The 107,389-nt window shown below is 41.1% G+C and overlaps 3 protein-coding genes across 4 annotated transcripts; 1 reads left to right on the forward strand and 2 right to left on the reverse strand.

The window, feature by feature from the left end:
* Positions 1 to 8,583: 8,583 nt before the first annotated feature.
* Positions 8,584 to 17,456, forward strand: PTGER4 (prostaglandin E receptor 4; the record flags this gene model as incomplete). Its single annotated transcript, XM_082497664.1, has 2 exons — positions 8,584 to 9,414; positions 16,844 to 17,456. The coding sequence occupies 2 exons, from the start codon at positions 8,584 to 8,586 to the stop codon at positions 17,435 to 17,437; spliced, it is 1,425 nt and encodes a 474-aa protein (XP_082353790.1). The 3' UTR covers positions 17,438 to 17,456.
* A 5,581-nt stretch (positions 17,457 to 23,037) lies between these two features.
* Positions 23,038 to 66,957, reverse strand: TTC33 (tetratricopeptide repeat domain 33). Of its 2 annotated transcripts, none has more exons than XM_082497690.1 (5): positions 66,907 to 66,957; positions 65,994 to 66,222; positions 41,626 to 41,707; positions 33,513 to 33,644; positions 23,038 to 26,016 (listed from the first exon to the last, which is right to left on the reverse strand). In XM_082497690.1, exons 2-5 carry the CDS (start codon positions 66,212 to 66,214, stop codon positions 25,666 to 25,668), a joined length of 786 nt encoding a protein of 261 aa, XP_082353816.1. In that variant the 5' UTR covers positions 66,215 to 66,222; positions 66,907 to 66,957; the 3' UTR covers positions 23,038 to 25,665. The 2 variants fall into 2 exon arrangements, with proteins under 2 accessions (XP_082353816.1, XP_082353817.1); XM_082497691.1 differs by lacking the exon at positions 66,907 to 66,957 and adding an exon at positions 66,515 to 66,697.
* An 817-nt stretch (positions 66,958 to 67,774) lies between these two features.
* Positions 67,775 to 93,358, reverse strand: PRKAA1 (protein kinase AMP-activated catalytic subunit alpha 1). The gene is made up of 9 exons (XM_082497153.1): positions 93,214 to 93,358; positions 86,842 to 86,983; positions 83,936 to 84,029; positions 82,074 to 82,218; positions 79,513 to 79,600; positions 78,389 to 78,613; positions 74,236 to 74,722; positions 73,742 to 73,868; positions 67,775 to 71,365 (listed from the first exon to the last, which is right to left on the reverse strand). The coding sequence occupies exons 1-9, from the start codon at positions 93,341 to 93,343 to the stop codon at positions 71,121 to 71,123; spliced, it is 1,683 nt and encodes a 560-aa protein (XP_082353279.1). The 5' UTR covers positions 93,344 to 93,358; the 3' UTR covers positions 67,775 to 71,120.
* Positions 93,359 to 107,389: the final 14,031 nt, after the last annotated feature.

The following is a 107,389-nucleotide window of genomic DNA, read 5'->3' on the forward strand; positions in this document are numbered from 1 at the left end:
ACAATTCTGGCACTAACCCTTTCCATGACTTTGGAAAAGTTGTCCCATGTTCCTCCACCTTCTTTTGTCCGTGTGGTGTTTAGACAACAGCAATCTTGGATTGGTACTCAAGCCTGGAAGAGATTAATTGCCTAGGCTTCTTGTATAATCGGTGGAGAACATGACATAAATCTTCTACTGATCCATATAAGAGCTTTTTTATATTCCTTCACTCATCTAAAATATAGTTTTAAAAATGGAATCAAGGTAATTGGTTATACCTATATTGCTCTGAAATAAAGAATTTTGATACATTATTATCCTTTTTTTTTTTTTCCAATAAATAGAAAGCAATAATGTGTCATTTCTGAAAGCAAATTCAAAACTAGAAAAGGGGGGGAAAGGTTGTAACATAGAGGGATACAGCTAGATTTGACTTACAGGCCTACCTGACTCAAACATATACTTAAAAAAAAAAAAAAGTCCCCCATACACTACAAGGAAAATCTCTGAGTGATAGTAGCACCAGGCTCAAACTAGCCATAGAAACCATGAACATGATTGACACTAATCATATTCACAGGTTTCTTAAAGGAGTATTGCTTTTTTTTTTTTCAGAGGAAATGATGTAGATGTTAAAAATTAAAATATTCAGCATAGTACTGATTATATTAGGCTTCTACCTAAGAAGAATAAAATGATAAATATTAGTTGCTGTTATGTTATTTACTATTTGGTTAGGTGGTTTATCAATGGCTGTGTTGATAATTTAATGTGCCAGCTGCAAGATCTGCAGAGCTGCTTTGCACCTCGAAGTGCAGACCCATGCTTACTTTTCCTCATGGGGCTCTCAGGGCACACCCTGCCTTTTCTTTCCATGATCAGTGGACCAAACTAGTCTTCTAGAAAGCAGGTAAAAAGGCTAATATCCATGAGGAGCTGAATCGCTGCTTTGAATGGAAAAAAATTCCAAGTAATAGGGCTTCATTGAACCACAGCAACAGAATAGCTGCATATCCACACATCCCTCCTGTTATCCTTTCAAATATTCAGTGGTCACTGTACTCCCTCATGTTCTTACATCAGAAGAGCTTCTGCTGTACTGCAGGACTGATAGCTACAGGAGCTTACTGGCAGGACGGCTTCCTGGCGACTGATTTAAAATAAAATACCAGAGAACTCAGAAAGAGTATCCCCATAGTCACCACGCAGCATAGCAGAGAGCAGATGCAAGCGGGTACTATCATGACAATCCACAAACGTATATTCTTAACATCAGCTGCTGTAGCACTGGGTACAATTGCAGAAAGGAGGGTGATAGATACCACCACTAGCAGAACCACTCCCAATTTTGTACCAGGCTTTAGGTAGTGTGTATCTCACTACCACAGCTAAGATACCCTTGCCCTAGAGTAAAGAGCTAAAACCAGGCACAATTACATCAGTCCAGATCTCAAAGAGTTTTTAAGCAACTATAAACAAGCTGAAGTGATTCTATGCATTTGGCATAAAATATGTTTCATGTTCTATCTACTTTACTAGCTGACAATAAAAGTTAAGTAGCTCTTAAGCATCAGGCTGATAATGCAACTGTTCTCAGCATAAGCAAACTGCAGTAATTCTTAGAGGCAAATGAAGCGCTTGGTAGGAGGACAGAAATGGAATACTGTGGAATTTGGCTGCCTTTTTCAGTTCAACCTTAAGAACATACCATAGCCTAACAGTATGTTTCAGCATTTGTTAATCTGATGAGGTCAGTCTGTTGAAGTTAATTTTTATTGCCCTATCTCAAATAAAAGGAAATGGGAATCATTAAGTTACCTTTCCTGATCATTCCTGCAGCGCACCTAGCTTCCTAGAGGATAAACTACCCTCTGCTGGAATAACAGAGAATTTACAGACAAGAAAACATTTCCTTAAAAACTTCTTGCAGACCTTCTTAAATGCATTCAGCTGCAAATATAGTTTGTCATATGCTGTAGGCTTACTAAAGCTGGGGTTTAGTCCAATGATTTTGCAGCCAGTGTCCTCTCAGTGAAAGATAACTGACTCACCTTATACATGAATCATTCCCACAAAATTCGCCTTTCTTCAATGCATTTAAGTAGATTTTTCTAAGAATCACAGTGCTGATTTACACATAGTGTCCAGTAGCTTGTTGGTTGATATTATTTTTCTTGCTCCTGGAATTTTTCAGAATTCCAAACTTAATTTGATATAATTCAACCTGTGTGAGATTGGATTACATACAGTAGTTACATAGTGTACAAAAACTTTTGGAATAATTTCTGAATAATCTTCCTTTATAAAAAGGAAAAATCTTTCCCAAAGAGCCTGGCCTCAGCATTTATTAGGAGAATTCTTCCACTAGGCAATGAAAGACCCGTTGCATTGCACTACTAATTGTTAATCCATCCTGACAGCTGGAAACGCTTTCAAGCCCAGCCCCATAGTGGGCAGGATGGTACAAGACGAAACTTCTATTAAACTTTCAGCTGATCGTAACTCACATCTAGCCTCAAATCACATGCCCGAGCCAGCCTTCTTGCTGCAGAGGTAGCATATATTATAAAGGATTCTGCCCTCTTTCCAAAGATGGTCCAGGTACCTTCACAGCAGAAAACAAATTTCACCTTAAAATTACTGGCAATCTTCTTTGAGTGCTTCACCAGGACAGAAACAGAGAACACAATTTGTACAGAGGTAGGATATTTTCCTGGGAAACTTCAGTTTATTTTACAAGGAGGTGTTGAAAAAACCAAAGCCAAGTATGACAATAAAGAAAGGAATGCTACAAAACTATATCATGAGTTAAGCCACTTCCATGACTGTTAATCTGGCTGCAAAAATCACAAGTCCACTGATTTCATCACAGGTGCCTTACACAGCTTTTAGCACTTGATAAAGGTTCCAACTTTCCAACAGAAATGCACAGCTTCAGTTCTTTCTTCAAAGCTACAAAATATGGCTGTTTAACACATTCCTGGGTCTCCTTATCACACTTCAAGAAAAAAAAAAAAGAAACAGAAGACAGCCTGTCACTTTGTTGAACTTTCTGGCACACAGATACCATCACAGAATTACAGTCAGAATCCATGGAAAGAGTCTTTTGTCTTCAGCTCTCTCATGCAAAATCTGCTGAGCAGATAGGCTTGAATAGGACCTGCCAGACAACTACTTCCTGTGCAATGCTGGGTTGCTTCTGCTTCCACTACAGCTGTCGATTACTGTACCTCGTCATGACGAAATGAACCACCACACACAGCCAACTGCAGAAAGCTAAAACAATACCAAAACTTCAAATTACTAATATTTACAAAGTATATTCTAAAGTTCCCTGTAAAACCTATCTAGCATATGTTCTAAAAAGATACTAGTTTACTTCAGTGAAGGTACCGCGGTTCGTGCCCAAGAGGAATTTAATTCATAACATTTTGTTTCTGCATAGGGTCTGACTTAACTGTCTACTTATGATTCATCAGGTAAGACCTGAAATAGCCAAAATTATTTTAAGGGCTCTAAAATAAGAAGGTGTGTTGACAGCTAATTATTAGGGCTCTTCTATGAACTTCCCTTTTATGCTGTTGGCCCCTGAAAGGCAAGTAAGAACGGCCAAATGTAAAAAAAAAAAACCAAAAAACAGTATAAGCAACCGTTGAGGAAGAAGCTAATTTAATCTACAGTGCTCCAAAGAAATGGGTAGAAAAAAATAACTTACAAGTATTTTAACTGTTAATGCAGACTTCACAACTGCTAAAATAGAACTACATACCGCTGCAGTGACAAATGTTATTACAGAGGAAAAAGTCATTCAGTGTACTATAAAGATTAACAGCACCGTTTAAACAGGAAAAAAACTCCAAACTTCAGTAGCATGATTGACTAATACGGAACACATGACTGTGGAGTAAATTATAGAGCTGTGTTTTTTGGCAAGATAGTGTCCTACTGTAGTGCTGAGGTGCCTCGCCTGCCAGCGCACTATCAGATCCACTGGCAGTGGCAGTTTGCAGCTCTCTCCTAGGCAGTCATGCAGCGAGAAGAGCAGGGGGATGACTGCTCTCACTCCCCATAGAATTCCCCCGCCCAGGGAAATCCCCCATTCATCAAGATGTTTTATCAGGTAGAACAGAAATGTGCCATAAGTACTAGTGATATTGCTAGTCATACTAGTAATAACCAGAACTCCTAAAATAAATTTAATAATGTTACTATCTGTGATGATTTTATATGAAAATATGTGGGCAGGAAAACATTACACACTTTAAGATATAAAATTTTCTATCTACTTACAATGCTATTTCTATTTGAATGACATTACAGAATTCCCCACTTCCTTTTAAACATTTTTTCAACTTACTCCTTGTAAGGATTAAGAGCCTTTCTTTTCTAATAATTAATTAAAGAAAGTCTATTATGTAACATTTGGTTCAGTCTATTTCCATTGTCTATTAATGATTTTATTTTGGCATATAGAGTTTAGTCTAAGGGTTCTTTTTTTCCTGAAAAACTTTATGTGTCAGAAGCAGGACAGCTCAACATAAATTAAGCAAAAAAGCAACAATTAGCAACAATAGACAAATTTCCCACCAAAGGAGACAGGCTGACCAACTGTTGAGTAAGTCAAGAATGTTACTGAACTTCAGATATTTAATGGGAGTTTAACACGCAAAACATTTTTCAGACCTGCAGTACATTGAGAGCAGTTCAAAGTTTTCAAAATTGGCTGTATATCCACTTTTACTGCCCTCTGAACACATAGCTCCCCTGGAAGTGGAGCTCATAGAAGTACCTCCAGAAAACACCCATCAATTCACATGCCTACATGGGCATCTTGGTGTTAAAATCAGTTACATACACCAGGGAGATCTCTGCATAATTTATTTATCTACATTTCAGCTGGCCCTAAGCAACGCAGGTCAGGTTTTGGAACCATCAGCTAGCTACAGGAGCTTTTTAAGGGATATCATGTGGCAGCTGAGACATGCTGAATAAATATGAGCCTCTTACCGCACCACGGAAGAAGAAGAAAAAAAAATCAAGTATTTTAATTTAAATCTTTCACCGTACGAGAAATATGACCACAGTTAGTTAACAGCTCAACTGATCAAGCTACAGTAGTTGACTCATGTATTTCAGTATTAAACTTCTAAAAGTTGTAACAACATTAAAATTGGAAAAGGTTTACTCTGAGGCAAGTCAAAGTTGATCCTAATAATTTTCAGAGTCCATGTTTTCTAATCTACTGTTTTTTAAATGAACTGGGTTTTTTTCCGTACGTGATTCCATACATGATCCAAAGCTTTCATTGTTTGTTCGTGATATTTTGACTTCTCACCTAAGTGGTTTCTGCACAAACAGAAGTTCTTTGGTGATTACTCAACGCTACAACATGGGACACTGCTGCTATGACAGCATGACTACTCATGTTGCAAGTGGAATTTCTTCAGTTTTTCAGTTCCACTTTAAGCCTCTTCTTTGCTCTGAAGACTAAGGCTTTTGCATGATTATGCTTTTCATCTTGATTAGGAGTTCTAGATATCAGAACCATTAGTTCAACAGGAAACTCCCAGAAGTTACTGAATTTTTCTAATAACTAAAAAGTTGTACACAATGGGTAAATACAGTAAGCTCATGTGCAACCTGTCCCACAATTCTGTGACTGATTTCTATCATATTCTCCAATTAAAGAACTAACACTACTTCACAAAACTGATCTTACCATCCTTGCACTCAAAACTATGCTTTTATTGTTTCTTCATTGATTTTCCTGGCTTCCCTGCATTTTTAATTAGTTCTTTAGATATATCCATTGAAAGACAGACAGACAGACCTTATAGAATGAAAAATAACATTCACTCCTTCACATACACACACATGTATACATACCCACAGAAGGACCTGCGCACCCACTACTATAGATTGAGGCTTCTGAAGACACACAGTCTGTTAGGAGAGGATCAAAATACCTCCTAAGACTGGATCTGTGGATAAGAAAAAAAAGAGAGAAAAAAGGCAGCAACAAAGAAGCACAAATTATTTCCTCTGCCTTTAATCATTAAAAACATTTGCACCTCTTCAGAGAAGCAAGGTCATTCTTTTCCCATACTAGTAACAACTGCTGCACATGTTAACTTAATCCCACATTATGGCCTCTGACACCAGAGCACCAAAGACTCAGTGTAGGAAAGAAGTACTATTGAGAAAGCATGTGCAATTACACAGCCTGAACTCAGAGCATGCTCTGTACCTGGGTCAGCTTTCCCAGAACAGAGAGAAAACGGTTTAAAAGAGAAGAAAAAACAACCTTTGTGCTGTGCTTTCTTTTGGAAGTATTTTGGAGTGCTTATAATTTGCTTCTGACAATTAGGCAAATGTAATCGAGCAACCTCTACTCCCACATGTAGCTCTGTGCTTCTGATAGAATGATTTTCCAATTTTGTAAAAGGTAAAGAGCTGTCAATACTAGCAAAAAAAGTTGTTTATTTTTTTCTGAGCAGACCAGAATGCCACTATCATTATCTGTTATTTCAAAAACAACTATTTTTTCTAAAACTGCATTTTAGTTTTCAAAGCAGTTAGATAGCAACACTAAAAAGCTGATCAAACACAAAATCGCTTTTTTCTTCATGTTCATACAGCATTGAGAACTGAAACTCTTCATTCTCTTTCCCACAGTGCACACTTGTTCTCTCTCATATATTTCGTTCTGTCAGAACTCTTGCTGGCAGTGTGTCATGATATTATCGTCACTTTACTGAACGGTATTAAGTCCACAGGCATCACTTTCACAGGCTTAAAAACAGAGAAGGGGGAGGACTGAAAAACTTTTATAATACGTTTTGCCTTTACAATAGAGAAGAGGTTCTTGTAAGCATACGAATGTCATGCTTTGGAGCACAGGTTCTGCGTCCTTTGTAGCAACTGATGTCACCTAATGCACGGGAACAGACGTTAGAACAGCTGGATGCGGGAGTCTGTCCCGGTACGATAGTGTGAAGCCTCACCCGACCCAACAGCGTTAGCATGGACCGCGAGTACTTTCCCCTCCAGCAGAAACAGCCACGCGTGTACCTGTTGCGGTGTTTTTTGTGGACGTTTCTGGAGTAGGGACTCCACCACCACCGCTGCCGGGGTGAGAGCTGCCACGCGGGCACCGCGTAAAAGCAACTGCCGTCCGTCCACCCGCCCCGCTGACGGCTGAACGGTAACCGCCAGGCTTTGCCGGCAAAAGTGTGATGCGAACATCTCGCAGTCAAGAAGAAACAAGTTCTCGAAACAAACACACAAACATTTCCCTCGAACGTACACACACCCTTCCTGTGTCTAATAACCTCACTGACAGAGGCCACGTACAGGCAGTGCGTGAGCCGATCTCTTCCGCAGCGGGAGGCGCCGGTCGTGCTGGGCTGGTGGAGGCGCGTCTGTCGGCTGGCAGCCGTCAGGTGGTGTCACCTCGCTGCACCTGCGCTTATCTTTGCGATAAACGGCCCGGCCGCGGTCTCCCCCAGCTGCCACCCGCGAACCGGCAGACGGTGACCGGCTCCCTTCCTCCCCCGGGACCTGGAGGTGACACCACCTCACCCCCTGCCGCCGCCCGGGCCCCTTTCCGGCGCTGCGCGCTGGAACATGGCGGCCGGGTAACGGCGGGACCCTCGGGGCGCCCGTCCACCAGCGCTGCCCTTTAGGGGAAGGTGCGAGGAGCCCTCGCTCCCGTCCATTGCGACCGAGGGACGGCCCGAGGGCGCACAGGGGGCCTCCCGGAGACCGCCAAGCGGGCAGGTGCCCCCGGCCCGGCCGGTGTCCGCCGTCCCCTCACACACAACCCCCCTCAACGGCCGCCGCCAACGGCCGCCCGCTTCCCCCCGCCCCTCCGCCGGCGCCCCGCCCCGCCTCGCCTCACCCCCCGCAGCCCGCCCCGGGCGGCGGCGCCCGCGCCCGGCCCCGCGCAACCTGCCCTCGGCGGGGCGGCCAATGGGGCGAGAGGGCGGGGAGGAGCGGCGGGAGCTGCCCTCGGCCGCCTCCGCCCTCCGCGGCGAAACTCGGCGGGAGCGCCGCGGGGAGTTAGTGAGAGGCAGCCCGCGCCCGGCACCGCACCGCACCGCACCGCACAGCGCCGTGCCGCACCGCCGGGCCGGCGGGAGGGGATGAGCGGCGGCCACCGCGCTCCGGCACCTTCCTGCGCCGCCCCCGGGGACACCTGGAGCCGCCGCCGCCCACCCGCCCAGGGCCGCCCCAGCGCCGCGCTCAGCCCTGCCCGCCGTCGGTGCGAGAGGCGGTGAGGCGGCTCCGCTCGGCTCCGCGCTCGGGCCGCCCCGATCCCCCCCCGCCCCCCTCCGCCCCGGGCCGGGCGGCGGGCAAGCGGCCCCGGCTCCCCCGGCGGTCGCTGCCGGACGGCACCCCGCTTCGGCTCCCTTTTAGGACTTTTTTTTTTTCTTTTTTTTTTTTTAACTAAAACACCCCACTCTTTTTATTATTATTATTATTTTAAATTCTCATTTGAATTTTTTTTTTATTTTCACGCCCATCCTTCTTTACTCTGCCTTTTCTTTTTCGGACCCGCTCTTGCCTTCGCTCGGCTCCCCCAGCGGCAGCGCGGGCACCATGTCCTTCGACCCCACCATCATGCCACCTGCGAACGGCTCTGCCAACGGGACGGCCAGCGGGGCCGAGGGCGGGAAGCCCCCCACCATCCCCACCGTCATGTTCATCTTCGGCGTGGTGGGCAACCTCATAGCCATCGTGGTGCTCTGCAAGTCCAGGAAGGAGCAGAAGGAGACCACCTTCTACACGCTGGTCTGCGGGCTGGCGGTCACCGATCTCTTGGGGACCTGCCTGGTGAGTCCGGTCACTATTGCCACTTACCTGCAGAACCGCTGGCCAGGAGGACCAGCGCTGTGTGAGTACAGCTCCTTCATCCTCCTCTTCTTTGGACTCTCTGGCCTCAGCATTATCTGTGCCATGTCAATAGAAAGGTACCTGGCCATCAATCATGCCTATTTCTACAACCATTACGTAGACAAGAAGCTGGCAGGCCTCACGCTCTTTGCCATCTATGCTTCCAACGTGCTGTTCTGTGCCCTTCCCAGCATGGGGCTCGGCAAGTCTACCTTGCAGTACCCTTACACTTGGTGTTTCATAGACTGGCGAGCAAAGGAGGCCACCCATGCGGCGTATTCCTACATGTATGCCGGCTTCAGCTCCTTCCTGATCATGGTCACCGTGGTCTGCAACATCCTGGTGTGCGTGGCCCTAATTCGTATGCACCGGCAGTTCATGCGACGCACATCCTTGGGGACAGACACCACCTCCAGCCGTTTATCTGACTTTCGCAGACGCCGGAGCTTCCGTCGGATGGCTGGAGCAGAGATCCAGATGGTTATTCTGCTCATTGCCACTTCCCTGGTGGTGGTCATCTGCTCCATTCCTCTGGTGGTGAGTAATGTTGTGCAACCTTTCTCCTTTTCCATCATCCGTACCGCTGAGTCTTTTCTCCTCCTAGTCTGTGCTTGTAGGACAGACTCGTAGTTAGCTGGTACTGCAAACTGTTGTAATAACTTAAAGGCTGTTAGCATACGTGCACGGTGAGAGAAGGTTGTGTTGATTTATGTTTACAAGAAAAGAAACATGCTTATCCCAAATCCTGGGCTCCTTTGATTGGCTAAAATACAGTGCCAAAAATTCTCAATAATTTTTCCGCTGTTCAACTGGAATCCACACAGCAAAAATCTTACTAAGAGCTCAAGGCACTTTAAAGTTCGCTTCCAAAGTTAATTTGTGATGAGTGAGGTTTGGGTCTGGCCTGCATTTCGGGATGTTTATTGTGTTTTAAAAATGTGCACGCTGTTGCTGAAGGGTACAGCAGTCCTTGATGTGCAGAAGGAGGAGAGAGTTCTGTTCACTTGGCACCAGCAACACGCAGAGTGCTTCACACCCAAAACCTAAGCCAAGCTTCCCCTCCTGAGGGATTCACCTACCATCCCTGGGGTAGATCCCACACAGACATCCCTCCAGCAGCTCCCCGCTGTGGGAGGAGTGAACTCGGTGGAATCACCCATTGGTGTAATGCTCAGTTAAATAAGAGTTGGAGGAATCTGGCCCACATAAACCTAGAGATCATACCGAAATGTCAGACAACATTACCACTAACCATTTGCTAATTTTCTGAAACAGCTGATCCAATTATTGTAATTGAATTGAACATGCAGGATCCACTTATTTCAATTCCTCCACCTTATCTCCAAGGAAGACAAAAAAGCCCCAGCCCACCAGCTGGAGGCTCCCACCATTTATTATGGTCATTTATTATGGCCACCCACCCACCATAATAAAACTTGGTGAACTTCTCTCCTCTTCTGGCTTACAGACATTAAACAAACAGCTGGCTTGCCTTATTTGCCACCTTCCAAAACACAGCATAGGGAGCCAAGCACTGGTTGTCAGACAGAAAGTGTTTTTAGAAGGATTGTTTTAAGAGGGTTTATTGTCGGTAGGGTGATCCCTTTGTCATAGCGGGGCTACAACGTGTGTGAAATAGAGCTGGCCAGCTGGGGATGCGAAACAAACAGTGTATACCGCAGTAAGGAACTTTAGAGAAGTACCTGTGAACAGGACTCGAGAGGTCAGCGAGTCTGTCCCCCTGCTTCAGAGGAGCTGTAATTGCAAGGGTCAGGCCAGTTTTGCCACATTACTAACATAAACAGGAGCCAGTGAAGTGTGGCTGTACTGGAGCACCAGCGCCCGGCTGTCGCCGAAGGCTGTCTCCTGTACTTCGGCGCTGTCACTTTGCGTTGTACCGTGGCACGACCGAGCACGGTGCCGTGTGTTCATTGCTTGACGTCTGAAGGGTGTCGAGGGGTGCTGCCTGGGCTGCACACAGGGTGTCTACGGGAGGTGCACGCACCTTAGGTGGAGGAACCAGACACAACCTGCCATGAAGCCCAGCTCCAGAAACTGCAGGGATAAGCCAACTTGCTGCACTGAGAGGCATCAGGTCACGGACTGGCCAAAACCCCGACAGTACCCTGGGCTGACAGTACTTAATTTGATTAATCTAGTATTGTAACAGGCACTTCACCGCAGAACTATTGCCTTTTCAAAAGAGAGGCTGGTAAATGTGGAGAATGGGTTCTGGGAATTAAATAGTGTTGTGATACAGCGTATCAGCTGTCGGACCTCAGCAGTATCAGAAAAAAAATAGACCTTGTCCCATGGAGGAGCAGCTAGGGAAGGCTGAGAGGTCTGAACGTAAAACGCAAAACGCAAAATGGAATTGTTCATATCCATTTGAAGCTAGGCAGTCTTTCACAGAATCTTAAAGAAACAAAAAGAGGGAAAAATCAAGAGGGAGGGACTACCAGAAAGGGAACCAGATTCTTGACAGTTAAAATTAATGAACCTGGGTGGGGCAAAAGGTTTATTATTTAAACAGTAACTGGCGAAAAACTTGTATATAGCATAAGGTATGTGAAGGTGCAGGTGATGAAGTTGCATAGTGCTCTCAGACCTTGATTTCACTGCTTATAAAGGCACAGCGTTACCTTGGGAGTGTTCACATAAGTTAGCTTTCCCCTGCTAAAGGAGCACGTCTTTTCTCTATCTAAAATGAGGTAAGAGACTGTCATTTCACTTAGATGGATGACTAAGAAAAAAAGGAAGCTTTCTTTTAAAAACAAAACATAACCGCATATGTACACATCATCACAGTATCCAGTGTGGTTAAATTTCTTTGTTGTTAAGTAGCTTTTGTAAGTTATTTGCCTCCTCCCTGCGGGAATAAGCTATAGCCACATGTGCTTCTTTGTGCCATGATGTACTGCTGTGTGTGCCACTGTATTAAGCCCTCTGGTTGCATATAGACGGAGGTTGAGAGCTGAGATACAAACTCAACGAAGTGACACCTTTGTGCTAGAAATCCCTCAAAGACCCACTAGCAGACCTAGGTAAATAACTAATATAGACGTACACTTTCACGACTCCGACGAGTTTTAGGGGGTAGTCACCGAGCGAGAGGCTCATCTATAACAGGGCAGCCTGTCAGTCAGAAAGAGCATGCAAGTGGTAAGGTGGTGGTGGCGACATGATTCAGATGCATGAAGCAGGCTCAGAGGGTGCTTTGTGACCAAAGTTTTCTGATGAACTGACTTCCCACTGCAGATTTCAGCTGAAAAAAACATCACTTAAGTCAAAGCAAAGCATCTTCTGAAAGAGGGACATAAACCTCTAACGTTTTAGAATGAACACTTTCACAACACAATAAAATTGCAGACAGAGGCAATCCAGCAGGCTACACTTATTAGGGTTTGACAAAAAAATTTCAAGTGTTAAAATATTAAATAGCCCTGAAATAATAAGCAAAGGCTTGTCTTGATTTAAAAAGTGGTTAAAGAACAGCAAGCTGAGTCACAGGGAACAGCAGTTTTTAATAATGAGGTGCTCCAGCACTCAGTTTACAAGTAGGGTTGTTTAGTGTCTTAATGATTTATTCATAAAATCAGCAAAATTTTACAGTGACAACAGAATTATGGGGGATTGTGCAAAACACTGAATGAACTTGACAGAAATTAAGGCGGATCAAATTTGTCAAGGAAAGAAAAGCTGAATGAAAAACATTAGTGAAAGGAAACTTTTGATATAACCTGATGTCTCGATGTGCAGAGAGTGATGTGAAAGGCATGAAGAAGAATCTGACAATAGTTTAAAAATGAAATAAGGAAAATACATAAATTGTGTGCTGAGTCTTGTCTGCACTCTACACTGGTTATCTCATTTTTTAAAATATTGTGAATTTTTAGAAAATAGAATTGGGTAGAGTTAATAGTACGGAATAAGTTACATTAGGAGAGATTTTGTCAAGAATATAGTAGAAATTATTAACCGGACTTTAAAAAAAGAAGCAAAAACCAAAGAAACTTTTTCAAGATTAAATAGGCACCCACTACTCAAAGTCTATAATTCACTCCAGCTGTCTGTCAGATACTGGTAAGATTTTTAAGTGCGTGATCTTTTCCTGATCCTGACCACTGAACATTGTTGTTAAATTACGGTGAAGTGGAAAATAAAATATAATGTTTCAGGGTGTCCATCTGGTGGATTGCATGAAATAATCAGGAGTTTCTAACTTAATGTTTAATTGATCTAAAAGTTTGGATTTTCTTCTGGCTTGGTTGGTCTTGATTTTTCTCTCTAAATATCAGGGGCTGTCCGCAGCCAACGGCAAGGTCGCAGACATGATTTTTGCCCAATGGAGTAGACACCAAGCAGACACCAAGCCCTTGAAGGGCAAAGGTTATTGGCTTACAGAGCTGAAAAACTTGTTCCTGCTTACTACCGTACGGTTTTTACATTTATCCTATCAGTATGTGGGGAGATTTTGAGGGCAGGTAGAAGCTATGAAGACAATTACCAGTGTGACTGTAGCTATACAAGTAACTTTATAGTACTTCATAGGATTAGAAATCATGATTTGCATCTGCAGTTAGTAAAAAGGAAAAGCAACAAGCAGCATACAGGACTCTGATCCTTCAAATACCTATCACCTGTGAACCCAACATACCTTGGAGCTATGTGCTTCTTAACACAATTGCAAACAATCTGCTAGTACTTTTAAGATATGTTGCCTGAATTCCATAGCTACAAAGCTAACATGCAAAACTCATTCTTTTGAGATTTGAATTGTTCTAGTTTGCTTCTTTCTTTAATTAGGATTTCAAGTTGCACAAATTCAAGCATCAGATTAGCTAATTTAGTAGTGGGTTCCACTTACTTGACACTTACTTAGAAGGTGAAAGGCGATGTCCTTTATCATGCTACCTCCTGCAACAGAAGACTTGTAGCCAAAACAGATACATCTCTTGCTGTTCTTGTAGATGATACATTAGTAAATGCTGTTTCACAAGTGTGTAAAAAAAAAATGATAAAACTGACATTCCAACACAAATTAATTTTTACCTTATTGTGATTAAGATGTAATCCCAGCAATAGGTCTGAATTGATAAATACATTTGACATTCTGGGGGTCTTCTAATAAAATACGTGGGACCTTTCTAGGAAACAGAAACAGTTTTGTACAGTCCAAAGTTTTCACTGCTGCATCTGTCAAAAGGAAATAAAGCATAGAGAGGTAACATAAAGCAAGCTGCACTGTGCCATTAGCGATAGTCCTTTTCAGCCACAGTGGCAGCAATTAAAGACATTTTCGTCTTTCCATAAAGTCTGCTAGGTAGACAGAGAATACCTTGATTACCAATACCTTGAATACCAATAGATACCTTGATTTCATACGCTTCTTATCAAAAGAACAATCCAACTTTGAAATCATTGACATGTAACTGTATCTCCCAAGTTTTTTAAAAAAAAAAAAAAAAAAAAAAGTCAGGTCTCCAAAGTTGGATTGTGTGCTTGTTCAGCTGTATTCAAAGTGTGCCTTGTGGTTCTGTGATCTGGATGAATTTATTAGCAAATACCCCTCCTTGTCACACCTCTAATCTTCCTGACAATGACTGCATTTAGTTGCATGAGCTGCTAGAAGGCCTCCACTCCCACAACACTGTCCTTTGGACTCCTGGCTCACAGGGCAGGTACCTGTCCAATGATCAACTGGTCAAATACATAGACCAGCATTTGCACACTTTCAGAGTGTATTCCCCTGCATAAGGAAATCTCAGTACAGTAAAAGAAAAGGAGCATTTGGAAAGAAATGTTGTTACAGCACAGGTTAATTCCCCTGTGGAAATTTGACCTTTGTGCATTTATACATTTGACCTATTATAATTTTGGAGGGGAAAAGAAATCTCACACAAATGGCCGAGTAGGTATTTCAAGAACAGATTTTAGCTCACACCAAACAATGTTGTGTCAACTTATTTTTCAGCCTTCCAAGTTCAGATATCCCAACTACGGTGTTTCAGCATCCGCGCGTGGTGTCACTCATAGCAGCTTTACTTGCACGAGTTGATAAACTGAGTCACGAAACTTCTCCCCACCAGCTGGGTTAACCGGTGGTCGCCCGTTGCCACCGGCTGGCCTCCCGTGGGACGCGGCGGCGGCCCCTCCGCGCAGGGCAGGTGGCAGAGCTGCTGGCAGCCTGGCTTTGGGACCGGACGCCGTGACCGTGGGACACCCATCCGTGGGACACCCGTGCCACCTAGTGGTGCACTAAGGAAAGGTGTCGTCGAGTCCGACGAGACTGGCTTCCCTTCGCCCGCCCCCCACCCCCACCCCCCCAGCAAACGGCCAGAGATTTTAATTTAGGGCATTTTTAAGGAATCATCAATGAATTCCAGCCAAACTGGAGGTATTTAATGATTTTGGCCTCTGGAGGGTCTGGCCTTCTCTCAGCCAGTGATACAGGGAATCATGTAGTGATGGATATTGGATAGGAGGCTAATATAAAATAAATAATGAAAAAAAAAATAAAGCAAGTAAAGCTTAATAAAAGAAAAAAACATACAAAATAAGTTCAATATGCATAGGAATACACTTTGAAGTACTTGAATTTCATGTTTGGCATGCAATAAAATAAAGTCAATAAATTAGTTATCAAAAAGACATCGGCGGTGTTAGAAATCATTAGGAGAGTAACTGAGAATAAAACTTGGATCATTATATTGCTGTATAAATTCAAGATTTTTCCATATTTTGAATTTCATGAGCAGGTTTTGTTACCCATAAAACTAGAGAAAAATACTGAGGAAAAAAAATACAGGCAATCATCCTTTTGACAGTCAGTTTGAGAGAGACTATATGCATAGTACTTCTGAAGAGGGACTCTGCATTATTTTAAACACACTTCATTGATAGCTTTGGAGCACACTCAGTCTCTGAATTCTGACAAGCCAAATGCCACCACATTGCCCTGCTGCAGGAAAATTTCTCCAAACAGAATTCTGAAATTTTTTGCTAAACTTGGACTGCGTCATATGCAGAACTTCTAACAAAAAAAGCTGTTCTAGTTTGGCTCTTTTATTTAAATGCTTGTCTGCCTCCTTGTCTGTAACCTCCTAGCTAGGCAAGACTTGATTCATTTTGGGAGTCAAGGATGAGATTTTGAAAACCTCATAATTTTGCTGATCAGTTTTTACTGTATCAGATAAGATAATGAAGGGATTTATGTTTATTTACCTTAAGGAATCTGAAGAAAACAACATCTTCCATTATCAGTTCTTTTAATTGGCTTTCCTAGGCTTTTCTGTAATTGGACACTGCATAGGTTTTGCTAAAACAGAGAACAGCTATTTGACGCTGATCAACATACTGCAGCAAGCAAACATTTGAGGGTATACAAACAATTCCAGTAAGGACAGGTTCCAACAAAATGTGTTTCTAAACTTGAGAATTGAGAGCTCTGGACTTGTTTCCAGTGTCTATCATACTTGGATTATAATCTGTGTTTCAGTTTGTCTCTAAACAAAGAAATGACTAGTCCTTTGCTAGAGGAACCGATTGGCCAGGTCTCCTCAGTGGAGTCAAGTTTCTCTTTGCAGGTCGTGTAAGGCTCAAGGTATACCTCGAGGATACAGGTCTACACCTTTGCTCCTGAATTCTATCAGGAAAAAGGAATTTTTAAAGGTATCAGCCAAAGGTTGGCAGTTCAAGGAATAATTATGAGGTGAAGGAGAGAGAAAGAGCCATTACTTTCCTACCTCTAACAAAGAAGGCCAATTTACAGCAGGATCATCTCTCTGATTTTTTTGCTATTGCCAAAAATAAACTCACAGCTGCCGATCTGAGGTGCCTGGCTTTGCCAGCCTCTTCTCTTGTAGCTTGCAGTAGCAAATCTAGATCTCTGCTTCGAAATGTAAACTTTGATTTCCTGATGTAATTGTATAATTGTGTCTTTCTCTTCCCCCATCTCCTTGGGTAGGTCCGTGTCTTCGTAAACCAGCTGTACCAGCCAGAATCAGTGCAGGATGTGAGGCAAAACCCTGACCTGCAAGCCATCCGCATTGCCTCAGTGAATCCCATTTTGGACCCATGGATCTACATCCTGCTCCGCAAGACTGTGCTGAGCAAAGCCATCGAGAAGATCAAATGCCTCTTCTGCCGCATTGGAGGGGCTCGGAGGCAGCACACTGGGGCCAATTTCAACTGCGTGGATGGCCGCAGGGCCTCCTCTGCCATGTCAAGTCAGTCACCCTCCTTTATCTCCCGTGAGCTGAGAGAGATCAGCAGCACCTCACAAACGCTGCTCTATCCTCCGGAGTTAAGCGAAAGCAGTGTCGGGGGTCGCGTGCTGCTTCCAGGCCCCAGTGCGAGCCTGGCTCAGTCTGACACCACGTCAGTAAGGACACTGCGTAGCTCGGAGACCTCGGACTCTTCACAGGGGCAGGACTCTGAAAGCATCTTCCTGGTGAATGAGATCAGGTCTGGTGGTGGGGCCAGCTCTACATCCAAGGGCAGCCCTCTCCAGGTCACCTTTCCCACAGAGACACTGAATTTATCAGAAAAGTGTATATAGATAGCCATGAAAGGCATCAACCCTGGGGATACTTCCTGCTACATTGGAAAAACTGGTGCAATAGATAGGTGTTCTGCCTATTCGAGGGGAGAGGGGTTCAGCTGTGCTCCAAAGGGCTATTTTTCTCTTGCCATGTGATGGGTACATTTCTTTTAGACTACTGAGGACTGTGTGAAACAGACACTGCACTTGGGCCCTGCCATCAGAAATGGTACAAGGCAGGTCTAATGGGACTGGAAACGTGAACTGCCTTGTCTTGTTCGGGGACACAGGAGAGCTACTGCGCCTCTGGAAATAGAAAGACCCATCACTTCCTTTTTTCTTTCTTTCCCTTTCCAAATCTGGTAGAACTGTGTTTTCTCTCCCCATGGTCGCTCAGCTATCAAGAGTTTAAGCTTCTGGTACTAGAGCTGAATGTGAGGCAGCTGCTAGGAACTGGACACAGCTACTCTGAGAGCTGCCTGGGGCAGGATTTTAAAGTGTCTCACTAAAGCATGAAAATGTGAATTTTTAGTGTTGTATATATATCAGGATTGAAGATATTTAAAAGTCTATTCTTCTCTATGAGAAGGTTTTTTATTAATACAAGGTATATAGAGACAATTGCCAGCCTTCTCTTCCCCCAGTATTTCCTGCTGATAAGACATTCTTGATTTAGATTTTTTGTCCATGCTAGATTCACAGCTGACGAGGTAATTATCTAGCTGAGAATACATAAGCACTTTCTGAGTGAAATGGGAATATGTGCGCTATTAAGACAAAAAGAAAACACATCCTTTTAGTTAAAAGAATATTACTTTTCAGTATATGTACATACTAAAAAGCCAGGTTTTATTTATGTGCTGAGAATGTTTCTCTGTATAACACATCCGCGCCTCTCCGAGTACTTTGGCCCACATTCTGCACACACTTAGGCACACACTTAACATCGCCCATCAGAGTAGTCCTGCTGCTGCCAGGGAAACTCCTTACATGTAAAGTTAAGGACATGTAGAAGTGCTTTCAATATCAGGGCCTAAAATTTCAACCCCTGGTTAATAGTCTTAATATTCACTTTAGTTAAAGCATCACTGATGTAATAAAAGTATTTTTTCATAACATTTATCATTTTACTTTAAATAGTAAATAGAATTTTATGACTGTGTAATCTGATACTCCATCAAATAAATGTACAAAACCATGGAAGCAGAATCTTCATTTAAAAGTATACATTATATAGAAACATATCCTGGTCTTGCAGCCCTTGAAATCCTTTGTTCCTAGAGTTTTAATGGCAAACACATCACCAAAACCAGCTGTTAACCACTGAAAAAAGGAGTTTTATGTTTTATGTTGTAAGGGTTAGATCTTGTTCCAGAAACACCGTTTATCAAAGTAATTCTGTACAGATATTTGGAGGATGTTTTGTCAAATACTAAGCATGTTATGCTGCTTAAAGTATTTTCATGTGAAATGCTTTATTGTAATCTTGAGCCTTATGTTGGTATATTTAAGCAGTTGTACTGACCAAAGCAATTTTGGAGATCACAATTAAATGGAAATGTTCTGCTTGATCTTAGAAGTTTATATGAGTCTGTCATTCAGCGCCAACTCCTTAGCTTAACAAGCCTCCCATCTTGGAACGCTTTGTGTTCAGCTGCTGTTAAAACACAGTTTGTTCTGTAAGCTTCAAAAACACCACAGAATGATCATCATCAGCAAAAGGCAGTCATCTTCGAAAATGTCGCCAAGAGCACTGACGGAACCATGAAAATTCTTCATGCAAACAAACAAACAAAAGTAAAAAACTACACTCAATTAAATCTCAGGCCTGCTCCACTATTTTCCTTTAACAGGAGAGCAGTTGAGCTTATTTGCCTTGATACATGTAGAAAGTGAAGTTAAATCTCTACACAAATATTTACAGCAGTAGCCACTTTTCCACCAGTTAAACTGGAGCACAGTATTACTCAAGTTCCTACTGCAGCTACAGATAAAGATCTGCCTGAATTCTTTGCAATTAAGCCACTTAACTATGGTCTGTTGCTTACTAGTGACCAACAAATAGAATCCACTCATCGTACTTCCCAAGACGGGAAATAGTACCTGGTGGAGTAGGAAGGTGGGACTGCCACCTGCAGGTACACCACCTCTACCAACGTTGGACCACACCTTTGCGGCTGGCCTGAGGCAGCACACCAGTGTTATTGGTACTGTATGCAATGACAGAATGAAGTATCTACAGTGTATAATGAGTACTTAAATAAGCAAGGGCTTATTATTATTATTTTAATTGGTTTTATTTTATTTATTACTGTATAATTATTATTTTATTATTATTATTTCTCATCATCACTGATGAGAAATACATGTGGTCTGGAAGAGCTTTAAGCAAGAATAGACCATCTTAAGTAGCTGGCCTTCTGGCTTCCCTTAGCAAACACGTACTACAAGCCTGAGGTGTTCCTCCTGCCCACAGCATTGCTGGTGTGTCAGTGGTGGACTGGACTCGGAGCACACAACATCACCACCACCGAATCCCTCAGTAATGAACTTCAGGATTCCCAACCAGCCCACAAATTACAAAGTCTCCCAAGCAATACTGGAATTGCCTGACACCACTCAATGGCAGTGCACAAAGACAGAATGGGAGTACCTCTGCTGCCCAGTTGCAAACACAGATGGGTGCTCAGGAGTAGCCTCGCTAAAAGGATCAGGCAAGTGTGCCTTTGCTTAGGGTGACAGATTGTTACGTCTCTCTCACCTGCCCCACAGTCCCGCTCAGCTCAGCACCCTTCTCCACGCTGACCACAAACACATTACTGAATTACCTTCTTCAGCCTCCCTGAGCATAACAAGTCTTGTAAAGCTACAAGTTTGTAGAGATTAATTTTCCATGTGGAAGTTAAAAGAAAAGGTTATTTTCCTGCGAGGTATCATGAGTTGTTTCCATACGTTCAAAAGGGCTTCCCTTCTCACACCTAGTAGTTTCCTCCATGGCCGGCACCTGAGGATCCACACACCCCTGAAAACAGCCCGTCTTCCACATCTGTATCCACCTGCCCCAGTCCTGTGTGTTCACAGAAAATGCACTCATTTGCCATTCAAAAATCCACATAATAAAATCGTATGTCCCTGACTCCATCCTGCTCATACTGCAACTGGCAGTCCCTCTCCCTCACCTCCAGCAGTCTGTCCTGCCCACACATCTCAGACCACCGCTCCACAGAACCGTTTCCATCCAGAGGTACCACTAGACCTCCCACCCCCGTATCATGCCCCAAACCCCAGCCCTAACTCAATTTAAGCCCCTGTCCTGTGGCAGAGCTTGCAGAATCTGCCCACCATAGGCAGGATGACAGCCAGTGTCTGTAGGAGGCAGTGATTTCTATGAAAATTTGTAGGTTAATTTGTATCTCTGATCAATAACATAAGTTAGTATTACGACTGGGCCCAGGTTTAAGGTGTAGGATATACTGACAGAGGGCTTGGGCTATAAGGGTGGGCTGTAACATCCTGTTTTAAATCAAGCTTATAGATCTCTGCTGTCTGCAACACTAGTGCTGCCTAACCCAAACCAGTCCTACAGGCGCAATGCCAAAGCACTAACAAGCTGCATCAAGAGCAGCGTGGCCAGCAGGTTGAGTGAGGTGATTCTCTCCCTCTACTCCGCTCTCGTGGGACCTCACCTGGAGTGCTGCATCCAGCTCTGGGGCCCCCAACATAAGGAGGACACAAGTCCAGAGGAGGGCCGCGAAGATGATCCCAGAGCTGCAGTACTTGTCCTGTGAAGACAGGCTGAGAGAGTTGGGATTGTTCAGCCTGGAGAAGACACAGGGGAAACCTAGCAGCCTTCCAGTATCTGAAGGGGGCCTACAGGAAAGCTGGAGAGGGACTATTTAAAAGGGCACGTAGTGATAGGATGAGGGATAATGGCTTCAAACTGGAAGAGGGTAGATTTAGATTAGATGCCAGGAAGAAATTTTTCACTCTGAGGGTGGTGCAACACTGGAAGAGGTTGCCCAGAGAAGCTGTGGAGGCCCCATCCCTGGAGGTGTTCAAGGCCAGGCTGGATGGGGCTTTGAGCAACCTGGTCTAGTGGAAGGTGTCCCTGCCCATGCCAGGAGGGTTAGAACTAGATCATCTTTAAGGTCCCTTCCAACCCAAACCATCCTATGATACAATTCTATGATACGATTATACTTCAGGCAAATTTACTACTAGAGCTACTAAATACCACCAGACCTTTCCAATTCTAGGCCTTGTTCTAGACCTGCCAGTTTTACTGGATCTGGAAACCAACTGAAGACTAAATCATCTGCTTTCTGAACCCAAATAGTCAACTCATTCTGCATCTCTAATCTTTCCCTTTCACCATTTACCCTCTACAACCCTTAGAGCTCCTGGAGTTGCAGCTCTTAGAAAACCAGCCCTCAAAACCAGCCCAGCACATCTAGCAGGATCAAGCAATCGTCCATACTTGTAAGCTCCTCCCACTTCTACAGTAGCCCTCTCTGGAGATACCACAGGTCAAGGACTCCAGTTGATTCGAGAACATGATATTAACATCATACTGACCTACAATAAACACAGGGTGTCTACAACCTGCCAATAAACTAAGCTCACATGCTCCTGCTTTCCTGTGCCTCAGTCCTAACTAAGCTTATTGTAGTTTTATAGCTATTATAGGACTTCAAAATAAACTAAGAGAGCACCTGCCCTTAAACTTAGTTTTTACCTCCTTCCCCTTGATTTGAGGATCTGGGGAGCCAGATCTCACCTCATATGGCCAGGTAAGTTTCCAGTGCTACCTCTTCTCATCTTGATCACCAACACAAACAGATATTCAAAGACAACTTTCAGGAACTAGAAGAGTAGAGGAAACTGTTACATTTGCTCTTTTCCCCTCTATAACTACTTTTAAAATCCAGTCTTTTATGGTATTATCAAATTAGAGTCACAGTTGTGTTTTATCATACATACTTTTTTTACCCTCTAGTATTGTCAGAAAGGACTTATTCTCTCTCAGTATAACCTATGTTTAGCTTTTTAAAGATACTTATCTGCATCTATAAGTGTGGAAATCAGCTGACCTGTTTCAGCATTTGAAGTTAACCGCCAGTCAGTCACCTTCAGGTTCCTTTGTAGTCAGTGAAAATAATTAGGCACCTTGGGAGGCTGATTCAACTCATTCTAAGATACTTATCTAACACAAGGCATACGGATGGCTCTGAGGCTGTGTATTTCTTTCCCCTGGATATAAAGAGAACCAAAGGGAAAAAATATATTTAAATATTTAATTGTAAATTTTAAATTAAACAAAATTAATCCACCTAGGTTACTGTGTTGTTGAGATTCCCTCTTCAATGATGTTGCAACATTTCAGAATTTTAATATATGATTCACATGGAAGGCAAACACATGGAAGCTACTGCAGCCACTGCCACTAGTGATGATGAACAACAATAAAAATAAATTTCTGCTGGCAAAGTGGGAGTGTGCTTCACAGATTTCCTATTTTTGATAACAAAGGCTTTCTCCTTTGTGTTCCTCTCATGTGGATACCCCCGAGAGGTTTAAAAACACTGAGCACTACCTTTTACTAAACATTTTTCCTGAGATGTCTTTTGTGTTTTTTTTCCACTATAACACATTAACATGTTCAGCAGAGACCCAAGAAGCCAACTGATTAAATTAGTAGCATTCTAAAATGGTCAATAGTAACCCTTATTCCTTATAACTAAAAGAATAAACAGGCATAACTAAGCAACACAGAAATCAGTATTTTATTCAAAGAGATTGAAGAAATCCCATACATGCAAAACATGGCATGCTGTACAAAACCAATGTCGAAATCACCACTTTTTTAACTTCTTCCCAGTTTGAGGATAACAGCGTCACAAGAATTTACCTGTTCTACAATGTTCTACAAGACACTATGGTCCTGACAATACCTAGAATTCATAACCTAATCTGATCAGAAGGAAAACACATTTAGTACGGGGGATGGAAACGACCACCCCTCAAACCTGGTATGGCTGTTCTGCCCCATGGCGTAGATGTACACCCCTCCATTAGTCTGGCCCAGCACTGCTGCAGTCAATAGGAATTTTGTGAATTATTTCAGTGGAAACAGATTCTGTGATAACATGGACCTCTGAAAGGAGGGAGGCAGTCCTTCCTGCATGAGTAGATACCTAACGCTGACGCAAGTATAAAGCGCAAAGAAAGAAAACGTGTTGGATTATAGCTGAGTTCCTTCCAAATGAAAACATACCTTACAGCCTCTCGCACAGTTCCTCTTCTAGACAGAAAATGTCTCTTCTTTGAACAAATCTGTTCAAATCCTTCTCATACAAACTCTTCCTAAGGCTGAATAGATAGTACTATTTAAGTTGTTAGGAAAAATAAGATTAAGAAATTCTTTAACTGGGACAATTTAAACTGTGTCTCAAGCTGTATTTTAACCAAATGCCTACTCAGTAAGCATTTAAGATCTACTTTTAGAAGTAGAATGAACAAATAAAAACGTAGCACAGGGATGCTTTATATTTCTTAATATATATTCGTTGCTGTAATTATAATTATTTTGAATACTCAGGAGATATTAAAAATTGTAAATTTTCTTGTGTGTGCACGCAAGCACAGATCTAAAAATTCACATATATACAAAAATACATTCAGGAAGAATCTTGCGAAAATTTATGAAAACTTAGTAAGTACAACAAGGAAATTCAGTTTTTGAAAGGGATACTTTCTGGAAAGACTATAAGTGTTCTCTTAAACACAGATATTCAACTGAAAGTATGATCTAGGATGAATAATTTTTCTATAATACACTTGCTATTGCAAAAATCACTATGCTTCTCGAGCAACATTATTCCCTTTTAAAATGTGTTATTTTGAAAACAGAAATCAGATATGAAAAATGAAAAGATGACGATTTCAAAATGTTTCACTTGTCTACAAAACTATTATTCAAATGTTTTTATCACGCAAAATGTTATCAAGTAGAAATGACGTGTTCCAATCCTGAATTCTCCCAGAATTCCTCAGTTGACCATTTTTTCCAGTCCACTTAGGAGGTGACCATCTCTACCATGCCTCCAAGACAACGAAAAGTGATCAGTCTCAGCACAGAGCACATCAAAGACACAGCCTGACTTCATTTGACACGTCATTTCGCTGAACTACCCATGTGAGGACCAACAGCCACCTTCCCCTAAAGAAAGATGAACATTAAACAAATCTCCTACATTACGTCTCTAAGTGAACACAATGTGAATACCTACCAAAATCCAAAAAGGATAAAGAGGGAGATTCAGGCAATGCTGTCCTGAAAAACTGGTTCACTAAGAACAGACCTTTAAATGGCAGGTCATAAGAATTAGGAAAGAACAAATTGACTCCCTTTATCAGATTAGCCTCACTAGGAAAGAAAAGGCTTAATGTAATACATTTCAGACATACCTATTTCCAACTCCCACCATTCTACTTTTGGTGATGTCTGCAGCACATCACTCAAGATAAGGACAGGCCAGTTTCAGTCTCAGCTGAATGTTCTTTCTTCTGGTGAAACATTTAGTAATAAGTAAGCATTCAGGGGTGTTTGGTATAGCATTTCCTTTCATCTAATCAGAAAGCGTTTAATCCATTCACCTATGAAAGCCGCATACAGGTTTCTACTGATATCATTTGACTACAAATCAGATTCCAGATCTATCGCACACACACAAGCAAAATAATAATAATAATCCACCTCTGCTTCACAGGAAACTTCCTCACAGAAAAAGTAATCTTAATGAAACAAAGACTTCTGATAACAGAGAACAGTTCACACTTTAACTGGAAGATAAATAATGTTAATGAATAAGGATTGAAATAGATTTTTAAAAAAAAAAATTCTCTTACAGTTTAAATAAAAGCTTACTGATTACCGAGAAAATGTAGACGTTAACTTGTAAAATTATGAAATATATAAAGATGAAACCAATTGTTAGAATGTAGTTAAGCATTTTAGCATTACATTTGTTCATAAGATTTTTAGAATCAGCTCTTGGCTTTCTTCTCCAAAAATACGGATGAAACCATAACTTAGGTCGTTGCATTTTTGATTTACAAAAAAAAACCCAACTTCAATTCTTCAACTTTTGTAGGCTCTCCTGCTGTTTAAAAAACAAAAACAAAGCAAGCCCAACACAATAAATAACATCAGTTCTCAAAACAGTATGGCAACCCATAAGGCTGCCCTATCGAGCTCTGATGAAAAGGGTTTCATCAGGGGTTGTAGGACAATTCTCCACCTCACTAACAGTCTCTACTGTGCCTGAAGCAGACACAATCACTACTGTTTTAGCTGCTGAAAGAGCTTTTTCCTTCTCTGCGATAGCAGCACAGACTGCCACAATTTCATCACTTTCAAAGTCATAGTCTGGGATTGATTCTTGTGCAACCTCTTTTTCATTTGCCACTGCTTGCACTGCCTCAGTCTTTGTTGCCTTCTGCTGCTCATGTAGTTTTCTTGCCCAGGAAAGGTCCTCTTTCCATACTTCAGGGTTCATTGGAAAGATGTGTAAGGACACCTGGAAACTTCGGATTGCCTACAAACAGAATAGGGAAGAAACAAGGATTAGAAACTTTAAAGCCTACGTATTTCATCATAAAAATTAACAACAACAATAAAAAATAATTACATACATCATTCAAGCAAAGACAAAAGTGATTTTACTCCAGTCTATCTTTAGTGGAACAATCCTCCCTCAGCTGCAAACTCAATAGCAGCATTACCCCCAAACGATAGTGCATACAGAATCACAGAATTATCAGAGTTGGAAAGGACCTCTAGAGATCATCTAGTCCAACTCCCCTGCTAAAGCAGGATTGCCCAGAGCACATCACTCAGGACTGCATCCAGGCGGGTCTTGAAAATCTCCAGAGAAGGGGACTCCACAGCCTCCCTGGGCAGCCTGTGCCAGTGCTCTGTCACCCTCACCGTAAAGAAGTTTTTCCGTGTATTTGAACGGAACTGCCTGTGTTCTAACTTGTGCCCATTGCCCCTCGTCCTGTCACTGGGAACCATTGAAAAGAGCCTGGCTCCATCCTCCTTCAACCCACCCTTTAGATACTTGTACACCATAATAAGGTCTCCCCTCAGCCTTCTCTTCTCCAGGCTAAAGAGTCCCAGCTCTCTCAGCCTTTCCTCATAAGGCAGATGCTCCAAGCCCTTAATCATCTTAGTTGCCCTACGCTGGACTCACTCCAGCAGTTCCCTGTCCCTCTTGAACTGGGGAGCCCAAAACTGGACACAGTATTCCAGTTGTGGCCTCACCAGTGCCGAGGAGAGGGGGAGAATGACCTCCCTCGACCTACTGGCCACACTCTTCCCTATGCAGCCCAGGATTCCATTGGCCTTTTTGGCGACAAGGGCACATTGCTGGGCCATGGATAATTTACTGTCTACCACAACCCCCAGATCCTTCACCTCAGAGCTATTTCCCAGCAGGTCCGCCCCTAACCTGTACTGGTGCCTAGCATTCTTCCTCCCCAGGTGCAGGACCTCGCACTTGCTTTTGTTGAACCTCATTAGGTTCTTCTCTGCCCAGCTCTCCAGCCTGTCCAGGTCACGCTGGATGGCAGCACGGCCCTCTGGGGTGTCAGCCACCCCACCCAGTTTGGTATCATCAGCAAACTTGCTGAGGATACACTCTGTCCCCTCATCCAGGTCATTAATGAATTTATTAAACAAAATTGGACCGAGGTCTGAAAATTGGACAAGTGTCTGAAAGTACCAACAATGCATGAACAAATCAGGTACCTGGCAACAAGGGCAAAAATAAGAGTTCATGTATCAAAAATACTATTGCAATTAAAAAGGTAAAAGCAGGAATAATTTTTGTTTTGGTTTTCTATCCCACTGTTCTCTTACCATCAGATTTACGGGAAGGCAAAAGCAGACAGACATGGTTTAAAGGACTAGAGAAAAGGGACAACTGGGATTTGAAGTATCACTAATATTGCTGCTTTTAAATTAGCATGCAGTCACTTCACATACATATCTAATACTACAGTAATTCTAGCCCCGTGACAAGGAGGTTCTGCAACAGGTTTGTGGTTGCAAATACACTTACCTAAACAGGCAAAAGTTGACAAATAAACTCCTAACTTGGAGTTGCTCTAAGAAAGAACTCCTATAATTTTATGAACTATGTAATATTAATACAAGTAAGTATAGTTGATACTGTTTCTCCTGTCTTTCAGCTCAATTGGGAAAAGTCCCACAAATGCAAATATTCAAAACTGAAGTCGTTAAATATAAAACAAGAAGAGATTGATACAATACTGGAAAAATGCTACACCAAGAATTATAACTGTATTGTGTTTATAGTTATATTAACAGTGAAAAGGTCAAGACTGACCTTACCTTACTCAGACTTATGTGTACATAAGCACAGGCATATGTGTATTTCGCATCTATGACTGTATGGTAAGTTATGGAAATGGCCACCTGAGTGACCAAACTCTTGTGTGACAACGTACAGAAGCCATCGTGTAGGGTGGGAAAACAGTGATGATATGGATTTGGATTATAATTGGGAGGAGTTCTAACAACTTGCATATATGAACTTTAAAGATATATGAACAACCATAAAATTCCATATTCTGTTGTAATTTATAAATTACTTAAAGCATGCAAATTAATTTGAAAAATCACAACATTTCATCTGCATTGAAAGAAACTATCAATTAATCCTTCTGCTGGCACAGATTAATATATGAACTTCGCATGATGTGAAGCAGACAAGAGATACAAATCAGATTCAGGAAATGCTGATTATGCTATCAGTATATAAGCTGTTGTAATCGGCAGCCTTTCAGTTCCAGGAAAAAAAAGTAAATACTTCATTACTGGTCCACAGCCAGCTCTCAAGTGTAGGAGTACGCTGAACTTCAAACAGAAGGAGGAGTGCTGTAAAATTCTTGCAAAATAGTGTCATTTTATTCAACTTTGCTAGCTTTTTATTTCCAGGGATAGATTGGCTACAAGTAAACACTAAATGCTCCTTTTTTTGTATTTCTGTTGAAAACAAAATATAAACAAACACTACCTGCTTTTAAGCTTTCCGTGAAAGAGGTCCCCTAATTAAAACCTGTCTATATAGTTATGTTCATGCACAATAAAAGACATTAAACACAGCACTCATATACAAAGTAAAATTTAATAAGCTTAGAAGCTGTCTAGATGATTCATGCAATACAGCATAAAATGATCATCTCTGTAAATCTATTAGAAAAAAAAATTCTGTGTGACAATTTTATAAACAATAAAAGAACAATAAAATAATAAATTCTAAGTGCTGCAAAAGACCAGAGGGATTCATTTTAATGCAGCAATATAATACTTAAAACATACAGAATTGTCATCCACATAAAATTTCATGCTGCCACTGTAACTGCTTTCACAGCCATTAATTTCTATTAAGACATGAGAAAAGAAAATAATAGTGCTACTTTTAATTCTCCCACTGATGGAGACATAAGTCTCCTTCCCCAACTGCCTGTCTGGCGTTAAAAGAAAATGTGTTGGCACTAGATAAACTTGGTTATTTCTAGCCTCATTTTAATGAGCAACTGTGGTCTTAGAGACCCTGCACGTAAGGATTATGGCATTTTAAATCAGTATGTAGTCACATATCAGCTTTTGCTTCTGTAAGGAAGACTACTGTAAAATCCACTGCAAGACATTCTCACTTGTGGAATTACAATATTTGAAGTATTTGTATTTTTAAAATATTTTACATTTCATCTCACTAGAGGGTATTCTGTAGCAAACAATGTCTCATTTGTCCTATGAGCAGAATCTCTTCTGCTGGTTTGCAGAGTCTTTAAATACAAAGGGCAGTTTTGATCAGACTACCCCTTTTGTACATGTTTTTGTAACACGTGGACCTAGTAATTGTCACTATACAATGACCCCTAAAAAAAGTAAGGGAGCATTTAAAGAGGTTATGCAGTTCACATCTGTCCCCAAGGTTTGTATTAGGTTACACTTGACAGATACTATCTGACCTGTTTCAAAGGATGTTCATCAGTGAAGATATATCTGTAAGCAATCTTTCTCTGTATTTAATGATCCTTAAATATGGATTTTTTTACAGCATCCAAAGTATATTCAATCTATTTTACAGCATCCAACTTATATCCAATATGCCGGTCAGACCCTCCTCTTAGGGAAGTCTGCTGCCTCCCTGGGGCCTGGGTTAAGGGCATCACCAGGAAACTTCCCAACCTGGTACAGCCCTCGGACTACTACCCATTATTGCTCTTCCATGTGGGTTGTAATGAAGCCGCAACGCACAGTCCAAGGGGCATCAAAAGAGACTCCAGGGCCTTGGGACAGCTGGTAACGGAATCTGGAGCGCAGCTTATTTTTTTCCTCTCTCCTCCCAGCTGCGGGCAGCAATACTGGAAGAAACCAATGGATCCAGTTTATTAATACATGGCTCTGCGGCTGGTGTCACCACCACAGTTTTGGGTTTTTTTGATAATGGGATGGCCAACACAGCACCAGGCTTGCTGGCGTTGGATGGGATTCACCTTTCCCAAAGGGGGAAGGAGGTCTTTGCTCACAAGCTAGCAGGGCTCACTGACAGAGCTTTAAACTAGGATTCATATTGTCAAGGCTTGATTCCTTTTACAAAATGTAGTATCACACTCAAAAGACCACACTTCAGCCAGTAACTACTTAGTAACAATACACTAAATCACATCCTTCAAAACATCAAAAAAAAGCATGCACAATTGGCTCATATTTACCCAGTTAACTTTGTAATCTTCAGTCCTCCAGATTTGATGCGGACGCCCCAGCCCACAACAGGGAAAGCTTAAGTCACAGAACCAGAGAATGGTTGAGGGTGGCCGGGACCTTCCCAGGTCACCTGGGCCAAGCCCCTGCTCAAGCACAGCCACCTGGAGCTGGTTGCCCATGACCATGACCAGATGGCTTATGAATTTCTCCAAGGTGGGAGAGTCAGTCAATTTCACTTGGTGCTTTTTTTTTTTTTTGCTTTTTTTTTTAAAGCTGCTTTTTTTTTTGTTCACTTAATTACAGTGTGTCTCTGGGGCTCTGGCTCAGTCTCATGGGAAGAACTGTTCTAATGAAGATATCAGTGTGAAATTGTTACTGCTTAAGTTGTCATCACCAATGCAGTAAGTATCATTTGTAAATAAAAAGAACATTTACAATTAAATGAGAGAAATATTGCAAGCTTGACAATATTTCTACATCTCTACATTCATGTTGCAAAGTTTATTTGGGTGTGCTATGGCCAACTGATTTGTAGAACTTAAGGAATTTCTGCCTTTACAGAAATAAAGTTATGCCTGCTCACAAAGAAGTATCACTGTTGAATTACCCTATTCAGTAAATCCATAAAGAAGAGCAAACAGCCTTTGTAAAAGTTAAATAAAAAGGCGATAATTTTTCTCACCCTTTCTGTCACAAGTTTGACAAAACCAAACCAAATCAAATCTTTCTTTGTTTGCAAGAAGTGAGTATATTGCGCAGCTCATAACAGAAATTAGATTTGTTTGGAAGCTGTATTTTGGACCTGGGAAACTTGAAATTAAAATACAGTAAATTATTTTTTCCTAAGAAAAAGTGCATCATTCGTTGTGAAGTAATAAAAATATTTACAACAGACCATTTGGCAGGATGTGGGTAGCGAAGACAGACATTGGTGGAGGAGAAATGAAAGAAAGAAACAAAAGAAGCTGCTCCTGAGAAGGGCAGTAATGCCTAACACACACACGACTAAAAAGCCCTGACGTATATGCTTTATTAACTTTTCTTTGTAAAAAATATAATGCAGTGAAAAATCAGAAAATCACGGCAATGAAAAGGTAATGGGAAAAGGATAATTATGACTTAGATCACCTGGTCACAAAGCCTCTGCAGGTTCAGTAATTAAGAAATCATTTAAGGTTTTAAGACTCCTCCAGTCTTAACCTTTTAAGATTCCTTTAAAATTGCTTGGTTCAAAAATAAATAGTGAATATTACCTGCAGTTTAGATTAACTCTCCATGTTCTTTGTTAGTGACAACATATTCATCAGAAGGCAGTTCAATATGCTTTAAAGACAGTAAGGCAAAAAAGTAGAAATGCCCAGTACTAAAGCACTGGGGACACCAACAGGAGCTTACCTGTTGGAGCTTACCTAGGATCCCTACTCAGAGACAGACAAAAACATTCAGAGGGCAGACTATCTGGTGCTAACTCCTCCTCCCTCTCTCTTCACAGACAGTAAGGTCAATATAGCAACTACAGGTGTACATAGAGTAGTGTTTTATTTCAGATGAATAATGTACTGTGATGCAAATCTCTGACTGTTCCCACTTAAAATGCTTTGGTTTGCATCATGGAATAGTCTCAGCCTACATAAACCAGATTCCTTTCTAATTAAGCTTGACAACACACTCCAAGAAAGCACCTGAACTGCTACTCTAAAGTAGAACAAAATGAATATAATGTGAACACTGGGTCCCACTCCAATTGCTGTGATGTGACTTGCCCATGTAGACAAAGCTTATAGGATCTGGTGAGCAGACCTGGTGGTATAACTAGTATAGGTATATCAATACCTATGAACCACATGAGAGAAAGTGTAGCATTTTTTATAGAATAAGCAGCATCAGTTACCTAGGATTCTTGCAGAAAATAAAACTTTGAATTTCCTGAGACTAATGCATTTAAAAAATCTCAGACATAATTTAAAGCAACAATTTCAGACACTTAAAACGAAAAAGAAAAAAAAGATTTGTAGATGGTAGGTCCAGACAGGACAGACCATCTACTCTTACTTTCTACACCACAGAAGCCATGGAACGTGACCCATTATGTGATGTGATGCAGATATGCATGGATTTATATTAAATATTTCATATTATGATACTGCACTAACATAAGATTGCACGCTACACATCAGCAACACACAGCTTTTGTCTTATGTTTTTATCATTGTTTGGGTTGGTTTGGGTTTGTTTTTTTGGTTTTGTTTGTGTTTTGTTTTGTTTTGGTTTTTTTTTTTTTTAAATACTGCACCTTACTACATTTTAAAAAGAAACTGGTTTTGCATGATCTGTTAGCCTCCCTCAAAAAAATAATAATTATTTTTTTATTCTTGAAAATTTTCGCTCCAAACATTGTAGCTTTGCAAAAACACTCTAAATTAACAACAAAATTATTTGTATCGAACCTGCATACAGCTACTTTTATTAGAAATAAAATAAACCTAGTATCTTTTTTATCTGGCAGCTCACAATGCATAATGGATTTTTGTGAACGTGTCTGAATCAAAAAGTTCACTCATTAGCAGAAAACTATTACACTATAAAAGTTACGTTATTTACAGGTGTATAGCCTATAGGCTGAGGGTGATCTGACATGGGGTAAGAGTCTCCCTTTGCAGCACCATGGCATACAGCTGCAGCTAGAGAAAAGATGCACTCCAGCTGCTGCAGAGCTTCCCATCATTTTTGCTGTATTACTAAGAAAAGAAGCAACTTCAGGCTCCATTTGGGGTCAAGGAGCCAGAGGGAAGCATGAATGAGCACACATGATTTGCTGCACCTGAAGCAGGACAGTAGGAGACATTGAAAACAAGATAAGAGAATCTTATTAGCGGGCACGTATAAAATCAAGCCTGAATATTGACTGTGACTTCACAGTACCTTCATCTTTAAACCATGGTGAACTGCACTGTAGCAGTACTGTACCCAAAATGTAGTATGCGCAGTTATGTCAACATAATTATTCCATTGCATAAAGCCACCACATAAATATAGTACGTAACACTAAAGGCCTTGAGCTAGGCAGGTCTTCCACAAGCCCAGCAACAAAACCACACAGGAAGCACTTGTGAAAAACAACAAAGTGAAGGGAACACTCGAGATAAGTAACAACAACTTTTTTCCTTGCTTACTTTCAGGTTACATAAAGACATTCAGCTACCTTGGTATTTCTGTACTTTGACTCTCTCACACGCAACTCAGAGGATGCGGTTTACAAGTTTAGCATATTAATGTTAACCATTTTCCTACCAGTGCTATCTCTCCTAACCCAAGCTGGGCACGTCCTAAAGTCTGCCAGGCATCCCAGGAACGTGGATTTCTCTGGACAGCCATTTCTGCTGCATGCACTGCTGGGAACATTTCATGTAAAGACATCAGGACCTATGACAGAAAAAGGAAAATAAGAGGAATAAGAATAATCAAAATTGAAAACAGATTTAAGTTTTCTGGGATTACCCAGGCAACCACCATTATTTCAAGGACACGTTCATCTCACCTAGCTTTTTCTAGTTTAAGAGTTAGTTGTCTGATCATAGATAGTCACACAGACTCTCTCCATGGCCCATGGAGAGAAACAGGCATGATAGAGGATGATTCATCTGAACTATTTAAGCAACTCTATTAGAAGCAGATTAATTGCTTCTGAAGGTGTCCCTCCCTCTCCCTTCCTCTTTACAAACCCCATACTCTGTAAAAGCCTAACAGAATACACTGAAGGACAAACACATTGAGAATTAAACACAATAAATAAGCAAGTATTGTTGAAAATTTCCCGGGTTATATTTTTTAACAGAAGACTGGAATCTACCAAATACAGCTGCAGTACGCATAATAACTATAGAAACAATCCCTGTAATTCAGCATGGAAAGAGCCCTTAACAATTACTGTTGTATTTGGAGAGTAAGCATTCTGCAATAGCAAAGCCTAACTTAGACATGAAGTCACCTACACTGAAAAAAAGAAAAAAAAAAAAAAAAAAAAAAAGTGGTTTCCGAATGTGGAAATCTCTTTTAATCAGCAGTACAGCCTAGTGTCACCCTGTTACCATAGTATTCTATTCCTTGCAATCAACCTCCATAACTAAGCCTATAAATCGCACTTAACGATACATAACATAGCTCAAACCCTGCTGTATTTTTCCAAGACCACCATGAGATTGGCACACTACCTGAAGACCTGCATCACTATGAGATCATGATTTCAGACACCCACATGCTATGGTGATAGATACCAGTGTAAGAAACAAATGACAACCGCATTCCTACAGTATGATGAGAATGTCAACCGCAAGAGTAAGACTCATGTGTGGGCAACCACTTTCATCCCAACTGACCCGCAAGCATGATGAATAATATTAGAACATATCAGTACTATTGCTGAAGTGCAAAAAGAATTTATTTAACCTTACTGTTCTATGATAAGTTTAATAGATAAATATAAGTGTGGAGTACAGGATTCAAATGCAATAATACTTGCACAGCACTGGGGTGAGCACAGCTAAAAATGAAAAATATTTACTCCAGAAAGTAATCCTGTACCCAAGAAAAAAAGAAAGTGTAGCTTCCAATAAACCCTCTGGATCCATACTCCTGCTGTTTTAGTAAGATTAAATTTTTCTATAGACTAGTCCTATGTCTTCTCTTTAATTCCATTTAATGGGCTGAACACTGGAATTTAGAAGTACCTAAAAACTTTTAAAAAAAACCCCACAGTTGTATGTCATGTCATTTTCCCTTTTTTCCTCAACAGTTCTCAGTGACCATGCTTTGTAAACAAAGTTTTTCCAATACTTTTCAGTTCAACTGCATTTTTCTGTGCAGTTTCTCTTATCTGCAGGAGGTCTGTGAATGCAAAACATTCAGATTACTAGTAAGTACAGGAACAAGCAAGCATTTTTCTAATAAGGTGACAAACCATTATAATAAAGTAGCATATTCAGACATAACATTTCTTTTTTAAACAGATGTTTACTTTTTAGATAAACTAATTCAGTTGCATTAGGAAATTTTTCAATGAACAGACAAAGAGCATGACGCTTTACTGAGGAGTTATGTATTACTGAAAAGTCCATTTAAATCTCTCTTCCTCGATGTTTTGGCACCAACATATAACCTTGCACTTGAGAGTATGAAGATATTAAGCTTTTACTTATCAAAATTACACTGGGGAAAATCTTCATAAAAGAGACAATCCTACTAGCAAAATAGGTCTCTAATCTATTTTGATGCAAGGTATGGTAAAAAAGGGCTATTTTCCCAGAATCACCTAAGGTAAAGATGAGGACTTGTGTGATTGCTTATAAACACCCTTCTAAGAGCCGACACACTAAGATTCTATTCCTTTTCTGTTGCTCTCAAATTAATTTCTCCAGTGAATTTTCTTTTTCAAACTTCATTAGCAGGATGGCATTCAAGGTTCACAGTCAACTAATCTCATTGCACATTTCATTTTTTTTCCCAATTATAGTGATAACACTTTATTAGAACACATTCTTAAAACTAATCAAACAATTAGAAAAAAAAAAAAAACCAACAAAAAAAAACCAAAAAAAGCCCTGAAAAAACATCTCAGGACTCTCATGCACACATATATATTAAAAATGACTAGAGGGAAATGTCTTACAAAGATGTTCTGTAGGTGGATTTTCAGAACCTAATTTATTCCAACATAGGTTTACCATTATCACATGCATCTAAACAACATCCATGTCACTACAATGACTTAGTTTAATAGATCTAGTTTAAGAAAAAAAAAGTATGAGAGAGATTAAAAGAATTAGATGAACTCAGTGGCAAAAAAAAAAAAAAATTAAACATAGCTACTGTCATCAGGAGACTGACCAAGTATTAAAAATCCAGGCAGCAGAATGACCCATCCTGTCCTACCCACAGTATTTTGGAAGTGTTATGAATCTGAGTAAGTCCTGGTTTTAGATGAGCTCACTGGCTTGAAGCTGAATCACTATATATAGATACATTCCAAGACCAGTGAAACTGACCCAATTCCTTCTTCTATCCAGAAACTGATTTCAAAACAAGGATGAATAAAATTCCTCCTACCTATAAGTAGCTTTCTGGAGTTTACATCTACACTTTGATGGCAAACTCTTCTCACTACATCCCAGTTTAAAAAGCCAACCAACCAACCAAACATACATTTTAAAGTAATCAGCAATTATTAGCGGAATTGGTATAACCTAAACTGGGGACTGTGATTCTCGTCATCTTAGGAACCTTATAATTTCTTAAGCAGGAAGATGGATAGTTAGAAGTTGATATTATTTCTTCAATGAGTTCAAGATTAGGAAAACCTTTAGAAGAGGGGAACTGGAATGATTTGAATATCAGTATGATGGGTTTGGCATATTAAAAAAAAAAAGAAAGAAAAAAGACATACATCTGAAATTCTGGTCCTGTTCAATGAATCCAAGTTGAGAAACTCAGGATGCAGGGTTGTACAGAAACTAGATCCTCAGACAGCTGATGACAAACATCCAAAAAACTTATTAAATGGACATAAGCCTGACTGTTTACATTTGTATTTACTTGTTTCTATAAATAATTATATCGTGTACTTTAGGAATCCTGTCATAGTTGCACCGTGTGTTTGAAAATGTTATCTGAGATCTGAGGTGGAAATGTAACTGGATGAGCAACATGAACCAGGTAAAGTCTCAGGAGTGGCGTAGAATAGAAGAGTGCCTGATTCCCAAGGAGTTTGTTATATATATATATATATATATATATATATCATAATGCAGCAAGTCCTTTGATATCTCTCTTCACCCAAGGAAGAGTCCCACGTAGTCCAGCATACAAACGTTCCGGCCCAAATTCAAATAATTTCTCAAAGCAGCAATAAAATAATCCAGCCAATGTTTAAGAAACTTAGCCCACAATGAATTTCAAACAGTCTTAGTGACTGCATTAATATGTGTACTCTTCATACAATCCTTTGAATTTACTTACGATGCTACTTATCTAATACTAGAATCAACACTAGGCTGTTGCTGTTTTTTTTTTTTTTTAAGTTTTTTTTTTCTGAAACAGAAATACATAAATGAACTGCTTGCATAAACATTTACTTGCCACTCATTGTTCTTGCAACAGGAGAGCAGTTTAGGCTGGTAATGGAATATCAAGTATACACACTGCAAGATCTTACATGGAAAGAACAGCATTAGTGCACCCCTAACCTCTCCACACACCGTAACAGTCTGTTTTTAAATGGATCAAAAAGTAGCTGAGAGCAATGGAAAAACTACTCATCAACTTTTATGGGTTTTTGAAGCAGTTGAGCAATTCCACAATTCCTGTATATTTTCCTGGAAACATACTTCCTGCAAGTGTCATTGACAACTGAGAACTTTAAACAATACTCTACAAAAATACTGAAAGACATTTGTCCTACATCTGTTAAAATACAGTTCTTTAAGAACTTACCATAAATATTTACAGATTCCTACTGTGTTATTAGCATACTTATCTGAGCTGCATATTAAACAACAAGGTATCTAAAATGTTAAGTTTGCTGCTGAGAAAGGAAATACTGATGAACTGGGAAGCTGCTATATAACCCTAGCTAAGACTATCTTAATAAACGTAACATGATATACAGACATTTATGCCGATGCAAGACAATCCATCAAATGTTAATTCTCAAAATAAATTACTTAATGAGGAGACTTTTCCTCACTGAAAGAAAATTACTGTAGACTATACAGAATCTTTGCATATCACACAAAGTCATTTTTAATATGAATCAGCTCCTCTAGTATATGACTCACATACCAAGACAGGCAGATTTTCATAGGCCCAATGCTGGTCAAGCCCTTGCTGAAGCTGGTGTACAGTTCTTCCAAATCTGGAGCTACCAAAACTTTCTCATTTAGCTACACACTAATAGCTGCAGTATTTGTGCTGGTATGCTGGATTGGAATAATACAGTCAACGCTAAGACAGTATTATTTAAATATTAACCACAATATTTTTGGAATAAATTACATATTCCTATTTTGGCAAAAATGGATTTTTACAGCTCACATTAGTGCCTTTAAAAGTAGGAAGGTATCAAATTACGCATTATACTAATCAGCTTCCAGTAAGCATAAGTCATACTGCAAAAAACATCAGTGATTATTACTTGTGTGTATTAAAGAGATGTTACTCATTTAAAGATTAGAGGTTTAGTTAAAAAGATTCAATAAATAATTTTATAAATCCCTATTTTGTACATAAACTTTTAATGTGTTCTCATTCACAGTACAGCAGAAGCGTTATGCACTATCAGAATGTCAAACCAAAGAGAAACAGTACAACTGCTCTCCTCTTCCAGAAAGTAAGCAAAGGCATGGTGGAAGCAAAGGCCTGGGTTTCTCTCTTCTTTCAGTTTTCATTACTCTCCTATGGTTTCATTAGACATGCAAAGATGTTTTGCAAGACGAATCAGTCACACAGCTGGTTTCTCAGCTCCTCCTGGTCAGCAGGAAAGTGTGTGCCTTATTGCTCCAACTCGCCTTTGCCATTTAGCTGAAACCCAGGGACTGGGGTGCCAAGTAAGCAACCACCCACCCTCAGTACTGGGTACTGCAGCTGGAGCACTGATTGAAGGGTGCTGCAGTAAGCATACGTTTGCATAAGTCATAGTTTGGATCCTGGTAAACTAACCCTGTTCTTCTGTTATTTCCACTGTGAAAATATTTAATTTTAGGAAAATTTCAATTAAATAGAGTACTTTTGGAGAGCTAGCTTAATTCCTGCATTCATAGAATCATAGATTTGTTTAGGTTGGAAGGGACCTTCAAGATCATCAAGTTCCAAATCCCCTACAGGGACACCTCCCACCTTCACATAAGACCATAATAAAGAACTGTTAAAAGAGAGCTATTCGCTTATTTGTCCCATTGAGCATAACTGTCATTTTCAACAGTTTTAAGTTAAAAAAAAAAAAAAAAAGAAATTCTAATTGCAAAATAAACGCTACTTCAAAAACACCCTGTGTTAAGGAGCCAGCACCACAGCACATGAATGATTTCTTTCCAGCCTAGAAGAAATACTGCTAGGTGGTCTGTTTTATTCAAAACAGAGTTCAATCTCTATACTGCAGTAAAAAAAAAATATATATATATATATAGTACTGATACCATTTTCACATCTTAGCAGAATTTCTTTATTAGTGGAGTTAAAAATTAAACGTACAAATGAACAGCTATGTAAGTTAACAACCTTTACAGCCACCTGGAAAGCTGCTAATTAAAGCAGAATTATATTATTCTATCTCTTCTAATAGGGCATTACTGAAGATTTGGAAGTCCTTGGCACAAAGCTCTGCAGAGGCTAAAAATTTACATGAGACCAAAAAGCAGTGAGACAAATTTGTTGAAGAAGAATCTTTCAAGCACTTCTAAACACAGAGAAGTCTCAGGGCCACAGCTTGCTGGAGGCTGGAAAAAGTATCGGGGGGGAAGTACTGCTACATGCTTTTACCATTTGTATGTCTTTTTCCCAGCCATCCACTGTTGGAATTGTCAAGATACTAGGCTAGACAGATCTTTCATTTAAGCTAGCATCGATGTAAGGGCATCCAAATACAAGTAAATATTCACTGGAGGTCTACATGTTTAAGGTGTTGTGTTACCCCAGAACTCCAGAAGTTTGGTTTTTTTTTTGTAAAAATATATATGCCTCCTGGTTTAGAAGTTAAGAAGAAACAATTGCCTACAAATCTAGCCTGGTAAGAAAGTGGGGAGGGCAAATGCCCTCTTTTCAGCATCATGTAGGATATAGAACAAGAGAAATGCACTAGAAAAAAATCAGTGATTTAAAGTTAAAACAATTACTGCATCTTCTTACCAACACAATTCAAATCAACGAAGCACGTCAGAAATCAATCCTTCATACACACCCCTCCCCGAGTTTTTCCTAACACGGTCTGTCTGGATGCCTTATATACATATGACATGTTGACAAAGCAATTCAACAATATACTTCTCCCAAAATAATTCAGTAAGAAAAACCTTTAAAGACATAAATTATTTCTCAAACCAAATGCAAATGCCAAGTAAGATCTAAACCTGCTGCAGCTATATAAAGCAAAAGCCTTCTTCAGCATTACTGTATTCAAATGAGCTTATGATTATTCAATAAATTCTTTTGCAGAATCAAACTTTGCTCACTTTACAGACAACATGACTGTGAGGAGGAGATGTGATAGCATCCAGGAAAAAAACAAGAGCAGCCACTACACCTTGGAAAATAGCCAGCTTTACTTCTTGGGTTTTGTTGTTGTTTTTTTGTGTGTTTTTTTTTGGGGGGGGGGGGGGGCTTGGTTTGTTTTGTGTTGGGTTTTGCAGAGGTTTTTTGGGGGGGGGGTGGGAGTGGTGTGTTTGTTTTTTTTTTTTTTTTATACAAGACAAGAACTACAGTAACAAATATTTTAAAACTAAATAATACAGCAAGATTCCTAAAGGTTACACAACGCGTTCACTGAAGCACCACAATTTTGCTTTCTCTTTTCCTTCATCCAAGCTTTAAAGAATGTCATTTTCAGCCATATTTTGAGTAGCTACCTCCCTAAAAAGAAATTTCCCACTGTCATCTGTCCAGCTGGTTGAAAGAAGCCATGCATTTCTCATTCTCATCCTCAATCCAAATTAAAGTAATTTTTGCAGAAGAGCATTTGTATTTAATACAGAAAGAAAACATATATTTTTGTACCTTTGAATACTGATGGAGAAAAAAGCTTCCCGATCCAAACAAAATAATGGATCCTGACCCTTTTGCCATTTAAGTCACACAAAGACACATTGAACTTACAAGCCGATCTCATAACTTCAGTGAGGCATTGACGGCTGCAAGCCTTTTTCCTCAAAAGAGCTTTAAAATAAAGGCTCAGATGAATTTGACATCATAAGTATACTCTGTTTAATGCTCTTTTCCAAGATTAATTCATCTGTGTAATAACATGAAAACAGACTGGAGCACATCTTTGTCATACAGTACCCCTATTTAAAGTTGACAGTGTTAAGCCAAATCTTTAGAAAAAGCAGGCAGATTTTTAATGTCAAATTTGCTAATCTATCACAGTAATGCTTGCTCCTCCCAATAAAATTTTTAACTATTTCTGTTGCTTTTTCCACACTGTAACATCCTAATTCATGTCTTAACAAAGATGTCGTTTATTGTGATTTTCACCATTATTTTAATCCCGGTTAAAAGATACCCAGTTGCGTTGGGAAAAACGAAAAACCAAAATTGTGCTGTGGTTTATGCACACAACTACACAATGTTGCACAGTACCTGTTCAGAAGCACAATGGCTGCTTTTTTAATTCCAAAACTGATAAAGAAATGTCATGCTTTACCTGTGATTTCATCTCATAAAGTGTAGCATCCTCTGGAGTTAACTGAAGTGCTTCATCCCACTTGTGAATAGCCTCTCGGTACCTGTAGTTAAAACAATATTACAGTCTCACTATATTTAAAGATATTAGATATTTCTATTTATATCCTGACATTGTCCTAAATAAAGTGCCATGGCATCTCATTAGTGTTAATCATTTTTCTAACCACTTCGCTGTAAGACGTGCTGAACTGTTTTCAGGAACTGGCTATTTGTTCTTCTGACCAAATGGATGCTAAGTACAACTGGCCTCAAATGAATTCACAAGTCAACGTAGGAAACCTATGGCAAAGCAATAACTTAAAATTAGGAATCTTGGAGTTGAATTCCCCTGATTGTCAAAATCATCCTTAGTCAGGCATAAAGAAATATAACCTGAACCCAACATGCCTTGCTACAGTCATAATTTAAAATTTCTTTTCAGTCTAAAAAGACTGAAACATAGGAGTTGTTCTCCTGCATTTCTGTACTGTAAGGTACTAAAGACATCTGAGTAACTCTGGTATACAAATATAAGAAGTAAGTTGAAAGTAAATAGATACATTGAAACCACTGAACTTTGGGAAGGTATACAGTACCTTCATAATACGTTGCAGATACAGTCGACCAAAACCAATAAAAAGTCGGTCTCTGTCTTGAACAAAGAGGTAAAACTTGGACGAATGCCTACCAGAGTTTTGAACCATATTGAAAAACTTTAACAGCATGATAAGATGCAGTTACAGGGGTGCAGTCTTTCAGCCCTAAAGGTGGCCTCATATTAACATTAACGAGTCTGAGGTGCCACAAGTTCTCTGAATCTGTTTCAAAATCCACCTTTGTTATGGAACTGTATAGGAACTCTTATGTTTATACTAATTTCACTGCAAAGGTATGAAAGCAGTTACTCTTGATAGATACACACACTGCAATTTTAATATAGTATAGATAAAACTAAAGTAATTTTCACACACATTTCATACGGAAACAGTTATATATCTTCTCATACTCCCCATTCTTCCTTCCCTTTCCCTTCGCCATTTTTCAGTCCTCTGGCTTGTCTTATGCCTCCAGGTTTTCCAGAGCAGTCACATGAAGACTTCAGAAAGTTCTGAAAGTTCTGAACCAATTGCGAATAGAAGAATAGATCGGAAAAGCAACACAACTGAAGTCAAACCCTCATTATGATTCAGGTATCATTAGTTTGTAAGTGACACTGACAAGTATGATGTTTAATGTTCTAAGCAAAGGATGCTTCAATACATTTTCACATCTTCTCAAAGTTTACCCACCAGCTGTGCATTTGTAATCTCAGTTCATTCCCCATGGGCAGGTGTTCACACTAAAGGAAATTTCACCATATTTTCTACAGAAGTCAGCAGAAGCCTTACGCTGTCATTTAGTCAGCAAAACAACTTTTTGAGTAGAAGATTACAGTTTTGTTCAAGACCTAGCACAGACAGAGCACAATAAAACCTACATGAGTAAGGGATGTCTTCAGCTCAGTTAGGTGGTGTCCTGGCCATGCAGCAAGGTGCAACATTGTGAGTGTAGCAAAAAAGTTTAGAAAAAGATGATTTGATGATTTTGGAAAATAGAGCAAATAGAGTAACATCAGTAACCAGAAAGGAAGGAAGAACACTGGCATTCTGCAAATAAAAAGGTACAAGGTAAAAGCTGCATTTCAGGAATCTTCAATTTTACTTCTACGGAGGGCTCATGGTTGCTCACAGTACAAATCTGAATGTGATAAAAACTCATAGCAAGAACAGGCGACCTCTGATGGGAGTGTCAAATATAAGCAAATATTCCCCCAAATCCTGTTGGGTTTTGCTGCCAATTTGTCAACAGTCTGCTGACAGAAAAAAAAAAATGAGCAAGGGAAAAGAGACTGACCATTCACAGAAATGCTGTGCTACACGTGTTCTGTGTATGAACAGTACGTTACTCAACTCTGCCTGTGAGCCTCGGAAAGTGTGATCCAAGAGGACTGATGGCAGAATATCGGAATCGCTCCCCTGGACCAAGAACACAACAGAAGAGGGCTGCAGAAGGAAGATTTGTCTGCAGGTACACACTGCACCGCCTGCTCAGAATGACTGACTGCTGACTACCAGTTTACAGCGTGGAGATACCCACATGGCTGTGAAATACTGATCTTCTCAATGCACATATTTCCTTAAGAAGAAAGTCTGATAAAACATGACTGTTCTGTTCTTTTAATTACTCAGGAAAAGAGATGTTTCCATTGTTGTTCCAGGAACAACTAAGGGACACTGTTATTAAGAGAAAGTGAGCCATGCTGCTTGCTATAGTAATGCAAATTTAGAAAAAAAAATCCTTTCTATAAAGATAGCTCATTAATCAAAGAATTTTACACCTCATTCTTTTGAAGGAAAAAATATACACTGTATTAAATATCAAATACCTTACTGAAAAATTTGTCTGGGGATATAAGATGCAGTTGTAAAGTCAATGTAAAATAAATGTGTTAGAGAAACTATAAACCTTGGCTGAAATAAGAAGTGAGACAGCACAGGTGTAGTGTCATAAAATAAATTATTAAAAAATAGATTATTTTACTGTTTCTCAGTATCTTTTCTTGAGCTGAACTGAACGGTACCTTTACCCTTATAAGGAGGGAGAACTAGTTTTGAAAAGGAAAACTTCAACATAAATATGACATCTGCTTTGGGTTTAATTAACACAAATTTAATGAGCATGCCATTTGCTATGCCTATTTCTTTTATTAGCAAGTAAACAAGCTCACATACAGTCGAGTGACTAGCAGGTAATAAGCTTATGCACCAGCTAAGCTGCAAAAATCACCATGTTACGGCTGGCAAAAGTAAAGTAACATATTTTAGCTTTATGCTTTTCCACTGAGGTCTACCTGAACTTCTTCCCATATGTCTGATACGGAAAGAGAGCACACATATTTAGAACACATGCTATGGCACAGCTAACTCACAATGATATGCGTTTGCATCTTATGTCCCTTCAGAGAAAGGGATATGAAACCTAGCACTTAAAAAATTAAAATTACTTGTATCAAAAATATCTCAGAAACAAGAATGAGACTGAAAAAAAGTAGATCCATGCACTGGTGGTGGTGCTATAAAACTTTCTTCAGAAACCTCTAATATTTATCAAAGTGGAGATTATCCCAAGCCTATCCCAACCACCAGTTGGCTGGGGGCCTACTGACTGAAAATAAGCTTTGCAGATGAAAGATCTGGGGTTTTGGGGGACAAGAAGTTGAGTACGAGCCAGCAATGGGCCCTTGCAGCAAATAAGTCTAACAGCATTCTGGTCTGCCTTAGCATCAGCAGCAGATAGAGAAGTGATCTACCTCAGCTCTGGTGAGACCACATCTGGAGTGCTGGTTTCACTTCTGCGCTGCCCAGTACGACACAGACATAGACATACTGGAATGACTCCAGCAATGGGACATGAAGATGATTAATGTCTTGGAGCACCTGTCATATAAGGAGAGGTTGAGAGAGATGGGACTATGCAGCCTGGAAAAGGGAAGGCTCAAAGGAGATCTTATCAAAGTGTAAAAAATACCATATTAGGAAGGAGGAGGGGGGCAGTAAAGAACCAGACTCAGTCATGCCCAGTGACAGGACAAGAAGCCAAAGGCACAAACTGAAGTACAGGAAATTGTTTTTAAGCATATCTCTATTGTTGGAGATATCCAAAACCCAACCAGACAACATCCTGAGCAACTTGTTCTAGTTGACCTTGCTTTGAGCAAGGAGTAGAGTTGGAGTAGAAAATCTCCTGAAGTTCCTTAGGATTATATGATACTAAGAGATCAGCAACCTCAGCGATACATGATTTAAGGTGAAACATAATGATCTCTTGGCTAGATGAAAATAAATTTTAACCAAGACATAACCTTACAACAAATAGACCCATTAATTTTTAGATGTCTGGGATTACTATAAAAATGTATCTAATGTAGCAGTAAAGACACCACAGAATATTAATAATGGGCATATCTCGATTTTATAGAATATCAAATGAGTATTTCCACCAAAATTAAAACCCTTATCTTCAGATACACTGTAACTAAGCATCTAAACTCCAGTAATATAAAGCATTTTATGAAAAGACTATAATATTTTGGAGTATTGAATTACTGTTTATGTGAGTAGAGAGATGCAGTATACTTAATTTTGCCTATCCACAGCGGTTGCAGTAAGATAGTACAATTCACTACAAAACATCATACAATTATAACCAGAACTTAATTGTAATTTTCTCTTCTTTATTACAATGCCATAAAAAGGCATAAAATATTGAGAACTGGATACATCTGGGATGGCATCAGCATAGAAGACTTGATGGGTCTTGCCAATTTTTATTTAACAGCATATGAAATCTCATAGCTCCCCTAAAATACTAAAACTGCACTCTTCAGACGTGCTACTGACCATCTGGGAGCTATACAGACTTGGCACATTTTACTACAGCTTGCTAAACTTTTGAAACAAACATCTCATGCTTACACTTCACTTTTTCCAACACCACTTCTGGGAAAACAGGATCTCTTGACCTCTTAAACAAAATCACTAAAATTTATATTTCCATAAAAACAATCTGATACTTCTGGGTAAGAATAAAAACAACACCAAACCCTGTTCACGTTACAGAGATCAGTTTTTAAATCATACACATATATATAATGCTAAAAACCATCACTGCAGATCACACAGGATCTAGAGTCCTGTAGCTTTACTCTGACAGGCCTGCCACAGTTGATGCTTCAGGAAGAGATTGAGACAGGGCTCAGAGTGACACTGAAAACATCTGAAGATATGCTGAAGAGATGAGATGATATCAAATTCAGACAAAATGAGACAGGCCTGCAGAAGCGAGGAAAAGCACGGGAGTACAATGTCAGGAGAGGGGATGAGGCAATGTAACTCCTGGGAATTCTTAAGAGACTTGGAGGGACAATCCTACAATCAGATGTTGAAGGAGGATGAGGAAAAACACGATTAGAAAGAGCTAAGGAAAGGAAGAGGATAACAACATTTTTAAAAATAATACAGCTAATTGTCAAATACTCATATCATATCATAGAGGATGAACACGAATAGTCTGCGGCCACCAGAAACACCACCTAGAACAATTTTAATCTAGTGCAGAGTCAAATTCAGACTTTCATGGAAGCAAGAGAAAAAGAACACTAGTCAGTAATTATACAGAGGATATAAAAAGGAAAAGAGAACTGAAAAGCAAAGCAGACGTTGATTACAGGAACATACTTCCCTTTTTAAGCTGGGAGACGATGAAGGGCTGGACTGTGAGAGAAAAGATTCAAAGAACAGGTGAAGGAGAAAACTAAAACGAATAAAGGACAATGAACATAACGTGGCTTTTTTGTGTTTAGTAAATTCAGAGTCATCTAACCCAGCTAGGTTTTTACAGTAAAATACTTCCTCTGCTGGTAGTACAGCACTTTATAGAAGCATCTAGAGAAGAGCAGCATGCAGGAACAGGCAAAAGCAAATCGTTTGCTTAAGCGCGCACAGAAAATTCTTGTCCATACAGCATGTTTAACCTCACTGATAACCGTCACAAGATTGCTGGGTCTTTAAACACATGAAGTACAATAGTAAATGTTCTTTTGAAATCCTAGCAATTCTAAAACTGTTTAATTTTTTTTATTGCAGACAATTCTGACACTACTTATGAATCATCATTACTGCAACTCAAAAGCATAGCTGTTCTATGGTAAATAAAGTGTTATAAGTTACTTCTGATTATGCAGGGAGAAAATTAAAACCAGCTGTTTCACTATCTACTAAAAGTTCCAATACAATATTTCAGTTTAATGGGCTGATTTAGGTGTGGCCACACTAATCACCACACGTAAAGAGGTGCATGACAATTCTTCAATGGCAGCTGACCATATACATGTTCCTGCCCCACAGTAAAGGACAGAGATACACAAGCTTGCTCTAACTGCCCTTCAAATAGGTAAATGATGCTGAAGTGACCATGGGGTAAAACAGCATGCACACAGATAATGCACATCACTTTAAAGCATAAGTATTCATCAGAGTTATTACTCTTGCACATAAGTAGCGCATATAGTGAAAGCAAGTCCTATTTATACAGCTGAGTCTTTTCCTACACAGCAAATACGAAGTGCTGCTACAAGTCAGTCAGCTGAATATGCCACAAAATGAAACAGCTACACAAATATTTCAGACTTACCTCATTAAGAACTTCCACAGAAGAACACGATGGGAAATACCATTTCTTCACATGCCAAAAGCAATTACCACCTATCATCAGGCTAAACTACAAGACCAAGTTTTTAACATAAGTTCCACTCACCATTTACCTAATTTTTATTTCAGCCACACATGTAAATACAGACACTCTTTATCATTGCATCTATTGGGCAAATACGGCTTTGAAACTACTTTTGCCAAATAAAAGGTATGAAAGCCAACACTGGAGAAAGATGATCTCATTACCAGTATTCAGAAGCAAAAGCCACAAAATCAGGATTCTGGTACTGTTTCAGACACAGACAACCACTCTCACATGGGAATAACGTTTAATTTCCTCACATACAATATGAAAAAGTCATCTCAAAAAAAAAATCACTCACTGCTACTTCACAGTTATTTTATTGAGACCCAGGAATAGAATATATTGCAGTAAATAGTTTTAATGACAAATGACAGAGGAGTTAATGCAAGAGAGTACTAGATAACCATGGGGAGCGAACAATGCCTACACTTGACAGTCTGCCATAAGATGTCTTTTACAAATATATTTTGCATTGAATTGTGAGCTGAGGGCCCTGCTGCCTTTGACTTATTTTATACTTTTCTTTATAATCTGGTGAATCTCTGATTCATGGGTCCGCCCCACTCAGATACTGCACTTATCTGTAAGGACACAAGAAAATTTGTCTGCCAACCAATTCTCTTGCTAGCAACTGAAGATCACTTCCGTTCCTGTGCCTTGTAAAATGGCACTACCAATGTGTGCGATTTCAGGGCTGTGTCCTCATGGAGGGCTCTGGGAAGCATGTATGTGCATATGGTTGTGTTTATTCTTCAAACGTGAAATAATTACTTCAGCTCTATTACAGAATTATACAGTTGACTGACCAGCATTAGTTGAAGCAAGACCAATGCACATATTTTTCTTATAAAAAAAAAATCATTTTTATATTCAGGAAAAAACCAAACAAGTTCCATGCCACTAAAAACAAAACTTAGTTAAAGATGCCAATTGCATGCAAAATTCTAGAAACTGGGAGCTCTATGGTTTTGTTTCTAGCCTTGCTGCAGAATCTTCCTGGACCTGGCACTGCTACTTCACACTTTTTTCCCCCTGAAAATATGGATTTGATATAAAACTTATATAACACAGAGGAATTTACTTTCTTGCAATAAGATTACATCATGAAGACTGTCAGAAGCTCAAAGAAATATGCTGGTAATAACAAAGACTTCCTTATCTTTGCAAATGATCCTACAAAAATGCTCAAGACAGTCAAAATAACTGTAATTTTACTTGAAAAGTTCAGGCTAATTTTAATTATTTGTGGTAGCACTGAGAACTTTGTATTGTAATTTTTAAGTGAGAATGGTTGATAGCAGAAGTTCTCTCTACAAGCTGTTAACTTAGACACCGGGACATTATTCAGAGTTCGGGAACAGAACTGGAACCAGAATTGCTGGTTTAGTTTTGCCATGAAAAGCACAGGACCCTACTATCTCTGACTGCATACCCGATTAACTACAGAAACATTAACAGACAGACTGCAGTGAGAAATATTTAGATTTTTACCATGTAAAAGTTAAAAACTACAGTATGGATAAATGTTTGACCTTAAGGAGGAGTCAAAAGAAATAAGCTAATTCTACCTGTATTCTATTAACACAAAACTGTCACGTAATTACAAAATAGAACATAGAGAGGTGTGTAAAAACGCACCATGAAAGATGTGAATTCACCAGACAGTGCACAATATTTGAGAACTTCTTTACAGACCAGCAAACCTTTTACCAGTATTTCTCCAGTATCTATAGTTGCAAGTTATATAATATACCCGTTTGTCTCAAACACGTAGCAGAACAATCATTCTTCTATATAAAAATGCAGTGCTTACAACAGAGTTGTTGACACAGAGGAAGTAACAGGTAAATTCACACATACCAGAGTGCTTAAAAATAGAAGTTGTCAAGACCTTCCACACCACTGAGAAATATTCTCACAAAAGAGAACACTTAGTATGTCATACAACTCCTGTGTTCGCGAGCAGTAAAAAGAACAAATACGAATTATATACATGTAACTAAAAAATAATTCAATTCTCAAATGTTTTCACGTTCAATATTAGTGTCAGATAAGACGACAACTGGGTTTAGAAGCTGCTTTCCAACCATCTATAAACATGTGGAGTATTTTGTTAAATCCCAGCCTTGTAATTTAACATAGCATAATTAAAATCAGGTACTGACTATAATTTTATGGGTGAGAGCTCTGTAGGAAGCCAAAACAAACACTGACAAATAGGAGCAGAACTGAGGTTTACACATGGAAATTCAAATGAAGAACAGGAATACAATTTTCATTACTCCTGAACCTGCTGCTACTTTATTTAAGCAATAAAAACAGACTATCATAACCTTACAAGCTTCAAAAGAGAAGTAATGGTATAGTTTCAGTAAAATCAATTCACCATTTTAGTATTGCAAACAAAAGCTGCAAATTAATATAAATCAAGTATCACATATTGCAATAGTTGTCAGATTTTAAGTATTCACAGAGAAGTAATGTGTTTTTATTGTTGAAATGAAGTTTTAAATACAAAGCTTTAGTTCCTCAAAATAGTTTCAACAGTAGTTCCTCTGAAAGTAGCACAAAGAAAAATGTAGAAGAAAAATTGTTATGCTGCATTTGAACCAATTTTGAGGTTGCATTGTGGTCTTGAAAATTATTTGTTCAGATAGCCTTTAGAAACATAGTAGCAGAGCTAGTACCATCTGTTTTTTTCTTGGTTGAGTAGGCACTTAATTCTTTCAACTTTTTAATTATTTGTCCACAGATGGCTGACAGCTCTGTCTCTTTTACTACATGTTATAATCCTACTGGTTCTCAGCAACCAGTCATAGAAACTAGGGCAAGAAGTCACAAGCTGACAACTGCATCGAAAAAAAAGCACCAAAAAAAAAACCCAAAACTTTCTGGGATTTAGATACCAGTATTTGTCCATCTTTCTCAAAAAGACTTATTGCCAAAATATGATGCTCAAAGGCAGGGTATTAACAGGGCAAAACATATTAGGAGAGATGATACATAAAAAACAATAGTCTGCTCACTTTCAATTCTGAGCAGTTCCATTTCATCTAGTTAACATGCTTTTGTTACCTGTACTAAATAATGTAATTCCCCTTCATTTTCCTTCCCTATACTACTTCTGGCCTCAATTGTAAAAATGTTTGCTGATGTCAACATCATGGAGTAATAACGATAGAAGTTATATACAAAAACAGATAGAAAGAGATAAAGACAAAGGAAACGTAATTCTCTACAGCATTTTGAGACTTAAAAGGCAATTTTAATTTCTTTTTCATCAAAGTACCAATAAGTTAAATAGGCACGCCCTATTATATTAGAAAGTATTGATGTAAAACAACTATAAAGTACCAATGCAAATATTAGTCAGCAAAAACCATCAAGTCTTCTGAAACAAGTGAAATACAAATGTGTAATAATCAGTACAATCAACCTACAAAGGCATAATATACAGATTGTATATATACAGATTGTATAGAGACTGGATGTCAACATCCAGAACTAAAGGAATATATCAGACACTTCTAAATCCCAGGATGACTAACATGCAAATCATACACGTAGAAGTGGCAAGAAGAGCTGGAACTCCCACTACAAGCTCTGTGGAGACAAGGAGTGGTGAGCCTCAGTGTCACTAGGCAAAAATGTTCTGTAAAGGGACTCATGAGGCAAGTTTGTACTCCAGTTTCCATGACAGAGCTAGTTAGTCACTGACAAAGCTGCTATGTTACTATTGATAAGCAACCTTACAAGAACCAATAGATTCAGACGGATGATTTTTTTGGCAGCGTTATTTTGCATACACATAATTGTGCCTATGGAAAGAGAGTAACAGCAAGAGCTGTTTCAACTACCTCCTTCAATTTCTCTGGTAGCACAGCATGAGATGCAAAATAAAACACTGAAGATTCAACAGAAGATTAATATTTCAGATGTTTTTATTTACATTAATTACAGGATAGGAATACCTAAGCCACTTAGTCCACAGTATCCTATGTTTCTGAATCCTAACTTTAAAATTAATTCTTCCTCTTTGTCTTATTTTATGACTCCAATCCTACACTTTACCTAGCAGGGAACATCTTTAAAGAATATTTTGAGTTCTGGAAGGACTCCCTTTCACACAGAACCACAGAATGGTCAGGGTTAGAAGGGACCTCTGAAGATCATCTAGTCCAACCCCCCTGCCAGAGCAGGGTCACCTACAGCAGGTTGCACAGGATGGCGTCTAGGCGGCTTTTGAATGTCTCCAGTGTAGAAGACTCCACAACCTCTCTGGGCAGCCTGTGCCAGTGCTCTGCCACCCTCAAAGTAAAGAAGTTCCTCCTCATGCTAAGATGGAACTTCCTATGCTCAAGTTTGTGCCCATCACTTCTTGTCCTATCACTTGGCACCGCTGAAAAAATACTGTTGCCATCCCCATGTCACCCTCCCTTTAAGTATTTATAAGCATTGGTAACATCCCCTCTCAGCCTTCTTTTCTCTAGACTAAAAAGACCCAAGTCCCTCAGCCTTTCCTCATAAGAAAGATGATCCAATCCCCTAAACATCTTTGTAGCCCTTTGGTGGAATCTCTCCAGTAGTTCCCTGTCCTTGAACTGGGGAGCCCAGAACTGGACAAAATACTCCAGATGAGGTCTGTTCCAGGGCAAAGTAGAGGGGAAGGATGACCTCCCTTGACCTGCTGGCCACACTCTTCTTGATGCACCCCAGGATGCCATTGGCCTGCTTGGCCACCAGGGCACATTGCTGGCTCATTGTCATCCTGTTGTCCACCAGGACTCCCAGGTCCCTTTCCACAGAGCTGCTCTCCAGGAGGTCAGCCCCTAACCTGTACTGATGCATGGGGTTACTCCTCCCCGGGTGCAGTACCCTACACTTGCCCTTGTTGAATTTCATTAGGTTCCTCTCCACTCAACTCTCCAGCCCATCCAGGTCACGCTATATGGCAGCACAGCCTTCTGGTGTGTCAGCCACTCCTCCCAGTTTTGCGTCATCATCTATCCCTTCATCCAGGTCATTGATGAATATATTGAACAGGACTGGACCCAGTACTGACCCCTGAGGAACAGCACTTGTTACTCATTTCCATTAAAGTCCCCACAGATTTACCCCACAATTTCATACAAGGAAACAGAACAACAGACACTAGTTGGTTGCAATAATGCAAAGAGCTGTAAGGCACCTGTGAACTGGAAGATCCCTCCTTCTGGAGAAAAGAAGATGGAAGCAATCAGAGCTTGATAGCTTTAGTGTTGCATCTGGAGAAAGGACGCATGTCTCAATTAATTATAAAAACAAGCCCTTTAATGTATATGCCTTACTACCTTCTCTCCTTAAACATCAGGTTGATCCCACTCACTAGATAAATGTAATTAGGTCTTACTTGCAAAAGCCTCATTATCTGTCCGCAAATCCTTTCCTTGGATTTAACAAAAGCTACCATCCACAAACTCTGAGTGCCAATGAATTTTCTTTAGACTGAGAAATATACTCATTTTGGTGTTTTTTTTTTCCAGTTTTGCTCAATATTTAAAATTTCTCTCTCTCATTCTCAATTTGTTATCAGAATGTGATGACTAACTTGGGCATCCTCACAATAAGTTAAAATGTATTAAAAAACTATGAATTACCCAGAAAAAAAGCCAGGTTAAAGATTTCTCCTATATTTATGCAATGTTCCATGTAATAGTTGTTTATGCCAGTACTTTACATAAAAGTTCCTTAGGTTTTATGACAGCAATTTATTCTGTAAATTAATTATGCCATTTTAATATAGATTATTCTAATTTTAGTATTCATTTCTCTCATTTTGTATGTCAACAACACTTCTGAATTTTTTTCCAGTATTGCTTGGAATTCCTTTCTCACTTTGAATCCCACAAAAAAAAACAGCTACTAAAATAAATAATTTCTGAAACCTCATTCATTCAATTCCACCCACAATACAGAAGTATTGGAATTCTGCCACATTTTTGAAAGGCAAATACAAATGTCTTAAAGTTGTAGAGTCATTCTAAGTGAGTTTCCAAAAGTCATTCTGCACTCTCCTCATTTCAGATCTACTTTATTGCCCCTGCTTTGCACCAGTATAAAAGCTTTCCGTCTTACATCAAGTCAGCAGTCTAATCCAGGTTATGACCTGTCCAAACATTAGGTTTTTTAAAACACCAAGCATCTCCCCAGCCTAATTCTCCTTTTGGCTACAGGAACACAAAGAAGACAGCTTTACTTAGGCAGCAATAATACCGCCATATTGTAATGGTTTCACATGATAACTAAACTTAAACATCTCATGTATACGTTTGGACTTGGGAGAAGTTCACAGTCCTTATTTCACTACACAAGACAACGTTAGCAAATAGCTGAGATTCATACTGAGAGCTCTGCAAAGAGGTTTTTGAGTTTGGCAGTGAGAGAAAGACAGTCTAGCAAGGGCTGATTAAAACAAAACTTATCTTCTATATTGGAAAAATTTTATTTCAATCTCAACATGTGATCCCACCCCCCAGAATGCTTTATACAAACCTTTTCTTTATTAAGTACCAATTTAAGTACTTTTTGAAGTCTTAATAAATATTAATCAAATTCAGATCAGAAATGCTTTTTGAAGACTGAAACTTGAAATATTTCACTGAACTACAATTCTGTTTTAGAACATGCAATACTTCAAATAATATGTCCACGAAAATAAGTTATGTGTGAGATATACCTGACAAACAGAAGAGTTTCATTGACACATTAGATTAAAAACATTTAAAAACATCTATGTCAACATCCAAATACACCGAGGGTGAATTTATCATCCTCACAAGAGCCAATTGCTGGGAAGAGAAAAGCTTGTATTAAAGCTTCCGGACAAATACAGCTTCCTACAGAGAAGTCTAGGCTGCAGAACTCCTTTCAGTAAGTCTACTGAAACATATTAACATATTTAACAGGTGTCTTCCATTTTTAACAATAAAATAGGATTGTGGAGCCAGCTGAATACAAGCCATTATTCATCGCCAACATCTCTCGTCCAAATAAATTATTTTTTAAAAAAATCTACAGCTATTTTGTTTACTGCATTTTGTCTTGACTGTCATTTCTTAATTTTTGCAGAATACAAAAACCTTAAGCCACAGTTTACTACATTAGATTTCTGTTACCAGCTGACAGGTCAAAGACAGAACAAACAATGTTTTTTTAAGATTTGCCATTTAGTTGCAAGAGCCAGTAAAATTCCAGTACACACTAAAAATGGCAGCCTGTAATATTATCAGTTTGAACTGGCTTCAGAATATCAGACTTCAGCTCTTAATGAAAACAAAATTTCTATGATTTTTTTTTCAGAAAGTAAGAAAGAGGGGAGGGATACATTATCTCTGTCACTATGTGGTATTAGTGTAGCAGGCACCATCCGGAGGCAGAAAAGTACGGTTCTTTGCCTAAAATCTTTGACTTATGGTATTTAAACGTTGTATTAGAAAATTGAGCATGATATTTAAAATACCATGATTTTTCTCTTGAGATTGTAATTGATGCACTCATCACACAAATGACTGTCATAAGAAAAATGTAAAGTCTATCACCTATTTCATGTATGCCACATGGTTTACCAAAAGTACTTGTCAATATATGTTAACAATGTTGTTGTGTTATGACACTCTCTCTGCACCCATCCCCTATAAAAAAAGTGTACTTCAGTTATCTGCTGCTAAAATTAGAGACAATAACTGCTCTGCATATAACACATTAGCACAGTCCTCTATGAGCTAAGTAACAGTAATTTGTTCCAAGGTCCAGTGATAAAGGAAGAGAAGAATTACACTCACTCTCAAGGAGAATTTTTAAAGCGTAAAAACTGAAATGTCTGGCCTGTGAGTGAAAACACATTCACAGACATCCATTTCAAATTATAAGTGCAATACAGTAACAATAACACACAGGCAACAACTAGACAATACCACATAAATAAAAGAACTTGTCTCCACTTCCCGTGCTGTTTGGCCACTTATTGTAATACCAGTTTTCCTGCCTATTTTGGCAAATGCATTTGTGAACCAGATCAGAGCCAGTAACCAGAAAGAGGCTGTTTTTCAGCTAGGTTTCTTGTTCAGTTCAGCGGCAAACTGGGACTCTGACATGGCTCCCCCCCCAGGGTAAAACAAAAAAATGGGACAACTGCAAAGTGGTGGAAATGAGACACCAGGAGAGTTGGGTCATGTTGACCCTGACTGAAATCGGCTTAACCAGTGACGGAACTGCAACCTTTCACGAGAGATTTGACCTGTAAACAGCCAAAGCTAGGTAGCATGGATACGAGCCTTCGCTTTCAATTAACTCAGCCCTGATATAATTTAACAATTGTCTACAAAATGACTAAATAGTTAACTCCCATGTAAATAAATGAACACAACAAAAAAGCAGTATAGAAAGTAAAGATCCACAATAAATTACATTTTCACTAATTTGATGAGCAGATGGTAGCATACAATCCCCTACAAGAAATTTTTCTTTCGGTAGTACATTATGTTTTAAAGTCAACCCTTAAACAATTAACAGTCCTATAACAGTAAATATTTCTACAAAGAAAAAAAGAGAATGTACCGCTCATCATTTTCCCCACCCACTATTTGAACTAACCCTTCAAAAGACCTGACTGAACGAGATGTTGCTGCTGAAGAGTTTTTATTATGAGCCTTTAATGCCAAGCACCCCTTCCAGTTTAAGCATGTTTTCATTATACATCTGTCATAAGATGTGGAGGATGCCACTTCAGGAATGAGAAAACAAGTTAACATATATATGTATATATATAAACCAAAGATCTTTGTAACAAAACACATTTCCATAACCTACTTCTTTAGAAACAAATGCTGATGATCAGTTATGATCCCTTAAATTCAGTACGTTTTAATTTTAAAGATATGGACAACAGGTACACATCATGTTCAACAAAGATAAAATACAAAGGTTATGTCATTCAAGTAAAGGCAATGTCCAGTATATCTGGACAATAAAGAAAACCACAAAACTGTAACTTTAAAACAACTAAATACAATCACATTTTACAGTATCTAAATCACAAACGTAGTGTCATTAATTTAGGTAATCCTGGGCACTGTGACAGTAATACTTCAGTAGCGCAACTCTTGCCAGTGTCTGTCAAGCAAAAGATATGGAAAAGGTCCTAGGTTGTATTTCTCTGTAAAAACTGCTTAGATTATGAACGCAAATTACTAGATTTTGCTAAATTGTATTATACCATGTATGTCAATAATAGAATTTTCTACATTTAAAAGCTGCATTATTAGAATGTCTAACTGAAGTTATGGGCAAAATCTCTTAGCCCAAGTCAGAAATGTGTTCTTTAATTTGTAGATAGTTTAACTTTTGCATTAAAGTATTTACATGAATCTCTAGCTGCTATCTGTGAGTGCTGACCTCCTAGCAGAAATTGTTTTCTGCAGGATGGCGATAGTGCTGGTTTTGCTGCCACCACATCTACTATGTTAAAAGATGGTCCCTGTCCCAGGCAGTTTATAATAGTAATATGCAGCAAGAGAAAAGGAATGAAGACAGTTTCAGAGACCAGCTCTGAAAAGAAACAAGCCCATTGTGAGAGAAACTTTCAGTGGAGCACGTCACCTCAACACAACACTTCAAGGAAATGAAATGTACAGGCGCACTCTCCTGTAGAGTCGTGTATACTTTACAAAGCTAGAAATATGCCAGCACATGTGCTTTCACATAGTTTTTTTAATTCATTTTTAAAGCACAGCTATAATAGTGATAAAAATTTAATGTAAAATATTGTCATAAGTAACAAAAATAAGATAATTAAATAACATCTGTATTTTTATATTATTTATTTACAGTCCGTTATGTAGTTCCTTATAGGTCCTTAAGTAGTACTGCAGAGTTTTTCAGGGATTAGATGAAAATATTCTATTTGGTCATAAACAAAAGCTGTCTGGAAAAGTGCTAGGAATTAAACAGAAGCAACAGAAGTAGCTAGCTCCTGCCCTACTTACTGCTAAGAACGAAACACAATATTTTTTCTTAATGAAATGTAAAAATCAGAAGCAAGTATTCATTATTTTTCAGTAACTCCACATGCATTAGAAGGAGAGAGGAAAGTAATTGTCAGGTATGACTCCTCTATGCAGAACTATCAGCACCTGTTAAGTGAGCTGAATTATGTTGATACCTCTTTCTCCTCACATTGTGAAGAGACATGGAACAAATATAGATTCACATCTTGACAGCCAGCATGGCTTCACCAAGGGCAAGTTCTGCCCGACCAAATCCAGTGGCCTTCTATGACGGAGTGACTGTATCAGTGGACCAAGGAAGAGTCTACGGATGTCATATATCTAAACTTCTGTAAGGCCTTTGGCATGGTCCCCCACAAAATCCTTCTCTCTAAATTGGAGAGAGATGGATTTGATGTATGGACTGTTTGGTGGATGAGGAACTGGTTGGATGGTCGCATACAGAGGGTAGTGGTCAACGCCTCAATGTCCAGATGGAGGCTGGTGACAAGTGTCATCCCTCAGGAGTACATATTGGGACCAGTACTGTTCAATATCTTCATCAATGACACAGAGAGTGGAACTGAGTGCACCCTCAGCAAGTTTGCAGACAGCACAGAGCTGAGGGGTGTGGTTGACATGCCAGAGGGATGGGATGTCATCCAGAGGGACCCAGACAAGCTCAAGTAGTAGGGCCATGTGAACCTCATGAGGTTCAACAAGAGCAAGTGCAGGGTCCTGCACCTGGGCTGAGGCAAGCCCCGGTATCAATACAGGCTGGGGGATGAAGGGATTGAGAGCAGTTCTGAGGTATGGGTGGATGAAAAGCTGGACGGGAGCCGGCAATGTGCACTTGCAGCCCACAAAGCCAACCCTATGCTGGTCTGCATCACCAGAAGCACGGCCAGCCGGTGGAGGGAGGTGCTTCTGCCCGCCTACCCAGCTCTGGTAAGAAACCACTTGAGGTACTGCCTCCAGCTCTGGAGCCCTCAGCACAGGAAAGACATGGACCTGTTGGAGGGCCACAAAAATGATCAGAGGGCTGAAGCATCTCTCCTATGAGGACAGGCTGAAAGAGTTGGCGTTGTTCAGCCTGGAGAAGCGAAGGCTTCGGGGAGACCTTATTGCAGCCCTTCGATACTTAAAGGGGGCCTACAGGAATGATGGGGACACTTTTAGTAGGGGTTGTTACAATAGGACAAGGGGTAATGTTTTTAAACTAAGAGGGCAGACTCAGACTAAAGATAAGGAACACATTTTTTCCAATGAGGGTGGTGAAACACTGGCACAGGTTGCCCAGAGAGGTGGTAGATGCCCCATCCCTCGAAACATTTAAAGTGAGGTTGGAGCGGGCTCTGAGCAACCTGATCCAGCTGTAGATGTCCCTGCTCATTGCAGGGGGTTGGACTAGACGACTTTTAAAGATTCCTTCCAACCCAAACTATTCTATGATTCTATGATCTTGGCTGACTCCACTAAGCACCTAAAGTAATACAGGATGATACACAGGCTCCAATTAAATTATGTTTTCTACTTAAGAAAATATAAATATATATGTATATATGTAAATGCTTCTACAGTCTACAGTTGTTCCATGAATATTCCTTCTGTTTCTATTTACAAACACATAACTACATAAATATGCACACATTCAAATGCAGATGGATACTACAATGTAACAATTCAATATCCTCAAGTAACAATAATTCTAACAGAAAGATAGTCTCCAAAATTATTCAAATTCTGTGTACAGTTTAAATAATTTACAATTCTTCTTGCATGCACTCTCAGAAAAATCTGCACTAAATTAGGAACAGTTTCAAAGCTGAACTCCTGCTTTGCCAAATAATAACCAGTTACTGGAAAATAATGCTTGCCAGAACAAGAGGAAACTAGCTAAACTGAAGATGAATTGCAATTCAAACAAAAGGAACTTCTTAAATCAAGCATTCTGCAAAGAACTTCCTCCTTAATGAGAGAAGACAACTAGATGCTTCACCAGGAAACAACTCTACCAGTAAGCAATGAAAAACAATAAAGCAAGCAATAAAAACTAACTTAAAGACAAAATTGCCATGTTTACAGGAGGGCGTTAAACACCCTAAAACACTCTCTGCACTTTTTCTTTTTATTCTGTAGAAAGGTTATGAGGCCTGCAAAACAAACCATATGTTCTGACTAATAAGAGAGAAGCTGCAACATGTGCTTTTCCCAAAAAATGGAGGTAAGAAGCTCATACTTGTTCAGAGCGTTTTCTGTTTCAGCTCGTGCGTTCTGCACTCAAGAGTTACAGTTTACACACCCTTAGTCTCATTTTAGTGAGCGTATCATCTGTAAGGCGTTCTCAAGGAAGCTAACAGCAGGTAAGTTTATATATATACACACAACGGACAGTAACACTAAGACACCAAAAAACCTTAAAAAGTGATCAGGTTTTTTGACTGTAAGTCATGACCATTTTAATCAAGCCCCTATTTGCACTATACAATTTCACTCAGAGTGATAAGGAATGATAAGCCTACCGATTCTCTCTGCATTTTTCCATGACAAACCTTAGAAAGCACTCAACCTAATCAGAGCTAATAATTACTGAGAATAAAAATTTTCATTTTGTTTGGAGAACACTGGTATCGGTCATTCACTCTGAAATGAGGTAAGGACTATATGGAATAGCTAATTATACCTGGCATGTAAATTATATCCAAGACTGATACCAAATAGTTATTTTCAGCCTACAAGGAACAGTAGGAGTGACTACTTGTTACATTCTCCCAGTTTCATTATAAGCATTTTCCAGTGATTTCCCCTAAACTTAATTACAAAATCCAACTCTGTAAGGCTTTCAGATAACTCTTATGGAAGGGTCAACATTCCTGATGAAATATATCAGCAGCTTAACAGCTCCTATTCTAGAAGCCAGAAATAAAAGCTAAATTTGTAGACTCCAAGATTACCTACTAAATCAAGCCTTTAAATTTGCTAACTTTTAAAATACATCTTTGCTTTAAATAAGCTAGCGGACATAGATGAGATGAAGGCAGAGCAAAGACTGTCTATTTTTTTGCATCTCTCTTTGTATCCAAAGCATTCCACCAAAGATATATTCATAATAGTGAAACAAAATGAAAAATAAATATGAGAACAAAGCTGAATCTTCCAGGAAGCCTTTTTATTAACACTATATTATGTAAGTAACGTCAGTTTTATTGACTGAAAATTGAAAGGCAATTTCGACACGATGATCTTTGCCATTTGCCATGTTAGTTGCATCAAAATGAATTACCGAGATAATCTGAAAGCAATGTTATTACTTCAGAACTTTTCTACTCATTAGCAATCAAAAGTTTATCATCATCTAAACTTGAAAGATACAGGTAAATTGAACAAATACAAGTGTTATAAGAACACGACAGAAAGGCTTTTCAACTTTATTTAAAAAAGTATTACTCTTCTGCTCCATTTGCTAAATACGTATATTTTTATTTTTTACAACACAATGTACTGCTACACTAAACACGCTATTTATTTAAAGGAGTGTGCCTCTCATCATCTGACACTGACACCTGATGGTGTCTAGTGAGAAAGAAACTCAATTACAGCTTATATAGCTAAGGAATCATAAATCACACATGTTGAAGTGATGCTGGCATATTAGCATCAGGGGAAAAAAGTCATAACTACTAAAATGTGGAATAAGTAGCACTTCACAGAGATGATTTTTTTTAATAGATTAGACAATTAAATCAAGTAATTACAGAAGATTAATTCCTCTAGAAAAGTTCATGAAAATTGACCTATTATCTGGTCTGCTCATAGCATTTTGACATGCTCTTATTTAATTTGCTGCTGCAAAAGCTAAAGGAAAAAAAGAGTAAAACCTTATTAATCAGACTAATTTACACATCAACTAACAAAGTGACACCACCTATTAATTTAACATAGATGAATCTCTGTAAGCTCAGACAAAACATAAGAGTGTTCCAGTTGAAAATGTAATCTTCCCAAACCATTACCACCAGTACCAGTAGATACGGACATTTTTTAAGTGCAGTATGGAATAGTAAATAAATATCATCAGAAGCAAGAGTAGCATTAACTTTTATTTATCAAAATTGAAAAAATAAATGCAAATGAATAGGAATTTAAACCCAGTAACGTCGATTTGCAAAAAAAAAAATAATAATATGTATTTAGATGAGCGTTTTTTGCACATCTTCAGGGTACGTTGAGAAGAACTCTGTCTCCACCTACTGGACCAGCTACAAAAATGTTTGTAGTTGAAAACAGCACAGGGAATCGGATTGCAAAGCCATCTATATGAATACGCAACTAATTTTTGTTGAAGATACTAGTCGGACAGAAATTTTTCTTTTCCTTGCTGTTAGAGCTCTACACGACGTATGTTTGAGGACATCATACTTCATTGTTTAATCTCGCCTAAACCCATTCTTAAGCTTGTGTTCACAGCCAAAGACTACCTACTTACCAGTCAAAATACACTGTAATTGCAAAATACTGAGGCTGAGCACATTCACTTTTAACCTTTTGGATTGTGCTGGATTTAAAACAGTATAGGACTATCAACACACACAAAAAAAAATCTAACCTGGATTATGTTTGTTGGTTTTAGTTGGGGTTTTGGGGGTGGGGCGGGTGTCAGAATTTCCTAAGCCACGTCTTCCACAAAAAAAGACCCACTGGGATCATCAACCTAATTCAACACGTTAGTAGTGTAGTCTTCCCATCTTTCTCCCAGTCCCACAAAAAGACTGAAACATGGATCAGAAACTGTTATCTTCAGCACCATTTTTCTTCTGCCTGTGTCTCAGTCTTATCTTAACAGGTTCAAGCACACACGTTACAGTAGGTACAAATACTCCTCAAGCAGCTCCCACAAAAGCTGAAAACCCATGGAGGGCTTCTACCTCCAAAACAATTCACCCATGCCACTCCTGAGTTTGCCAATGGGCAAAGAAAGCAGGCTGTACAAATTCTGACTCCCAGGAAGCCCACTATTCCTTCTCCCCAAGAAGCACCAAGACTCACGTTACAAGCACAAGTCTACCTGATCTCACGCATCCACAGAAACAGACTTACTGCATACACAGAGTCTAATGAAACCATGGTGAGGGTGTAACACCATCACTGCCTTCCCTTACCAAAAAAATAAGTTAATGGACTAGCCAAGCATAAAGGTGGTAACCACTATTCTAGCTAAGTAACAGAGATCCACTGTTATTATTAATCTATCATCACTGATTGACGAATTGAATCATCATATTGATTTAGCCATGCACATTACCTCGGAATCTCTTTTCCGTAAGAAGTCAAGTTGAATTTATTACTTTTCATTCCTTATTTAGCCTCTTACTTCTTCTCAAGTCTGGTGTTTTTTTTTTTTTTCAGGATCCCCTTCTCTCCACTCCACAAGTAACACCAACTGAGATACCACCTTAGTTACCCTCTAGTGCTCAGTCTTTGCTTTTCTTTTGAGTTTCTTTAACAGAAAAGAGATCATTCTTTTACCTAAATGCTACATAACCCAATTCAAATCTTTAAACGTTATTATGCTTTGTTATTTCAGGAAACAATCTACATTAAGTATTTAATTATTTACGTGAGTCTGCTTATGCTGTACAAATGTATGTTCAAAAAACAGACCATGTAAGTCTGAAACACAATTACAGCAACCACCTTCCACCAGAGGGAACAAACATTCCTTTCAGTCTGCTTCCTCAAGTTCCCTGTAATGATATGTCAACTATTTCACCTGTTAAAGTAAGAAAAGCCTCCCACTGTAAGTTTAGCTTCTAATCTATGTGAAATCTTTTTTTTTTTTTCTAAGAGAAAGATCTGCCTGAAAGTTACATACCCTGACAGCACCATACTACCACAATTGCCCAAAGTGTACAGTGTGCTAGAGTAATTGATCTAAACTACATTTTCAAGTTAGAGATTCTGTTAGGCCTCAGATGTGTTAACACAAAAGAATGTGATAAGCTTCTCAAAAGCTGCATTTTAATTTCTTGTTATTTACTTCTTATACCTGTTATGAGCCATTCAGTGTTTCTCAGTAGCTTTTATAAGCAATTCTGATGAGATATAGTTCCCACTAAATTCTCAAAAAAAACTTAGGTTGCTACTTATGGATGGGTTAAGCCTTTGTATTGTTTTCTCACTGACAGATAAAGGAAAACAATTTCTAAGAGCAACTTAAGGTACTAAAAGCACCAAAAAATGCCTGCTGCTCAAAATAAATAGGCAGCAGTCTCTATTTCCCTGCCCTAAACCGCGTATACAACAGATTGTTTGCTGCTGTTCGGGAGATTTATTGCACTTTACATAATACACAAAACCAAATAATAAAAAAAGAACGCCAAAATCCACAGAGAAAAGATATAAAACATCCAAAGCAAAATACAAAGAAGGCAAAGGCAGATAAGAAAATAAGACAGAAATAAAAATCAATCTCTGTTTAATAGATCTAAGTGCAATAAACATTAGTGATTCATAGCAGACATAAAATGAAAACATGTAGAAATACTTTTGTTTTCTCAAACTTAGAAACACAACCTTTATATCCTGAAAAAGACAGAACAGACCTACCTTTCTGTAGACCACTGTAGGATTTATTTCCAGTGTTAAAAACAAAGATGTTAATGGACTCCTAATTTGTGTATTCTGTGTTTTCAACTATTAATATTAAAGTAACCGACTTCTGCAGCTACTGCATTAAAGGTATTGATGAATACAGTTGGAGCATGCTTAAAACTGATTTAGCTTAATTTGGTTTAAATGTAAAGTAAGCTTTAAAAGGCTTCAAAATTTTATTCAGCAATTATAGGACTAAGGAACACAGAACGATGTACAGAAGTGAATCACGCCCCCCCCAAAACACTGTCACCACTTGAGTGAACAGTAAAAAGAGGAAACTGTATTTAAATATTTGAACAGAAGCTTCTTCTCAAAGACTTTTTTCAAATTGTTTTTTAAATCAGACCAAACCACACACCCAGTGGGTTTATTATCATATATGAACTTGTCTGCTTTAAACTTCTGAGTTGTTCTCTCCTCCATATTGCCCAGGGAACCATTTTTTAGGACGAAATTTCTTAACACAAAAAAGTTTAACAGCACAGGAGCATATACTGACTTATGGAATTGTTTCTACCAGGACAATAATGTTATTTCTGATAATGGGACAATGAATAAAGCTGAGATGTTCATACAAGTAAAGTCAAAATACAGATTTAAATGTCAAGCATTCTGAAGATTTTAAGGGAACTATTCTTGGAACTCTTTTTTTTTCCTTCCAGGAAAGATCTTGCTAAACTATGTAGTTAATACATAATTTAGTCCCTCTTTCCCTCCCCTACTCCAAGGGTACTTTCTGATGGAAGCATATAGGACAACGGAATCATCTTTGCAATATCCTTCCAAAATTGCTGAACCCTCAAGACTCAGTATGGGTATCAGAAAACGTTCAGAGGAGCTACCTGAACCTGATGTTCCAAAAGCATTAGACTGATGAACAGTGCGTTAGCTGCTTTGCAGTATTTGCCTGGGCACTGTACACACGGAAAAAAGCTTACTCTTCGTAAGAGAACAGACACATATACAAGAGAGGAGAAAGCTACCAGAGCAGCTAAAGCATTACTTCCAGTTGGGCTTATGTCATTGTATCTTATTCACCCTTCTAACTTAGGTCCAATCAGCTTCTATCTCCCACCTTCTAGCATTTTTTTGTTACATGAACACACAAAAATGAGATGGAATGAAGACTTCATCTCACAGCTGCCAACACCATGAAAAGAAACAACTTATTTAGTACCAGACAGGAAAGGTGTAATGAAAGGAATTACCAGTTTTTCAAATAGGAAAAATGTGAATGCATGTGAATGCTAGCAAGCTACCCAGCGGTTCGAGAAGGCATTAAAATATCATTTAGCACTTATTCAGTCAATTAAAAAGAGCAAGATAACGTTAGTACCTCCTATTTTCGGCTAAATTTGCACCTTCATCCTTCAGCTCCTTACTTTTCTTTACACAGTCTTCTAAGAGAATTTCCTTTCTTCTCTTAGTTGCATGCACCCAGTTGGCATCATCGTCATCAACCAGATCCTTGTCATCCGCAGCTTCTGCTTCAAATTGCTGAGAAGTAGCTTTTGAAACTTTCTCACCAATCTTTCTCTTCCACCCAAAAGAAGCCATTTGGAGAACTAGAGAAGAACGTATTTTCAGTAGTTTTTAAGCGCACTGAAGAAAAAAATACACCTCTCCCATCCCAAATCTGAGACTGTAATGTTTCACAGGCTGCCCCTCCCCCGTACAAATCCCGCCCATCGGCTTCCCCGCAGATGTCACTCAGGCAATTCTGAGCCCAGCTGAAAGATGCTCTCTAGCAGGGGGAAAAAAAAAAAAAAAAAAAAGAGAAGAGGGAAAAAAAAAAAAAAGCAAGCAAGTCATAGCTCTGACACATTAGGAAGCCTTAAAACGTTGAGAACAACACACCCGACACCAGGCAGAAGCGGAGAGGAAGGGACTCGGCCCAGGGCGAGCGGGTCACCAGGGGCCTGGCCGCCCCCCGCCCCGCACCGCCAGGAGCCGCGCCACCACGCAGGCCTCCACAGCGCTGCCCAAACCGCCTCCGGCCCGGCCGGCCCTCGGCTAGCGAGGCCTCCCCCGGGACGGACGGGCCGCCCACCCCACCCGGGCCCCGGGGCCCAGGGCCCAGGCCCCACACAGCCGGCGGTGTGGGCCGCAGCAGCCGAGCCGCCAGCAGGGCTGGGGGCGACGGCGTCCCGCCTCGGCTCCGCCCGGCGGAGGAGGCCCCTCCCCCGGCCCGCATCCGCCCCCCCCCCGCCCCCGCCTCATGGTGGGAGCCCCGGGCGGGACCCCTCTACCTGCGGCCGTCCCGCGGGCACCGCTCTCCCGGCCGGAAGCGCCGCGCCACCCCTGACCCCCCGCCGGCAGGAAGCGGAAGGGTGGGGCGGCGGCGAAGGGAAGCGGAAGGGGGCTGCGGCGGCGCCCAGCGGCAGCGCCGCTGTTGGAGCGGGGTGGGGGCGGCGGGGCTGCGTGGAGGGGGCGGTGAGGGAGGGCGGGAGCGTCACCCCGGTGTCACCCGCGGCTCCACAGCACCGCCCGGCCGCTGAGAGCGGCCGCCTCCTGCCGGGCGGGACACGCTGCTAGCAGAAACGGCCACGGGTGGGAAGGAGGGGGGTTCGCCTCAAGGGAAGAAGCAGCAAAAGCCGGCTGCGGGGCTTGAAATTGCTCGCGGGTGAGGGAGACAGAATAGCGAGAAGGCACCAGGGGGCGCGATGAGGCGGGGCGGGGGGGGATGGTGACGCCCGGCGTTAGGCCTCCCGCCCACCTCCAATTCCTGGGTTTTGGTTTTTTTTTTTTTCTTTTCTCCAGCAAAAGGTGTTACAGGATCTGAGGGAAAGGGCCACGCGCAGCTATCGGCCCCGGCTGCCGCGCTGGGAAGGGTGCGGGAAGCTGTTGAATGGCAGTGGCTGCGGTGGGAGAAGGAGCGCGACAGCCCTCCCCTGTTAACCGGCGACAGACGCAACACCGGGAGACGGCAGGCAGGCACACGGCTTCACACAGCGTGGTTCAGTATTTCATGTTTACTTAGTTTTTAAGTTTTGAACGTTTAAAAAGTTACACAGTTACAAACAAGCGTTTTTGCCATTCAGCGTTGTCAGAAGAAATTAACATAGGAAGTAGGCACATCTTTGTTAAAGAACAGGACTTCGTATCTTACAATGGTGATCAACTGGTAAAATAAAATTTATTTCCAGGTTTGTATTAAACACTCATATCAAGACACTTTTTTTTTTTTTTTTAATATTACCTATTGAGTTGTAGCATACATGGACAATCTGGTTAATCCATGTTTTTTGAAAAAATCACTATACAAAGGCAAGGTAATTCAGTGTACTCCAACGGGAGTAAGCTTGGGAATACAGAGTAACGTACTTGACCAATTTGTGCATAAGCTGCCTCTTTAAATCCCCTGGCAGCTTTCTCAGTGAAGTTTCATTTCACAGCCTATTGGCAGGTGCATAAGCTGCCTCTTTAAATCCCCTGGCAGCTTTCTTAGTGAAGTTTCATTTCACAGCCTATTGGCAGGTACTAACTAGTGCGATGCTATAAAAAGGTCTGCAGAATCGGTTGGAACACGTGAAGAAAGCAGTTTCAAAAGCAAGAGCTACAAAGCATAGGAAAGTCACACTGCTCTGGGTGCAGCTACATAGTCAGTCCGCCTTTCTCCCTCCCCCCACTCCCTAGAAAAATCTGAGAAATCTTGGCCATCAAAACTGATTTACCATACCGATAAAATTTACTTTATTTAAAACTACACTTAACAGTAAGTACACTTCTGCCAGAAACTTACTTTAACCTCCAAATAGCAAGACAAAGGAAAAACCATGGTTCTTTTAATGCACAAGAGGGCCAAAAAAAAAAAAGTATACAAAAATTAAAAGCTGTTTGCAGCTTGACACCTTGCATTTGTGGTCAGCATTACAAGGAGCAGATACAATTTACAAATATTTAGTTTAACATATGCAAGAGTGATCCCAAACCAATTCCAGATGAGGAATTACTACAATTAAGAAAACTGTGCGTTTTGTTATATTTGTACAAGTGCAATATTTAACAATTTCAAAATAGAAGGGTAACAAAAATGAACACACAGATTTATTCAGTACACCAGACCCAATTCTTACAAGACTAAAAACAGGACTTAAATGTAGGATTTGCAGCTGGTCCCTCATGTTGACATCTCAATCTCAGGAGTTTAAACTCAAAGCTTTATCTAAGGAAAATCTTCCACTTTGAGATACAGTAGTAGAACCTTGCATTACAGGGACCATGTGTGACACCCAAGGATGAAGAACTGAAGTTGTAACTTGTACCTACATGTACTAGACAGACCCCACAATTGCCCGGTTCAGAATGCAGTTACAGCAGTTCTGGGGCTTAAAGCAGCTTTGTGTTTCTTCAGATTCTGTGCATGTTCATAACAGATGAATTTCTGGACTGGAGCCAGTTGGCCTGGATTAAACTGTACTTGTATCTGTAGGTAGCAGTTTTCTGTGGATGAAATCTCAGTCATTGGCAAGAATCCCCATAAGTTTTAAGAGTCCAAGTTTCATTGTTCCAGTCTCTCCCTGGAAGAGTGACTTTTGAAACCGCGTAGGTCATGAAGTTTATCTTGAAGAGAACATTAATTCTTGAATGCAAAACTAAACATTTTATGACATACAGTTCACTGTTTATGTCTATTAGTGCTAGATGAGAACTGTGGCTAATTATATCCAATTTACAAGAGACAATGTTTTTGTGCAAGTACTAGCTGTGGTTTTAACATACATGGTTCTATTTTCTTCCTGAAACATAGCAAAAAACATAAATGCAGAAGGATTTATGTTATTGGTAATTGCAATCTATGGTTGAAAACTTTTTGAATATTAGCACTTAAGTTGTCATGATCAGTTTTCAACGTCCAGCTGAAAAGTTGGGACTATTTAATTTCACAATTAATTTAAACAGCACGGTTTGCTATAAAAGTGGACTGAGAAAAACCTAACCTATATATGTAGCTTCAACTGCAAAGTGAATTCTATATAATTATATGCTAAGGTAACGTGATAAACAGCTGTATCAAAGTATTAACATATATGTTAAAATGCTCTCACTTTTACATTCTGGAACAGCATGCAACAGCCCTTGGGCTCTGCTCTTAACTACATGCACACGTTTCTAAGGAAAAGGATTCTCAGCCTGCAGTAGCAGTCGGGAACTTCTGTGCTGCTACCACAGTAAGATATGTGCACAGATCAGGAGCTTGCCAACAGTTCTCCTTCAGAGAGCAACATGTTGTTTTAGCCCATGGGGTGCCAAGCCTTCTCAGCATCAAGTCTCTCACCACTGCTGTGGACTCAATTGTTCTACTCACAGCCCACATAATTTCACCCCTAGTGCATTACAGAGCACCTATATGCATTTCCACCTGGTTGGATTTGCATGCATTTAATCAAATTTATAGGTTGTTAGAAGTAGTACACTAGAACGCGTTGAACTATATCAAATAAGGGGGAAGAAACAGCAGTTTTAACGCAACACTGGTGAGGCCTCACCTCGAGTACTGTGTTCAGTTTTGGGGCCCTCACTACAAGAAGGACATTGAGGTGTTGGAGCGTGTCCAGAGAAGGGCTACAAAGCTGGTGAGGGGTCTGGAGGACAAACCTTATGAGGAACGACTGAGGGATCTGGGGTTCTTTAGCCTGGAGAAGAGGAGGCTGAGGGGAGACCTTATCACCCTCTACAACTACCTGAAAGGAGGTTTTAGAGAGATGGGAGCTGACCTCTTCTCCCTGGTGACAAGTGATAGGACAAGAGGAAACGGGTTCAAGTTATGTCAGGGCAGGTTTAGATTGGATATTAGGAAGCATTTTTTCACTGAAAGGGTTATTAAACATTGGAATAGGCTGCCCAGAGAGGTGGTGGATTCACCATCCCTGGAGGTGTTTAAGAAAAGGGTAGATGAGGTGCTTAGGGACATGGTTTAGAAGTGGTGGTGTTTTTATCGGGGTAGATTAATGGTTGGACTTGATGATCTTAAAGGTCCCTTCCAACCTCACTAATTCTATGATTCTATGATTACTGTTAGAAAATGTTGGTAGTTCTGACCAACTGATGCACAACTGTAGATGGTGACCAACAAGTCATATTTATGTCACTGAAGCAGTAAGTGTACAGTTACTTACAGTGCATCAGATGTATTACCAGTGAAAAAATACAAGAAAGTCCATCCAACTTAAATGTTATATGCAGCCTAATGTGCAGTCAATGTAAAATGTTACAAACTGCCCTGAAGGCATGTGATTTCCTGTACCTGTATTATGCTATTGGACAGCAGACAATCAGAATTCACTCCAGCTTCAGAATAATACACGTTAACTGCCCATAATCATTTCAATTCCCGTGCAAATTGCATTCTGTGGCTAGCTTTTTCAGCGCCTTAGTTAATTTAACTTGATTATAATTGGAAGCATCTGACTATGATTTAGGCATGCTTATTGCTATAAAAGAAATAAGCCCATCTTCAAAATTACTGTGCAAGTATTTTTATAAGATTTGCACACATCTCAAAAAATTCTATTGTATGACTCCCTGGTCTTGGAGTTAAGTCAGCCGTAGAAGAGTCAAGCGAAGAGCTCACTGATGAGGTAAGGGATGTATCTGCAGATTTTCCTTGCGCATCAGCATCTGAATCTTTTTGACAGGATCTATAGTTGCTCACAGAACCCGATCTCTGTGGAGTTGCAGTTCCAGACTTTGCTTCAGCAATTTCATCTGGGAGGCAAGGAGAGAGAAAATTAGGTATCACTATCAAATCAGTAATAGGAACAGGAAACATCTTCCCCTTCTCACACTTCTAAATCTTGTTTTTCAAAAATCTTAACTAATACACAAACAGCTTTTGCAAACTCTATATATTTGATAGAAAATAAAAGCTCACACATACAGTAACACAGAAGCAAGTGTCCTTATGCAAATTATTCCTGTACTCTGAACAGTGCTCCAGAACTGTTTACATCTACTTTAGACCAGCACTCACTGTATTTTTCATTAAATATTCAGTGGCTTATAGTTCAATTTAGGTTACCTAAAACAGTAACAGGATAACATCCTAAGGTTAAGTCCAATAACAGTTCAAACACTTTGTAGATGTTTTTTGCTAGCAGCTACTTCATTTGTATTCTATTTTTGTTTTCTTTATATTTATTTATGATTTGTATTGTTTGTATTTTTACTGTAATTAGTTGATACATTAATTACTAGCATCTACATTAATTTATCCTTTGCTTTTGGAAGTTTTTCCCCATAGTATGTTTTACATTTGGGCTGCAACAGATTAAGTTTACCTTCTTTATGAGGAGGAAATACTTCAGCAGAACATTACTTCTAAGATGAAGGTATCTCTATTCTTATTTTAAATACTGAACATTAGCTAGACTCACCTGGCACCAGAAAAGTTATTTCTAGGAGAAATTAGTGAACCCAGGAGAGACTGCCTTTTCACATCTAAGCTATTTTAAACTGCAGTTTGGTAAGAGGAACAGGGAACAGTTAACTGTGGTGGGTAGAATGGAAAGTCAAATCAGCTGTGCTGTTGGAAGAGAAGGCAAATCTATGCCTTTGGGTTGTATTTCCTCAACAGTTGAAGCCAGGACTGGAGCAGGCTGCCCTCCCCAGCTGCATGGCTCTAAGCAGTCATCTCCTCTCCCACAGGGATGGCATTTGTCCTGTACTGCAGTAGGGAAGTACAGGAGAGTGATTAGTTCCCTGTATCAAGTACCACTTGATCCAAGCAAGCACCTGTATTGTCAGAAGGAAGAAAGCAAGAACTGCACTGCCAAATCAGATCAGATTAAGCTACCACGGGACACACACAGCCTTAGCCACCCTATACTGTAATCCAGCCACGGTCCAGTAAATCCTTTTTCCATGGCACATGTTTTCCCCTAGGCCCTAGGCATACCATCTACACCATTTGCTGTAGGTAATTCAGTTTTAGTCTACTATGGCCATGAATAAGCATTGTAGCCAGTCTCTATTAGCTCCTCCATTCATTTTCAGGAAGGTAACCAATCAGGATTTGTATGTTGTGTTACTGTCACTATATAAAAAAATGTATCTTTCTACAGGTTAGATCAAATGCTTTCAAAACTTCAGTTACTGTAAGTACACAACTTCTATCTCAAATTTTGTCTACTGCTAGCATTGGTGGATTGACTTTGCCTGACAGCTAATACCTCAGCACAAAGGGGAAGAAAATTGGAAGGGCAGAAGTGGAAAACTCATGGATAGAAATAATCATAGTTTAATAACAGGAAGGAGGAAAAAAGGTAAGGAAAAACAAAAAGGGATGCAAAGGCAACCACTCACCACCTCTCCAAAGCAGACTGATGCCCAGCCAGTCTCAAGACTACCTTCCCCAAACTCCCATCCCCTCAGTTTCTTTGCTAAGAAATTATATGGCATAGAATATCCCTTTGGTCAATCTGGGTCAGCTCTGCAGGTTACATCCCCTCCCAACTTGCTTATCCCCAGCCCCATTGGGTGCAACAAAGACAGACTAGGTACTATGCAAGTACTGCTCAGCAACAGCCAGAACACTGGTATGCTGTCAACAATGGTTAAAATACAGATCCAAAACACAGCACCATACAGGCTGCTGTGAAGAAAATGAACTCCCATCTCAGCCAAACCCAGTACAGCCATGTAGAGTCCAAGTCAAATTTAAATGCCTAGATGCCAAGCTTTATCTTCACTAGGAAATGTTATTCACATGCTTACTTCAGATCTAAATTAATGGTTAAATTCGGGGTTGAAGCTTTAAAGACAGTTTAGATTAAACCAAGTCTCGCCTCTCACAGCCCTGTCCCCTTTTCACCAGCGGTATTAGTGCCAGTGCAGACACAAAATGGAGCAGTTCAGGAGCTGCTATAGCTAAAAATCTATTATTTAAGGGATGAAGCAGCTAACCATATGATTATAGGAACACTAGACCAGGAAGGAATAAAGAAACACTAATACAGACCTAGACTGGCTTAAACTAATGAAAGACCACACTTACTTCACCTCTAAACAAGTAAATTAAGACGCGTTTGCATTTAGAATTCTTTGTCATACAACCTCCATTAACTTATGTAAGTCTTCACATACCGTCAATGCTACGAAAGTCCAGTAAGTATGTCCTGCTGTCCACCTGATACAACTGTAGACTCATTTTGGAATATGCACTTGTCACTGGATTCTTCCTTCGAACACGCAGGTAGTATGGATTTACAACCTAGTACAAAACAGAAGAGTTATTTACCAGAACTGCTTAAGAAGCACTATATCTTAGTTTTGCCATTTCAACTCACTGGTATTAAGTGATTTCAGGCATACCTGTTAGAAGTTTGGGGTCATTTGGTTGTTTTTTTTTGTTGTTTTTGTTGTTGTTTTGTTGTGTTTTTTTTTAAGCAAACAGAAAATCATTCCTACAGCCCCAATAGAAAAGTTAGATATGCTAGCATGCCTTCCCCCAAACCCTTCCCGCACAGCAAGCATAAGCAGTCAGCACAGGACAACAGTTTCAGACTTCTGGACTATGCAGAACACAGCTCAAACAAGAATTTACCATCTCCTGCTGTAAAGACCCTTTATTCTTTTACCTTCCATTCATAATCCAGTTGTTTAATTGCTCGACAAACTTCAGCCATGATATCATTTGGTCGACTCTGACTCCGTATTCCCAAGTGCCACTTAGCTCTTCTTACACCTTGGTGTTTTGACTTCTGTGGATTCAGCTCATCAAGAGTATGGCGAGGACGTGGTGCTTCAGCTACTAAAAATGGCACTCTTTCAGGATGAGGGCGAGACAGATGGTGATCATCCAGGAAAGAATCCGGTGGGCTTGTAGCCAAGTAAAAGTCTTTGGCCTCATTCATTATTCTTCTATTATCTATAATGAGGTGATAAGCAACCGCTAAAGGATCCTGATGATTTCGGCTGTATAGGCAACTTAGCACTTCCTCTTCAGTGCATTCAAACTTCTCACACACTTCTTTTAAGGCTTCATCATCAATCATTGTAGAGCTGTATGACGGGTCTTCAGGAAACAAGTATTTCGGAAGGTCCTGCTTAAACCATTCGTGTTCCCTAGATTTAAAAATAAAGAGAGTCTGAGTAAACCTTTTTAAATTCTTTTAAAAACAAAATTATTTTTAGTCTGTACAAAAATAATAGCAGTTGTCATCTAAGTCCCCTTCTGCGCAGCACAGACAATAAAGCTACATAAAGGAAAGTAATCACCACCTTCACAATATTTTGCTAGATGTTTTGCAGGAGACTGAAAAAAATCCTCTTTCCTGTAAGTTTTTCCAACTACCTGAGCCCCAAAAATATCTTTGTGTAACACATCAACCTTTTTACATAAATTGTATTTTTTTTACTGCCACTTTTTTAGTTTTTATATATTTTCAACTGACATTTTTATACTACCCACTTGAGTTGTTCCTTGCCAAGCATACACATAACAATACATAACAAAATTAAGAAATGTTAATGCCGAATAACTTTTTGGTAGATGTTTGGACACAGATTTTTGAACCTTAAAGTCACGTGCTCCCCATCCAAAACAAGCTGCCTATCATTTTTTTTTGTTCAGAACACCCCAAGCTGTCTCTTCAAGATTTGAAGAGTTCAGGGAAGCTATGGAAGCATCAATCTGTACCTCTTTACTACTGTATCCATGGGCTGGTATTCCTAAGAGGGAAAAGGACAGATATATAAAGAAAAAAATGCTTACATTGCCCAAGCAGGCAGAAAAAATAAGATTGTCTTGTGTGCCTAGAATAAGCTGCTTAACTAGCCAAAGGGTATGGCTGGCAACCAATCACCACACAGTCACTCCCTCCCAGTGGGGTGATGGGGAAAATCAAAAGAGTAAAAGTGAGAAAGTAATTCGCAAATTTCTCCACAGCTGAGAAGCAGGCTCATAGGTAGGGAGATTCTCTTTGAATTCTTGGAGTTGGCTAGCCAGTCCACCCACAGTTGGTGTCTCCATGTCTGTCCAGCTCATTACTGCCAGGGTGTTGGTGTATAGTGTCAGTGTACTTCATACAAACTTCTGTGACATGGACCAAATGTACCAGATTTCATCTAGGTCTTTGCACATCTGGTTGTCATCCAGGTTGCTACAGATCACCACTACCAGATATTACATATCTACCTCAATGGTAGTCGATTTGCTCAGGGAATTTGCAAGGCCTTCCCTGAAGGGTATACCTGTCCATCACACTCAACAGGAGTCACCCCCAAAGACTGAGGACTCCTGCCCCTTTTATAACCACTTTGTCAATGGCCTTATCCCTAGCAAGGGATCCCAGCTGCTGGGCTTCCTTACTCTCTAATTCCAGACTATTTGCCCCAATATCTCAGCATGGGAGTAACCAGCTCACCTGGTTGATAGCTGAAATCTTTTTGCATACCTCACAGTTTACTTAGGGATAGGGATCAAGTGTTTTCTGTCTCGTTTATGATTTCAGTCTCTTCCTCCTCCTGTTCTTGTGACTGCTCTGCTGCAGAACAGGCCGCCTCTTCTGATTCTCTCTTGCTCCCTCTTAGGAGAAGCTTCTTCATCCCTTATTAAACGAGCTGACTTGCACTTCAATTGGTTCTTTTTAACTATAGAGGGGACCAATATAGTTGAAGGCTGTGTCTCTAGCTTAGCCATAGTGTCTGTTTTCAGATCCAGAGACCCTCTCTTCTTCTTGCAGGTGCTGAATAGTATTGAGCAGTTTTCAGTAGGTGCAGACCAGGCCCCAGGAGAGTGCAATAAGTTGTGCCTCTTTAGAATAGCCAGGGCATTTTTTATTTTTTTTTCCCCAAACATTCTATCGCTTCATCAGGATCCCACACTTATTCAGGAGTGAAGTCTCAGACCATCTAAGGCAACAGACCTTCTAGATATCTGCCCATATTCTCCCACATGCCTTCTGACCCATAACCACAGTGCCATGGGGCCTGGGTTTAATAATTAGACAGAATTAAAAAAAAAGAAAAAAAGGAAGGAAGAGGGAAAAAAAAAAAAAGAAAAAAAGGAGAGGGGAAAATAAAACCCAAGAAAGACAAGCAAATGAAAACAATTGCTCACCACCAACTCACTGAGGCCCAGCCAGTCCCCAAGCAGCAGCCCAGTCTTGCCAACCTCCTTCCCAGTTTTATTGCTGAGCATGACATTATAAGGTATGGAATACCTCTTTGGCCAGTTGGGGGCAGCTGTCCCAACTACTTGTGTACCTCCAATCTACTCACTGGCAGGGCAGTGTGAGGAGCAGAAAAGGCCTTGACACTGTAAGCACTGCTCAGCAGTAACCAAAACATCCATGTGTTATTAACACTATTTTCAGTACAAATACAAAACACAGCCTTGTACAAGCTACTGTGAAGAAATTTAACTCTACCTCAGCCAAAACCAGCACAACAGACCAAGGTCTAGTCAGTGTGATCCTGAGAACACGCCTCAGCACAAACGCGTTCAGCAAAATACATTTTCATCAGAAGCAATCAGTTAATTTGGAAGCAGAGAAAGTTTCTCTTATAACACTATAAAGCACAGCCCTAGCTGGATGACTGAACCCAGAGAAATACTTTGTTACTGTTCATTGTGGTGGGCCTCTCCACTTGCATGCAAAACACATCACACCTCCCCAGAAGAATTAAGGTATTCAAACTCAGTTTGTCCTTTAAACTGTGAGGTGACCTGTCTTATGGCTAATAGGACAGAACTGTTTAGACTTCAAAATCCATCCATGCTCGGTAACCCGTATTTTTCAACATCTTTTTCACTTCTCTTCTGATCTTACTTAACTTGACTGAGATAAGCTAAGTTCCCATCCATTCAAGTTTCACAATGCTTAGTTCTCATAGTGCTTCGATTTCTGCAAGAAAGTATTTCTCATTGTAATAAAGTAGCAAGGGATAAGTGCACCACATTTTTTTGTTTTACTGGAAGAACACAAACATTGCTGACTTCCTAACATTCAACCCTGAAAGAAGCAGCATTTCACTAAGGCAGTATACGTGAGCTCTCTCCCCTTAAGAGTTTCTTGCAAAGGAAACAGAAAAACCTAGCTAAGCTGCTGCATCAAGTACAGTTCTATCAGCTAACTTTTTTTTTTTTTTAATTCAACCCCCTGCACGCTTGTCAAAGCATTCACATTCTCCATAATCTCCTCTTGGAATCTGGAGCCCATGATGGCTATCTGTATCTACAAGCTTTAACTTATCAATGCAGTAATTATGACTCATATGCAAATTCATGCCAGGGTTTTGAAGCATAGAAAGTGCTATCTTGCAAGTGGAATATTCACAATCTTAACAGATCATTTTTCAGAGTCTGAAGAAATATAAAAGTGGTAGTTATCAAATTGAAGAGTGATAATTTCCTCTCAGACATATACAGTACAGAATAGTGGTTCTTAAAAGCAAGGCATTTTTCTGCTAAGAGAATTCAATACAGTTTAGTTTTTGCAAACCATTCTACAGGTAAACAGCTTCGCTATAGCAGTCTTAAAAACCTAGAGTTTCTCAGAATTTCTACATGTAAAGTATATAAGTTGTTTTACTGTGACCTCCAATAGATACTTCATTGGCCACTGGAGATCAGAACCATTAGAGCTGAAGCCAAAACACCAGAAGTTGAATTTTTCATCTCAGTCTATAAAACATGGACGAGCTGTATGAGTTATTTCTTTGTTCTGCATATTTATACTGAGATTATTATTCCAGCATCCTGTGATCAGACATCAGTTAGTATTTTACCTAATGTCTCTGATTGTTGCTCTCTTCATTGGATCCACTTGCAGCATGTGCTTCAAAAGACTAATTACAGATGGATTCAGGTACTGAGGGGTATAAAAGATACCATCACATATCTTCTTAAAAAGGGTTGGCACGTGATCATCATCAAATGGAAGTGTTCCACATAACAAAGCATAGAGAATAACCCCACTGCTCCAAATATCTACTTCTGGACCTGCATATAATCTGGGAAAAAGTTAACTATTAGTGATTTGCATTTAATATATTTAAAATTTTTTTTCTTTCTTTCTTACACTGTATGACAGTAATTAAAAGTGTATGAGCTTGGGACAACTAATCTGCAAGTACTACAACATTTCAGTTCTATTCCATGCCTTCCTTGAACTTTAGTGTCCTTCCCCTTCAAATATATTACGGGACACAAGCATGCAGTTTTCCTCTCTATTGTATAACAATAACCTACAAATGCAATTTAAGACAATGTCAAACTGAAAGAAACTTACACCTACCACTAAGAAAGCCCATGTTATAGATTGTTATTACTGTTTCAGTAGAATCTGTGCAAAGTCATCTATCCCCCAAATCTGGGATGCTGAAAAGTTTAAGGTAAATCCATATAGCAGAACTTGTCACTATTCTTTGGTACTGCCTGAATAAAACAGATATTTGGCTTCCAATCAGTAAGAGACAGTATTAGGGTAGGTAGCTGAAAGCAGATTTGACAGTCATCAAGTCCAAAAAAAGGGGAAGTTACCTTCAGACTAAGTATCTACTCTGCAGCAGATATTTCACTGTTACTCAATTTCACAGCAGACTTTGCCTTTATTTCTATCTGTACCTCTACTTGCAAGATCTGAGCTGTAAGTGAGATTTTTAAACCAATTCAGGTACACCATACACACTGGATATGGGGCATTAGATGTCACCCCTACCTTGCAGGAATTATTCAAAGCTAGTTTATAGATGCCATAAACACTCATGAAAAATTATCAAGACAAATAAAAGCTCAGCTCAGAGTTTCTCAGTATCAAGCTTGTCAATTGCACTAGTTTTGTAGCCTTTAGAATCAAGCAGCAAAATGACTGAAATACATGCACACATATAACCAATATAAAGGAAACTACCTTCCTGAAATTACTTCTGGTGCAGCATAGTTAGGGGAACCACAGCTTGTTCTTAAAAATTCTCCATCTGACATCATATTTGATAGACCTGAAAGTGTATAAAAGTAACTACTAAAAATTCAGAGAGCAAAATTTCACACTGCGTATACCACCTCGAACAAATCACTGGTAATTCAAATTAGAAAATTAACAAATTTATCTCAGTAAAGAAGTAACATTGTTTGGAATTATTTAAATTTTTACATAAGCATGCCACATAATCCTCGCTTTAGTTTACCAGAGTAACATCAATCCATTATTGCACACAACCTAGAAATATTTGAGAACACACTCATTGCAAGAGAAAAGCCAGTCCAATTTAGATCACACATGCATGATAAGAGAAGAAACTTGCTCTAAGGGAGATGGAGCAGCATAGCAAGATAGGATTTTGGTCATTAAAAAGAAAGTCTTAAAACATTTGCTTCTAAATGACAACGTGGAAGATATCACAGAATTGCCTAGAATTCTTTAAGAGGTTATATAGAACAAGGGAACTGAGGAGTACACATGAGTTCACCACAATTTAGACACCCACACTGCTCAGCTGGTTCCTGAATCACTGCAGTTCAGTAGTTTGATTTTAGGTATTCTGTTAGAAATTAAAGTGTACTTTAGAACTAGGCCGTCTTCGTTCACCAGCCCTCAGTATAGTTTAATATCAGTAAAGAATACCACTTCTAGAATAGCTGTGGAAAGTATCTGCTATTTTCCTCAGTGAAGGCTGCATGACCAAGACTACCATAAGCCAGAGAATTCAACCTCTGAGAAGAAATTACACCCTTTTACAGGGGGAGGGGGAAGATGAAAGAGTACAACTTCGCTAACTTTCATATTCTAAAACAGACAAGCTTTTATTAAGCTCTTGTTTAATACACTAGTCACGATTAACTGAGTGCTACAGCTTTGCTGATGTTTAAGTTACATGAAGATATTTTTACAAGTTACTGTAGTTCATTTCTTCATTAAATAAGCCACTTCACCCAAAGCATCAAAGCATTTTCTACACACAAGAAATCAATGTGATTCCCAGTGCCCACATACTTGAATACCATACTTTTAAAATATACTTAGAATACTCAGCATTACTTAGCATCTTTCAGAGACCTCAAAGTGCTTTACAAGGGCAGGTATTATCAACTGCGTCTACATAATATATATTATGAAGATATAGCAGCATGGATCCTTACTACGTTTATATGGTGAGGTTTCCTGATTGAGATAGTTTCAAGAACTAGCTCCTGGTCTTCCCAGCAGCTGTGTCACAAACAGCTAGCGTAAACAATTATGCGTTCTGATTAGTTAAGCAGGTATGTCGTGGTTTGGGCCAAACCAGCCATCAAGCGAGCAATAGATGCTCCCCCTACCTGTCTTCAAAAAAAAAAAAAAAAAAAAAAAAAAGAGAGGCAGGACTGAAAGAGACTTATGAGTTTAGAAGGAACTAAATTACTTTAAGAAAATATTAATAACAAAATGCTGTATCAACCTCCCAGGATGACAATCACATCACCATCTGGCACTGGGGAAGTCCCAGACTGGACTCCCGGTCTGGATTCAGGATTGGGATCAAAGGCAGATAAACAGAGTTCTCCTGGGACGTCGGCCATTGAAGAAAGAGCACTGAGCCTTTGATCCCTCAGCTTTTATACTGAGCATGAGGCAGATGGGATGGAATACCCTGTGGGTCAGTTTTGGGTCACCTGTCCTCTCCGCTCCTCCCTGCAGGTGGGACCCCTCTACACTTTTCCGCTTCCAACCCTCCAGCGCAGCAAGTAACAAAGTTGACTGCCCTTGAGTGTTATAGCAGTAAGTATAACAGGAGCCTCTCTGCATACCATGCCTGGGCATCAGCTATAAACATAGGTCTGATCACTCTGAGAGTTAACACTGTCTGCACAATATGCTGTTAATTTCAGTAGTTAGAAGAAGCCTAGCCAAAAAGTAAAGTTCCTGAACAAAACTGCTCCTGTTTTACCTCAAACCAGGACAAGGTATATAGCAAAAAAGCACAAGATTTTGCAAGATTAACTCTCCTTATTTTACCTTTTATGCTTTAACTACATTTTTTTCAATCACATCTTTAGAGTTTTTAAAGTGAACTTAGAGTAGTTTAATAGGAGGACTAGTGTATTTTACTATAGCAATCTGGTTCTTCCAACATGATGAACTGCCCTTGCACTGTATTTCCAAGAGAGCCAAGCATCTACATTTTACAGATGGTGAAGCAGGCAATAGGAGTGAATTTTGAAGTGGAAAGGTCAGGAACTAAGTCTATTTAGCATTTAGCATCAAAATTTCACCCAGCCACAGAAAATACCTGAAAAGAAAGCTTGAGAGGAAAACAAGTTCTACACACATGCAAGAAGATCATTTTGCTTTACATTCACACTCTTGCGGTTCTTGTATTGTGTCCGACCAGCAGAATATTCAAGTATACACATTTTATTAAATATTTACCATAGTAATTAACAGGTTCTAAATGACATGAGAAATGTGATCAGATATAAAATAGCAGTGCTTACCAAAGTCAGCTATCTTGGCATTCATATGTGCATCAAGCAGCACATTTTCAGGCTTCAGATCTCTATGTACTACCATATGCCTGTGACAGTAATCCACGCCAGAAAGGATTTGCTGGAACAGACGTCTACTTTCCTTCTCATCAAGCTAAGACAGACAAAGGTTTTAAACAATCATGAGGCAGTGGAAGATAACTTGTTTTTCATTCATATGAATTAAAGGAAATTTTCTTATGACCTAAAGTTATCCTTTATAGCTTTGATACTTTATATGGCAAATTATCAGAACTTGTAGCAGAAAGCTTCATAGCTATGGTACAAACAAAATAATGTAAGCTCTAAAATGAATAAAAAAAAGCATAACCACCGACTCAGTCACTGAAATTTCTTAAGCACTCTTCTGAAATTGGCTAGGCAAATGTTACATACTCAGTAACTAGAAACATCAGCACACAACTATTAACTTTGCCTAACTGAAATATCAATGAACTTTGACATTTAAGGACAGCACAAGGTTTAAGTTGACAAAAGCTGCTGACACACAGCACAGAAGTGATAAATTTTAGATGCTATTTACACCACTAGCAGCTAGCCCTGAACAGCAGACTTAGCCGGGCATTTCCTACAAACATGCCTTAATCCACACTGAAGTTTGTTCTAACAACTAGAAGTATCCTGGCTGTCTAGATGGTTTGTCAAAAGTGACTTCAGAACTTTCCCAGAAAATGTTCTACTAGTAGAAGAGGGTAATAAAGGCACAACGGTAGCTTTCCAATAACGGATTATACCAAAGAGATAATTTTCAGCTACTCCAACTGGATACACATCCATCCAGTCTGTAACCAGTAGCTGTAATTAACATATCAGTATCACTAGAGAGGAAAAATGCCATGACAAAGTCATACATAAAGATCTAAAACCTGTTAACATACAATCATTTTTACTTTCAGAACAAAATGTAGCCATAGTATATTTTAATTGCTAACAGCAAAATTAATGCTGAAAAAATAAAAACAAACCTTCATTTAACAGGGTGTGACTGGTACCCCCTGCTCCAGGCACCTATAGTAATGTGGTTAGTATAACTAACACCATTTTATGAGACACGCAGCCATTTTGTGAACGCATCACATATTTGTGGCCTTTCCCTCATTATCAGGCTCTGAAGGTCCTGTGAACCAAGTCGACGAACCAAACAGATTTCTTCTTCCCCTCCTAACTGGCCTCAAGGTTACTGGGCATCAGCCCGATTTCCCCCTTCCTTACTAGCCTTGAAGGTCCCAGGCACTGGCCAGCCAGGTGGTAGTGATGACCCCCTCACAGAACAGGGAAGCGTAACAGCACATACAGCACTATCCATAAAATCAAGTAGTTGTAAGTTCTAAGTGGAAACCTGGACCAGAACTGCTGCTGGACAGTGAGACCCGTGACCCCCAGTGGCTAGGGATGCCTCCACTGTCCTCTGCTTCCTCCCAGGATTGAGTGAGTGACTCATGTTCTTCCCTATGACTTTCGAGTTTAGATTGTGAATGTTACATTGACACAGCAAACCATGTATTAAGATTTGACCTGATCTGCTGAGGATCTAAATGATTAGAAATCATAAGTTGTATTATAAATTCTGCATTATACTACTCATAAATTGCACTACGCTGATTCTGCTTGTAGAAGTCCTGTGCCTCTCTAATCAAATTCTGTGGTACACTAATCACAATATCCTGTTAAGAAAATAAAGGTTTAATTACCTCATTCTGCCAAGGATCCCCAAAAAGAACCTGTCTGTCCCCTGTCAGGTGACATGGGAATGTTGCAAAAGCAATAACAAAATGCAAGTCATTGATTTGTAGAGTTGGACTACTTCTTACCCTTCCATTTTTACAGATATAATCAAAGAGTTCTCCTCCTGATACATATTCCATCACCATGAAAATGTCAGTTGGTGTACTGATGACCTGGTACCTGATAAGAGAAAGCATCTGTTAGTCTACACACTCTGTAAGAGATGCTACGTAAATTTAGTTAAAATCAAAGTTGTGCCAAAGTCAGAAAAAAGTATACTGTAAAACATTTATTAGCCGTTTTCCAGCCACTGAAATGACAGTATTTTTCAGAAGCTATTTCCTCTCTTTTCACCGTGTGATGCCATCATTGCCAAGACTAGCAGGAAATTTGCATTCCTAACCAGGAATATTGGTTTTCGTACTTTCAGAGGACCAAGCTTAGTCCAAATGATTTCAATGAAACTATTTACAGTGCTGCCTCATAGACAGCTTGGTGCAGTGAGGAAGAAATTCAAAAGGACTTTGCCAGAAGTTTTGAGATAACTAGTTTAGGACCCAGCTTCCCCATTTAAGAGATTTTGATTTTGTTCTACATATCCTTACCTAAAAGTTGTTTAATTTTTTCCCCTTACAGCAATCAGAAGTGATCCATTTTTAATGGTACAAGAAAACAAACTCTGATAACACTTCAGCCAAAATTCAGATATTATATTAAGAAAACAGGAGGTAGCAATTGGATGAAAATGAATGTTTCAAGGTACTACGCTTAAACATGTAAATATCCACATTGTAATAAGTGAATTCACATATACACTACAGAATAGCAACATTCTTCAAAATGCTAATTCCAAGACAAAGGGGAAAACAGACGTACTATGGCTTAGTGAGACAAGTTATTCTTGAACTACATAGACAGCAATGAGTTCAGACTACCCAGGTGAAACATGTGTGCACATATATGTATCTATTTTAATAGCTTAGTATTATAGTATAACATTTCAATAACCTCAATACCTTTCTGAGGCATTTATCAACAAGAGACCTTCAAAGTTAGTTTTACATAAAAATCTCATAGTCCAAGATGCTTTACCTTTACTGATTTTATCTCTAATACCTTGGTTGAAAGTATCTCATGTAATTAAATAACAACATTCTGAAGCCATAGCTAAGACATTACTACAGAAATAGTATTTTAATCCTTTTAATCCAAAAGTTACAGCCGTGCTTCTCTATCGACACTCATTTTTCCAGTTATGGGAGAGGAGGTTGTGGAATAGTTACATACCTATAATATAAATAAGGTTATCAAATCACACAGCATAGGTGATCAGAATGCAAAAAGAGGCAATTTTATGTAGGAAAACACTATACATTCTATTGCTAGAGGTGAAAAACCACAAGCAGAGGTGCTCCAAAGGTTTTTATTTAAACCTTGGTGTAGAAAAAAAAAAATCTTATTGTAACAGGCTTAAATATGTATATACTGCTAAAGCTGTGTATGAAATTCTTCATAAAGCACAGCAATGTTCCTAATTAGGCATTGTCTAATTAGTAACATTAAGGTGAAGAAATCTGTTTACTTTTATCTCAAATATCTTAACCTGCTACCTAGCAGTTTCCCAATCCAGTTCCTAATAGTATGAGCAGCATTATCCTAAGTTACCAGAAAGTCTACCTGCACCACAGTATCAATTATATCTCAAATGCTATTTATGCATAGGCTAATAATCCTTTTGTTTTAGAAATGCAGGCTGACCAGCTGAAAAGTTGGGGATCCGTAAATTTTTCCATCATCTCCTACATCTTCTCCCTTATATCCACATGCAAGAGAGAAATATTCTCCCCAGAATTCCCTGAGAAAGCAACTGTGATCTGAAACCTGTTAAGCTGACTTAACAGTTTAGCAACACCACAAGTACACATTCCTGCTCCACCCCCACATCTCAGTCAGTATGCTAACACTTCCTATTTTGTTTTGGCTACAGGTATGTCCTTTGGACTCTTTCATGAACTCTAACTGGCAGCACTAGCAATTTTGCAGCCAAAGCAGCTCAACGGTCTTCTGAAAACTAACCCACTGAAGAAGTTAGTGAGTTGATCTTACATAATCCAATTTAAGTTGGCAACAGCTCTTAAACTGAAGCTAAGGGGAGTGTACAAGGATGGCATCTGTCAGTGGGGTCTTAAAACAAGACTGCCAATAAAAAAAAAATCACAAACATCGTGATTAAGACAGTGAAAGTCACCTGCACCCTGGAGGTGCAGGTTAACTTTACAGGAAATGAAAGAAAAAAAATCAATGGCATTTATAATTTATTCCCTCAAACCAGATATGCGGGGTCTACTTTGGAACATATTTAATTGTATTCTATACTCCACTGAGTGTGATGATCTACAAGATGTAAACAGTCACTCTGTAAATACCACATTTAGACAAGTAGTAACAGCTATATTGAAGAATTCTGAGATATCAATCACATTTAACAAACTGCTCATCCTTAATTCAGAAAAGTCTCGCAGAGCACCATCTACACTGGAAAATCACAGATCACTGACCAGCACATCACTAAAAACTTATTTCAAGTCAGAAAATACAATAAACCTACTACAGAATTGCTCTTTACAATCTTGTTCTTAATAACTTCATTTTCTAAGCAGAAAAAATATTAAATATAACCAGAAAAAGAAAAGTGAAGTAGCAGCTAAAACCAGAAGTGGATGCTACTAGAAGTATCTATCATGCCATTACCTTTTATGTACCTCGCCAAAGAATTTGTATGCAAAGATCTAATGGCAGCTCTCCAGCCTCCAGAGATCAGTTTTGTAAAAAAGCATGAGAGAGGACACTGAAAATGGTTGCATACTTGGAAGCTGATCACTCTTCTGATAAGATACTGCTAGTAGCATTGCTCTTTAAACATATCTCAGATCAGTGACAGCAAAAAGAGATTACTACTTAAATATGTTTGATTACAGCAAGCAAAACTTACAGCTTAATTATATGAGGATGCCTGAAGAGTTTGAGGTTCTGAATCTCCCTGCGGATTTTTCCTACAACATCAAGGCTGCGAATCTTCTGTCGATTCAGGATCTTCACTGCAACTTTATGCCCAGTTAACTCATGTTTACCAACTGCAAGGAACAAGGAAGTAGTCAGTCAGGGTTTTCAATTGTTCTGTAAAGACATTAGTTTGCCCTTTTCGACTGTAGCCCAGAAACACAAGTTAAGATTCCACATATCCCCATTATCTTTGGAGAGGCTGAAAACCAGATTGCACGTCACTTCTTATGCCCTACTCCAATTTATTCCACAATCTGACATTGGAAGATGAATGAGATATGTAAGAAAAACATTAAACCTAACCCTCTGAAATCTTGCAGCATGACTACATTTTTGTGCTACTGCAAACAAACAAAGCGTATCCCAAAACACTTGCCACCCTTGCTCCTTAGGAAGACCATTTTCTCTCCCTGTATGAGGCATTCCAAGCTTTTGTCTCCCTTGGTAACCCACTCAGACATGTTGTCCTGCAGCTCTTCTACTTAATCTGCAAGGATCGCTCTTACTAAAGAAATCACTGCTATCCAACATTGGATCACAGATACACCAGAGAAGGTATCTCTCTTCCACTAGAAGGCTTTGCCATCTGCATTGGTTTCTGCATGCAGCGATTATAACTACATCTCTTTCACTCGCCACCCTGATTCCTACTTTTTGAAGATAAGCCAGATTCCAGGGGCACATACATCCTTGTCCACCTGAATGGACATTGCTAAGTGACCTGTGCTGAACACATTACTCTGATCCAGTAAGCCCCAGCCTTCAGGTTTTATTTAAATATATCCATGGGAAGCTGTGATAACAGCAGTGATCCACAAAAATCTTTCTGCATTCAACAGACAATTTGGATATAATTAACAAATACCTATCAATCTGTAAATCTCATTCCCAACACAAGACTTACTCCTGCCTTTGGTCTCTACTGAGCTAAAAAACAACACAAGTGAGAAGAAATTCTTAGCAGAGAGACAGAGATAATGAGAAGCATCTGAGTGATTATTCTTAAAATGAAAAAAAAATAGCCACTGTGTAAAATAAAGCGGCTTGTCTGAATTCCTATAGGGAAGTAACTAGGTAGTGGATTACCCCAAGACTCTGAGCCACTACACTGTGGTGCTGTGACGCCTTTTATACCTGGGAATACAGAAAGGCTCCAACTGCAAGATGAAAAAACACATCCCCCTCATTCAGAGAAGCCATTACCTGAAAATGGCCACAATAACTAAAACACTGGTCAGGCACTTTTGCACTGCAGGACAAAACCCACATCTGTCACAAGGTCTAGACAAACCACAAAACATTGGTAGGTGAGTGCCTAGAACTGTAAAATCATGTTACCTATGAGAATTACTTGCTTTCAATCAGATCTACAATTAAAGCAATCACATTCCATTTTTCTGCAGTTCAAATGTGATTGAAGTTTTAAAGAAATCCAACAAATTGTATCACCTATGCTAAAACCCTAAGGAGTAACGAATCATTAACATAAAACACCAGAAAAGCAACTATTCCATTTGAAATACAAAGTCTTTGAGGATCAATAATATGAACTGATGTAAGCCAGAAGTATTTGAAAAAAAATCTTTAATCGGTAAGTTAAAATTTCACATTAATTTTTGTTAGTAAGAAACAGGTTCTTGAAAACTAACCAAAAATCAGTTAGGCATATAAATTTGCATCTTCCTTTGCTTTGCAAAGTCCATTTCAGGTGTTTAATTTAGTAACACATATTTGAGCAATACTACAGCTTAGCATATAAATATACAATTCTTACATGCATTGTGTTACAAGTCTCATTTATCAGTCAATTTATTTCATTTCTCATTTGTCAGCCTACCTTAGGCTAAAACTGGAATTTCATTAGAACTCAGAAAAACATTAGAAAGTCATTTATTAGCTACAACAATCTATGTTCAAATATGCAAAGCACATAAGAATAGAGTTTTTCAAAACACATTTTTCATTCAAAGTAATTAAACAGTAACATTTGCAGCTGACTGAAACCAATCCTAGCTGTCACAGACTTCAGTATTGCTGCTTCAAGCCTTGATTTTATTAATTGACTGGGAGAAAACAAGATTTTCTGCTTCTTCAATTCTGTTTACCAACTTTGAATAAACTATTGTAATGAAAACATACTGTGGTTTTGTCCAGGTGCAGAAAGCTCCTACAGAGCCTACTCATTTGCTTAAGACATTTCAAATGGAATAGCTATTTTCTTCAGTAATTTTGCTTCTCTTTAATTCAGTTTAAGATTATAACAAGTCTAGCTTTTTAAGACACGAGTTTCCAATAACCATCTATTTGATGAAATAAAACTGTTTTCTTGGATACGGTGCAAGGTATCAGTTATCAGTAAAACAGCAGACACCAACTGGTACTACTTTTGAATTCAGCATTAAGACAGAACTGAAAGCAAGACCTCAGATGATAACATCACATAGAAAAGTATGCACAGTGTTATCTTTCCAAAAGCTACTTTGTGTTACCTCTGGACAGAAGTTTTACATATAGAAGGGAAGGCTCACAAATTACCAGTGATCAAAATATATTTGTTAGTCACCCTAATCCTCAACCAGCTATCAGTCCTTCAAAAGAACCACTGAAAAACAAGTTCACTTTACAGACTTGCTATTTCCCTGTATTTCTTTATTCTCTGATAATACCAATTGCCTTCAAGCTTCACTACAGCTATGCCTAGCACCAAGATTCCCACAACAGAACAGTCTCAAAGCAGCAGTGACTTCTTTTAACTGTTGAAATGCAGGAGCAACAGTCTCTAAACTCAGTTCAGCAGGTCTTCAGTTGGAAAAAGAAACAGATTACGAAGCCATCCAGAGTAAATACAACATTCTTATGAAACACAGGCACCAGTCATGATGTTTGTAGAAAAAAGCTGAACAAGCATACGTTGTATTTAATGAAACATTTCTGCAACGGGCCAAAAAGCCAACCCGAGGCTCAGAGGAAAGCAGCCTTTAGAAGTGTGAGCTAAACAAATGTTTTCACAAACAAAAAAAAACACGTTAATGCTGTGCAAAGGCATACTGCTAAACATTTGGTAGCAAGCTGATCTTCATTGTCCATTTCCAGGTCTCTTATCATTGCCTTGACCAAGACAACATATTTACATCAGTTTTGCAGTCTATACAAATGACGGGTTTAAACCTAGTCCTATAGACTGGAACAAATATTGTATATCTACAACCTTAAGCAGTATCCCTCATTTTCTCAGTACTAATCACCAGAGGCCTGACTACTCTTCCTTTCATGAAAGGTAATTTTATTTCCAAAAATATCTAGAAATAGAAGTTTGCATTTCTTTTCAGCAGGAAACATCAGCAGTGGTTTGTTGGGTTTTGGTGTTGTTTTTTTTTTTTTTAAAGGCACATTAAAAATTTGACTAAAATAGGGATAGATGCTTTACACTGAATCCTGGTAAAGTTTACATGAAAATGTGTCTCACATAATTGATTTAGGTTCTGCACTCTCTTCTACCCCACAGCTTTTCACTTCTGTGGCATTTTGGCTTTGCCTTGATATTGGTTAGAAACAGCTGTCTCATCTATGACTGTCCATCTGAGGCACAGTCCAGCGAATTAAGTCAGTCAGTAGTTAATTCAGGATAGTACAGCCAGAGGAACAGTTAAACAGAAAAAACATCACATCAGTAACAGTTACCTGTGAGGGTAAAAGGGTAAGCCACTGGGTAAATTCATCTGACAGCTACCTTGACAGCAGGAGACCTTTAACAATTACTAAGTAAAGCACTGATTTTCCAGTTTAATCTTTTTGGGCTGCCGACACTGTTAAAATTAAAGACCCGCTTTCAAGAAGCCATATGCCTGACCCCCTATATCACAGGAGCTCAAGGAAAACCCTAACGGAATTCAAAAGAATGAACATATTTGTTACTGTTTTTCACTTTATGGTCAATTGATAAAAGCATATCAGTCACCAGGAAAGGAAAATGATGAGGGTTACAAGAAAACAATCACAGATCTGGTATTAAATAAAGAAAATGTGTGCTCAGGAGGAAAACCAGTGCATTGTAGATAAAATACCTCCTTTATTAAATACAGCTAAATCAAGACAAAACTAACACAGTACGTCACCTAGGGACAAGAAAAAATCCCAAACCTTAAAACAATTCGTGTATGTGAACAAGTCATTTATCCATGAACACTAACACTTGCTTCCAGATCCTAAATAAACTCCCAAGCCACTTATGGAAGGTATTCAGTATGCCGAATAATGCTGCTTTTCACCACAAGGTGATTTCTGCCCCATCGTTAACAAAAAAATACATTCACACATGCATGTGTGCACTCTTCACATAATCAATAGCTACAAAACAGCCTAAAACAACACCTAATGTCAATCAAGTAAGGTAAACAGAAAGTTATTATGGAAACAGAGCAATAATGAAACCGACAGCTTTTTTTTTTTTTTTTTTTACAGTAAGTTTTTCAAGCTAACTGTATTTCATAAAATTGTAACAGGAGTGATGTTCAATATATTAGAATTATAACTAGCTCCACAACTTGACCATCTTTCAAGGTTTCGACTTCAGACACATTTTTGCTAATACAATAAGAACAGCCACAGTAGTGCAATAGCACAGCCTGAAACAAGAGCGTACTACAACATTTATGGGTATGCCAGCCTTAGTTTTGTGCCATGCACTGGGGGGAAAAAAAAACCAACTAAAACCAACCACATCTTTGACTCCTCTCCTCCCCTCAACCATGTAGTCTCTCCATGAAAGAGAATCTGATGCCTGTCTTCTGCCTTATCTCATTTCCTCCCTATTTAAGGAGGTGCCAAGTTCCCAAGGAAAGGAATGGTACTCCAGCTGCCAGTCACTGCTCCCAAGCGGCTGGAGGGGTGGGGAGGTGTGTCACACAAATATATGCCTATTTTCTATACATCAGTAATTTTTTCAGAAGATGCCAATAGTTGAAATACCTTATGCAGAGAAGATACAATAGGAACATCTACACTGATAAAAGGTATCATGTTAAAGGCCAGCTAGTACATTAGATGCAACTGGGTAAACTGTGGCTTTTTACTGGTTCTAATCATGATCGATCCATTAGGTTAACCATAAAAAAACCACACTTATTAAGAATACAACCCGAATGTAGTCTAACTCATTTGTGAAAGGACGTTTTCAAATTGCATACCCCAATATCTGAACAATTCTCACAAAGAACACAGCACAAACAGTGTAATCTAATGAACAGCTTTGTCATCTGTGGTGGACAGCATCAAGGGAGAGCCTAATCTTTATTTTATTTCTACTGGGCTGCAAATTTGCAGCACGGCACCTGCACCCCTACTGGGAAAAGTTTTTAAAGTCTGAGCTAAAAAAAAAAAACAAACAACACTTTAAAACCCACTAGATTTAGCATAGTCTTTCCACGTCTGTGTGTCAGATGTGTTGCCACTTAATCCAATAATCCCCGACTCATCTTTTTATGCTTATTTCTCCCTTTGTAGAGGGAGAAACCTTGCCTTCCTTATAAGGCCACCAAGCCTTAGTATTTGCGCAGCAAAACGCAACGTACAGACAGCTCGTGAACCGAGGCTGCCTACTTCCATTACACCTCCCGTGCTCCCTTCAATAACTGCAGCACCGTTAGCTTCCAGGAACTATTTCCGCAAATAACCGAGGAGAAAGCCAGTCTCTTCCCCCCAGCCACTACTTCCCGCTGCCGGGCCGCCAGTCCCACCCCCGGCAGCCCGGCCCGGCCCACACCCGTTCGCAGCGCACCACCCGCCGTTTCCACAACACGGCCCTCGGCCGGCGGGCACCCCCACACACCACCGCCCGCCTCCACGGCGGCTGGGGGCCCAGCTCCGGCTAACGGCCCGCGAAACGCCTTCTGGCGGCTTCCCCGGCCGGCCTCCCCTCGCCTCCCCCCCGGCCCCGGTCCCTCTTCCCTCCGCCCCCGCCGGACCGCGCTGACTCACCCGGCCCCCGGCGGGAACGGCCGGGCGGTGCCCGGCAGCTCAGGTTTCCCGCCGTCGCCCCCGGCGAAGCTCAACTCGCCGCAGCGCCCAAGGCGGGAGGCGGAACGGGGTCCAAGCCCGAGCGCCCCCTCCCCCGCCCCTCCCGGCCAAGGCCTCGGCGGCAGCCGCCAAACCCCAACGAACGGCGGCCATGAGGTGACCGCAGCGTCAGGAGGGACCCCGCTGCTCAGGCCGGCGCGCTGCCTGCCCGTCCCCCCCTCCGCCCAGCTGGGCCGTGCCGGCACGCTCCGCGGGGCAGGCAGCGGGCACGCTCCCCGCCGCTCACCCTTGACTTTGCCGAAGGTGCCGACACCAAGCGTGTCGCCCAGGATATAGTGCCCGATCTTCACTCGCCCGTGCTCGTGCTTCTGTTTATCCGCCGCCGCCATCTTGAGCCAAGGGCCGAGTCTGCGCATAGTGCCCGCCCGCGCCGGGACGGGCCGCAGCGACGGTGGGGGAGGGGCAACCACACAGCGCCCGCCCGCACCGAAACCCGGAAGCGAACGCCGCACTGGCTGCCTCCCCGCCCTCCGCGGGGACGGACCACTGCGGTGCGGTGGGGGGAGCCGGGTCGGCCCAGCGGCGCCCCGGGGGGGTGCGGAGCGCCGGAGTGGGAGCAAGAGCCCTCCCGCAGGCTGCGGAGCGCAGCGAGGGGCAGGGAAGGGGTCCCTTATTTACACACATCCGCCCGAGGAGCAGAGGGGTTTCACCCGGTTTTCGGGACCTGGGGAGAAGGCGGGTGCAGGCCTCGCTTCTCAGCGCCAGCGGCGGTCCCTCTCAACGCGGGCGCCGTGCGAGGGGCTGGCCTGGGCCCGCCGGTGGCGGAGGCGGCAGGGCCGGAGAGACACGGCCTGGAAACTGAAGCTGCCCCGTGTTACCGGCTGGCGCCGCCGCCGCCGCGGGGCCTGTGGCCGCGGGCAGAGGGAAGGCGGGGTGTGAGCGCTGCTCGCAGCGCGGGTTGTCCCTCCGGGCGCCGAAGGGAGGGCATGCAGGGAGCGTACGCGTACGCTGGATGAAGAAGTCGCACAGAGGGCGCTGGGCCGCCTGCATCAGGTTTGCCTGGGGGCTGACGGCCAGCAAACCCAGTTTGCAGTGGGAGCACACTGTGTTTCCGAGCCACCCCTGCTCGGCAGGGAAGAACGGCCTGTGATGGTTTAAAATGGAGTGAGCTGGTGTCCCCGTGTTTCTGCTTCTTTCCCCGGCTCTGACATCTGCCAACATCAGTCCAGTCCATCATTACAGTAGTTCTGGAGCGTAAGCTGCCAGAAGATCAGTTCCGCTACAAATGATTATTGAGATCCTGTTAAGAAAACATAGCTGCCCTCAAAAAATAGGCCTTTCAAGTCTCTTATTTCCAATCAACCTTGTAAATTAAATCTGTTAATTCTCACGTTCTTCTTTGCTGGTCCAAATCCAGAACCTGTTAGAGGAATATGGGTAGAAGTAGGACCCTCTTAACTCCTACTGCCTTGACCAGATAACCCATCCTCCAGTTTGCCTTCACAGTTCATGGATTAGCATTGCATTTAGCTCAGCAGCCTTCCTTGCGTTCACACATTGTGTACTTTCTACATACCAAAGACCATATTCATTTATTGTTGACTATAACTGGATTATTTTTTAATCATTTTCCAACCCTGCCTCCAAAGAAAGAGTTGAACCTGGAGGAATGACAACTGGATGGGTATTTTTGTATGGAGAGATCATCAACTGAAGAGGAAGGTTACAGGCAACTCCCATCCCTTGACTGCCTTTCCCCAGTTCTTTGGACAAAGTCAATGATATAAAATAAAATGCTTTCTCTTGCCCAGCCTAAGCACAGACCCTGAACATGTTTGCAAATAGATAAATATATTGCAGAAACTATAATACAAATTACAAATTAATACAATTTTTTAATGTGCAGGCATCAAGAAGTTAAACATTTTTTTCTAGTAGCAGTCCTAAATCTGATTCAGAGAGCATTCAGTATTTCTTATGTTACAGTCATTAATTTAACAAAAAGTTGGGAAACAGAAATTCAGGTCCATAGAGAAACTTTTTATTTTAAAATATCCCTTTGCCCTAATGAGCTAAAAGATTAAAACCCATCTGTTCATTAGTATGGGAGAAAAATTCTGAAATATTTCATAGGAAATGAATATATAAAGAATATATAAAGAAATATAAAGAATCCTTTTTTAAAAGACTGATAAAACCAGTTTGTTCAGCCAGTGCCAAAAAAGGCTGGTAAGCAATGTAGGGACTACTTATAATATTTAGCCTGTTAAAATATGCATGACATGAAATAAATTAACATTTTAAATCGTAAAATAGTCAAAACAAGGAAAGTAAAAGTAATACATAATTTTGAGTACTTTAGAATTTTAATTTCAAACATTTTCATGAGAATCATCTTTGAGCAGAAAATGCGAGGAGCTTTCAGCCTGCACTAATTGACTGGTATAAATTTTTAATATAAATGTAATAAATTAATGTTAAAAGATAGTATGTAATGCAGGAAAAGCAACTACTATTGTTCTTCAGTAGCCTGCATTATCGTGTAACAGTGCCAGATTTTTCAGTTCCCAACTTCTGAATTCAGGTATGTTAATTATGCCCGTTCTGGACATCATCTAAAGAGAAGTATTCCCACAGAAATTCTAATTGGAATCACAATTCATGCCTAACATCAGTAGGCTTGTGAGTCATGTTGTTGTGCAATTTTTTTTTGTTCTTGTAATTGGAGGAGAAGAATAGAGAGTACAGAAATCTGGCAGTTTCTCTGGAGCAGAACTTCCTGTCTTCTTCTGCTGGACCCATCGGTTCCCAACAGAGCCTTGGCATATGTACCGAAAGACCACAAAGGGGAGACAAGCAAGTGTCAGGCTTTGAACCTATCTGTATCCATATGATTTCCTACAGCTCTCCTTAAATAGAAATGTCATCCTGTCATGTTTTAGGTCAAATCTGGGGGATTTGACCTAAATTGATTTCAATTCAGATCTGGAATCCAGTTCCTGTTCATCACTGAGTCCAGCCTGGGACTGCCCCAGTGCCAGCCGGTGTCGTGATTGTCATCTTGGGAGCTTGATACAGTTTTGTATATATTTTTCATTATTTCTTTTTATTTTATTATTAATATTTCATTAAAGTAGTTTAGTTCCTTCTAAACTCATAAGTCTCTTTTTCCTCCTCTGCCTCTCTCTTTGAAAAGGGGTAGAGGGGAGCATCTATCGGTCCCATCTGGGGTCCCCCAGGTCCCCAGTAGCCGATTTTAGCCTAAACCACGACAGATTAATTGGCACCCAATGTGGGGCACCCCCGTTTTTAAGGAAAAACATAACGCGTTCAGAGCTATGACCTTTCACAAACATGGCTTTTAAATGCCTTGAATTTCAGTTATAAAATGAGGCCTTAGCTTTAAAAATGCTAACATTAAAGGTTATTTGACATTGACTAATGTAAACTCATCAACTTTTTACTTTGTGGCATATTTTATCCATCAACACTCTTCCTCCCATATCCCCCAGCAGAAAAATAAACAGCATCAGGGCCAGATATTGTTTTATTGAAAATGTTTTCTGTAGAAGGTCAGAAAGTCAGTTCATGTCTGAGAAGCCTTCAGTGCTACCACAGAACAAACCACAAAAGAGAGAAACAAAGCCAGTTGGCAGAAGTCACAGAAATACAAAACCAAACATGTAAACAAAAAACAAAAGTTCAGTTCCAAGAATTTATTTAATGCTGCTCGGTAGAATCATAGAACAGTTTAGGTTGGAAGGGGCTTTACAGATCATGTAGTTCCAAGCCCACTGCCATGGGCAGGGACACCGTCCACTAGACCAGGTTGCTCAAAGCCCCATCCAACCTGGCTTTGAACATTTCTAGGGATTGGGCATCTACAGCTTCTCAGGGTAACATGTTCCAGTGTCTCACCACCCTCAGAGTGAAAAATTTCTTCCTAATTTGTAATCTGAATCTCCCCTCTTCCAGTTTGAAGCCATTACCCCTCATCCTATCACTACATGCCCTTGCAAAAAGTCCCCCTTCAGATACTGGAAGACTGCTATAAGGTCTCCCCGGAGCCTTCTCTTCTCCAGGCTGAACAACCCCAACTGTCTCAGCTTGTCCTCGTAGGAGAGGTGCTCCAGCCCTCTGGTCATTTTTGTGGCCCTCCTCTGAACCCACTCCAACAGGTCCATGTCTTTCTTGCATGGACGAGTCCAAAGCTGGACACAGTACTCCAGGTGGGGTCTCACCAGAGCAGAGTAGAGAGTGAGAATCACCTCCCTCTACTTGCTGGCCACGTGTCTTTTGATGCAGCCCAGCATAGGGTTGGCTTTCTGGGCTGCAACCACACATTGCCGGGTCGTGTTGAGCGTCTCATCCACCAACACCCCCAAGTCCTTCTCCTTGGGTCTGTTCTCAAGCCATTCTCTGTTCAGCCTGTATTAGCGCTTGGGCTTGCCCCAACCCACGTGCAGGACCTTGAACTTGACCTGGTTGAACTTCATGAGGTTGCCATGGGCCCACCACACAGGCCTGTCCAGATCCCTCTGGATGGCATCCCTTCCTTCCAGCACGTCAACCACACCACACAGCTTGGTGTCATCAGCAAACTTGCTGAGGCTGCACTGAATCCCAACATCCATTTTTTGGACAAAGATGTTGAACATCACTGGGCCCAGCACTGACCCCTGAGGAACACAGCTTGTCACTGGTTTCCACTTGGACATCGAGCCATTGACTGCAACCCTCTGAGTGCAGCCATCCATCCAGTTCCTTATCCACAGAGTGGTCCATCTGACAAACCCATGTCTCTAATTTAGAGACCAGGATGTTATGCAGAACAGTGTCAAACACTGCATAAGTCCAGGTAGATGATGTTGCTCTGCCCTTATCCACCAATGCTGTAATGCTGTTGTAGAAGGTCACCAAATTTGTCAGGCATGACTTGCCTGTGGTGAAGCCATGTTGGCTGTCACCGATCACCTCTTTATTTTCCATGTGCCTTAGCAGAGTTTCCAGGAGGATCTGCTCCATGATCTCACCGGGCACAGAGGTGAGACTGACTGGCCTGTAGTTCCCTGGGTCTTCCTCTTTTCCCTTTTTGAAAATGAGGGCTATGTTTCCCCTTTTGCAGTCAGTGGGAACTTCACCAGACTGCCACAACTTTTCAAATGTGATGGAAAGTGGCCTAGCAACTTCATCCACCAGTTCTCTCAGGACCCATCGATGGTTTTCATCAGGTTCCAAGGACTTGTGTACCTTCAGGTTCCTTAGATGGTCTCGTACATGGTCTTCTACAGTGTGTGGTTCTTCATCCTCCCAGTCCCTGCCTTTGCCTTCTGCAACTTGGGTGGTGTAGCTAGAGCCCTTGTCAGTGAAGACTGAGGCAAAAAAGTCATTGAGTACCTCAGCCTCCTCCATATCCTGGGTGACCAAGTCTCCTGTTTCATTTGAGAGAGAGACGACATTTTCCCTAGCCTTCCTTTTATCACTGACACAGAAGTTTTTTTCTTGTTGCCCTTGATGTCCCTGGCCAGATTTAATTCTATCTGGGCTTTAGCTTGCCTAACCTCGTCCCTGGCTGCTCGGACAGTTTCTCTGTATTCCTCCTAGGCTACCTGTCCTTGCTTCCACCCTCTGGAGGCCTCCTTTTTGCTTTTGAGATTGTCCAGGAGCTCCTTGTTCATCCATGCAGGCCTCCTGGTGTTCTTGTCTGACTTCTTTGTGGGGAGGAGGATTGCCTCCTCCAAACTCCTAAGCTTAGAGGAGGTGATCCTTGAATACTAACCAGCTTCCTTGGGCCCGTCTCTCCTCCAGTACTTTATCCTATGGAACCCTATCAAGCAGATCCCTGAAGAAGCCAAAACCTGCACTCCTGAAGTCCAGGGTAGTGAGCTTGCTGCACAGCCTCCTCACTGCCCTAAGGATCTTGAACTCTACCATTTCATGATCACTGCATCCAAGGCTACCCTTGAGCTTGACATTCCCCTCTAGTCCCTCCTTGTTGGTAAGGACAAGTTCCAGCATAGCTCCTCTCCTCTTTGGCTCATTTATCACTTGGAGAAGGAGGTTGTCATCAACACGTTCCAAGAAACTCCTGGGTTGCTTGTGCCTTGCTGTGTTATCCCTCCAACAGATATAAGGGTGGTTAAAGTCCCCCATGAAGCCCAGAGCCTGTGAATGCGATGCTGCTCCTATCTGTCTATAGAGGGCCTCATGTGCTCCACCATCCTGGTCAGATAGTCTGTAGCAGACCCCCACTGCAACACCACCTGCCCCTGTGTTCCCTTTAATCCTGACCCATAAACTCATAGTCAGATCCTCATCCATCCCCAGGTGGAGCTCCATGCTCTCCAGCTGTTTATTGACATTGAGAGCGACACCCCCTCCTTGTCTGCCCTGTCTGTCATTCCTAAAGACTCTGTATCCTTCCATTCCAACACTTCAGTCATAGGAGCCATCCCACCATATCTCCATGATGCCAATGAGATCGTAGGCCTGGAGATGTGCACGTCTCTTAACTCCTTGTTTGTTCCCCATGCTACATGTGTTTGCACAAAGGTACTTAAGATGGGTCCTCGTTGAACTTCCTGGCTGGAGTGGCTGCAAATCCTTTGTGATGCCCTCTAGCTGGCCTTCCTTTGAGATGTTTTATCTGTGTTTCTCCATTGGCTCCTATTGCCTCAGGAGCCCTTGGTTCATCTCCATGAGACTTCAAGTGTGCTCCGGTGTACCCAGCACATCTTGGAGCAACAGGCTGAGAGCCCTCGCCTCAGTAGAATGCGTTTGAGCCAAATGACACCTGGAACCACCTGCAGCTACTTGAGCCAGCGAAAAGCCTGAAATAGTCTTACCAGTATTTCTGGGATATGTGAGGAGTATATAGTAAGAATGCTCCTGTGCAATAAAATAGCTGAAAACAGTTCCTGTACATGTACCTGAGCAGATGACAGGATTCCAGTGATCAACTACATTTTGAATTATAAAGAGAGGTCAGACCTTTATAGGCCCTAGTACATGACAATTGTGACAAGGCACGAAAAGGCTGCATGGGCTTTATCCCATGCTAACGCTTATTTTTAGTAAAAACAACATACAAGCTGATACCGCTAACATTTTTTTTTTTCAGTTACTGATCGTTTGGGAAAGTTCACTATTGCAGTCAAGTGGGAACCCAGGTTTGATTTATGCTCCCCCCTCCCATTTCTTATTGTCCCTTCATCTTCCTGTAAAATGCTTGTATTTGCAACACAAGGTGATCTAATACTCAGGCAAGATCCAGCCCCACCAACTGATGAGTGATTCCTCTTGCTTTCCTCCAGGCGGTTGTAGACTGGCTGGGTTAAATCCAGTACAGAAGAAGGGTAAAGCTGAAGTATGTCTATAAGACTACTTAGCAAGGGGTACTGGCTCCAAGTTAGAGGCTGTGTTTAGTATCTTAGGAATTTCAGCACTTATCTGAAGTGTCTAAACACCTAAATTTTGTGTAAGATCCTGTCTATGGCTTTGGGGAAAGGCTAATCAGTAATAATGTAGGAAAAACAGGGTATGCAGGGTCATTTCTGCAAGTAGTAATACGAAAGCATATCAAAACTCAGTGAATCATTTCCTGAATGGTATGCAATCTGCACAGACATACTATTTGATGACTAGATCACCAAGTGCTAATTAAGGCAGTGTGAGAATGAAACAACATGCAGAGTGCCACTTGCTATACGTGCTGTCCCTTGCATGTCTTGCTGATCTCTACATGGATTCAGATGATAAAGTTCATAATATGTTGAGATTGCACATGCGCAGTTTTAGATAGGCTTTATTGCTTTGATCACTATGGAAAATATAGAACATGAAGGTACCTACAGACTGTCATGTAGTACCAGACAGCAAAAGTCTGAAATAAAATCTGTCCTTATAGCCATAAAAAGCTACAATATTTTTCTATTTTGTCTTTCAAATCAAGTGCAACAATAAAGAATATCTAAACAAACTTCTACCAAAAAAAGGAAAGTTGGAAAGAATAGATTTTTTTAACCTGATATCGTGACTTCGAATTATTTTTTTTAATGACTTTAAATAATTTTCTCTTTCTCAATTTTCACCAGTTGTATTGTATTTCTGATTGTTTTCCTATATTCTTGTACACATATTTAAACTATGTTTTTTCACTGATTTAACTGAATGATACACATTGTTCCCCCTGTTTCAGAAATCCCAAATAATGTTGCACTTGTGGTTGTAACCAATAAACAGCTGTTAACAACAAGGACTTTGACCTTTAAAGAAGGAGCTAAATAGCTGACAGCTATTCCCTTGAGAATACTAGGACAGAGTAGTTCACTGTTGTACTGCTTGGCTCAAACGGGGCCAGATCTGTCACCAAGTACAGTAGAATGCAAGAAATAGTTTGGTCCATTGTCTTTAATATCATTTAAATGTTTGACTGAGTTTTTCCTATTTGAATAGCTAATGAGCCCTTTCATGAAATATCTCAGTTCATGTCTCTATTGCCTATTTTGCTCTTCTGGCTAAAGCAGACAAATCACACCACCTGTGTTACAGGGTGCTAGCAACTGTAAAATTACACAAGTTTTTGAAGTCCAATGGTAAAAATTATGCAGCGGAATGTTAGATCTTTGGCTCTAAAAATCTTGTACATCAAGGCATAAAGAATCTGATTTTTGTTTTACATCACCTTTACTATACACTACACAAGCCTTAACATGGTTGATTTCACCTAGTTGCAATTTAAATAAGGTCCATTGAGTCTTTCCTTCAGATCATGAGATGAGTAGAGAGATTTATCTCAGCCCAATGTATTTCTTCCACTGTCAAAGGTGACTGTATCCAGCCTCCTGGGGCTGGATGGTGAGTAAATGCTACACTTAAGCTCAAGATTTCTCTAGAGATCTTACAGTTGGCACTTTTCCCTTCCAGTAGGACACTGACATCCAGCTGCTTTGGATCTTGATATTAGTGGCTCGTTTTTCTGGGTTTGTAAAAATTTCTGTCGGGTTCCAATCACTGTGGGCTCTCTGGTGGCTATGGGAAACCACAGTAAGCAAACAAAGACTACCAGCTTAGCAAAGGAATGTCCATTAACTATTGGCGCATCTTGCTAACAATATTCAGAGGCACAGATGACTAAAAGTAAGAAAAGGTCCTGAACTTCCCTCTGCTCCTGTTCTGATTCACGATTCCATTGTTTTATCTGGACAGACTCATCAGAGAAACCATTAAAGGAAGAAGTGCTCAATTGTGCTGATTTTTCATGAACGTCATCATCCCACAACAAATGTTTTAATACAAAATACCCCAGACAAGCGTAATATGGAGCTATTGGAGACAGTCCAGCAAAGGACCACTGAACTGATTTGGGGGACTAGAGTATCTCTCATACGAGAAAATGCCAAATGTGCTGTAAAAGTTTTGCCTGGAGAAAAGAAGTCTCAGGGGAAATTTATCAATGTATTTAAATAGCTGAAGGGAGGGTATAAAGAAGAGGAAGCCAGGATCTTTAGAGCAGTGCCCAGTAACAGGGTAAGAGGAAGTGCACACAAACAGGAACTGCCCTCTGAACATGACGCATCAAAAATTGACAACAAATCCCATCTGGAAGAGTGAAAAACTCCTGTGGTGGCTCCACGGGGTGCATGGGATATGGCCACATTTGGCAAAAGTACACGCAGGACTTGGAGGTTGAGGCAGCAAAAAACTTCGGTTCCCGTCTAGTCCATATGTCTGCATCCCATTTCTCACGCGTGCAGGACCTTGCACTTGGCCTTGTGCACCCTCAGGAGGTTCACACAGGCCCACTCCTCAAGCTTGTCCACGTCCGCCTGGGTGGGATCCCGTTTCTCAGGCGTGTCAGCCACACCGCTCAGCTTGGCATCATCTGCAAATTCTGAGGGTGCACTCGATCCCACCATCTATGCCATCGATGAAGGTCTTAAAGAGCACGCAGCTAGACAAGTCCATCATACGTCGAGCATGCAACTGGCTGACATGTCAGGCTCAAAGAGTTTTGCAAAATGGGGTTACACCAAGCTGGTGGCCAGTCGCCACTGGAGCAGCTGTGGACTCGCTGCTGGGTGGGTAGAGAGGCCTTACAGTCGCCCAGCATTGGACCAGGCTGCCCAGGGAAGTGGTGGAGTCGTCGTCCCTGGAGGTATTTGAAAGATGTTGAGATGTGTCGCTTAGGGACACGGTTCAGTGGTGGACTTGGCAGTGCCAGGTTGATGGTTGGACTGGCTGATCTCAATGGTCTTTTCCAACCTAAATGATCCTATGATTCTATCCGGATAGACTAGAGAGCTGGGCAATCACCAACCGTATGAAATTTAACACGAGCAAGTGCAGGATTCTCCACCTGGGCCAGGGTTATACGTAAAAATTGGGGGAGGAGAGGCTGGAGAGCAGCCCCACGGGAAGAGGGCAACTAAGATGATTAAGGGCTTGGAGTATCTGCCTTATGAGGAAAGGCTGAGGGAGCTGGGACTCTTTAGCCCGGAGAAGAGAAGGCTGAGGGGAGACCTTATTATGGCGTACAAGTATCTAAAGGGTGGGTTGAAGGAGGATGGAGCCAGGCTCTTTTCAATGGTTCCAAGTGACAGGACGAGGGGCAATGGGCACAAGTTAGAACACAGGAAGTTCCGTTCAAATACACGGAAAAACTTCTTTACGGTGAGGGTGACAGAGCACTGGCACAGGCTGCCCAGGGAGGTTGTGGAGTCCCCTTCTCTGGAGATTTTCAAGACCCGCCTGGATGCAGTCCTGAGTCATGTGCTCTAGGCAATCCTGCTTTAGCAGGGGAGTTGGACTAGATGATCTCTAGAGGTCCCTTCCAACTCTGAAAATTCTGTGATTCTGTGATTCTGTGAAGAGACCAGGCACGTCAAACTGTCTGTGTCCAGAGCAGGGCGACCAAGATGGTGAAAGGCCTTGAGGGCAAGACTTATGAGGAGCCGCTGAGGTCCCTGGGCTTGTTGAGCTTGCAGAAGAGCAGGCCGAGGGGTGCCCTCGTGGCAGTCTAGACCTTCCTCACAGAGGGGCAGCGGAGCGGGAGGTGCGTACCTCCTCTTTCTGATGAGCAGCGAGAGGACACGGGAAATGGAATGGAGCTGCTGCACCAGGGGAAGTTCAGGTTGGGCATGAGGAAAAGGCTCTTCACTGAGCGGGTTGTTGGTCCCTGGATCAGGCTCCTCAGGGAAGTGGGAAATGGAACACCTCAGGCTCCAGGCCTGGATCCAGCTTCTTCCCAGAGCCTGCTCTGATGGCTCCCGTCAGGCAGAGACGCTGGGGCTGTTTGGCGCTGTGTCGCGCCATCGCCCTGCAGACCGCGACCGGGGGAGGCTGGGCCCCATCCAGCCCCAGCCCGGCCCAAGGGCCATCAGGAACTGACAACAAAAAGCCTTCTGGAAAAGTGACCGCCTCCTGTGGTGGCTCCCCGGGGTGCGTGGGATGTGGCTGGCCACGCACTTGGGTTCTCCTCCGCGTAGGACAAGATCCCCCGGAGCAAGCAAATTGCTGCCCATGAGCCACCGTGGGAGGAAGCAGGGGAGCCCAGAGGGCTGGCCAGCCATGCTGGGCTGTGGGGAGAGCCTGTGGGACTTTGTGCTGCAGCCTCCAAGGGAGGCACGAGGCGTTATCGGTGGCACCCTCTTGCAGCGTGTGCCTGGAGAGGTCAGCCACGGGCAGAGCGACCTGACAGGGCCCCAGGAGACATGGCCGAGGCCTTGTTGACTGGCGTGAAGCACGGATGCCGAGCACAAGACAAGAGCTGGGGGATGGAGTGTTGTAGTAACGCTGGACACGTGTGGAAGCGCTGCGGGCCAGGATGGCCCGTTGTGAGATCCCCGAGCCACGGACGGTGACGTCACCGAGCGATGGGTTCTGATGTTACCGAGGGATGGACTGTGACATGTCCAAGCCACGGACTATGATGTCCCCAAGCGAGGGATTCTGAGCACGTGTCCCTCGCTGCTCGCAGCCGGGCACCGAGTCTCACCCAGCCGTCTCGTGCGCGGACGCCAGCTGAGCGAGGACGCGAGGTTGGAGTCCTGAGCGAGGCTGTAGCTGGTGCTGAGGTCGCGCTCGGGGGGTTCTTCCCTGCAACTCTCCGTGCCCGACCCCAGAGCCACGGAAGGATTTTCCCCGGCCCTGCCAGGTTCGGGCAGCCGGGGCAGCCGGCAGGTGCGCTCGCAGCAGACCAGGTGAGCTGTGCAGGGAAACCTCACCCTGGGGAGCTGGGAGGGTTCCCTTCTTGAGGGGCCTGGACATGCCTTCCATCCCTCCCTGGACCCGGGGATGAGTGTGGCCTCTCTTCCTGTTCTAGTGTGACACCCGCTGCTGCAGCACCACTGAGAGGGAGCGACTCAACACCTGCAGCTCGCCCCAGCCCACCGCCGCACGTGGAGAGCATGGCCACGGAGCTGGAGGACCGCTGTCCAATATGCTTGGACAGCTGGGAGGAGGCCAGCTACGTGCTGCCATGCCTCCACCAGTTCTGCTACCCGTGCATCGTGCGGTGGGCTGAGAGCAAGCCCGAGTGCCCCCTCTGCAAAGGGAGGGTGCAATCCATCTTGCACTCGGTGCGGGCGGACGACGACTTCAAAGAGGATGCCATCGCACCACCGGCAGTACCATCAGTCGTCGTCCAGCTGAGAGGAGGAGCTGGCGGACAAGCAGCCGCCCACAGCGGCCACGAGCGCGCAGCACCTCAGCCACCAGCCACGAGGCCGCTGCGCCTGGCTCCAGTGGGCGGCTTCTATGCCTACGTCTGGGCATCCATCTTCCGCCTCTACCCCACTGTCCTCCATCCCCTGCTGCCCTGGCTGCAAGAGGAGCTGGGGCAGCGCTTTGAGGACGCCCAGGAAGCAGCAGCAGCGCAGAGGCTCATCTTATCCAGCCTGCGCTACTTTGGCCTGGATGAGGAGCCTCTGATCCAGCTGCTGCGGGCCTCCCTGGGCAGGCGCACGAGGAGCTTTGTCCATCGGCTTGTTGAGAGCGTCGTGCGCCGGTGCAGTGGGGAGGCGCGACGTCGGATGGGGCTGGAAGATGCCCGTGCTGCCGAGGAGCAGGAGGGCAGCCCCGAGGCTGCTCCCAGCCCTGCTGCCTCCCAAGAGGGGTCTCCTGGCCCCAGCCCAGCCCTTCAGGGGGGTCCCAGCGGCCCCTACAACGCCTCCGTTCCCACCCACGGGGAGCAAGAAGAGCTGCGGAACCGCCAGGAGGAGGCTGTGCCCGGGCCCTCCGCTCCCAGCCAAGGCAGCCAACGCTCCCCTGGACGGCCCCGACGAGCCCCGAAGAGGAGGGCCAACAGCCCCGAGGACCCCTCCCAGCCTCACAAGAAGCCACCCCGTCATCGGTGACACTGGGAGGGTGCCTCAGGCGCTGGACTACCACGGGCGGACCAGCAGCTGGGACGCGGGCTGGTCCCCAAGAGATCCCGGCCCCCTAGGTCTAATATTATGAAATAAAAGAATGTAAAAGGTGAAAACTTCAGAGAAAGTCTCAGTATTCCGAACAATGCAGCTGGGGTGCTACGCCCGCCGTTTCCTGGCGTGTCTCCTGGACTCTGCTACCTGCTCCACGCAGAAGCCTTGCGCAGTCAGTACAGAGCCTGCAGTGTGGTACTAGCAACGGCAGCGCCACGTTCCTGGGCTGCGGCACTCAAGGGACAGGGTGCACCCACTGTGGGTTCTGTTCCTCTGCGGGGCAGAGGAATGGCGGCAGGAGATGGGACAAGGCTCAGGTCCACGGAGGAGCAGAGGCACAAGCCTCTCTGCTTCGGTTCCCATGGTGAAAGGTGGGAATGCCTTGCACCAGCCATTTCCTCAGGGCTGCTCTGCTTCAAGCGGGGCTGTTGTTTGTTGGAAACACCCCAGCACAGTGTGATCTGGGGGTGTTCCAAGTGCTTCAGGGAGGTCTGTGTGGAGCGCCGGCCTGGATGCCTGTTGAAACGTAAGAGCAGTTTGGGGAGGGGGATTGTAAACATGCTCAAGTGGCTCGCACCTGGGGTGCTGGACAACACATATATATCACCGTAATTGTTGTTCAGCCTCATGTGCTCGCAAGTAGAGCATCCGCACTTGGATAACGTAAGCCTGCAAGAAACTCAGGGACACCTCATCGAGCACACATGAGATTACTGCCTTGTTGTTGAAGACAAAGCACAGTGAAAAACCACGCCTGCTTGAAGCCTTGAAGTACAGGCGAGAACAGCAAGTCTGGGCTCTCGCTCTTTGCCTGTCTGGCTAAGAATGACTTGGTCACTAAGAAGGACTCTCACTCTGCTGTGACTGTGTCCCCGGCTTTCATGCCTCTGCCCAGGTTCTGCTTCGGAGATGCCCCAGTCTCTGAGATAGCGAGGTTAAATTTGTTCTTTGCATTTTGTTCCTGGTTTTGTGGTTGTTCTTGCATCCGGCCTGCGTCTGCTCACACAATGCCCTTTGCAGCACACCGGGAGCCAGCATTGT

Source organism: Vanellus vanellus (genome assembly GCF_965231255.1).
Source record: "Vanellus vanellus genome assembly, chromosome: Z".
Lineage (NCBI taxonomy): Eukaryota > Metazoa > Chordata > Aves > Charadriiformes > Charadriidae > Vanellus > Vanellus vanellus.

What these genes read in the sequence shown, in the direction of transcription:
- TTC33 (XM_082497690.1), bottom strand. Translation starts at nt 66,214, where the DNA reads ATGGCTTCTTTTGGGTGGAAGAGAAAGATTGGTGAGAAAGTTTCAAAA. An exon ending in TTTATGAGATGAAATCACAG is followed by an intron (nt 33,645 to 41,625) that starts GTAAAGCATGAC and finishes TTTCTGTCATAG; the next exon opens with GTCCTGATGTCTTTACATGA. An exon ending in GGTTAGGAGAGATAGCACTG is followed by an intron (nt 26,017 to 33,512) that starts GTAGGAAAATGG and finishes TTCTGTTTGTAG; the next exon opens with GCAATCCGAAGTTTCCAGGT.
- PRKAA1 (XM_082497153.1), bottom strand. Translation starts at nt 93,343, where the DNA reads ATGCGCAGACTCGGCCCTTGGCTCAAGATGGCGGCGGCGGATAAACAG. An exon ending in TGCCAAGATAGCTGACTTTG is followed by an intron (nt 79,601 to 82,073) that starts GTAAGCACTGCT and finishes ATACACTTTCAG; the next exon opens with GTCTATCAAATATGATGTCA. An exon ending in AACTGGATTATGAATGGAAG is followed by an intron (nt 73,869 to 74,235) that starts GTAAAAGAATAA and finishes GTTTTGTACTAG; the next exon opens with GTTGTAAATCCATACTACCT.